General features: G+C 34.9%; 2 protein-coding genes across 3 annotated transcripts in view; one reads left to right on the forward strand and one right to left on the reverse strand.

Annotated features, from left to right (window-relative positions):
- The window catches only part of LOC111052906 (alpha-N-acetylgalactosaminidase), a 23,119-nt gene extending 18,461 nt beyond the window's left edge, over positions 1–4,658 (forward strand). For both annotated transcript variants that reach the window (XM_039438614.1, XM_039438613.1), the window contains exons 8-9: positions 2,279–2,443; positions 4,450–4,658. In XM_039438614.1, the coding sequence (XP_039294548.1) occupies positions 2,279–2,443; positions 4,450–4,620 (336 nt within the window). In that variant the 3' untranslated portion in view covers positions 4,621–4,658. The remainder of the gene's footprint in view (positions 1–2,278; positions 2,444–4,449) is intronic.
- A 4,260-nt stretch (positions 4,659–8,918) lies between these two features.
- LOC111062380 (proton channel OtopLc-like) lies at positions 8,919–76,678 on the reverse strand. Its single transcript, XM_039438627.1, has 11 exons — positions 76,344–76,678; positions 34,675–34,870; positions 32,269–32,383; positions 31,448–31,691; positions 29,367–29,521; positions 28,778–29,057; positions 27,538–27,700; positions 25,278–25,678; positions 21,937–22,235; positions 15,640–15,899; positions 8,919–9,368 (listed from the first exon to the last, which is right to left on the reverse strand). The coding sequence occupies exons 1-10, from the start codon at positions 76,645–76,647 to the stop codon at positions 15,666–15,668; spliced, it is 2,391 nt and encodes a 796-aa protein (XP_039294561.1). The 5' UTR covers positions 76,648–76,678; the 3' UTR covers positions 8,919–9,368; positions 15,640–15,665.
- Positions 76,679–144,179: the final 67,501 nt, after the last annotated feature.

Here is a 144,179-nt window from a genome sequence, read left to right on the forward strand (position 1 = left end):
TCACTGTATCGGTCAAGTTCAGCAATACTATAATATGTAGGAATCAGCTCTTATTGATTCAGGTTTCAATGTATGATAATTGTTAAAAGTGACGATTATGTTCATGCTGGTATAACCTATTATATTAAGCGAGCAATTCCTGTATGTCTGTTCATATTTTTATATCTGGTTATTTATGTTCAACGGATCTCGAAAACGGCTCTAACGATTTTCACGAAATTTTGGAACAAAGTAGATTTATTATATAAAAATTCGATTGCACCAGGTCTCATCCTTGGAAAAACTCGCTGAACGACATTAAAAGGATAATTCATCCTTGACTGGAACAGCTGAGACTTTCGTCGTCTGTGGATAGTAAAAAGTGAGCGAGTGATTCTGTGGAAAATCAAAATATCGCATCCTCGAAATTCATAAGCTGCCGTATAGCCAGCTGTAAAATATAAACACGATCATTTTAGAGAATTGTGTTCTGTTTATTAATAAATAAAAATAACGAGCGAAGCTCGTTGCCCCGATATTTTATAATGATGATGAGAAAAATTCCATTTGGTGAATGATATACTTTGTCGACAATTAAATTTAAGAAATATTTTAAGTGCACAACAGAACACAGCAAAAGTGTAAATAAATTTTGTAATAATGCCATGAATTGTAATATTACATTTTTTTCTCGATTGGAATCGAATCTTCAATTCGAGATCTATAAAACTTTATAGTAAATATCAGAGTCATCGATTATGGACAACTTTTTGACTGAGAATTTATCGTAAATGATTGTGTTGCATTGTTCCATGGTGTCACCGAGGCTGAGTTGACAGAATTAATAGATAAATGGATTATTTAAATAGAGATGATATATAAAAATTTAAAATAATAGTTTCAGAATAAAGTTTTATTGAGAACAAATATAAAATGTGAATTCTAAACTTGTAATTTATAATTTTTTTGGTGACGTGTCCGTAACATCAACACTGAAGAAGCTTTGCTCTGTTCCTGGTAGCTAGGCTTTTCCTGTTCCTTCTTCTCTCTGAAACTTATGGCTGGCTATGTGTGTTGTAATTTGTGCTCTCTGAATATTTTTCTGTTTAAGTGAATTTATTAATGTTTTAAATTGAGTTTTAAACAGCTTATAGTGTTCTATTTTGTCTGTATATTGTTTATTGTGTATACAAGCCAATAGCCACTGTTTTTCAACTATATAAACTGGATAAGTACTTAGCTCGTAGTGACTTTAGATGCTGAGGCTTGTAAGATACTGTTCTTTGTGTATTTGTGTAGTATATTGCCAAAATTCTTCTGAAGATTATAAGTTCATTTGCTCTGAAAACTGGATTTCTCATTCATAGGCGATAGATCCATTCATAGTTTATCAATAATCTATTACATTGGAGCCGACAACTATCCTTAGGTTAATAGGTGTGAAATGCTATCCAACCGATTTAGGAAAAATTGGTAGCATGGCAGAATATAATTATTATGATTATTTGTTGACAATGAAATTAGAGAAATAATATAAGTTGTTAGCAACAAGAGAGAACACAGCAGAAGTGTGGATGAATTTCCTGATATAATTTAATTTTTGACGTTTAAATTCGAAAAATAATATTATGAGTTGTTTCTTGTCTGCAACAATACTGTTCAAGAAATTGATCAAGAAGAAGACTCACTACATGGGAAGAAAGAATAACAATGATGCCTACATGAATACAATTGAAATAGTAAATAAAATTAATAAAACAATATAAAAATCTTGAAGCACTCTTTATTGATTTTATTTTAGAACCTGACGATGGTGATCACCGAAACTAGTTGTTGAACTATTTTAAAGCTTTTTAAAAAATAATAAAGGGTGCTTCAAGATTTTTATATTGTTTTATCAATTTAAAAAGTAACCCACGTGAATGAAATGTTTTTAATTGAAATAATATATAAAACATTCAGTTATGGCTCACGCTCAGGAATATTCGGCGACAGTGTCCTTGTACACCTCACAAAATTTGAGAGTTTACATATATTCTATTTTCATTTAATTTATTTCTATTTATTCATTTATGTTCACAAATTACATTGTTCTCATGCCCCTGTACATTGCATGAATAAAGATATTTCCAATTCTTCAAATATCCAAAGATATTTGTGGGTAAATCAAATCATAAACTTTAGATAACCTCTGGACTATCTATTTTGAATTAAGGTTGAAAAAAATTTTGATGAATGTCTGTTGTTTTTTACCTACATTGTATATATGGTCTACGAATAAATAAATTTAATTCAACAGGAGAATTCAGTAGAAGTTTGGGCCAAACCGATTACACCGGTGGACGGTAACTATTATTCTTATGCCTTGGCGTTCATCAGTTTCCGTACAGATGGTGTGCCATATGCCTTCAGTGCCACCCTAGAAGATTTGGGACTCTACTCACCCAAAGGATATTTGATACAGGCAAGTTTATTTATTTATTGATATGGCTTTCATTGGCAGAGAGATCCTTTCGGATGTTCTGCCTCGCCCTATCACCCAATGTCATTTCCTATCAACATTCAAGTTTATAGGTATGTACAAGCAAGTTGAAGTATTTTACAATATTCATTATTTTATAATAATTATTAATATATTATATGGAATTACTCAAGTTGAGTTATTTTTGCTTCAACAGGAGAACACAGTTGTAGATTTTATAATTGAGTGATTGTAGCTAAACCTAGATTTTGATTTGGACTGTAGTATACATTTAAGGCTGTGCAAAGGCTAAAAATAAACTTTCTGCTCGTGATATTTTTCAAAGTTTTTTGATTTGTATATCATCAAGCTATCAGAATGAAGAAGTTTTCCCAGGAAAACATTTTTTTCCTATCATTACTTTTTGAGATATGAGCGCCTGAATTTTGAATTTTTGGGACAGAACATTTCAAATTCGGTAGGATATAAATCCATGAGATTTAGAGAATAGATTCTTCATGGTATTGTTGATCTAGTAAAACAAAAGTTTTCTGAAAATATCAATTTTTGAAAAAGTTATTCAATTTTCCAGAAATAACCAAAAATAACTCAACTGAAAGTTATTCTTAGTAAATTGAATAACTAGGTATCTTAAAAATTGATATTTTCAGAAAATTTTTGTTTTACTAGATCAACAATACCATGAAGAATCTATCCTCTAAGTCTCATGGATTTATCTCTTACCGAATTTGAAATGTTCTGTCCCAAAAATGTAATCTTTGGGCGCTCATATCTCAAAAAGATAATAAAGATAATCAGAAATAATTTTCCTGAGAAAACTTTTTCATTTTGATAGCTTGATGATTTTTAAATCGAAAAACTTTGAAAAATATCACAAGTAGAAAGCTTATTTTTAGCCTTTGCACAGTCTTAAAAAGAGACAGTTCTGGGCATAAGCATAAGCCTGTTATGCCTTCCAATATAAGTGTAATAATATACACTTGATAAATAAAAATATTATTGAATAAACAATTCACAAAAGAGCTTGTATTGTTTTTCATGTTATGGGGTTGTTATAGCGTACATAATATACAGCTGGCGTGGGAACACGGAATTGGAAATGCTATGAGCATTTGAGATGCGGACTCTTCTAACTCCGCGTTCCCGTAGCAGCTTCTATGTCCCTATATTCAACGTGCTCCAACGTTTATGATTGGAACGTGTTTGTGGCGTGTATATCTGTAAGCACCTTTAGAAGTCATAATATCTTGAAACATATAAACTTAAAAGTTGAAACATGTTATGGAGTTTCTCAACAGATTGTCTTAAGAGAACTTGAAATGTTTTCAAATAAGATAGTACCTACTTCATTCATCATTGCATTCATACAATATAAAAATAGTGTCAAGATAAAATAAAAGAATAATTCACACGGAATCAATTAAGATATTATTGAAAAGAGTACGGTACGGGATCATTGAAATTGATTTTATTTTCAACTCGTTCTTGATATCCGCACCCTGCTTACTTATTTGTCCTTCCCCTCCTTACTTATAGTAGGTCTTTATTTATCATTGAATTCATACGATTTGAATAGTGTCATGATAAAATCAAAGAATAATCTACACAGAATCAATTAAGAAATAATTGAAAAGAGTACGGGATCATTGGAATCAAATGTCTTTTCAACTTTGTTCTTGAAATCCATACTCTCCTTCTCTGATTCTCTCTGATATATTAATTGGATGAAGAATTTAGCTAATTGGAGGACGTTTCCCATGTTATGGAGTTAATTCTTTTTGAATTGAGTATTGTTTGTTGTTTTATTTTATGATAATATAACCACTCTGTGCTATTTATTTGACATTGCTTATGACTTGTTTGTTTCTTGGCAATAAAATGTTTTTATTTTTCAAATTCATTCTATTTCACGAGACAGAACATCCGAAACTTTCTCTCCGGCAATGAAAGCAGGAATAAATTCATTAAATTTTCTATTTTTTTTTCAGGACCTGTACGAGCCCAACGACATTGGTTTTCCCGTGGTTGGACTGGAAACAGCCATCAATATCAAAGTCAATCCATCTGGTGTTGTTTTTCTCAGAGCTAAACTGCAAAACGTCAAATGCAACAAGAAGAATCCAAACAGCCATGGAAATCAGAATATTTCTTACATTTGACAAGTGTTCAAACATGAATAAATGCAATAATATCTGAATTGTTTTTACTGTTTATTTGAATGAGAACTTGATTAAATTCATCATTGTAGATTGATAAATACTATAATATCCGAATTATTTTGAATGATTAATTTTTTTATGAACACTTAATTGAATTGAATTCCTTCATTGTCACTCAACACTTTGTACAATAGATTTGGGTCAGTCATACAAAATCATACAATTCTCAATCACAAAAATACAAAATGTAACTCAATCAAATTTCATAGTAGAGTGAAATTCAGAAGCCCCTTCCAAAGCCTTAAAGCAAGAGCGTGTGATATACCGGAACTTCATATCACCAGGGTTTCAAATAAATTACGTTCAAATGAATAAAACCATTTCTTATTTACAAATCATTTTCATAACATGAAAGTATTTTTCAAATCAATATTGGAAGTTGATGTAGTGTTTTTTGATTTCTAAAGCTCAACATTGAACATAAACTAGAATTTATAAAATATAAAAATATTTAATATGAAATATGGTACCTACATAAAATATTAAACATCAACTGGAATTTGATAATATTGTAATATTTATTATAAGTATTTTATTATGATGGTCATGGGTTCTATTTAAATTATGCAATTCAAGTAGTAGGTACAATCCAAGACCTACCTAAGATATTTCAATGGTATTTTGAATCATTCACACATTTTATACAGTACCGTAAAGGTGCGTTTACACCAAAGTTAACAAATAACTTAATCCTTAATGATTTTATTTGATTGAACATAACTTATCATACACATGATGAACATATGTGTTTGTCAAGTTCCGTTCAATCTGATCTATACTATTGAACGAGCAATTTCTGTTTATATGTTTATAATATGTTCAGATCTTTATATGTTTAGATGTTTGTATTTCACCGGATCTCGAAAACGGCTCTAACGATTTTCACGAAATTTAGAACATAGTAGGTTTATGGTATAAAAATTCAATTGCATAAGGTCTCATCCTTGGGAAAACTTACTGAACGACATTAACAGGATAATTCATCCTTGGCTGAAACAGCTGAGACTTTCGTCGTCTGTGGATAGTAAAAAGTGAGCGAGTGATTCTGTGGAAAATCAAAATATCGCATCCCCGAAATTCATAAGCTGACGTATAGCCAGCTGTAAACACGATCATTTTAGAGATTATTGTGTTCTGTTTATCAATAAATAAAAATAACGAGCTAAGCTCGGTGCCCCGATATTAGAATCTATAAGGATTAAATTATTAACATTTTGTTAATAACTTTGGTGTAAACCCAGCTTAAACATTATTTTACATTGTAATTGGATTCATCAAGTATTTTTGTACAAATTGTAGCCTACAATTTTGAGAATTTTGAATAAAAGTTTTTGAATCTCTAGAACTGAATTGCAGACTTATTTATCTAAATATCATTATAATACTTTAGTAGCAAAATTCTACAAAATACAATTTTATTTTTACAAAAATACAATAAATAGCTAATACTAATGTTAGTTTTGATTAATATACTATTCAACTCATCTATTATAGAAAATTGCACAATTCTTTGGCGGAAAAAGTAAGGCTAGACACACACCAGTTATGAAAGACAAGACAAGACATGATCAGACACAATACTTCACATAGTTGCTTATGAAGCAACACACACTGATTAGTCATTGCAATTAGACATGTCTTGATAAGCAATTATGTGAAGTATTGTGACTGATCATGTCTTGTCTTGTCTTGACTAACTTGTACAAGCCTAGACTTAGTTTAGAATAATAAGTTATTGAGTTCAACAAGAATAATTATTACCATTGAGTACAGATTAAATTGAAATTACGAGTATTATAATAAATTTACGACACAATAATAGTTGAAAAGTAATGTCAAATCTTATCTTGTATACCGTAGATAGAGAGATTCATTCTAATGGGTCAGCATTTATTAAATGCAAAGGATTTATGCTATTCATGAGGGACGCTGACAATTGAAAGAAAATCTCACAATAAAATATGATAATGAATATTTTCAAATACTAAACACTCTCAAATATTTTCAAATATTTCTATATAGCTCTTATTCAGTTTATATTTTCAAAGTTTCCGAAATATATTTTGGAATAGAAGTTATTGGAATTTTCTTTGTGAAATTTGTATGTTTCCTCACAATTTCTTCTTTGATGATTCTATAAATTAATGCACTATTTTTGAAGAGTCTATCAAGATATTAAAAAGAAAAGTTTGGACTCTATCTGACCAAGGTGTTTTCAAGGAAATATAGCTCACGTGTTTGGGGCGGACACAATAAACCGTCGGTCTCGGCCAAGAGACAATCCTTGGGTCTATACCATCCTTGGGTCTCGGCTACCTGAGAATAGTTGCACAAGCCCCGAAATTAATCAGGTGCAATTTGAGACCTGACACCAAACCTGATTCAGCAAGGTCACTTCAAGTTCAGTTTTTTTAAAATTATTTTTGTGGTAATGTAGAAGATATTCAGAGTATACGGTATCAAGTGGTAGGGTAGTGAAATTCAGTTCAAACTTCAAACATTACCGTAGTTGAATGGGAAAATTGACGCTATTTTCTCAAATGAATTCCCACAGTTTGAAGTGACTCACACTATTTAGATAGCCTCAGTTGGTAACATTCATTCAAGCTTCAAATTTAAATCCTAATAATAAATTTGAAATTCCAAAACATGGCAATAAATAAGGCTAGACGGCCTGATAAACTATTCTTTAGGGAACATAAAATTAACTCTTATCTGATAAAATATGCTAAAACAATACAATGCATATAGTTAGGTTACTATTTGTTTAGATAAAATTATGTTTCTTAACAATAAATATGAAGACATTATATATACATATCTTTATTCTATAAAAGGAGAATACTATTACTTAGCTATTTTAGAACTTAAATATCTATACACCTTACACAGCATGTCATAGACACAATAGTCATCCCTATAACAAAAAACATATAATATTGAAAATATGACAAACTACACTTCTATTCAGCTTTGAGGATGGATTAAACTCATAATATGATCAAAATTAGTTAATTATTCAACCATTGAAAAAAGTTGTTCGCTTACAACATGATGAAGATTACTAATTTGAAAATTAAAGTTATTCAACAAAATCCCTTTCAAATTTATCTATTTCATTCATTGAAAGACATTGAAGACAACATGCTTAGCCCAAAACGGTCTTCCTCCCAAATTTTCATGGATAAAAGTATCGAAAAGATAAACATTCACCTAAAGATTTGTCCATATTCAATTCTTAAAAACAAAAACATTCATATCGTACTCAAAATAAAAATTTACATTAAGAATGAAAATGTCAATTATTTACAGAATCTCAATTATGTTATTACAAAACTAATGTATATAGATATAGGTCTATTTCGAATGTACATGGCCTATCCTAATTTTAAACTTAAGCCAATATGACCTCAACTAGAAATAAGTATTAATCTAAACTTAAACTTAAATTACCCTTAAATAAACTAGACTGGAGCGCCCTGCTTTCCAATCAATTTCTGCAATGCTTGGAGATTAAAGTACCTTGTTTCAGGTGTTGTTCATGTGTGAAAATTCTCATAATAACCAATAGTGTTCTTTTCATGCCGATGTGTAAACACTCCCATAATAATCAATGTTATTATTTTTCTGCCCATGTGTGAATACTCCCATAACAATCAACGTTTTTTTTTCTGCCCATGTGTGAACTCTCACAAAGAAACTAATAGTGCTTATTCTTTCTATGTAGATGTGTGAATACTCCCATAACAATCAATGTTATTATTTTTCTGCCATGTGTGAACTCTCACATAGAAACTAATGGTATATATATTTTTTTGACGATGTGTGAGTACTGTCATAACGACCAATGCTATTATTTTTCTGCCCATGTGTGAACTTCCACATAGAAACTAATGGAATCTAGGATTATTTCTATGACGATTTTTTATGACGATGTGTGAGTACTGTCATAACGACCAATGCTATTATTTTTCTGCCCATGTGTGAACTTCAACATAGAAACTAATGGTATCTAGGATTATTTCTATGACGATGTGTGAATACTCTCATACAACCTACAGTATTCTTTCTTCAATGTTTGATTCCATTACGAACTGCTTGTTAAATAATCACTTTTGAACAATTAATTACGACATAGCAGTCAGGTATTCATAAATAAAAGCTATTAGCTTCTACTTACACTTTTATTTATATAAATACCTGACTGCTATGTCGTAATTAATTGTTCAAAAGTGAGTATTCTTTCCATGACGATGTGTGAATTCTCTCATAACAACCAATGTTATTCTTTCTCTAGCAAGCAGAACAGAAATTGATTGTAAAGCAGGGCTCAACCTAGAACTTAAGCATATGAAGGTTAGAATGCCAGGGCGCCTTGCGGAACGGTGTGCTGACTGGATGGGTGACCGTTCCCTCATAGACCATGTGACACACCTGGTGACAAGGGGATGACAGCGGTTTGTGACATCTGTGACACAGACTGGGTTTTTTTCTGCGTGGTGGGGGTAAAGTGTACTTGAGGGTGATGAATGGGGTCATGAGTCATGAATGGGCCATAGGCTGGCACATCGTGGGCCATGGATGGGCCATAGGGTGGCACATACGTCCAGCTTGGGTCATGGTAACCTCGGTCGATGGTCTGCAGAGATGACACACCTTTCGGTTTTTTTGCGGCTCTTCCTTTCGCCCTGAAACAATATTCATCAACTTTTTCACTTAGCTCATAGTTACAAACGTTTTAATAAGAAACACTTTCAAACACTTAAATTACGACATAGCAGTCTGATTTTTATGATTAAGATAATAAAAGTTAGGAGTCCTAACTCTGCCTATAAATATTTTTTTCCATTCCATTCCATTAAAAGCTATTAGCTTCTACTCAAGTTTGTGGAGCGCATTCGGACGCTGCATCCTTTTCTATATATATAAAAGCGAAATGGCACTCACTCACTGACTGACTGACTCACTCACTCACTCACTCACTCACTCGCATAACTAAAAATCTACCGGACCAAAAACGTTCAAATTTGGTATGTATGTTCAGTTGGCCCTTTAGAGGCGCACTAAGAAATCTTTTGGCAATATTTCAACTCTAAGGGTTGTTTTTAAGGGTTTAAAGTTCGTCTTTTAGCATGTATATTCTTCTTCTCCCAATCTCTTAATTATAATTGAAATTTCCATATCATATGTTACTATAGAACTATAATTTACATAGAGTACCTCTTCGAAACAGTTGTTAACTGGCAACTAAATTTATAATTTTGTCAGGTTGGCATTAAGTTGAGTTGCTTTGTTAGGTTGGCACCAAGTTGAAGATTTAAATGCATTTATCGCGGAAAAATTGATTGGGCACTGCTACTTCAATCCTGTGAATATTATATTTCTAGCTGTCAGGCTCGCTTCGCTCGCCATATCCGTTTAACCAGACGTTTAGTCTGGACTCCCGACTGGATTGTCCTAACATATGATAAAAATGCTCAAATGAAAAATGCAGGCGAGCGAAGCGAGCCTGCTGATCTCATTTTTGGACGATCCAGTCGGGGGTCCAGGGGGCGGAGCCCCCTGGCTAGACGGATACGGCGAGCGAAGCGAGCCTGACGGCTAGTTCATCATAAAAGCTTTCAATCATAAAACTCAAACTGCTATGTCGCAATCCAAGTGTACATTAACAAGCAGTTCGTAATGGAAAGAAAAATTGAAGAGTATTGTTACGGATTTCCACTCTACTAAAGTAGAGTGGGTTCTTAAACTGTAGAATGAGCTGACAACACTAAATTGCACTTTATTCCACTTCAAACTGAATAAATGAAAGAATTGACTCACTAAAATAACAGATAATCAACTCTACTACAGACAATAATTCAATCAACTAACAATTATCCAGATGGCTGATAAAAGATTCATCACTTATAACACAGTTAGTTATCTAGTATTCACAGTCCATCAACACAGTATGCATCACTATCACTGTCTGTATCTTAAACCACGACTCTGTATCACAGTTCGCGTATCACGTATCTTCACCACTGTTCCGTATCACGTGCTCGCGTGTCCGCATCACCGTCCTGTATCTTGTATCTTGATACAATTGTCACGACAATAATAATTATTATCACTGAACTACACTAGTAACTAGATAACTATTACGGTACTGTCACTATAGAATTATCACAATATCACTAGGAGCTGCAAGTCTTTGGGTACGGTTGACACTCTCTTCCTTCACCACTGAACTTCTTAGTTATCACTCACTTGGTTATCACTGACTCCTCTAGGAAAGCGATAGGCTACCTCTATTATACCCCTACGTTTTTATTTCAGAACAATCAGTTCAGAACAATCAGTTCAGTTCACCGCTACATTCTCTTGCTAACTGACGCGTTCCCAACAACTTCTGACCGGGCATCATACGCGTATCATACGCGTATCATACCCGTATCATACGCGTACCATACGCGTAATGTACTGGCATAGACCGCTGTTGATCCGGTGTAGTGGGCATAGTTGTTATTTTACGTGCCTGACATGGTCTTACACGGCTCTTTCTCGAAGACGGAGAGGTCCGATGCTCTATCCTCCACTAATCACTCCCACTACCTAGCAGCGTTCTCCTTCTTTTGTGTCTGTGTGAGAGAGCTTTGCAACGTGACGCACCAACACTCCCCTTCCAGCTATTGCTGGCAATGTTCCAAGTCATATACTGGTCAGCAGGTATAATATTGTTTTCATCACAAGAGCATGAAGCAAAATGACACGGCGCATCCAATTGTGCGCAGGATGTCTGTCTGTGTCTACGCTACAAACTGTGAAGGGAGAAATGAGTTTCTCCTCTTCATGTTAAAAGTAATATATCTCAGACTTTAGTCTCCTTGAAGTATTTAAAAATTAAACACGACTAGTTTCGACATAAATATGAATATAGTTATGATATGGTAATTTCACTTATAGAGAATAACTGGTTCCATTGTAATATGATTCAAATTATACAGTACTAGTTCAGACATTTTGGTTATTCTACACAAGAATGACATTCTCCATTCTCCATGAGAATGAACAAACGTCAAAACTAGTCATATAATTTTGAAAATATTCCAAGGGTTCTAGTTATTCTCCATAAGGGCCAGACCACATAAAACGTTTTTGAAGCGTTCGTTCAGACATTTTCCAGGCGCCAATCTAATCAGTCAATCAGAGAACTTCCTGCTCTGCCAATTCAAAAAACGCCGTCTGAAAATGCTTGAAAAAACTCCTAATGTGGATCCAACCTACGGCCCACGGGCCACATTCGGCCCGCGGATAGATTTTGTCTGGCCCGCCAAGAGTTAGGTATTGCAACAGATTTTTAAAATATATATTTACACAAAGAAGGTAACCTACTTCCATTTTACAGCTCTCTCCCAGAAATAGACTTTAACAACATAAAAACCCATGCTGAAGCTATGTTTTCTCTTTTTGGATCTACCTACAATTTATTGTGAGCAGACATTTTCTAAAATGAAGTTTGTTAAATCCGAATACAGATCTTCCTTATCACATGAACATTTAAAATCACTTTTTATGATTGGAACCACAAAATTTGATCCTAAATGGGCGGACATTTTAAGTGGAAAACAAATGCAATCTTATCACTAAATATAAATATTCTCTTTTAGCTTGGTAACTTATTGTAAATTCGTGTATTATCAAGTTATCTTATTACTATTAGAGAAAGTTATCATATTTTGTTCAACTTGCTAAACTCATGCATTCTCAAGTTTTCTTATGACTTTTTTACACTCAATAGATTTGACTTTGTATTGAAATGAAATGAATTGGTTTGTTTCTTCCTGTGATTTAATTAAACCTACTTAAAACTCCTCATATTATTTTAATGGAAATATAATAATTTTACACCCCCCAAATCCCCCGTCGTTTGTGTCCCCACAATTCAAATTCCACGTACATCCTTGTTATTGGCCCTCTAAGCCTCCCTAGAATTAACAATGTGGCCCTTGGATGGAAAAGGTTGGAGACTCCTGTTATAGAGGATAACTAGCACCTTTGTAATATATTATTAATTTCACGACTCCTTGTCACTTGAATACTAGTTTCGGCATTATGTCAATCTTAATACGAATTGAACAATCTAGTAGCCCTATTAAAATACTCAATCAAAATATTAATATTTATGTGAATGTTTGCAAGTAAAATTGAATCATTACCGTTTATTGGGGCGCGTCTTCCTTTGTCAATTGCCAGTATCTAAGCGCCCATTCCTGTAGGCCCTCTGCCAGACCTCCAGCAGGAGAACCCCCGAGTGGAAGCGGTAGAAGACAAGGAGAGGCAGAGATATCCTGGAGAGGACACCCCAAGCCAGGACTCGAGGAAGCGAAGCTGCAGCTCCTGACTCAGCCAGCTCTGTGTGACGAACGAGTCGAAAGCCCACAGCGTGGCATTGCAGCATAGCAGGAACGTTATCACCTGGATGCGAAACAGAAATTGATGGTTAAAGATACAGGATACAGGATACAAGATACAGGATACTAGATACAGAATACTAGATACAGAATACTAGATACAGGATACTACACAGTTTCTGATAAGTCACTCCCTATTTTTATACAGCTATAATTTCTTTATTTATGTACCAATTTTGTTAGAACTACATTATTTGTTGACTGAACGAAGTGAGGCCTAAGATTCAAGTCAACGGTTTGGCATTTCTCTTAATGTTTGAATGTTTGAATGTTAGAATGTTTGAATGTTTCAATGTTTCAATGTTTGAATGTTTAAATGTTTATATGTTGCGCATTTACGGCGAAACGCGGTAATAGATTTTCATGAAATTTGACAGGTATGTTCCTTTTTTAATTGCGCGTCGACGTATATACAAGGTTTTTTGGAAATTTTGCATTTCAAGGATAATATAAAAGGAAAATGGAGCCTCCATCATTCGCCAATATAAGAGTAAAAATCGGACTATAGAATTATTCATCATAAATCAGTTGACATGTGATTACACAGATGTGTAGAGAAGCCAGTCTATTATTGTATTTGTATAAGGTCTTTAGTTTCAATCAAAGAGGTATGCATCTTTAAGCTGGGGTTTACACCAAAGTTATTAACAAAATGGTTATAACTTAATCATTATAGATTCTATTAGATTGAACGGAAGTTGACAAACACATATGTTCATCATGTGTATGATAAGTTATGTTCAATCTAATATAATCTAAAAGGATTGAGTTATTAACATTTTTTAAATAAATTTGGTCTAATCGAAGCTTTAAGGTCTTTGGATTCAATATATTGCATGGTATTATAATGCGTGCCCATCAGTATCAATATCCTCACATTCGAAAAAACTAATTTAATAGGTGAATAAAAATAAACAAATGAACTAAATAATGCTGAAGAAATTATAATATTTTTGATTCTAAAAAATTAATTTTCATCAGATAGAAAGATCATCACGGAACTGGATGAATTATATCATATGGAATACAAATTCAAACGTGAAATGAGTTTGTTAACATTTGAAACAGTTGACATCGGGTACTTGTGGATGAGAATACTGCGTGAGGTCTACTGTTCACAGAACTACTAGTATACAGCTATAATTTCTTTATTCATTAACCAATTTTGTTAAAGCTACATTTGTTAGATAGAGCACTCCTTGAGGTTGTGTTTAACACTAATTTTCATTTTCGTCTCAGTTTAAAAATGCCCCCTCTCTTGACTGTGAAAGAACCAGCCAAAATAGCAGCTCGTTATGAGGTCTGGGGATCTGTGGTGCGAGTACAAAGGTGGTGGAGGGCTGAACGAGGGATCCATGCAACACTGGATGCAAAAACTGTTGAAAATTGCCATTCCAAATTACTAACAACAGGGAGTGTCGCAGATGCAAGACGATCAGGAAGACCATCAACGTCAAGGACAGCAGAGAATGTTGACAGAGTTCGTGAAATGTTCATGAGGAGCCCTAAGAAATCACTGCGTCAAGCATCTCGTGGCTTCCATGGTTTAAAACTGAGATCTTTCTTAAGAATCGTTTCAACAGAGTAACGTGAAAGACCACTTTCACGAGATGCTTGATGCAGTGATTTCTGAGGGCTCCTCATGAACATTTCACGAGCTCTGTCAACATTCTCTGCTGTTCTTGACGTTGATGGTCTTCATGATCGTCTTGCATCTGCGACACTCCCTGTTGTTAGTAGTTTGGAATGGCAATTTTTATCATATGTTAGGACGATCCAGTCGGGGGTCCAGACTAAACGGATATGGCGAGCAAAGCGAGCCTGACGGTTAGTAATATAATATTTCCAGGAATAGCTCTGATTGAAGTAGCAGTGCCCAATCAATTTTTCCGCGATAAATGCATTTCAATCTTCAACTTGGTGCCAACCTAACAAAGTCAACTCAACTTAATGCCAACCTGACAAAATTATTAATTTAGTTACCAGTTAACAACTGTTTCGAAGAGGTACTCTCTCTAGATTATAGTTCCATATTAGCATATGGTATGGACATTTTTCAATTATAATTAAGAGTATAAGAAGAATATACATGCTAAAAGACGAACTTTAAACCCTTAAAAACCACCCTTAGAGTTAAAATATAGGCCAACTGAGCATAACTACCAAATTTGAACGTTTTTGGTCCGGTAGATTTTTAGTTCTGCGAGTGAGTGAGTGAGTGAGTCAGTCAGTCAGTCAGTGAGTGAGTGCCATTTCGCTTTTATATATATATATATATATATATATATATATATATATATATATATATATATATATATATATATACATAATAACTAGCACCTTTGTAATATTTTATTAATTTCACGACTCCTTGTCACTTGAATACTAGTTTCGGCATTATGTCAATCTTAATACGAATTGAACAATCTAGTAGCCCTATTAAAATACTCAATCAAAATATTAATATTCATGTGAATGTTTGCAAGTAAAATTGAATCATTACCGTTTATTGGGGCGCGTCTTCCTTTGTCAATTGCCACTATCTAAGCGCCCATTCCTGTAGGCCCTCTGCCAGACCTCCAGCAGGAGAACCCCCGAGTGGAAGCGGTAGAAGACGAGGAGAGGCAGAGATATCCTGGAGAGGACACCCCAAGCCAGGACTCCGAGGAAGCGAAGCTGCAGCTCCTGACTCAGCCAGCTCTGTGTGACGAACGAGTCGAAAGCCCACAGCGTGGCATTGCAGCATAGCAGGAACGTTATCACCTGGATGCGACACAGAAATTGATGGTTAAAGATGACACAGGATACAGAATTCAAGATACAAGATACAGATACAGGATACAAGATACAGGATACTAGATACAGAATAAAAGATACAGGATACTACAGAGTTTCTGATAAGTCACTCCCTATTTTTAAACAGCTATAATTTCTTTATTTATGTACCAATTTTGTTAGAACTACATTATTTGTTGACCGAACGAAGTGAGGTCTAAGATTCAAGTCGACGGTTTGGCATTTCTCTTAATGTTTGATTCTATAGACTGTAGCTGATACAGGTTTATTGATGTAATTAACTGTTCATTCTCGTTCAAAATAATCAATTATTGTATTTGATTAATCAAGAAATTATATTTTTCAAAAATTTCTTAATGAATTTTCATTATTAAGATGAAATATTTCGGTAATCAATGATTAATTCTACATTTTTAAATGACGATCTGGCAAACAGAGCAAAGTGGGAAGGAGGTAGCGCCATCCGCTTTGTTGAATGATAGACAAGGATAGCAATACCATTGCTAATCAAATACTGCCAATATAACGTGGACCTCACTATAGATGCAGGATACAAGATTAGAGATTTACTACTTCGGTTTCTTTTGCTAACATGTATCGAAAGCAACAATAATGCGAGAAAAAGAAGAAGAAGAAGAAGACAGGAAAAGAAGCGGACAGGAGAAGTAGAGAAGATGGGAGAGGAAGGAGAAGAAGAAGAAGTGGGCAGGTGAAGAAGACAAGAAGGAAGAAAAAGGAGGCGAGGAGTGAGAAGAAGACAGGAGAAGAAGATGAGATGGAAAAATGAAGAAGAAAAAGAAGAAGACAGGAGAAGGAAAGGGAGAAAATGAAGAAGAAAAAAGAGGGAAAGAGAACAAAATGAAGGAGGAGCAGTGGAAAAGAAAAAGACTTAGAAGGAGATGAAGAAGAAGAAGAAGAAGAAGAAGAAGAGGAGAAGAGAGAGGAAGAAGAAGAGGTAGGAAAAACATGGAAATATGAATGGAAGGGAGAAGACATGAGGATGAAAAGAAGAAGACAGTAGAATAAGTAGAGGAAGAAGACGAGATGGAAGAGGAAGGGAGAAAAAGAAGAAGACAGGAGAAGAAGGAGTGGAAAAGAAGAAGAAGATGAAGAAGATGAAGAAGAAGAAGAAGAAGAAGAGAAGAAGAGAAAAAGAAGAAGAAGAAGAAGAAGAAGAAGAAGAAGGAGAAGAAGAGAAGAAGAAGAAGAAGAAGAAGAGAAGAAGAGAAAAAGAAGAAGAAGAAGAAGAAGAAGAAGAAGGAGAAGAAGAGAAGAAGAAGAAGAAGAAGAAGAAGAAGAAGAAGAAGAAGAAGAAGAGAAAGATAGGTGATGAACATGAAGAAGATGACAGGTGATGAACAAGAAGATGGGGCAGACAACAAGAGAAGAAGAAGATAGGTGAAGGAGAAATATAAGTAAAATAAAAAAGATGGGAGATGACGAAGAAGAACATAAAGGAGAAGAAAACTTGTTCCCTAATAGATTTGTTCATAATGCTCCTTTAAAAAGTTATAAGCGAAAAACTGAAGAAGGTACATTGTCCACGATGCCAATATTCTGAAGCCAAAGCAACTCAAGAAGCTGTGAGCTGTGAGCCAGGCTGCTAGAATTCAGATTGGGAACCCCCGCGCTATCTAGCGGGAGAAGCGTGAACTACGTGGAGCTGAGCGATAATACCAGCACAGACAGGAAATCAGTCCATTAGTTTTATTGAAATTGTGAATTTACCGTAGCTTTAACGTGAAAATGTGATGGGACAAAAGTTTTAGAAAATGATAATTTCTATCGATTTAGATATAGCATCATACTCTCAAAAGTTTGAGAAATTGATACGAACTGCTAAATTGTGGAAGGGTTTTTTGAACCGAGAACCATAGGCTACAGCTCTTCAGTTTCTTCTAAAAATTGCTGTCAAATACTGGCACAATTAAGCAATTATCTGCACAATTTGAAAGAGGAATTCATGCTTTATAGTTCTTGTACCATAGAATTTCTCGATTAACTGAGATTGAAGGCTGCAGTTTTCTTAAAACTGCAATCATGTTACAAAGTTGTTCGGTTTGTGAAGTTCTAGTTGAATTCCAATATTTATAGGCTTAATAGAACAATTATTGATTAAATATTGGTACGATTTGTTAGAAGAAGTTATGCTCTATAATTCTTGTTCAATAACATTTTTCAATTAACTGAGTTTAAAGGCTGTAATTTTCTTAAAACTGAAACCATGTTACAAAGTGGTTCGGGTTTTGAAGTTCTAGTTACATTTTCTGACACTAGGTGGCAGAAGCGTACGGTCTCTAAATTTCTGCAGTCAGTTTCCTCACTGACTGGGAAGTTTGAAACTGATAGCTTCCGAAGCCCAAAATCTCAGATCATAAAATCGGTAGTCGGTCCAGTTTTTCATTTATAACTTTTGAAAAGCCCATCGTAGCAAAATTTATGACATTTCCGATTTTGTAGACGAGAATATTCTCTACAAATTGGTATAATATAACTTATTCAAACATAAGAAATAGAGGATAAATAGAGCTGAGAAAGTGTAATGTGTGATCAAAGTTTTTGAAAATGTTTCAGATTCTGTTTTTCGCTCACAACTCTTGAACAGTTCATTATAGGTGAATTGAGTTTATATTAAATTTTGTAGAGGATAAACTTCTCTACAGAACCATATCAAATAGTATATTATTTAATGTAGAGCAGAGAAGAAGGAAAGCTGTGAAAATGGATGTGTATTCTAATTTTCACTGGGAATGTTTTCGGTTCTATTTTTGTCTATAACTTGAGAAAAGTGCATCGTAGCTGAATTTAGGTGTGAGCCAATATTGCAGAGAATAAAATTCTCCACAATATCGTATATGATAATGTATTAAGAATAATGTATTCAGACATAAAAAATTAAGGATAAAGAGAGCTAAAAGTAAAGAGAGCTACACGGAGATCTTGAGTTGAGAGCAGATGAAGAGAAAGAGGAGGAGGAGCAGAAGGAGGAGAAAGTTTTAAAGAAGGAGGGGAAGAAGGAGAAAAAGAAGAAGAAGAAGAGAAGAAGAAGAAGAAGAAGAGAAGAAGAAGAAGAAGAAGAAGAAGAAGAAGAAGAAGACAGGTGAGCAAAAGAAGAAGAAGACGACAGGAAAAGAAGTGAACAGAAGAAGTCGAGAAGATGGGAGAGGAAGGAGAAAAAGAAGAAGGAAGAAGAAGAAGAAGAAGAAGAAGAAGAAGAAGAAGACACTTTCATAATAATATTTTGAAAAAAATATTATGAATGTATTTGTCAATCAACACGTTTATAGTAGCCTACCAGCTACCAGCTATTATTAATGCAATGTTTAATGAAGTCTATAAAACAATTTATTCTCTATTCATGAGTACATAGCCTACACCCGTATAATACACTAATAAATCGAATAATCATCAATAAATCGAATCTTGGAAATGTGTTTAAAAGCCTACTGCTCTCAAAAAGGCTCTTAAATATGAGTTTCAAGGTCTTTTCAATTGATTTCTATGAAATCATCTACCACAAAGTCAGAACAGGCAATAGCCCAATCCTTGCACGTGAGTTGATGATGATCACTTTAATGACAAATAAATGAATTTGGATTTGAATAATTGCTCACCTGCCGCCCAGGTTTCGTCAGCAACTGATGTCTAGTGATGGACACACGTCGCAGCGCCTCGCCAATCAGCGTGCTCTGCGCACATGACTGCAACAGTTGCAGACCACTCACTATCACCAGCATGATGTGCTGACGTTGCTCCTGACTGTGCATCTCGGCCGTCACCAGTGTGCTCGCACCCACTAGCAGTCCGAACACACTGTACAACTGCACCCCGGCTAAGGTCACACTCGACAAAATACTGTCCAGAAGTGTCGGCGATCGACCCGAGTGTGACAGCTTCCTTACTTGTGCCAGTCCTGTAAATGAGCAACAAAGTTGATGAATGACAGTGTGCCATCACCCATTATCAAGCTAAGGTCACACTTGACAAAATACTGTCAAGAAGTGTCGGCGATCGACCCGAGTGTGACAATTTCCTAACTTGTGCCAGTCCTGTAAATGAGCAACAAAGTTGTTGAATAACAGTGTGCTAGCGTCCATGGCTGATGTCACATTAAATTTTGACAAAATACTGTCCAAATTAGTCGGTGATAGCCCGAGTGTGACAACTTCCTGATTTGTGCCAGTCCTGGAAATGAGCAACAAAGTTTATGAATGATAGTGTGATATCACCCATTATCAGGCTAAGGTCACACTCGACAAAATACTGTCCAGAAGTGTCGGCGATCGACCCGAGTGTGACAGCTTCCTTACTTGTGCCAGTCCTGTAAATGAGCAACAAAGCTGTTTAATGACAGTGTGATAGCACCCACTAGAAGGCTAATGTCACACTCGACAAAATACTGTCAAGAAGTGTCGGTGATCGACCCGAGTGTGACAGCTTCCTTACATGTGCCAGTCCTGGAAATTAGCAACAAAGTTGTTGAATAACAGTGTGCCATCACCCATGGCTAAGGTCACACTCGACAAAATATTGTCCAGAAGTGTCGGCGACCTGTCCGAGTGTGACAACTTCCTGATTTGTGCCAATCCTGTAAATAATTTAGTATCAACAGCTGTAATTTATTTGATAATTAAGTATGAGCATAGAGAAAAAATAGCATAAGATATCCCATGGTATAGGGCGTTTATGTTCCAAATTTTACTGATAACTCAAGCCGATAGTCCTAGTAGTTCTTTCTCATGAACCTATTTGACGCTGGTAACCTCTCATACTGTGCCGTTATTACAGTACTCTTTCATCCGGCCAAAACAACAGAAATAGACAGTAGTCGACAGTAATCGGCTGGAGTTAACAAATATCGGCTTGAAATTCGGAACATAAACGACTTATACCCAAGGGATATCTTCTTATTCTATATGTTCTCTGTGGAATCACCATAAATGATACAGCATCACCACAAAATGATACAGTATCACCATACATGATACATTATCAACACACATGATACAGTATCATCTCAACTTGATACACAACTCCAAAATTTGATACATAACTTCCAAACTTTGATTGAACTCTACAAGCCATGGGGTATCTTCGCATGCTATCTTTTCTCTCTATCTTTGCTACGGCTATATTAAACAAAATAATGAACTGTACCTATGATAGTCATCACAAGACTGATAGCAAGTATGGCTCCCAGGGTCCCAGAAGTCATCCAGAAAAGCGTCTCAGTAGGAAAACCTTCATCCTCCTTCACTACCAGGAATATAATGATCACAACGATCCCCGCAACTAGGCATAACAGTCCCATGAACAATCCCTTACTGGATCCTGCGCAGTCGATTTGAGATCCACTGTTGTAGCGAGGTTCCAGCAAACAACTGGATGAACACTTGTTGTTGTTGTTATTGTTGTTGTGATGGTGGTGGTGTGTGTGCGTGTGCGCGTGCGTGTGTGGCATGCATACGCCGCGATTCGTGTGCGCCGGCTTCAGTTTGCGTATGCGGTCGCGTCCGACGTTTTTGCCCATCACGTATGTGACGCCTGCTGCTATCAGGCTGAAATTAGAACAAAAAACATTAATAAAAATCACATTAGACACAGAGGTGTAATGGAATTTTACCATATTGTATAACTCGAAATAGTTTCTGAATATCTCTATTCTCTATTCTATTGTAGACTATTTCTATAAAAAATCTAATGAACCAAGAATGTAATGTATTCTAGAATACAATATATTCTCTATTCATGAGTACATAGCCTACACCCGTATAATACACTAATAAATCGAATAATCATCAATAAATCGAATCTTGGAAATGTGTTTAAAAGCCTACTGCTCTCAAAAAGGCTCTTAAATATGAGTTTCAAGGTCTTTTCAATTGATTTCTATGGAATCATCTACCACAAAGTCAGAACAGGCAATAGCCTAATCCTTGCAGGTCAGTTGATGATGATCACTTTAATGACAAATAAATGAATTTCGATTTGAATAATTGCTCACCTGCCGCCCAGGTTTCGTCAGCAACTGATGTCTAGTGATGGACACACGTCGCAGCGCCTCGCCAATCAGCGTGCTCTGCGCACATGACTGCAACAGTTGCAGGCCACTCACTATCACCAGCATGATGTGCTGACGTTGCTCCTGACTGTGCATCTCAGCCGTCACCAGTGTGCTCGCACCCACTAGCAGTCCGAACACACTGTACAACTGCACCCCGGCTAAGGTCACACTCGACAAAATACTGTCCAGAAGTGTCGGTGATCGACCCGAGTGTGACAGCTTCCTTACTTGTGCCAGTCCTGTAAATGAGCAACAAAGTTGATGAATGACAGTGTGATATCACCCATTATCAAGCTAAGGTCACACTCGACAAAATACTGTCCAGAAGTGTCGGCGATCGGCCCGAGTGTGACAGCTTCCTTACTTGTGCCAGTCCTGTAAATGAGCAACAAAGTTGTTGAATAACAGTGTGATAGCACCCATGGCTAATGTCACATTTGACAAAATACTGTTCAGAAGTGTCGGTGATCGACCCGAGTGTGACAGCTTCCTTACTTGTGTCAGTCCTGTAAATGAGCAACAATGTTGATGGATAACAGTGTGCTATCACCCCGGATAAGGTTACATTTGACAAAATACTGTCCAGAAGTGTCGGCGATCGGCCTGAGTGTGACAGCTTCCTTACTTGTGCCAATCATGTAAATGAGCAACAAAGTTGATGAATAACAGTGTGCTATCACCCATGGCTAATGTCGCATTTGACAAAATACTGTCCAGAAGTGTCGGCGATCGGCCTGAGTGTGACAGCTTCCTTACTTGTGCCAATCATGTAAATGAGCAACAAAGTTGATGAATAACAGTGTGCTATCACCCATGGCTAATGTCGCATTTGACAAAATACTGTCCAGAAGTGTCGGCGATCGGCCTGAGTGTGACAGCTTCCTTACTTGTGCCAATCATGTAAATGAGCAACAAAGTTGATGAATGACAGTGTGCCATCACCCATGGCTAATGTCGCATTTGACAAAATACTGTCCAGAAGTGTCGGCGATCGGCCTGAGTGTGACAGCTTCCTTACTCGTGCTAGTCCTGTAAATGAGCAACAAAGTTGATGAAAACAGTGTGCCATCACCCATGGCTAAGGTCACACTCGACAAAATATTGTCCAGAAGTGTCGGCGATCGTCCCGAGTGTGACAGCTTCCTTACTTGTCCTGTCCTGTTAATGAGCCACAAAGTTTATGAAAACAGTGTGCCATCACCCATGGCTAAGGTCACACTCGACAAAATATTGTCCAGAAGTGTCGGCGACCTGTCCGAGTGTGACAACTTCCTGATTTGTGCCAATCCTGTAAATAATTTAGTATTAACAGCTGTAATTTATTTGATAATTAAGTATGAGAATAGAGAAAAATAGCATAAGATATCCATGGTATAGGGCGTTTTTGTTCCAAATTTTACTGATACTCAAGCCAATAGTCCACGTAGTTCTTTCTCATGAAGCTATTTGACGCTGGTAATTTCTCATACTGTGCCGTTATTACAGTACTCTTTCATCCGGCCAAATCAATAGTAATAGACAGTAGTCGACAGTAATCGGCTGGAGTTAACAAATATCGGCTTGAAATTTGGAACATAAACGACTTATACCCAAGGGATATCTTCTTATTCTATCTTTTCTCGGTGGAATCACCATAAATGATACAGCATCACCACAAAATGATACAGTATCACCATACATGATACATTATCACCACACATGATACAGTATCATCTCGACTTGATACACAAAAACAAAATTTGATACAAAACTTCCAAACTTTGATTGAACTCTACAAGCCATGGGATATCTTTGCATGCTATCTTTTCTCTACGGCTATATTAAACAAATAAATATCGGGGCACCGAGCTTCGCTCGTTATTTTCATTTATTGATAAACAGAACACAATTCTCTAAAATGATCGTGTTTATATTTTACAGGCTGGCTATATGTCAGCTTATGAATTTCGGGGATGCGATATTTTGATTTTCCACAGAATTAATCGCTCACTTTTTACGGGGGCGCGACAGTCGAGACCGACGACATTCGAGGCCTACGACCGTAGAGGACTGTTTTACAGTCCTCTACGGTCGTAGGCCTCGACTGTCGGGAGTGTACGAAAATTAGAGTGGCCTCAACTGTCGCCTAACGCAGGCGACATTTGAGGCCACTTTTTCAGGAGTCCTCTCCCGTCGTAGGTCTCGACTGTCGGGGCTGTACAAAAATTAGAGTGGCCTCAACTGTCGCCTAACGCAAGCGACATTTGAGGCCTCTTTTTCAGGAGTCCTCTACCGTCGCAGGTCTCGACTGTCGGGCCTGTACAAAAATTAGAGACTCGCTTGCAGCAGGCGACAGTTGAGGACACATCCTACTGCGATTCCAGACAAAATACATTTTATAATGATTTAGTTTTTTGAGATTTTAGATTTAGATTTTATAATGATTATGAGAAAAGCTCAATGTATATATAGATCAAAAAAATGTAAAATGTGAATGTGTGAAATTGATAAAAGTTATTGATTTGTAACAGGATATTGATTCATAGAATAATATCCTACATCTATCATGAACTGAGAATTTGACATCAAAGTATCAAAAAGGTATTTATGAGTTTGAAAATTTCGTTTTTTATGTTGAAGCAACTAAGGTTTATTTACAGTTGTAAAGTTGCAATACTTATTCATAATATGGAAGGAATAATGGGATATTATTCAATTGCTGGTAAATCCATACAAATTAAATGACAATATTCTTTTGGTGCTGTCTACCATTCTGGAAAGCCTAGCGCAGGCGACAGTTGAGGCCTCTTTTTCAGGAGTCCTCTGCCGTCGCAGTCTCGACTGTCGGGGCTGTACAAAAATTAGAGTGGCCTCAACTGTCGCCTAACGCAGACGACATTTGAGGCCACTTTTTCAGGAGTCCTCTACCGTCGCTGGCCTCGAATGTCACCGGTTTCTACCGTCGCTGGTCTCGACTGTCGCTGGTCTCTTCTGTCGTTTGCCTCATTTGACATCGACCCACTTTTTACTATCCACAGACGACGAAAGTATCAGCTGTTTCAGCCAAGGATGAATTATCCTTCTAATGTCGTTCAGCGAGTTTTCTCAAGGATGAGACCTAGTGCAATCGAATTTTTATATCATAAACCTACTATATGTTCCAAATTTTGTGAAAATCGTTAGAGCCGTTTTCGAGATCCTTTGAACATAAATAACCAGACAACCAGATAATCAGATATAAAAATATAAACAGATATACAGAAATTGCTCGCTTAATATAATAGGATGAACGAGTACTGTACCTATGATAGTCATCACAAGACTGATAGCAAGTATGGCTCCCAGGGTCCCAGAAGTCATCCAGAACAAAGTTTCAGTCGGAAATCCTTCATCTTCCTTCACCACCAAGAATATAATAATCACAACGATCCCCGCAACTAGACATAGCAGTCCCATGAACAATCCTTTGCTGGATCCTGCGCAGTCGATTTGAGATCCACTGTTGTAGCGAGGCTCCAGCAAACAACTAGATGAACACTTGTTGTTGTTGTTATTGTTGTTGTGATGGTGGTGGTGTGTGTGCGTGTGCGCGTGCGTGTGTGGCATGCATACGCCGCGTTTCGTGTGCGCCGGCTTCAGTTTGCGTATGCGGTCGCGTCCGACGTTTTTGCCCATCACGTATGTGACGCCTGCTGCTATCAGGCTGAAATCAAACCAAAAAACATTAAACTTTAGACTCAGAGATGTAGTGGAATATTTCCATATTGTACATCTGATAATATATTATTCATTTTGCAACAGTGGGTGTCATGAAACTCCTTAAATTGTTTTTTTAATAGCTCTGATTTTCCATTGTTGAATGAAAAAGACTAAGAAATTGTAAACAGACCACAGATTTATTGATACTTAGAAAGACCGATTTCGGTTACTACACCATTGTCAATCTCTGATAAACTGACAAACAATTTTCTACTTTATTCCTATCTATTAAATTTAATGAACCTAGAATGCAATGTATTCTAGAATACAATATAATATATTTTATAGAAAATATTATTCTCTAATCCTTAAATACACTGTATTGATGAAAATCCTCAATATAGTTTTTGAATAACTTTAAATTCTCGTCACCTGATTTTCTATTTTATTTCAATCAATTAATTAAATCCAATGTACCTACAGTGAGGTCCACGTTATAATGGCAGTGGATAAAGATAGAAGAATAGCGTTGCCTATTCTCTGCCTTAATTAATTATATTTCTACACTGTCAAAAACAGATTTGGCATCGTTGCGGAGCTAGAAAAGGATAGTACTACCTGCTTTGTCGAATGATAGACAAGGATAGAAACATCAAAGTCAATCACATACTGTCATTATAACGTGGACCTCACTATATAAGCAACAGATGCTCTTTTGCTCTTTTGTATCTTCTCAAAAGCAACGTGTTGCATCCGAAAAGATACACAAGAAGCTTTAATATGTACCTTTCGATAAGCAACAGATGCTCTTTGTATCTTCTCAAAAGCAACGTGTTGCATCCAAAAGATACACAAGAAGATTTTTGGATGTCATTTTAGCACAAAACAGCCCATCAGCTGTTTTATTGGTGATACGTTGCAACCAATGTACCTAGAGTACCTGAATTCTAGGTACCTTGGTTGCAACTCTCTCATTCATGAAGAATCTCTGTGAGTAGGGTGCTTCCTCCATCTAGGGATCTAGGTTCTCTGGAGCGTATGTTTTTGGAAAAGTAGGAATATCATGCCGTTTCAAAGTCACAAAGTCAAAGCTACGGGACGAGTACTGTCACTACCTCCGTAAACAATGCCGTATTGCATTCTGGTGACGTCAACACAGATATAAAAATTTGTATAAATACTGCTACACCAATAAAAATTTGTTAATTTCAGCTGATCTATATGAGCTACTGTTTTTATTGGTGTAGGAACCCTACCTGTGCTGACGTCACGATCAACCATCTGTCATGCACTATGGCTTTGTTTACAGAGGTAGTGGTACTGTACATTTGTATAGTCATCATAACTGTATGATAAGAGAGAGTAGGGTTGTGTTTGTTCGTGCGTTCGTTTGTTCGTTTGTTCACATCAATACATGTCAACTTGTGGATTGCATACCGAAAAAACTGGAATGATTATATCTCCAAATTTTGCACCCAAATTCTAAAAATATCAATCTCGTGCACCTGGAAGCTCAAATTCCAATTTTCCTTCTAGATTTTTCAGAATTAAAGTTCAAATTTCATCAATAGTACATACGATTTCATAAAAAATCACCAAATCATATGGTCGAAATTAAAAAAGGAACATCTGTTTCTATTATTGCTTTCTACCTGATATCACTTAACCTCAATAATATTGTTTTAATAATTGATAAATATTTTTAATGATAATGATAATTATTTTAGAATAAATATAATAATAGTATTGTTTTGTAAACAATATTTTCATTTTCACAAACTCTGTATACATAAATGCATTTACTGTAATCAGCCACTATTCAAGGTGAAAATTGAACTAAGAATTTTTTTGTTGGTACTGTACCTGAACTGTACAATGAAGGGATAGAGGAACGGCATAGACGAAGTCCACAGCTGGCCGAGTGAATTGGTGTTCAAGCATTGATGCAGCTCCACTACCTGCGAGATGTGACTCTCCGAGATCGGTCTGTACAGATCGCTAGCAATCGCCCAGCTTGCATTGAAACCTGCCAACAAATTAATGGAAATTATAAATTCAAATTATGTATAAAATTTGTTCATGAGTTAACAATATTTACACAGACATCTCAAATCAGCCTCACAATAATTCTAAACTACAGGATGCATAAGGGTTGCATTAAGGATGCATAAGGATGCATTAAGATAATATTTAGCACATGATAAGCTCAGTTATCATATCAATCAATTTTATTAGAAAAACATTTTTACATTGTTGGGGCCTGCTGAACCCGTGGGTTTTTCATTGCAGAAGGCTTTTATTCGGATAATCAGTGGTGAAAGGAGACGTGATCACCCCCCTCCCTTTTAAGAGAAGCATCTATATTGCCTCTGCATCATTCATATATGTATTCAAAGTTCTCTCTTTGTTCTTTAGGGTGTGATCACATTGAATGTGTATATGTGCAAGTGCACGTCAGATCATGCATGAGCCAAAAAACAAAACTTGGAAAGAGCAATTGAAACAGGTTGTGACTTGCATGTAGCTGCTCACACTAAACGCAACCAGCAAGTGCAAGCGTGCCCCGTGGGTTGGGGGAGCTTTGAGTCGATCATAGTACTCAAGAATGTGTTGAAAACCAGAATTCACCCACAGTATCCATGCTTGTCGTAGGAGGCGACTAAAATGGACCTCAAGGCAACTCCAGAAGTTGCCTTGCCCTTCAAACCCACGGGATCTGCCCCATCAGGGCAGTTTCGGAGGGGCAAAAAGAATAACCCAAGAGACCAGAGATGGGCGGAAATTCAGGCACAAATGTGGGTCAAGAGGCTGAGTCGAGGGTGGCCGTGCGCCGGGCGCCCTAGAGGCAGTTTGGCGTTCCCTCTCTCAGAGGGAGGACCTACAAAAAGGCCAGGAGTGGAACTCACGTAGGTCACGAGTTTGTGGGTGGAGAGGCTAAGACTAACCACTGCTCAAAGAAGGGCAGAGTAGAGTAGAGTTGGCTCAATAGAGTTAATATGCCAGTTACTAGACCACTAACTCTACTAGCGAAAATCAGGGTTTAGTATTATATTTTCAATAAACACTGTAATCTTGATTAGTTTGAAAACATATCTGTACTCACCCCTACCCACAGCCTCCCTGCGCACCCTGTTCATAGTGACCGACCGGGGGAACCCCTTCAGTTGCAGGGGCGTAGGAATGCCCGCGTCAAAGGGTGACGACGACCGTGAGGTGACTCCGTGCTGCCCCGTCACCGAGTTGACCGTCTGAGCCAAGTGCACGAAGTAGGTCCACTCCATGCCGCTCTCCCAGATGACAAGGCGCGCCCACAACGCCAGGTTGGTCGCTGCCAGGTGCATGAAGCCGAATCTCGCCACCAGGCCGAATTTCTCCACTAGAACCTGTGGTAAAACAAGGTGAAAAGGTGGTGGGTTTCAGTTCTAACTGGCAGTAATGATTGTGGTTATACGATTGTATTGGCAGTATATGAGATTAAGACCTAGAGATTAAAATTTCAAGCAAATCAGTTTAGTAGTGATGATGCGTCAAACATATATTTCGTATCTTGTACATGTATAAGCCAATCCTTCCCTCTATTTTAATTATAAATAGGCAGTAAACAACAGACGAACTCTTCACTACCTTATCGTTCAAGATTGAATACTGCTGAGGATTTGAAACTCATTTCAGAACGAATTGAACTTACGTACCTGGGAATTGACGAAGAGAAAATGCATTTGCAGAAATGTGAAAAGTCCATGGAGAACGGGATGGACAAAAACGACATCGTTGAGACAGGCTCCCTCCATCATAGAGTGCATCGCCATCTCAAGCCCGTTAAAAACAAGGGTGCCCAAGCCAAATGCTGCAATCAAAACACAAAAAATCAATTGAGTACAAAGTGCATGATCAAAAGTATATATTGAAAACTTTCACAAACAATGTTTTACTTGAGATGAAGGTGCATACTAGAAGATAATATGAGGCATACTGTTTTGAAGCACGTCACAATTTAATGGGAAACGCGAATGGTGTTCTGGAAGTGTAAATTTGAAGCAACTTACATTTGATTATTGATCAAACAAATTGACATTATCGATAAGGATAGACTATTAACTTTAGAAGAGAGAGAATTTCTTTTCCTTGTTCTTCTGTACTGGATGAGACTGAACACTGGATACATTTTGTTAAATTCAATTCAGTTGGAATGAATACTATTCATATACAAATACAACGCAGGTAAAAACAACAGGCATTCGCCCAAAATTGCTCTAAACCTCAATTTGGAATACACAGTCTAGAGGTTATGTAAAAATTATAACTTAGTTCGATGATACTATTCAAAAGCGCTAACATTCTTCTTGTAACCAAATAGCTTTATACTTGATACAGTGGAAGAAATTATTCTTTAAGTTGTTTCATCCTCTTGTCGCATCAAATAATTACGGGTTACATCAAATAACTAGATTCAAATTAATTGAAAACTAATTATGCTTTTCAGTGCGAATTGATCTCTTGCATTCAAACGAAAACAACAAACCACATTTATTTGTCAAATAGTAAACTAAATTGATGCTCTTTTTATAATGACGAGAGTAGACTTCAACACAGAAGAAGACTTCTTATCTATCTATGTATTATTATCTATTGGCAACTGACAACAACTGAAGGAAATTCTATGAACGGTTCTTACAAAAATACTCTTCAGAGCCATGATATTGAACTAGTTTGGATTCTCGATCAATTGATCAATGTGGATGTATTTGAAATTCATGAATATACCATTCATTAGCATAGTTCATATGTTCTCATGCAACTGCAACTGCTATTCTTTTGATTCATTGATCAATTTATTGCTTGATTGATTGTTCATTTCAGTGACCTGACACAGAAAATGGTGATAACGTGGACCTCACCATAGAACAAGAATAACCACAACATGATACAGTTTCAAAACAATATGATACAGTATAACAACACATGATACAGTATCATCTCATGATACACAACACTGTGATTTGTAGATTCGCTATCTGCATTGTCGAATAGTAGATAGAGATAGCAACACCAATGTTAATCAAATACCTCCATTATAACATGTATATACACATATATAACCTCACTATAGAACAAGAACAACCACAACATCATGATACAGTATCACCACACATGATACAGAATCAAACCAATGTAATACAGTATCATCTCAACTTGATACACAACACTATGATTTGATACATTCGCTATCTGATTTGTTGAGTGATAGACAAGTATAGCAATACCAATGTTAATCGAATACTGCCATTATAACGTGGACCTAATTATAGACTCTGTGACTCTCCAAACGCACGAGTGAGAGTGAGATAGAACTGGTGGTAGATGCTTTAACTATTCTTAAAATGATTGACTGACTGACTCACTGGATGATTGGAGAGCAACATTGATTAATTGGTTGTTTGATTGACAAATTGATTGATGAATTGACTAATAGCATTCTGTGATCTACCTAAGGTACCAACCCTATACCATGGGATATTCTTCCCTACCCTTTTTTGGGATCTTGTTATGCTTTTCTCAATGGTATCACCACAAAATGATACAGCATTACCACAAAATGGTACCGTATCACCACACATGATACAGTATCAACACAATATGATATCATAATCATCTTAACTTGATACACAGCACCAACATTTGATACAAAACTTCGAAACTTTGAATGGATTCTACAAACCGTGGGATATCTTCTTATTATTTATATTTTCTGTATGCTGATTCTCTCACTCACCTAAAGCTCCAACCCTGAGATAGAAGCTCGTCGCGGACGTTTTATCGCGCGATATGTGCGCTCGCTTGAGCGACCCGAATCGCGTCAGTGACAGTGATCCGAGCTCGGCGTCAGTGATGACGGACGTGGTGATTCCGACGTCGGCGTCTCCACTGAACGACGCACAGCTGTCCACTAGCACCCAGATGTAGATGCAGATTATAACCGCTATGCTCCCGACGTACAGGTACATCAGATACAAACCCTGACAAACAAAAAATACATAATTGAATAAAAAAACAAATATGTTGTCAAATTCTACACAGATTTATTCGGTACACGACCATGGTTTCGTGACCACACCGGTCACATTTTCAAGTATAATAATAATAATAATAATATCGAGTGACCTGGTTGGCTCAGGTCTGGTGTCAGAGTTTTCAGGTCGCAACTGATCAATTTCAGGGCCTCTGACATGACCTAACGACTGCTTTTTAGGCAGCCGGGACCGACGGCTTAAAGTTGACTGAACAGTCAACTGAACACGAGTGGTCACGAAACCATATTTGTGTTTTTATCCAATTATGGAACGGTTCTACAATATTGACAATGACTCAGTCGATTTTTTAAAAAAATACATAAACCTAGTAAAGTGTTTGGTAATACGACAAAAGTGATCATTCATCAATTTATTGCTAGAAATTGACTAAGTGAAAAATAAATAAAAGAAATGAAAATTTGATTGTTATCAAGAATTGAGTTATCCAAAGAATTGACATGGAACTATATTGTATAGAATGAAGTTTTAGAATAATATAATAATTATACTGTAGTGTTCTTACCTGTAATGATAGTAATTTGACTGAGTTGTCCATAGATTCAATCAACGTGAAGGCTATCATCAATATTATCAATAATTTGCCATACAATGAACTGAGTAGCACCCACAGGTAACAGCTGCAACAAAAGACAGAAACAATTTGAGCAATTAAAAATAGTAAACGATGAAACAATAATTGAAAGGAGAAATATGACTATGAAAACAAGGAGATAAAGAATTCACTGTTAAATAGGTACTGGAAGTTTTTACTGTTTTGAAAAAATATATTCTTTCGAAAAGCAGATTTGAGTATTGAGTGTTTTCATTCAATGAGGAGTCAACTTAAATATTTCATCCTATTAGAAAATATTTATTCAAAACTGTGATGTCAAAAATACTTTTTAAAACAATGTTATTTTAACGATATCTTAAGCTGCGTTTACACCAAAGCTAAAAACAAAATATTATTAGCTTAATCCTTATAGATTCTATTAGAATGAACATTATCTTATCATACGCATGATGAACATATGTGTTTGTCACGTTCCGTTCAATCTAATAGAATCTATAAGGAATGAGTTATTAGCATTTTATTAATAACTTTGGTGTAAACCCAGCTTTAATGTATGTCATCATGTGATATCTTCTAGAATCTATAACTGTCTTCAACACTTTGTTTCACAAATTTCCATGCAATTTAACCCCTATTAAATCTGATAACGCTACGGTAAACCAATGAACAATTCGAGCAATAGTAAAATCAAATCATATTAGATAATATTGCATTCTTCATTCATGTCAATAACAAAACACCTCTTCTTAGCTTTCAGATTAAAACAATTTAATAATAATATTACCAAATTCAATAATAACAAATAAGAAGTTGGTTGAAATCAATTTCTAATAATTCGTAACAGTACAGTAACTTGACAGCGGTTAAATGTATTAGACGTTCAAGCAGCCTAATAATAGGTTGAATTTCATTCTAAAGAATTATTTATTTTCTAGAGAAATTTAAAGAATAAGTAGAGGACCTCTGGAATAATCCATGAGCAACTTGAAAAACCAAACCAAAATTCTATAACTGAATAATCCACAACCGAAATAGAAAGGGAGAGAAGAAAAAAGGAGAGAATTGGAAAAGAACAGTAAGAAAAAGATTGAATATAGGAAACAAAGATGTAATGGTGAAAATTGAAAATGAAAAATGATGAGATTATTTCACAATTTTCATCATTACACTGAGAAGGATCACCTTCAAAATCGAGTCTATTACATGCTAGATAATCTGAAAACATCCAAAATTGAGATGTCATTTTCTGGCTGTTACTGCATACATAACTAAATTACAGATAAATGTATATATTCTCAGTGAGAAGAGAAGATATGAAGTTGATTTCATGTGATAGCAGGACTTCCTATACCTACACACTATATATTATATACAGTACTTCGAGTAGTTATATATAATATATAGTCCTAATGATAGAGTATAATGTTATCTGTAATACAGCGTGGAAATTGAGATTTCCATGGAGGACAGTGAATTTGTACGGCAAATGAACAAAGGAATTGAGTTTGAATTTGGATAAAATGTACGGCATTGTGAACAAAAGATGGAATTGATTGATGGGGTAAAAGATTCTCTTTGAGACTGAAGGAAAACAGTATTAGAAAAACTTCCTCTTTGTTTCTGAAACATCTGGATACAATAATATTGATGATAGGGCCCACTTATATGGCTGAGGTTGGAAAAACGTGTTCAAATGCTTGTTTTGAGCGAATAGATTAATAAGAGATACTTAAGGCCGGTTTCCGAGCTCGTGTAAGTTCTAGACTTTAAACAGCTGGAGTCAGAAAATTGGCATTCCAAAACGGGGCGTAGTCGCGTAAATAGTTGCAGCAAAATAAATCTTTATTTTCTATAATAAATTGGAAACGTTTTTCCATGACGAAATGAAACATTCCTAAATAATTCAAAATAGCTGAAACTTTACACTATTTTCTCTTTATTTTATTTTGTGTTTGCCCCGTTTCGGAAAGCTAATTTTCTGACTCCAGCTGTTTGAAGTCTAGAACTTAGCTAAATCTCAAGCTTGGAAACCGGCCCTAAAAGAGTAATATGAAGCCAGTTTGAAAGATCTAAAGCAACGAGAACTAACGGTGGATTCATAATATACACTTCTGGAGATAGTACACAATGTATAAGTACTTGTATATTATACATGTCATGTATATACAGTATGTATTTTGCATCTATGTAATTAATCAATGGGAGTAATATCAAAATTTGGGACAGGAATGATAAAAGCTCAGTCTAGTTTTTCCTCCATGGCCATAATTATAATTTGGTAATAGTGTTTTGAACAATAAATGAATGAATAACATGAATTATTTATTGAATGAATGAATGAATGAAATGACTCACAAAGGCTCAGTATGTTCCAGCATATCGGACCTTCCCGAAGACAGGAATCCCATGAATGTTTTACTAGGCCTCAACTTGTGGCGATTTGGTTTGCTAGCTCCCAGGTCGGGTATGGCATCTCGGTCTCTCTCTCTGTCTCTCTCAGTCACCGACATAGGTCCGTTCAGACTGTCTCTCTCTGGCTGCTCATTGTACACTGAAACATAGTAAAAGACAGAGATAGTAAGTCCACAGATCAAGTGTTAATTAAGAGATTACTATCCTATTATATTAAGCGAGCAATTTCTGTATATATCTGGTTATTTATGTTTTACGGATCTCGAAAACTGCTCTAACGATTTTCACGAAATTTGGAACATAGTAGGTTTATGATATAAAGATTCGATTGCACTAGGTCTCATTCTTTGGAAAACTCGCTGAACGACATTGAAAGGATAATTCATCCTTGGAAAACAGATGATATTTTCGTCGTATCTCGATAACAGAAGATGCGTGTGCCTGTGTGGGAGAGAGACAGAATTATTTCCAGCTGTGTAATCATAATCAATCAGCGAGAAATTTTATCTAGCTAGACAATTTTTAGTCGATTTGATCAACATAATCTGGTTTGTTGAAATGACATGATAATCCTCCTAAACTAGAGTACACCATAATTTTCAAAGTTGATCATTATTTAACAATTTCAAGTGATTAGTGAGTGTAATTTGTTATTCAATTTGGTTTGTATATAATCTGAATTATAATTTTTTGTTTTCAAATGTTTGAACAGAAAATTGAACCTGAATTGAAGTGTATGGAACATAAGCTACTTTCTGGACTATTTATAGTGTATAAATCAAAATAACTCTGGGAAAAAACAGTTTTGGGATGTGCCTGTTAGTCCTTCTCCAATCATTTTAAAGAATTGTGTTTGGTTTATCAATTCAATTCAATTCAATTCAATTCAATTTATTCATTCTTTGCACATTTTACATAGTTTAAATACACAAAAATACAAAAATAAATAAAGAGTACAAAAGAATGTGTAGCTCGCAAGACTTTCGTCTGTTCGCGAGCATGAGTAAGAGAATATAAAGATTGAGAAACGTAGAAAAGAAAAAATATTTATAAAATAGAATATAATAAATGACTAAGAATAGCCTAATGGTAAAACAAATTTGAAATACAGAGTGAAATGAAGAACAGTTTTTTACAATATAAGAGGGAAAACCTGAGAAAGAGAAGAAGCACAGTGAATGCACAAGTCAACTGGTGATGAGAAGAGTGAGTGGAGAAACGTAAATTTAGAATTTGTTATAAGCTACTGCCTTTGATTACTGAAAACGTCAGGTGATGTTTTGATCCATGATAAGATTTCTTTTCTCTTATAGCAATTTTGATTGTCTGATATGAAGTCTTGTGGTATAATATTTACTAGTTTGTCACATCTATACGGAAATTGCATTCTACATACTGTTAGATTAGTTTCAGGTAAGTCAGATCTCCTGTAAGTTTGGCGCGTGTTATATGGAGTAATTCGGGTATTGAAAAGATTTTTGTTTTTTAATAAATATGAAATTAAATTTTTCAAGTAGAGCTGTTTGATTGTAAGTATGTTAGATTCCTGGAAGAGAATTCTAGTAGGATACAGTCTTGGTTTGCTTAGTGCCACTTTTATTATATGTTTTTGAACATTGAAGATCTTGTTTATATGACATTCAGCAGCACCCCCCCATACCCTAATTCCATATTGCAACACAGATTGTGCGTAAGCAAAGTAGGCCATTCTAGTAATTTGTTATAAGAATTATCAAAAGTCAATAAATAGATAACGACCGAAGCTCGGTGCCCTGAGATTTTTATAGTAAAATGTCAAATGAGTTATACCATAGAGAAAAGATAGCATAAGAAGATATCCAATTGTATAGGTTGTTTATGTTCCAAATTTCGATTTGAGATCCCTTTACTTTAAGCCGAGTCTATACTAAACGACAAACGTGTTTGGGAAAATTTTATTATGTTTGACAAACAATGTTTGCCCGTGGCCAGTGTGGACGCGTCACCAAACAAAATATTTGTAAGTAGCAAGAACAGGTTTTATGTTTTACAGCTGTCAACACTGAAAATGATTGGAAGAAACAGTAATTTTTTGTTTGACAAACAATGATTGTCCAAACTTTTTAAAATGTTTGTCCCTGAGCTCCTCAACAAAATGTTTGCCGAACATGTATGTCGAACATACAGGTGTGGACACGGCTTTAGAGATTACTCTATCCATTGAATCTGTCTGGTTGAACTTTAATCGGGGACTATACTACCAAGATCCAACTGTATTCTATCAAAATCATAAAACGCTTGTAGAACAATAATTATAAACTGCTACAGAAAATTGTTTCTTAATCAATTCCAGGCTACATTCAACAAGAAAATGGCAAAGCTACACGTGTTCTGCAAAAACCAGTTTCGACAAGAGCGAAAAATTGCTTGGAAGAAAATTCAGTGCGAAAACAAATTGTCTCTCACCCGCATGCAAACTAACTGCTCGACTTGAAATTTATGAGTACAACCGCCTTCGGTGTGAATTTATTGCTTTGGAATTTTTCCAGAGCTACAACTTGTATAGTAAAATTCACTTTAAACTGTCCATATTGTTTGAATGGGTAGCATTGATGTCCATTTATAAGCGTAGCTGACAGATTCAAGTGAATCTTGTTGTAGTTTGTTGCTATGTTTGTCTGAATGAGAGTTCATTTGAAAACATGAGATGTTGAGTGAGAAATTTGCAAGAGAATCCAGTTTGAAGAGATTGAACATACGGCTACAATTTTTATTTAAAGTAGAGTGGCATCTTCAGTAAAGCAGGCGATTTGCTGGTACAACAATGTTGGACCGGTAGTAAGAACACTAAAAAATCTTAAGAACACTTAAAAATCTTAAATACTTTTAGTCGGATCTTTCACCACTCACAATCCGACTGGTTGTCCCACGAGTTGGTCCAACTTCCTCGCTCTAGAGACTTAGAGCACAGAAGAAGGAACTCCACATTTTTACTCGGTGGTGCTACAATGATTTTCAATAATTTTCTATTATTGTTCTGCAAGTACTCACCATATTTTACTCAGATTACTCTTTATTTGAGTCTTGTTCTAACTAGGAGTGTTGGATATGTTGAATCCAGTTCATCCAACTCGTCCGACATCCAACATTCTACCCCATTCGCGGTCCTACGTCGAGCCAAACATTGAATGTTGGACATCAAATTGGACAAGAAATCGGATAGTGAAGGGTCCGCTTAAGGAGACGAATTTATGTTTTTCGGAATTTTTAAAGTTAAATTCATGTTTAATCTTTGAAAAATTGGTACGTACATTGTTGCAATATGGAAGAATATGTATTTATCTGAAGAGAAATACAAATTGAACTCACAATTCGAGCTAAGCGCTACGATTTTCACTTCAATAATTTTCTATTAGTTCAGTAAATATAGTACAATCTGTCACTGACAAATGATACTAGAGCCCGGTTGCACAGAAGCCGGTTAAACTTTAACCGTGATTAATTTCTTGAGAGCCAATCAGAGCCTTTTTGATAAGACGGTTTCTCTGATTGGATCTCGTGGGATTAATCACGATTAAAATTTAACCAGCTTCTGTGCAACCGGCACTAGGATCCAACCGGTATCATTGATCCAACAAATAAATTAAACATGTATCTCAACTCTATGACACTGTGCAGCATAAATTTCAATCTCCAGTACATAACAGGACTTGAAAATGGAGCATCAGAATATCATCAGATATGACAGAAATAATTCTTACTTTTTTGATTATTTATATTACTTTATTATTATATTACTCATGATAATATTTCCTTATTTATATTACTTTTTAAATAAAATAAATAAATAAAATTTTATTGTCGAAAAGCCTTTACAGCATAGACAACGTCAATATAGAACATAACAACAATACACAATGCTCATGTGATGATGGTTAATATTAACAAATAGAATAACAACAACAATAAATACATTTGGACGTTTCTACTATAGTATCACAGTTGAGTGATGAAGAGAAGTTGAATTATATATTTTATATACTTTATTATTATATTATTCATGATAATATTTCCTTACTTATATTACTTTATTATTCATGATAATATTTCCTTACTTTATGATATCATAAACAAATCCCCTCCACAGTCATCAAGAAGAAAGTGAAATAGATAATAAGATTCACTTCAATCTGACATCATTTCTCATTTATAACATGAATGGTTCCCATTAAATTAATGCTGACATTTTGTCATGAATCTCACTATGAAGGAAAACAGTTCACATGCTATGAAAATAAACGATAAATCGTTGATCAACTTCAAAGATACGCGCCTCGCGATTAGAATATTCAATAAGCGTGACTGCGCATGCGTGTTTTATTTGCATTTTCACGCACACGGTTCCGTTCTGCATGTATCAGCGATTTTCGATCCATACTGATAAGGGACGTATGCCCAGTCTTCACTGATGTGTGAGGCACCGAAAGAAAAATGCTATAGTGAGGTCCACGTTATAATGGCAGTATTTGTTTAACATTGGTGTTGCTATCCTTGTCTATCATTCTAAAAAAGCAAATAGCGCTATCGTTTTCTAGCTGCCAGATCTTTTTTAACAACACAGAAAATAGTTATTTGTATATCTAGAGTGAAAAGTACGACTTTTTCTCCCTGTGGGAAAAAGTTTGAAGCCCGAGGCGAAGCCGAGGGCAACAATTTTCCTGAGGGAGAAAAAATATTTTTCACTCGTGATATACACAACATTTTTCCTCCACCTAAATTTTTATAAAAACTGCATATAAAATAATTTCTAAATCGTATGTGACCAAACAATGTGTTACAACATAATCTAAAAAGTAAACAGAAACAGCTGGCTTGTAATCACAGTTCTCCTCCTCCATCTGTCGGCTAAAGTTGTAACAACAATGACAGCCAAAACTACAGCTATGATGAAGTTCCCGTTTCAAATTTGATTAGTTAATAAGTAATATTCGTTGTCTGATATTTTGAATAACATGGAATAAAAGAAAAAAATATATACATTTTTTTAGTATAGTGATATGAAGTATGTACTATTAATGAAGTTTGAACATTAATACTGAAAAATCAAGAAGGAAAGTTTAAATTTGGGCTTCCAGGTGCACGAGATTGATATTTTTAGAATCTATGTTCAAAATTTGGAGATCTGAATCATTCCCGTTTTTCCGGTATGCAATCCACAAGTTGACATGTTTTGTTTGATGCGAACAAACGAACACACGAACAAACACAACCCTACTCTTTCTTATTATATAGAAGATTACTCATGATAATATTTCCTTACTTATATTACTTTATTATTCATGATAATATTTCCTTACTTTATGATATCATAAACAAATCCCCTCCACAGTCATCAAGAAGAAAGTGAAATAGATAATAAGATTCACTTCAACCTGTGAACATTTTGTTCTCATTTATAAAATGAATGGTTCCCATTAAATTAATGCTGACATTTTGTCATGAAACTCACTATGATGGAAAACAGTTCACACGCTATGAAAATAAACGATAAATCGTTGATCAAGTTCAAAGATACGCGCCTCGCGATTAGAATATTCAATAAGCGTGACTGCGCATGCGTGTTTTATTTGCATTTTCACGCACACGGTTCCGTTCTGCATGTATCAGCGATTTTCGATCCATACTGATAAGGGACGTATGCCCAGTCTTGACTGATGTGTGAGGTACCGAAAGAAAAATGCTATAGTGAGGTCCATGTTATAATGGCAGTATTTGATTAACATTGGTGTTGCTATCCTTGTCTATCATTCGACAAAGCAAATAGCGCTATCGTTTTCTAGCTGCCAAATTTTTTTTAACAACATAGAAAATAGTTATTTGTATATCTAGAGTGAAAAGTACGACTTTTTCTCCCTGTGGGAAAAGTTTGAAGCCCGAGGCGAAGCCGAGGGCAACAATTTTCCTGAGGGAGAAAAAATATTTTTCACTCGTGATATACACAACATTTTTCCTCCACCTAAATTTTTATAAAAACTGCATATAAAATAATTTCTAAATCGTATGTGACCAAACAATGTGTTACAACATAATCTAAAAAGTAAACAGAAACAGCTGGCTTGTAATCACAGTTCTCCTCCTCCATCTGTCGGCTAAAGTTGTAACAACAATGACAGCCAAAACTACAGCTATGATGAAGTTCCCGTTTCAAATTTGATTAGTTAATAAGTAATATTCGTTGTCTGATATTTTGAATAACATGGAATAAAAGAAAAAAATATATACATTTTTTTAGTATAGTGATATGAAGTTTGTAATAATAATTATTTCAGCATACAAACATAAATTTTATATATCGATCAAATGGGGTTTGATCCTCAAATGTTGAGGTATTGAATTTAGTTGGTTTAATGACTATTCTATATGCTTCCTCATCTGAGCTTAGACCTTCTGACCTATTCCAAATGTACGTTTTTAAAATAGAGATGCTTCCCATGTTATTTAAATGGAGTCACTTTTACTCCCTAGGAGTTTTTCTGTTTTTTAGTACCGAGAGCGAAAAAGTGACACTTTAGTATCATGTTTCAGGGAGTAAAGTAAGTACTTTTGACAGTAGGTGGAGGAAAATATAATTAATTAACAAAATATTTAATCGCTATCATGAAAATTTATCATAAGTTCATTGAAAAGTATATTTTCTTGACAAATACAAATAAAATATGATTGATTATTTAAAACAAGAATGTACAGGAATAATAATAATACACTAGATAAACCGGTATCAGTTATCCGCTTTAGGAGGAAGTGGCATGGCAGAGAATCAGCAATACTGTTCTCTTATCTTTCTCCACTGCTATTATAACGTAGACCTCATACTATAAGAGTATCATTTTACCTATTTTTAGGTCATATAAGCTTCTACCAAGTGAATATAGTATGCACTGTGCTAAATATTAGCTCAAATTTCACTCTATATAGAGAGGTCCACGTTATAATAGCGGTGGAGAAAGATAAGAGAACAGTGTTGTCAATTCTCTGCCTTGCCACTGCTCTCTTCTATAGAGTTACCTGATACCGTTATAAGTGATGTAATATCTGCTGTTCATTCTTGTTTAAAATAATTGATTATATTTCATTTTTCAAGAAAATATGTTTTTCAATGATTTTTGATCAATTAATAAAACGATCTGGCAACGGAGGTAGAAAAGGTTAGCGTTATCTGCTTTGTCGAATGATAGCAAAACTAATGTTAATCAAATACTGCTATTATAACGTGGACCTCACTATAGAACAAGAACAACCACAATATGATACAGTATCACCACACATGATACATCAAACCAATATGATACAGTATCATCTCAACTTGATACACAACACCATGATTTGATACATTCGCTATCTGCTTTGTCGTATGATGGACAAGGATATCTACACCAATGTTAATGAAATACTGTCATTAAAACGTGGACCTCAATATAGCACAAACTGTAGTTACAGAAAACTTGAACATTGAGCAACAGAATGTTACAAAGTGTGAATGATGCCTTATGATTGGTCGTTCGTTGACCTGGTGAAGCTCTCCCATTGGCCGGGGCGTGTCATGTCTCGACCAATAACAGCTTAGTTCTAGCAACATCTACAATTTCTCAAATGTTTTTACATTATTATCAAACTCTCGCCTTCGGTGAACAGTGATTTGCTTGTCAATTAAAAGATGTTCAAATGTAGAAATTTCAGTTCCAAATATTTCCAACATAATATTATTCTCTTGTATATCTCCAATTATTATCAATTAAAAAAAATAATGAGCTCACTATTGAAGAATGAAGATATTTTTCTCCTATAAGGTCCATTGAGTTCCTGAGATACTTGTTGTTAGAATAATATTGATGAGGCTTCATGTTTATGTAGAAAAAAGAGAAAAAATAGCATAAGAAGATATCCCATGGTATAGGTAGTTTATATTTCAAAGTAGTTTATTACTGTCGTTTATTACGGTAGTTTATTACTGTCGACTACTGTCTTATATCACTGTTTTGGCTAGATGAGAGTGTAAGAACGGCACAGTATGAGAGACTACAAGCGTCACATAGCTTCACGAAACAGAAATACTTGGTGCCGGTTGCACAAAAGCCGGTTAAATTTTTACCGTGATTAACTTCACGAGAACTAATCAGAAAAAGCGTTTTTGAAAAGACGGTCGGTTAAATTTAAACCGTGATTAATTCCTCGAGAACCAATCAGAGAAACCGTCTTTTCAAAAACAACTACTGGGACTATCGGTTTGAGTTAACAGTGAAATTTGGAAAACAAACGCCCTATACCATGGGATATCTTCTTATGCTATCTTTTCCCTATGCTACTCTTCACAATAAGTAGCTTTCAGGTCTTTAGTTACAGTCTGTTATGCAAATCGTTATAATCAGGATCTTTACTGACCAATAATTATCCTAGATTTGTTCGTGTGATTAACGTAGAATAATTATTGACATAGCGTGTTAACTCGTGATACTTTTTCAACTTTCAATCTCAGTTTAACCAAGATCTAATTATTTATCAAACTGTGATCTAAGTTCTAACGCGGTATAATTTCAATTCTGATCAGTAGTGAAAACATTGGCATGCCCTTGTTTCAAAAACAACACTTTCCATTTCTCCAATGATTTCCGATGGACAGTACGATAGTATAAATCAACACAGGTTCGTGTTTAACAGTTAATGTACAAGATTAACTCTGTCTTGTGGTGTTTAGGTAATTAGCTGTTCAACTAATTGTGATTAGATGTTCAAAAATGCGTTATTGGTGGCTACTAAATCGTTATTATCATTATTGGAGTAAGAGCTTCTGAATTTTTAATTTTATCTTCATACATTTTATTTATTTGATCATTCAGAATTGCACAACATTCAAAAGAGTACCACAGGCCTAGCCCAAAACGGTTCCAATTCTAATTCATACAACAGTCCAAATGTAGCTATGTTATGTGTCACTTAACATTCTCCAATTTCACCCTCCAATTTAAAATTCAAAATACATTTTGGTAGACATTTGAAATGTTCTCTTGGTTACTGTGTATTGAACAGAGGAATTTGAAGATCTTGATAGTTTTCACAAACTGTTGTTTGAATATTCTCTCTCATTTATTAGAAAAAGAAACTATGAAAGGAGACGAGAAGCCTCGTTTTCAATTTGCATCCTAACTGACGAAAAACTCTGGTTGGAGTTGAATGATAGATTTTCAATATAACTGAAACTGTCAATAACCCTTTGGTACAAACGGTTTTATCAGTTGAGAAGTTATATTGACCTTGAATGTGCTACTACAATATTCATTTCCTGTTGATCATGAAGATATGAGTTGAAAATTAGAGAAAATCGATACATATTGAAAAAATGAGTTATTCTAACGTCAAATTTGTTACACTAATATTTATTTATTTATTTATTTATACATTAATAGACACCATCATTCTCAACTATGAATGATTGGGAAAGGAACAACAGGCTTAAAGCCCAAAACTGTTCCTTTCCCAAATTTAGATAGAAATTGTCCAAAAATAGGTTATGTTTACACTACACGTTTTTTGTCCAATTTTGAGTCCAAAATATTTATAAAGTAGGAACGAACCTGCCTTTTACTAATAAACATACCCTTAGCTTCTCTGATTCGGCGCTTTATATCCAGTCTATATCCATTGCAAGTTTACCATGATCAGAAAGTTCATCAGGTGTTCAAAAATTACAGATGGAATTAAATAGAGAATGCATTTATTCAAATCCTGTTGTCAATGTCTGCAGTAGCAGAGGTCTTCGGGGTGATTTGCAGCATTTATTTAGGATTTTCGTTCAATAATAATTGTTCAAAAATTCTTGAGAGAGTTATTTCAGAACTCAATTTGAAATCTATTAAGAATATCTTCTTCACCCAGCTCATTCCAAACTTCAATTTCAGTTCCAATCAATTCTTCTATCAATATATTGATCTATTACCTCTACTCTCATCAGCCACTAGATATTATCAATGTCATGTTTTTGAAATGAGAATTTCAATCATCAAAGAACGCTAGTAAAGAAAATCAATAACAATTTAATAATACTTAGAAAGTTCCAGATGGAAGGGAGGACAGCAAAGAAGTCAGGATACAAATAAGGAGAATGCATTCCTAGACTTAATTCTACTTAAATATAGCAAGATTGATTTAATATTTATTGTTTTACAATATTGGTTTCAATCATCAAAGAAGGCTTGTAAAGAGAATAAATAACTATTCTAGATGCTTAGAAAGTCTCAGATCAAAGAGAGGATAGCAGAGATGACATACCGTGGAGATTGCATTCCTAGACTCGATTATTCTATTTAAACCTAGCTAGATTCATTTCAGACTGTTTCATGTTTTTCAATTTGTTTCAATCATCAAAGGTGGCTTGTGAAGAGAATAAATAACTATTTTAGAATGCTTAGAAAGTCTCAGATCAAAGAGAGGATAGCAAAGATGACATACCGTGGAGATAGCATTCCTAGATTCCATTCTATTTCTGAAACTAGCATGATTGAAGATTCATTTTGGACTGTCAACCTTGGTTGAATGTAAAGCATTGATATCATATACATATCGATTGCCAACAGTTTGAAGTGTATCTCACCATATAGTATATATATAGCAAACATGTCCATGGGCAAAAGCCTATGCAAATAATGGACTTCATTCCTTGTATGGAGTAAACTTGATTGAAAAGCTCCGATCACTGAATAGAATGTTGATTGATTGCAGAATAAATTGAACGTTTTTGATCAGCTTCAATTAAATCGTTTAAGATTCAGTGAACGTTTAGAATCCAATCCAACCCCAATTAATGAATATTCATGAGTTTCTTATTGATGAAACTAGACTCAACTATTGAGTGAGGATCACACGAAAAATTCTACCGTCAGATTGAGTATAAATTATAGTAGTTAGTGGGATTTTGCAATTATTCACTTACTCTGAAATCTGTTCTATAAGTTACAAGTTGAACTAGAAGGAACTGGTTGATAATAGGAATTACAAGTTATGAAAACAAAGTTTAATGGAGTGTGTCCATTCTGTTGGAGTTGGAATGTGGAGGAAATTCTTAAGAATCCTTATTCGAGAGTGTACTATCTGAATGTGGACATTCTAATATGAATTTATTTATTGATTTAATATTAATTGTTTTACAATATTGGTTTCAATCATCAAAGGTGGCTAGTGCGGAAAATGAAAAACAATTCATTCAAATTCAACTTCAATTTTTTTATTAAAAAACAAAACAAGTATTACAATCACTTCAATAATCTCCCATATGGACCTCTAGGGTCTGTATTTGGGTAATTCAAGAATGCTTAGAAAGTCTGAGATCAAAGATAGGATAGCAAAGATGACATACCAATGGGAATACAATCCTAGATTCCATTCTATTTCTAAGCCTAGCATGATTGAAGATTCATTTTGGACTGTCAACCTTGGTTGAGTGTAAAGCATTGATGTCATATACATATCGAATGCCAACAGTTTGAAGTGTATATAGTATATAGCAAACATGTCCATGGGCAAAAGCCTATGCAAATAAAGGACTTCATTCCTTGTATGGAGTAAACTTGATTGAAAAGCTCCGATCACTGAATAGAATGTTGATTGATTGCAGAATAAATTAAACGTTTTTGATCAGCTTCAATTAAATCGTTTAAGATTCAGTGAACGTTTAGAATCCAATTCAAGTCCAATTAATGAATATTCATGAGTTTCTTATTAATGAAACTAGACTCAACTATTGAGTGAGGATCACACGAAAAATGCTACCGTCAGAGCATAAATTATAGTAGTAAGTGGGTTTTTGCAATTATTCACTTACTCTGAAATCTGTTCTATAAGTTACAAGTTGAACTAGAAGGAGCTAGTTGATAATAGAAGGTACAAGTTATGAAAACAAAGTTAATATTGAAAAAGTTTAATGGAGTGTGTCCATTCTGTTGGAGTTAAAATGTGGAGGAAATTCTTAAGAATCCTTATTAGAGAGTGTACTATCTGAATGTGGACATTCTAATATGAATTTATTTATTGAATTAATATGGATATAATCTATTTGAACTATTTGAGACAAATTGATATATAGAAGAAGTTTTGGGCAATAGCCTGTTCATACAATAAACAATTGTTTTGAACTATTTGAGACAAAATTGAAAAATAGAAGAAGTTTTGGGCAATAGCCTGTTCATACTTTTATGATTACTGTATTAGTTTATTTGTTTGCTTCATTCAATAAATTAATATCTAATTATTACTATAATTATTATTTAACGGAAATCCTAAATAAATGCTGTAAATCACCCCGAAGACTTCTGCTACTGCAGACATTGACAACAGGGTTAACAGCTAGATGGAAATTCGATGAGAACTACTATCCAAAAAACATATTATATATTAATTAGCATTTGAATAAATGCACTCTCTATTTAATTCCATTTGTAAATAAATATCTGTTGAAACGCCGCAGATTTAGTTAGATACATAACAGTATTAAAAACTGAGATTGGATTCAAATCGGATAACATCTCCTTATCTTTGAATAACTCTCCTAGGCCCAGTTCATAATTAGTATGCTTAAGGGGAGACAAAACATCAAAAATAATTTTTGTTTTTGTTTTTGGTTTTTTAGCAAAGATTATAGTTTGAAATTCGCGCTTTACAATGATGTGAAATTTATTCCTCTATGTCAACTAGAAATTTTTTTTTGTTATTTTTAAAAACCTATTACATGTCAAATTTCCAGAGAAGAACTTTCATGATTCAATATTCCATAATAATATTCAACATTATGTACATCTTTATTATAGGTTATCTTTCTAATTTTTTTACAGTTGGTAAACACTGGTATTTCCAAAATTATCAGCTGTTATTGTTTTCAAACAAGGTGATTGAGGTTATTTTCTGAGTTTGGTGTTTTGTTAGAGAACATTAATTTCATCTATGATTTTATCAGTAATTTACACTATACGTACTAATAATTTTCTTTTTCATTTGCCGTAAATTTTATTTTTTCAACTTTGGGGACAGATATCTCAGGAATGGAAAAAGATATCTTCACCAGATTTTGGGACATTATTTCTATTATAAAGTTCTAGCTCCGTACACAAGGAAATTAGGATATATCTTTTACGAACCAAATTATTTATCATTTTATATATATTTTTGATTGTATACATCTCTTTTTTTAAATTATAGAATTTTTTTATTCATCATAACAAAAATAGCTTGTGTAAGAAACTAGATAAAGGTCTGCTTTTCAAAATAAAAAAAAAAAACAGAGCCCTAGCTCCAACAGCTCTTCAGATATCTGTCCCAGAGTTAACATTAAGTTATGTTGAATAGGCGGTTTGTCTCCCTTAATCATTAGTTTGAAATCGAACCAACGAATGTCCCGGTGATATCACTTACACCTGAATTATTGATAATAAATAATTCAAGAACAAATGGATGAATAAACCTTCCTCTCCACTAGACTAAGTAGTCTAGATCGAATTGTAAATAGCTCAATGGAAGGAAAGCAATTGCTAATTTCAATGCAGAAAAAGTGAAAGGCTGGAACACTAACTTTGGAGTTCTAAATTCTATTTTGATCCCACACCAATTAAATGAACGCAGAGCTGTCAGTGCAGTCACTATAGGAAGAATCTGAGGTCCACGTTATGATGACAGTATTTTTGGTTAACATAGGTGTTGCTATCCTTGTCTATCGTGCGACAAAACAGATACCGCTATCCTTTTCTACCTCCGCAGCGTTGCCAGTGTTATTTCTACTAACAATGTAGAAATATAATTGATGAACAAAATATTCAATATCAATTGAGAAAATTCATTATTCAATCATTGAAAGTATATTTCCTGGGCGAATAAAATATAATTTATTATTTCTTAAACAAAAAAGAAGAGTTAATATTACATCAATTATATTGGTATCAGCTTCCTTCTATAGAAGGCAGTGGTGAGGCCGAGAATCGACAACGCTGTGCTCCTATCTTTCTCCACTGCTAATATAACGTGTACCTCACTACACAATGGATGCTATGGGAACGTATGAATTAATGATATGCAAACGTATCAATGATATGGAAAAGTATGAATGATATGGGAGCTTATGAATGAGTAAGGTGTGTAATAGGATGAGGTGATTCACGTCCAGAGAGACTTATTTCAATAGGGGACTTATTTCATAACAAACTAGGAGCTGAGTATGTAAGTATGTGAAATACATGAAAGTAGAAACAAAAATCTGGTGTGGTACACCCCCGTCAACTTTCCTTGCTCATTGATCTATAAGCCTCATTCTTAAACGAGGATAATTTAGGAGAATAACATTATGCCGATTGGCGGCTAAATAATTAAAACTACGATTATACTATTGTTATTGTTTTCAGAGTAAATTTTCCTTTGTTTGAATTATGAAATTTGAGGATTTTTTGAAAGTTGTCAAAACAGCTGTTCTACATATAAAATATCGACATGTGTTCTTTTGAATAAATTGCTCTACCTACCTACCTACCTACCTCACGCACGAGAAGGAGGTTACAAAGTAAATTTCTCAGGGATGGGGTGGACCCCCTGTTAGTTTCTCAGGGAGGAGACTCATGCCAGTTAATAGAGCTGATATAACTATCAGCTATATACTATAAAACTATAAAGGGTATGAATTTGAAAAAAATCGGTCAAGTCATTTTTGAGAAAATCGTGATAGAAATTTAACAAAATTCATTCTTCTCAGGAATATTACAGAGCTCCTGCAATTTTCTCAGAAATGAGACTCATGTCAGTTGATAGGGCTTATAAATAGCTATCTAGGGTATAAATTTGAAGAAAATCGTTAGAGCCGTTTTCGAGAAAACCGTGAAAAATATGGTTTTTTTAGTCATTATCCGCCATTTTGAATTGAATTTTATTGAATTCATTATTATCGGATCCTCATGGTATAAGGACCTTAAGTTTAAAATTTCAAGTCAATCGGTTAATTAGAAATGGAGTTATCGTGTTCACAGACACACACACACCCACACACACACACAGACCAACACCCAAAAATCATGTTTTTGGACTCAGGGGACCTGAGACGTATAGAAAACATGAAATCAGGGTACCTACCTTAATTTTTTTTGGAAAGCAATACTTTCCTTACCTATGGTAATAGGGCAAGAAAAGTAAAAAGAGAAAGATTGTGTATCAAAAAAAGATAAAGATTGTGTATCAAAAAAATGAAAAGGAAAAGGAAGAAAAAGGCTTTCAACAACTCTGAAGTATATTTTTGAAAAACAGTTTAGCTCAATAGATGTCTCGTGGGGTAAAACTTTCAATATGTAAAATTTCGAAAATTGGTGTTCTCAAGTAGAATACTATCATTATTCACTGAGAATAACTCCTAGTTGAACATACATCCATAAAATTTAACCGTGATTAAGTGATTTCATACCAAGCAAAACCAAATCCAAGAGAACCAAAGGGTGAAACGGTTGACAATGTGATGATGACTCTTAACGTGTCGCGTTAAACCATAGAGAAACAATAGCGTAAGTAGATATCCCATGGTATAGGGAATTTATGTCGCAACTTTTACTGTTATCTCAAGCCGATTACTGTCGATTATTGTCAATTTTTACTGTTTTGTTGGGGTGAGAGTGTATGAACGGCACAATTTGGGAGACTACCAGCGTCACATAGCTGCATAGGAAAGAACTACGTGAACTATCGGCTTCAGATAACAGTAAAAGTTGCGACATAAACGCCCTATACCATGGGATATCTACTTATGCTATCGTTTCTCTATGGTTAAACCAAGGCTTAATCAGCCTAATCGCAGTTCAACCACGGTTAAATCTTCACGGTATAACCGTGCTTAAGCCGTGGTTTAATCGTGGCTAGACTTACATCCATTTGGACGTCAGTCGATCTTAGTATGATCTGACCTTAAACTTGGATTGAAAACCTATAGCTACGCGGCTAGACTTACATCCAGCTGGACTATCATAAAGATCTTAGTATGATCTGACTTTCAACTTGGATTGAAAACCTATAGTGAGGTCCACGTTATAATGGCAGTATTTGACAAAGCCACAGAGAAAGAAATAATACTTTTACTTTGTGACATTGCGGATAGCGCTATCCTTTTCTAGCTTCGCAACGTTGCCATATCGTTTTTTCACAATTTGTTAAGTACTCTTACTTAACAAATTAATCCACCTCAATTATGAAAATGTATTAGCTTATTTAACCTTCCGGCAGTCGCGCTCTTCTCGATCACACGAGCAGTCGCGTGTTATATTTTGTACAACATCCAATTTTCCCAGTGTTATGTATACTCTGTTTAGTGTCAAAACATATTAATTAATTGTATAATTACTTTTTCCATCTTTTGGATTATTTTACGCCTATGAACATTTGGATGATTAACATTTCATAGCCCAATAAGGTACATCAAGCAAAGCAAATTCTGTGTTATTGGTTCGTTTACAGTCCCCGTATACAGTCTTTCCCTATCTCATGCACTATGGCGACTAAATGGCACCTAAAGACTGAACCATTGCTCGGTTAATACTGCAACTCAGTGGAGTGATGGGGGAAAGTTTTGAAATGCAAAAGGTGACTCATTCACTGACACCACACCCCATACAATAGGTTTGTGCAGCATGCAAAAAACTGACACTGTTGCACTTTTTACAACAGCGCGACTGCCGGAAGGTTAATAATTGAGAATTTTATTCCTCGTCGAATCAAATATAATTGATTATTCTAAACAAGAATTTACAGTTTATATTACATCAGTTATAGCCTACTGGTATCAGCAATTCTCTGTAGAAGTCAGTGGCAAGGCAGAGAATCGGCAACGCTCTCTTCTAAATTTAGTGACCAACTCATAACAGCCAAAAAGTAGCATGCCTGTCTGTTGAAGTTGATTAACGGTAGTGGAGTATGTGACTCGGCCAAAACACAACAGTTACTGCTCTCGTACTGCTATGTTAATTGCATATAATAGCAAGGTTGCATGTCTCATCCCGTGTATAATATGATGCAATTACCTGCCAGAGTCTTTGTTGCAGGATTATCAACCTCTCTGCATTCGTACTATCTTTCCTCAAAGTGAGGTTCAGGTTGATAATATTGTGAAATTTATCTCTTCTTAAATTGAGTTCTCTTCTGATACTATTGTGAAATTGATCTCTTTTTAAAGTGAGTTCTATACTGAAACTATTGTGAAATTTATCTCTCCTTAAATTGGGTTCTGTATTGATACTATTGTGACATTAATCTCTCCTAAACTTGAGTTCTGTATTGATACTATTGTGAAATTTATCTATTCTTGAATTGAGTTCTTCACTGATTCTATTGTGAAATTAATTTCTCCTTGAATATTGAGTTCTATACTGATACTATATTGTGAAATTTATCCCTCCTTAAATTGAGTTCTCTTCTGATACTATTGTGAAATTTATTTTTCCTTAAATTGGGTTTCGTGTTGATAATTTTGTGAATTTACCTCTCCTTAAAGTGAGTTCTTCACTGATTCTATTGTGAAGTTTATCTTTCCTTAAATTGGGTTCTGTATTGATACTATTGTAAAATTTATCTCTTCTTGGATTGAGTTTTTCACTGATTCTATTGTGAAATAAATTTCTCCTTAAATATTGAGTTCTATACTGATACTATATTGTGAAATTTATCCCTCCTTAAATTGAGTTCTCTTCTGATACTATTGTGAAATTTATTTTTCCTTAAATTGGGTTCTGTATTGATACTATTGTGAAATTAATCTCTCCTTAAATTGAGTTCTGTATTGATAATTTTGTGTAATTTACCTCTCCTTAAAGAGAGTTCTTCACTGATACTATATTGTGAAATTTGCCCCTCCTTAAATTGGGTTCTTCACTGATTCTATTGTGAAATTTATCTTTCCTTAAATTGGGTTTTGTGTTGATAATTTTGTGAATTTACCTATCCTTGAAGTGAGTTCTGTATTGATACTATATTGTGAAATTAATCTTTCATTAAATTGAACTCTGTATTGATACTATTGTGAAATTAATCACTTCTTAAATTAGGTTCTGTTTCGATACTATTGTGAATTTATCTCTCCTTAAATTGGTTCTGTATTGATACTATTGTGAATTAATCTCTCCTTAAATTGGGTTCTGTATTGATAATTTTGTGTAATTTACCTCTCCTTAAAGAGAGTTCTTCACTGATACTATATTGTGAAATTTATCTCTCCTTGAATATTGAGTTCTATACTGATACTATTGTGAATTTATCTTTCCTTAAATTGGGTTTTGTGTTGATAATTTTGTGAATTTACCTATCCTTGAAGTGAGTTCTGTATTGATACTATATTGTGAAATTAATCTTTCATTAAATTGAACTCTGTATTGATACTATTGTGAAATTAATCACTTCTTAAATTAGGTTCTGTTTCGATACTATTGTGAAATTTATCTCTCCTTAAATTGGGTTCTGTATTGATACTATTGTGAAATTAATCTCTCCTTAAAGTGAGTTCCATACTGAAATTATTGTGAAGTTTATCTTTTCTTAAATTGGGTTCTGTATTGATACTATTGTGAAATCAATCTCTCCTTAAATTAGGTTCTGTATTGATACTATTGTGAAATTTATCTCTTCTTGAATATTGAGTTCTATACTGATACTATATTGTGAAATTTATCCCTCCTTAAATTGAGTTCTCTTCTGATACTATTGTGGAATTTATCTTTCCTTAAATTGGGTTTTGTGTTGATAATTTTGTGAATTTACCACTTCTTGAAGTGAGTTCTTCACTGATTCTATTGTGAAGTTTATCTTTCCTCAAATTGGTTTCTCTATTGATACTATTGTGAAATTAATCTCTCCTTAAATTGGGTTCTGTATTGATACTATTGTGAAATTTATCTCCCCTTGAATACTGAGTTCTTCTCTGATGAAATTGTGAAGTTTTCAGCTGAAATATGAATTATTCTAGATTAGATGAGCATCCTCCCCCAACGAGTTCTTGAATTTCAACGTGTTCTCAGTTTCATCCTCATTTATAACATTCTCCACAAAATATTTTAGATGCTCATTCAATCAATATCTGTTTATTCTATTCAGTGATATTCAGTATACAGTGTTACAGTATTCAGTGTATATTGAATCTATTGGTCACAGAATAGGACTGCATAAAATCTTTATATCTTGGTTTTCACTAGTAGAGTAACTAGCATACTAACTCTACCGAGCTAACTCTACTCTACTTACTAGGTCGCGTACCAGTTTTCACTACAATTGAGTAGGTAAAGTGTGTTGTCCAGTGAACTGAACTAACCTTAAATGTCGACTCTAATATACTCCACGACTCTACACTAGCTCGAGACTCTTTTCATTAGCATAGTAGTGGTAGAGTAGAGTGAGAAGCGGGGTGGGGGTACTAGTAAGTGGTAGAGTACTATCCCACGGTGCTATCCTATTCTACTACAAACTAGTACTCTACCATGAACGTTTTCATTGGTAGAGTTCACTTGTTCAGGAAACTCTACCCTAGCTCTACTAATGAAAACCAGGCTTTTCTATCAATACTATTTTCATTCATATGATTAAAGTCTAGGTCCAATTCTTACCAATTTTCTCATGTACAGTAGGCTACCCTGGTTTATCTGTTCTCTACTCTAACAAACAATTATGACTCGTACCTTATTATTATTCTATGGTCCGGTTTGTGGGATACGTATCAAATCCAATGAGTCATTGAATCTACATTGGGTGTAATTTTTAATTAATATGAAGTGGATTTTTAACAATATCTCAAGTCTCTTCAATATTATATTGAGTGTATTGGTTCAATGGTCCATTAGATTTTAAAAGAGACCAAAACCGGGCCTAGATGATTATAATATTTGAAACATTTTTGAAATAAGAATCTCAAGCCTGTTTGCCCCATCGCGTCTCAAACAGAGATATATTAAAACAATATTGACTGTTGGTTAGAACCAACAATGAAACACATTTCAACAAACACAAACAAACTTCTCTGTAATCGTAGTTAAACGTGAATGGTATATCGTGGAAATCATCTATTCCTAATTATTTATTGATTCATACAATGAGTACATCATCAAAATGATAGGGAGAGAGAAAATAAGGTAACCTTGTGCTATTCCTCTCCCAAATTTAGACAAGGTTACACATAGTCCCAAATAGGTAAAGTCTTGTAGTTGTTCACTTCACGAAACTTTCAGTCCTTAATTATTTGCACAAAGTAGATTTTTAAATTTAGATGCTTCAAAACCAAACAATACAAATGCAAATAATTTGTATTATTATTACTCCCTTCTCTCCACATGTTCGTACTACTGCAGTACTTTTAGTTAATTTAAGGCACTAACTATTGTTAGCAATAACTATTACCACTAACTATTGAAAAACATTTCACATTATTATCAATGAAATATGAAATATTCACATATTAAAGAAATAGTTTTGCAGGACCAAAAAACAACGTTAATCTATCAAATAGAATAGTGAGTAGGTTTGTGATTTTGTATTAACATTTTTCAAATAAGTGTTATATTTCTCAAGTTTTTTAATCATTGTGATACATTCTGTGATTCATTCAAAGTATTATGTCAATCTTCGAAATTCAAAATCTTCAAATCATTATTCCTGGACCAAAAATCAAGTGACGAAGCAGTGTGTGATTACATAATCTCAACGTTTGGACAACATTAACTTTCTATCAACATTTTCGGAGAGAAATAGTACAGACTCAGCCTAGTTTTTCCTTCAATTTCATAATTTTATTATATTCTGATTGTAGTATTTTGTACAATAAATGAATAAATAAAATACAATAAAATTCATAATAAAAAGTGAGAGTTTCTCAGTTAGTTTTCTGCAACTTTATAGTCTGTTTCACGTTTCTCAACTTCATTTAACTCAAAATCACGAGGGAAAGTGTGCACAATATTCACAAGTACACCAGGAGCATATAATTACAGCTATTGAGTAGTACCTCCTTGCAAAATCGTTACAAGTCTAACTTCAAAGTCTCATGAAGTCGCACTGAGAATCTCTAATACCAATTTTAACGGTGGAAAGTAAGACAAGACTACGGTTGGATTCACTTTATATTGTCAACATTAGTTGAATGTGGAAGAATTGATGTTCTTCATGGAGAATGCTGACAGGGAATCTCACCAAAGCTATATCGTATACCAGGATCAGACTAGTTGCGGCGAGATACGACAAGAAACTGGAAACTGAAGATAACAATATTTATGACTGAGAGAAAATTCCAGGATGTTTATCGGTGTTGTCTTTCTCTTTTCATCCTATTTTCTAAGTCTTCTCTCTCTTATTATCGCATTATCTGGAATGCAGACGACAAAGGAAAGCAACAGGAAAAAAATTCTGCAAGTGTCAGGATGCAGGATGATGTGGAATAATGATCGACTGAAAGGAACTACACCACAATTGTTGGAGAGTTTCTAAGTTACCGGTAGTCCACTGCTGTGAAGTGATATTGTTGTTATAACAATAATCAATATCAAAGAATCAAATTGTGAAAATATTGCAGATGAATTAGAAAATGATATCAAAATTAGATTTATATTGCAGTGAGGATATTTTTTTTTGTTTTTTTGTTATTCCTATTAAAACTAGTCACTAGGACTAACCATTAATTTTGTTCTCTTATTTCTTATCCTAAATTTAATTTTTATTGCTAAAGTCTTCCAGTGAAGCCTACAGTTCCAATCTATAATTTCACTACACTTTCATTCAATATTCAATATAATAATGAATAATTCATTATTCCACATCCACTAGCACTACACCAACTCGAAGGGCTTTGTTCTCTTCAACCTCCTAGTGAGTTCAGTGTTGTCTAGTAGTTGGATGACTTCGGTGTTGTCGTGTTGATGAAGACGTGACTCATGATGGGCTGCCAATCGTCTTATCTCACAGGTCACATAGGGGATGTGCAGATCTCGGTGCAAATCGCTGTTCCTTATGTACCAGGGCGCATTCACCATGTTCCGCAGTACTTTGTTTTGAAATGTTTGAATGTTTGGATATGTATGAAAGTCTTGGTTCAAGCTGGATTCCCACATATCAGTGTAAGTGAAAGTAACTGGTACAGTGAGAATATTATTCAGTAAAAGGGAAGAAAAACCATGATTTTCCAAAATTTTATTGTGAATTAGCAAGTGAAATAGCAATAGCAAGTGAAATAGCAATCTTGAATATCAATAAACAAGGAAGCATCTCATCAACTTCATATCTTCTCGTGAAGATTTTGGAGTTTCCCTTGATTTTTCAATGAACATCTATTGTCCACTTTCAGCATATTCAAATCATATATTTGCTCTTTTTTCCTCAATCTTGTATATTCTGTCTATAAAATATATCTTTATAATCATCTCATTGTTCTGGTAATACCTAATATCGGGGCACCGAGCTTCGCTCGTTATTTTTATTTATTGATAAACAGAACACAATAATTCTTCAAAATGATCGTGTTTATATTTTACTGCTGGCTATACGTCAGCTTATGAGATATTTTGATTTTCCACAGACGCACTTTTTTATCATCCACTGACGACGAAAGTCTCAGCTGTTTTTCCAAGGATGAATTATCTTTCAATGTCGTTCAGCGAGTTTTCCCAGGGATGAGACCAAGTGCAATCGAATTTTTATATCATAAACCTACTATGTTTCAAATTTCGTGAAAATCGTTAGAGCCGTTTTCGAGATCCGTTGGATATGAAAAACCATAAATAAATAACCAAATATAAAAATATGAAAATATATACAGATATACAGAAATTGCTCGCTAAATATAATTGAATTTTGATTTGTTCAAGATACCAGGGTACTACTGCAGTTTACCCTTTTGAAAACTGTCGAAGAACTTTGAAAATGAATGAGAAATATTGGTCAAATCTTCATTACATCAGCTCCAAAGCAATAATTTCCTTACACTTCTATTCTTATTCCGTGATCAGCAACCATGAATGGGATGAGTGTCGGAAGGTATTAAGAAAATCGCTTTTAATAAAGTCATACGTTTTAGCAAAAGGCCGAATCTCTGCCTTGCAACCGCCCTCTATGGAGGATAGCTGATACTGGTATATCTGATGCAATATTAACTATTCATTCTTGTTCGGAATAATCAATTATATCTTATTCGTCAAGAATATATATATATTTCCAAAGACTAAATAATGAATTTTCATAATTTAGATTGAACATTTTGTGATATAATAATATCCCTGCATTGTTAAAAACCGATCTGGCATAGTTGCAGATCTAGAGAAGGATAGCGGTATATGTTTTGTCGAATGATAGACAAAGATAGCAAAACCAATGTTCATCAAACACTGCCATTAAAACGTGGACCTCAATGTATAGTATACAGTGATATAGATACAGTGAGCAAAGATTTCCAGGACCTTACTATATAGATAGATAGTAATATAGATACAGTGAGCAAAGATTTCCAGCGTCCTTGTGATGAAAGCAACGATATAATTTGAAAAAGGATGTGGATGTCTTCAACTCCTGCTGTGACTTCGTGCTCCTTTCTGGCCACTGGATTTGCATAAATTAATACTAATTGAACAGCGGAGGTCTCAATTCTTTCACACCTATTCACGTCCAGTTTAGACGCAGCTTGGGTTTCCAACTCTGTCTTTAATAGTTGCCGAAAACATGTCTGTTAATCGAAGAGTTGTGGCTTGGTTATACGATTTCGACTAATGAGGTTTGTAATTGCGAGTTTTTCCACTTGATTTTGAGAGTTTAGTATAAACTGCTTTAATATTTTTTCCTGAGCTTACCATACTGTGTATTCTGCATCAAGCTTTACTGGGCTTACTATAATTACATTATTGTTAATTATTGACCGAGCGAAGTGAGGTCTAAGATTCAAGTCGACGGTTTGGCATTTCTCTTAATGTTTAAATGTTTGAATGTTTAAATGTTTATATGTTTTTATGTTGCGCATTCACGGCGAAACGTGGTAATAGATTTTCATGAAATTTGACAGGTATGTTCCTTTTTTAATTGCACGTCGACGTATATACAAGGTTTTTGGAAATTTTGCATTTCAAGGATAATATGAAAGGAAAAAGGAGCCTTCTTCATACGCCAATATTGGAGTAAAAATCAGACTATAGAATTATTCATCATAAATCAGCTGACTAGTGATTACACAGATGTGTGGAGAAGCCAGTCTATTGCTGTATTTCCATAAGGTCTATAGTTTCAATCAGGTACTTGTGGATGAGAATACTGCGTGAGGTCTATTGTTCACAGAACTACTAGTTATCATATTAAATAAAAATACTAAGAAATTTTCAAAAACCACAGATCTATTGATACTTAGAAAGACCGGTTTCTGTTATTACACCATTGTCAATCTCTGATAAACCTATCTCTGAGTCAATTCTCTGATTTATCAGAGATTGACAAAGGTGTAATAACCGAAACCGGTCTTTCTAAGTATCAATAGATCTGTGGTTTTTGACAATTTCTTAGTATTTTTATTTAATATGGATAATTAACACAATATCAACTTCTCAACTACACAAAAAGTAATAATATTATCAAACGAAAATCCCAATTAAATGCTGTAAATCACACCGAAGACTTCTCCTACTGCAAATATTGACAAGGTAAACAGCTAGATGGAAATTCGGTGAGCGCCACTATTCAAAAATTATTTGTCAGCCGGAAATTTGGAGGTACCGGGTTCGATTCCCGGACTGACAAATAATTTTTGAAAAGTAGGTAGCTCTCATCGAATTTCCTTGTAGCTGTTTACCCTGTTGTCAATATTTGCAGTAGCAGAACTCTTCGTGCTGATTTACAGCATAATTTGGATTTTCGTTTCATAATAATTATTAATTCATTAGCATTTGAATAGTTGCAATATCTCAGTCATTTCTATCATCTTCTCTCATGTATTAGTTTGTTTTTGCAAGTTATTGTACTCAGTGTTTGTTATGAGTTTAATAGGAGGTTAAAGTTAATGCTAGTGATTCCCATGAGGGTAATAGAGAACTTAAGTTGATGTATCCTCAAATTTGTGTATTTTTGAGACAAATAATAGATATTAGGAAAGAGTTGAATATCTGCAGCATGAATGAAAGAGTTATACCATGGTAGAGGTCGTTTATGTTGAAAATTTCAAGAAGATTTTTGTCAACTCAAGCCGAGTACTGTCGACTACTATCTATTATTACTGTTTTGATGGGGTGAGAGTGAACGGCACAGTATGGGAGACAACCAGTACTGTATTACATAGCTTCACCATAACAACTACTAGAACTATCGGCTTGAATTAACAGTGAAATTTGCAACATAAAGGACATATATACCATAGGATATCTTCTTAAAAGATATGATATCTTTTCTCTATGATGAAATGTTTTTCTATTTCACTCTGTCACTTTGGAGGGTTATGTGTAAGAGAGGGCTGACTGCGCCCTAACTTGGCCCTCCTAGATATAAAGGCAGTCATTCTATTCTATTCTGTCAATAACGGTCTATACTCTTTGTTCTAGCATCCATTCAGACTATGATTACTCTGATTTAGATTCAGGTAGCATCTGATTGGATTGGAATTCTAATACAGGATAGAAATATCAACGTAACCCATAAATTAAAAAAGAATATGTGACCTCTTATAACCTGTTAATCCTACTGGAAAATACACAAGCAACGTTCGGAACTCAGTCGAATTAAACCATAAATTCGAACTATCGTAACGTAAAAAATCAAAAGATAAACTCTAACGAAATTCGAATATAAAATATAACGAATTCAATCATTCCAGCTGGAATTCTGACTTTATTTGGAACTTGCTCATGAATTGGAGCATATTGAGACTCTCTCAAACTGTCAGCATTCCTTATGAGATAACATCAATGCTCCCCATTCAAACAATACTGACAAAATTAAATCATCAACTTCAAGGAATTCAACGAATAAAACTGAAGTAGTCGTTTTCGCTCAACTGATCTAATCTGAAACGACTTTACAAGAATATTAACTTTGGGCTTCAAATATATATAGTCAATTTACAACTCTATGTATCTCCATTGATGCATATACGTGTATAATTTGATAAAGACAGGAATTTCTCACAGCTGGATTCCACAGTTACAGCAGTCATAAAAGTTGTGAGAAGGTTTTATGACGACTGTCTCAAAATCTATGATCTCTTCATTCTTGTTTTGCTACGGTTTTTATTCAGATTTTTACAAGATTTATTGTTTAGATAATAGTTATTACACGGGAATAAGCATATGCTACAATAATTTCTCCGTAGTTACCAGCTTGTCTACCGTATACTTTCGTTTTTTGGACTGTCAGTTGAAAAATTGATATGATCACGAGAAATAGATGAAAGATAACATTCCGCGAAAATTTCTCCTGCCAACCTTGAATTTGATTGAATGAGAACGACTTGAAACCGTCGAAGCCACTGATTTATTTAGAAATTTGAGATACTAGTTTCGGTTTTTACACTATTATCTATCAATCTCTGGAACCTTGAACATTGAGCAGCAGAATGATATAGAGTGAAGCCCTACGTTTGGCCAATGAAGGTTAAACTCATTGAAACAGACTAGATTATTCGAAATATGGTCATGATAGCCAATAAACAAACAACAATTAAATAATAAATAAATAATGAGAAGGGACTTGATGATTAACAATCCCAAATGGATTACATTAGTAAGAAACGAAAGAATGACAGTTTCAAAACTATATAGTGAGGTCCACGTTATAGTGACAGTGGATAAAGATAGAAGAAAAGCGATACCGATTCTCTGCATTAATTAATTATATTTCTACACTGTTAAAAACATAATTGTCATCGTTGTGGACCTGGAATAGGATAGTACTACCGGCTTTGTCAAATGATAGACAAGGATAGCAAAACCAAAGTTGCACAAATAATACTGTCATTATAACGTGGACCTCACTATAGTACACACTAAAATACAAAAGCTACAACAAAAACAAAGCTCTATGACTATATTTGTGATTGGCTACTTGGGCGGATGTAGCTTCGGCCAATTACAGAAGAGCTCAATCTTCATTGGTCAACAGCTAATGACCAATCGTAGGGTTTCAGCTTCTCTCATACTATAATATTCTGCTGCTCAATATTTCAGATTCCAGTTCACTAACAAGAGTGTAGCCTATATAAGGGAGATATTTTCATAGATAAATAAATGAATGAACGAACAAATGAATAAGAGATTGATAATGTAGATAGCAACAGTGTAGCAACCAAAGCTAGTTCATATGTCAAATTCTTTTAGTTTATTTATATATTACATTCCAGAATCACAATATCAAATTAATAATTAATAAAAATAGTCCTGTTTCTCTGCCCAGTTTTGATAAAAATAGTCCAATGATATTATGAAAACACTTTTATAAAGATCACAAAAATTTACAGATGTCCAAATATACTGTACATAATAATACAAATTGTGTATCTGGGTTGATCAGAAAGATGGAATAAATTATTATTATTACACATGTCAAATGTTTTGTAACATCAGTGGCTGTGACAATATCAAATAGTTTTCATTCAATATGGATCTATCACAACATTAATTAACTATACAAAAAAAAAAAACAGAGAGTTGAGATATCAATTGGATTGTGGGCTACAAATATTAAATACTTACGGTGGAAGGGATTCAAGGGATTCAAAATATGAATATTATAATTATGTAAATGATGTTCTTGTGCTCTTCTCAATAGAGAAGCTAATTCAGATATATGTGGTAGGCGAGTGAGAAAATTGATAAGGTTTTCCAAGCAAAATAATAATAAATATGACAATATCCAATAAAGACATCTCGCAGAGCTATTCAGAGTAACAATATATGTAATATCTTTAGATAATATCTCTAGTTAATATCGTAACTACAATCATATTATATTAAGCGAGCAATTCCTGTATTTTATATTTATCTGGTTATTTATGTTCAACAGATCTCGAAAACGGCTCTAACGATTTTCACGAAATTTGGAACATATTAGGTTTATGATATAAAACTTCGATTGCACTAGGTCTCATCCTTGGGAAAACTCGCTGAACGACATAAAAAGGATAATTCATCCTTGACTGAAACAGCTGAGACTTTCGCCGTCTGTGGATAGTAAAAAGTGAGCGAGTAATTCTATGGAAAATCAAAATATCGCATCCCCGAAATTCATAAGCTGACGTATAGCCAGCTGTGAAATATAAACACGATCATTTTAGAGAATTGTGTTTTGTTTATCAATGAATAAAAATAACAAGCGAAGCTTGATATTAATCAAGTTAAACGAGCGTAGGGAGTTCCTACTGTGTGGGCTTCTTTACATGTTCGATTATAACTTTTGATTTTTCCCATCCAACAACATCAAATTCTCAACACAATTTTTCCTCAGCTTAAAATTAAGATTTTGAAAACTCTCTTATACTGTCACTCAGATATAGCGTCATGAAATGTGTGTTCCCTCAAATTACGTTGTATGCAAGATCCTCTTTATATATCATAGGTAATAGTTTTGGTTGTTGCACCATTATCAATCTCTAGTTGACATCTCTATCAAACAGGGGCACGTGCCCATACTTCAGTTATAACTCAAATTCAAAACTGTAGGAGAGTGAAAGTTTTGGGAAAAGGAAAACAGGTGGCATGTGTGTGTGTGAGTGTGTGTGGAGCATCCTCGTTGTAAATGTGTAACGAGGTCTGCATTAGAAAGTGAAGATGTGGCGCAGTCTAGGCTATAAATTTAATTCGCCGGCTTCACAGAAGTTATGAATGTGGCTACAAACTAATCACTGCTTCATCCACTTCAGTTAAAGATTGACATCTGTACAATTTCGGATAGCAAACTTCTCCCAGTTCAGAACTGTAGATGTTGCTTTTCTTGGTGATTATGTTGTTATTGCTGTTAATTTATTTACAACTATCAGGTAACCCGTGCTCCACAAGGGTCTTGAAACTTGACAAACTGAAAACTTGACCAAGTAGAATCTTCAAGAGTTTGAAATAGTCCTAAAACCCTCCTCGGTTAATTGAGAATCTATATGCAAAATTTCAAGTTGATCAATCTAGTAATTTAGACGTGATGATGCGTCAAACATAATTTTCTTATCTCGTACGTGTATAAGCACTACCTCTGTAGATAAAGCCATAGTGCATGACAGGTGGTTGATGGTGACGTCAGCACAGGTAGGGCTCCAACAATCTGGTGTGGCGCACTCACACAACTTTCTTTGCCGTTATGAAAATTTATCACCTGACGCTAGTGTTCACGCGCATCTCAAGTCTACTTATAAACAAAGATCTGAGCCAGCTGGTGACAGGACAATAACTCTGGAGACATACGAGGTCTGCTATCTCTTCATAGTGAATCATTTAATAGAATCAAAAGTTGCCAACAGTTTGCAATTGAATAATCACATTTTCTCGAATTTCGAGCTTATTTTCAATTTTAGGTGAAAATGTTACTGAACATTAATATTGTAGAGATTTTCATGCTCAATCTTTTCCACTTGAATTTTTTGTTTAAATTGTATCTGAAGTCTGATAAATGGGAATCTAAAATCAAACTTTGCATAGATGGGGTGGAGCTCCTGAAACTTTTACAGATATGGGACTTGTGGCAGTTGATTGAGCTTATCAATGAATATAATTTCAGGTATAAATTTGATCATAATCGTTGAAGCCGTTTTCGAGAAAATCGCGAAAAACCCTGTTTTTGACAACATTTTCTCCATTTTAGCCACTATCTTAAATTGCATTTGATAGAAATTGTTCGTGTCGGATCCTTATATTGTAAGGACCTTAGGTTCCAAATTTCAAGTCTTCCGTTAATTGGGAGATGAGATATCGTGTACACAGTCGTACACACACACACACACACACACACACACACACACACACACACACACACACACACACACACACACATACATACAGACCAATACCCAGATACCACTTTTTTGGGACTCGGGGGACCTTGAAACGTATAGAAATTTAGAAATTGGGGTACCTTAATTTTTTTCCGAAAGCAATACTTTCCTTTCCTGTGGTAATAGGGCAAGGAAAGTAATAAAAACACTAGCTGATATAGATCAGCTGAAATCAACAAATGTTATTGGTGTAGGAGCCCTACCTGTGCTGACGTCACCAGAATGCACTATGGCTTTGTTTACGGAGGTATTGATATGAGCCAGTTCTTTCCTTTATTATAGTATAGATAAGTTCTTCAATTTGGTGCTAACCTAATAAAGTGACGGAACTCAAATCTTGTTTAGAAACCTCAATGCTAACCTGACAAAATCAGACTGGTTATTAATTTAGTTATCAATTTTAACAATCTGTTTCGAAAAGTTAAACTGGGTTTACACCAAAGTTATTAACAAAATGTTAATAACTTAATCTTTATAGATTCTATTAGATTGATCAGAACTTGACAAACACATATGTTCATCATGTGTATCATAAAATATGTTCGATCTAATAGAATCTATAAGGATTAGGTTATCAACATTTTGTTATTAACTTTGGTGTAAACGCATCATTAGTCTCTCTAGATTATAGTTCATTATTAAAATATGGTATGTATTTATGACCCATGAATGAAATTTGAACATTAATTCTGAAAAATCTAGAAGAAGAATTGAAATTCGTGCTTCGAGGTGCAAGAGATTGATGTTTTAAATCTATGTGCAAAATTTGGAGATCTAAATCATCCCCGTTTATCTACAAGTTGACATGTTTTGATGCGAACAAACAAGCAAACACAACCCTACTCTCTATTATTATATAAAAAAAGCCAATCTTCACAAGTATTTTAAGCCCAGGTGATTATGAGGGGATGAATAATAATACAGTACAATTTGATTATAGAACATTCCAGATTCTTCACCATGTAGAACAATATCCTATTAAGACCATAGCTATTCGATATAAACAAAGATCACTGGTCGAAAAATCATGTTTAAACTGGTTTTCCTGGCAATTAACCATCTCTTATTAAAAGTCTACACGATTATAATACAGCTATCAATCTTGCGGGTAATTTATTTGTTGCACCACTGTGCGTTGAACCGAGTTTAAAACTAAACCAAGTTTAACACTAAACCAACATTCTATCTGCTCCAATAACTGGATCAGTTACTGGAACGTAGTGAAAAAACGATATCAAGGAGATAAATTGAGTAAAACGGAGAGAAAAAGATAAGAAGACTGATAAAAAGGAAAGAAAAAGAGAAGAAGGAGATCTTGTTTCTTCCCGCATAAATACCTGTCATGCTTGCCAACATAATGGATAAAAATAATTGGGGGTTTATTTCAGTCCAGCAAGTAACCAACCCGTGCTTGGTAAGTTCTAATTAAAAACTTTACATACTAAAATCTGAATAATTTAGAATAGGCCTATAACCATCCATGATTGGTAAATTAAGAATCTATATGCAAAATTTCAAGTTCATCAGTTCAGTAGTTCAGACGTGATGATGCGTCATTCTTAAATTCCCTATTCCGTACGTGTACAAGCAAATTCTTTCCTCTATCATTGACCGAACGTGGTGAGGTCTATGTTTCAACTCGATTTTCTTTTGTCTGTCTGTATGTAACGCGATTACGGCCAAACGCGTTGATAGAATTCGATGAGATTTGGCAGGAATATTCCTTTTTCAACTGCGCGTCGATGTATACACAAGGTTTTTTGAAATTTTGTATTTAAAGGATAATATGAAAAGAAAAGGAATTCCTCAATACTCTGATATCACTATATATGCGTGTGTAATAAATAAAATAAATATATCATCTACTTTGAAGATAGGATCAATCAGACTATAAGCTGCGTTTACACCGGAGTTAATAACACGAGTTATTAACAAAAAGTTATTAACTTGACTGAATCGTCAAAATTTCTCTTGACAAAAGTTAATAACTCATGTTTCTAACAGAAAATTCCTTGTAGCCCAGTCAATGAAGTCCAAAAAAGCCGTTTCGATCCGAAAATTAATAAAAGCTGAATTTCCCACCATCGATAGAGCCCTCCCAGAGGGTCATTCTCCCAAAAGTCCCAAGAAATCCCCTGGAGCTTTCCGCCCCAGCCCCCTAAAACATGAAAAATGCAGGTGAACATGGGAAATCAATTATCTCTGTAGCCATTGATCGGAAACAGTTCTATTATATGACATTCGATTCGTTACGTTATGGACTTCAATATAAGTTATATCATTTTTCCAATAAAATCAACAGTTTTCTTGATAAAATAATATATATGTAAAAATTAGGGGGTATGTGATTTGATTTTTTTGTTTTCTTCGATTAACTTCAAAGCAAGTAGTTTTAAGGAAAATGAGCCAGATAATTAATGTAGCCACTGTCATTGCAAATCCATTGATATATATTGTTATGTATTTACATTCGATTTGACGCTGTGGAGGGGAAACAGTCGACGCGGAACGGCGCGGCAGACTCTCTTAGCCATAGTAACAGCAAACTGAAATCAATTATCTCTGTAACCATTAATCGGAAAAAATCTATCATATTTCATTCGATTCGTTACATTATAGACTGAAATATTAGTCGTATTCATTTCCTCAATAAATCAAACAGTTTCCTTGATAAAACAATATTTATGTAAAAATTTAGGGGTTTTTCGATTTGATTTTTGTTTTCTTCGATTAACTTCGAAGCAAATAATCTGAAGAAAATTAGACAATAATTAATGTAGCCACATTCGTTGCGAATCCATTGATGTATATTGTTATTTATTTGTGTTTCGATTTGACGCTGTGGAAGGGGAAACAGTCGACGCGGTACGGCGTGGCTGATCTCTTCAAATCCATACAAATACAGTAAAATACAGTAGTAGGCCTACTGCTTTCTAAGTTGCATCTTATTCACACTATGGCGCTCGAAATAATCAATTTTGTCTATTGTTTTGACATGCGATGGAACTAGTTTTTCACATTTTAATTCTCTAAATTCTCTAAAATCATTTTGTTGTTATATATGTGCTAAATCATGCATTCTATGACAGACAAAGATATTGTTTGCAACCGATAAAATATTCATACTATTACATAGTATATACATATTTAAAATATGTGTGTATGATCATAATTCTATGCTGAAATTATCATAAGTTATGAATGTCAAAAACTGAGATAAATCATAGATTACAATAGTGTTAACAGTGGCAATTTCCTGAGAAAAATCATAGCGTGCAGTATTTGCTGTTTTCTACAGTTAATATTCTCAAAGCCAGGTGATAATATACCTTCAGTGAGCCAAATATATATGACGGCTGAGGCATAAAAAAATTTATACATTGGGCTTGTTGAGTTGAAACTTTCTATGATTCTCTCTGTAAAGTAGCTTATCTTCCGTTCTTACTAGTTGAATCTACATTATTTAGACAGTCCAATATGAAAATTCAGTAGATTCTAAAGATGAAAGCCATGCAAACATACAAATTAAGGAAGAGTAAGCATGCATGAAAGGTAGGAAAATCATGAAAGTGTTTCACATTTAACCACAAAGTACCCTAACGTATAAGATTGATTGAAAGATGATTCATCATCTTCTATTATTTTTGTTAACATATCGATTTTTCACCTCCATTCGCATCTTGTCATTCATTACACAAGGTTGGCAAAAGCTTTTCTTTATGTCGATTTCGATTAATGTTGATTGAAATTGATTTTGATTAGGGCACCAAAAGAATAGATCATTTTCTATTTGAAGCATTCAAATCTATTAAACATGATTTCTTATGACTTAACATTCACAAATTTAATTGGGTGAAGCTATTTGAAAAATGTACCTGATTATCAATTTCATGGTTTTTATACCATTCTAGTTCATTGTGATCATTGAAGGGTTGAAGTGATGAGTTAGTTCAAGAGAATTCTAGTACACAAGATATTGTGCTTATAAGGGCTCTTCTTTATTTTCTATCGATGTTTTGCTCCAGTAGAGAAAATTTAAAATGTTGGTTTTACATTTTATAAGCTTTATAAATAATATAAATAACGGTAATATAAATTTGATAAGTCCAGTATTAAATAATCGATGTTGATTTTCATTGTATCGCTTTGTATCAATGTTACTTGCACAGTTTGCAATTCATCACTATTCTCTCAAGAATTAGTTTCTGAAATTTTGAATTCAAATGCTATTTGGATGACGTTCACATTCCATTGTTTTTTTACAATAATTGTTACGTTGAAGAGTGAGGCAATTCAATCCATTTGGAAGTAAAAGGAAATCACAGTGCGATTTGAACAGTGGATAGTAACTCTGAAAATCAGTTGCTCAATTCATTTCGGCTTGATACTATCTTTGTAGTATATAGTTGATCAGAAAAGCATTGTATATAATGTTTATATTTCTTCTATCACAGTCTCGCTTTCATTCATAAACATGATAATCCTAAATACGTTGATTACCTTAAAGATGTAGCTTATCTTACGTCGAACAATGTACAATACAACAATTTTCATAAATTACTATTATGATGATCATTGGAATTTCTGCCTGTGATTGAGAAAAGTCATTTTATGAGCCTTGAAATTCGTACCTAGAAAAAGTTGCATTATTACTAGAATGTTGTTATTTTTACTATTTATTATAGGTACTGTAGATTGATTTTTGTGAATGTAGAGATCAACTACTTCATTCTGAATCAGGATAAGGATAAATAGGGAAATTGTGAGATGGGGATAACATCCATAGTTACATAGCATCGATTTGAAAGCTCTGATAATAATGATTTGAACGGAACTGCGATTCTGGCTTGGTATTGCCTCTTCATGTTCAGTGAGAATAGAAAGCTTCCACCCTTTAATTTTCTTGTTCACGTGATCTGATGATATTCATTCCATTATCAAGTGTTTAAATTATAAAGAGTGATGAAACAAGATAAAACACAAGAAAAGCTATGAAAAGAAATTCTGAATCTTCATTTTTCACAAAATAAGGATAAGATGAAGGAGTGGACTAAAATAAGTTATATCATGAAACTTCGTTGAAAAACTCATATCTGAAACTAGAGTTATCAAAATGTGTTACCTCTGACTCGTATGGAGAAGGCACTTCAAATTAATATAATAAATCCTGGAGCAAACAACGAAATCCTGATTTTTATCATGAGCATGGTTGAATCAAGAAAATTGTAATATTGAAAAGTGAAAATCTATATACAGCGTATGTCAAAACAATAGACAAAATTAATTGTTTCAAGCGCCATAGTGTAAATGAGATGCAATGTAGACAGCAGTATTATTCTGTTACTATGGTGAAGGGAGTCAGCCGCGTCGGCTGTTTCCCCTTCCACAGCGTCAACTTGAATCGCAAATACATAACAATATACATCAATGGATTCGCCAATGAATGTGGCTAAAATAATTATTCGTCACATTGTTCTTTAAAATTACTTGCTTTGAAGTTAATCGGATAAAACAAAAAAATCAAATCGAAAAAACCCTAAATTTTTACATTATATTATTTTATCAAGGAAACTGTTCGATTTATTCAGGAAATCGATATATTGTAGATATTGTTCCTTAATTTAACGAATCGAATGACATATGATAGATTCTTTCCGATTAATGGTTACAGAGATAATTGATTTCCAGTTTGCTGTTTACTATGGCTAGAGAGTCAGCCGCGCCATTCCGCGTCAACTGTTTCCCCTTCCACGGCGTCAAATCGAATCGCAAATACATAACGATATACATAAATGGATTTGCAATGAGAGTGGCTACATTAATTATTTGGCTCATTTTCTTTAAAACTACTTTCTTTGAAGTTAATCGAAGAAAACAAAAAAATCAAATCGCAAACCCCCTAAATTTTTACATATATATTATTTTATCAAGAAAACTGTTAATTTTATTGAAAAAAAAAAGAATATAACTAATATGTAGTCCATAATGTATCAAATCGAATGTCATATAATAGAACTGTTTCCGATCAATGGGTACAGAGATAATTGATTTTCCGTGATTACCTGCATTTTCAACTTTGAGGGGGGCTAGGGGGGAAAGCTCCAAGGGGATTTCTTGGGACTTTTGTGAGAATGACCCACTGGGAGGGTTCTATCGATGGTAAAAGATTCAGCTTTTATTTAATTTTCGGATCGAAAAAACCTTTATTGACTGGGCTATTGTTATTAACAAGATCTTGTTATCAATATAATTGACTTCCATATGATTTCATTTAACAAGACTATTCATATATAATATAACAGCCGGAATAAAAAGCAAAAAATTGTCTTCAAATTTGAATTGAAACATGTGTGTGATCATTAAAATAATGATCTTCATCTGATCTAATGTAAATAAATTATGATGCGTTTACATCAGAGTTTAAAAAAAGTTTTCAACATAAGTTAATAACATTTTTTTTCCTCCACCTACTATCAAAAGTCTCATTTTACACCCTGGAATCGAATACTAAAGTACTACTTTTCCTCCCATGGGACTAAAAATAATTCCCAGCGGGAAAAGTGATCACTTTTACTCCCAAGGGAGTAAAAATAAACCCATAAGATTAACATGGGAAGAAGTCCGACAACGCCGCGATTGAAGAATGAGGAATGTGGCAACACTGTCGTGGTCGGTAGAGGAAAAGTAAAAGAGCTCTATTTCGATCTTTGGAATATTTTAGCTCTAGGAAATAAGTAGCTCTATTTCGATTGTTAGGTTATGTTCAACCGTTGGTGGATATGAAAAAGTACACACCTCTAACGTCATCGGCATCTCTACGAGAGCGTTCATCTAAAGGTACGTTTTCGTTTATGCGAACTTTTCCGCAGTCGACGACGGCAAGCATTGTTGACATTCATATTGTCCAAATTTCAAGTGTGCTAAAACAGCTGATTAAATAACTTTTTCATTATTTGTCTTTATTAATAAAGAAATAAACATTTTCAATAATATCAAAATATTGCCATTTAAAAGTATAAAAAAGTATAAGCTCAACCTGCTCCATTAAAACATAATTTAACATAATCTTTTAAGTTATGTAGACAGATTGAAATCTACCCAATCTGAGATTCTCTCCCTGTCATGGTCGACGACGGCATTTACGCATAAACGAAAACCCACTTTAACAGAGACGACTGAGCGTGTCTGCACAGAAAACAAGATTGCAGGTTATGTTTTTTCTTGGTTACCTACTAAGATCTTCGAAATCCGCTACCGGTATTGTAGAAGTTATTTTCGTTTTATAAAATGGAAAGTGAGAGGATGAGGAGTGTTTGTTCTAACTCCGCCGAACATTCGACACGAAGCTGAAAATGTAACTGAAAATTTGCTTCCGGAAAAATCAAAGGAACTATACATCAAGCGATATGATTTATTCGTTGAATGGTGCAAGAAGATTGTGGTGGAACAGTAAGAATTTCAGAAAACGTAATCCTTGTTACCTCTCACAACAAGCACAGGTATGTAGCCCAAGTATTTATGGACCATTTATTCAATGTTGAAAGCAACAATTATTGTGAAACACAACATAGACATCAGTAATTTTACGAAAGTGGGTGCTTTTCTGAAAAAGAAAAATGTAGGCTATCAACTAAGAAGTCTAAAACATTCACCAAAGAGGAGGTAAATAAATTCCTGTTAAATGCTCCAGATGAACAATACTTATTGAAAAAAGTAGCCTTGATTTTTGGTATTTGTGGAGCTTGCCGAATGGGTGAATTGTGCAATATGACTGTTAGTGACATTGAGGACAAAGATTCAATTCTCATAGTTAATGTACCTGATTCTAAAACCAACAAGGGACGTGTTTTCACTGTGATCAATGGCACACAACGAGACATAGACTACTTATATTATTTCAGAAAGTATTTAAATTTAAGACAAAGACAACAAAATCACCCCGGCTATTTTTAAGTTTTAAAAATGGGAGATGCTACAATCAAGCCATGGGGAAAAATTCCCTGGGAAAAATACCCATGAGTATGGCACAATACTTACAACTTCCCAATCCTAACTTGTATACTGGACACGCTCTAAGGCGGACTTCAGCTACTTTGCTGGTAATGCTGGAGGAACAATGACCAGCTTAAAAGACATGGCGGATGGAAGAGTACTACTGTCGCCGAAGGCTATATTGAGAATCAATTGGAAATAAAATACAAACAGCAAACAGGATTTGAACCAACAACAAGCAACATTGATTTAAATCACACTTCATCTGGGCCTATGCCAGTGGCCACAACACACCAGCTTCAATCCAGTTCCAGCGATGTTGATGAAACTTCAACTAGGCCTATGCCAGTGGCCACAACACACCAGTTTCAATCCAGTTCCAGCGATGTTGATGAAACTTCAACTAGGCTATGCCAGTGGCCACAACACACCAGCTTCAATCCAGTTCCAGCGATGTTGATCACACTTCAACTAGGCCTATGCCAGTGGCTGCAACGCACCAGTTTCAATCCAGTTCTGTTCTATCAACCCCGAACACGGTCTTTCAAAATTGTGATGGGTGCACAATAACAATAAACAATTACTATCAGAAGTAGGCTTTTACACTATCAACAATCATCTCTATCAACAATCATCATCTATACTATAAACTATAAACTATCTATATATAATAGTAATACGCGACATGGAATTTTGTGACTCATAGGAAACTATAACTATCAACTATCAACTATCAACTAGCAACTATCAACAAATTATTATCAGAGGTGAGCTAAATTTTGTTTTTAAAAAAATAGTGTGAAAGCGTGAAGATGTAGTAAATTATTCATTGTTATAGGTATTGTTTAGGTGGAGGAAAAATGTTGTGTGCATCACGGGACTAAAGTACTTATTCTCCCTCAGGGAAATTGTCGCCCTCGGCTACGCCATCGGGCGACAACAGTTTCCCTCAGGGAGAAAAGTTGCACTTTAGTCCCTAGATGCACAAATACTATTTGGCTGCTAGTTTTGTTATCAACAAAAGTTAATAACTTTGTCACGTGTTTTGTCTGCAGCTGTAGTTATTAAGGAACAAGTGTAGTTGAAGGGTAGGGATGCTTGGCGAGGGGTTTGCGGGGAAGATAGTAGCCTGTTATTAACAAAAGTTACCGACTCTCGATGGATAACATAAATGTTGTTAATAACAAGGGATTTTCTGTTGAAAACACGAGTTATCAACTTTTTTCAAGAGAATTTTTTGTCGATTCAGTCAAGTTGACAACTTTTTATTAATAACTCCTGTTATCAACTCCGGTGTAAACGCAACTCAACATGATGTTATTAACTTTGGTAATTAACATCAGTTGATAACAAAAATGTTAAAACTTTTGTTATTAACTCCGGTGTAACGCTGCTATAGAATTATTCATAATCAATCAGCTGACAAGTGGATTATTCATTGTACGCATTACACAGATGTCTTGCTGTGTCTATTTCTATAAGGTAGGGTTTCAATATTTTTTATGATGCGTGCCCATTAGTATCAATATTTTCACATTTGAAAAACAAATTCAATAGGAGATTGAAAATAAAATTAAAAAAATATTAAATGAACTGAATAATGCTGAAGAAATTATTATATTCTTGATTGAAAAAAAATAATTTTAAAATAGTTGAGAAATATTTTTATTAGATGAAAAGATTATCACGAAACTGGATAAATCATCATCATATGGGATGAAAATTCAAACGTGAACTGGGTTTATAAACATAAGTGAGTTTTTGATCTTGGAAGAAACAGATAACAGTTTTCAAGAGTAAATTATGATTCAACTGTGAATTGTGATTCAACTGGATCAACTAGAACAAGTGACATTAGATACTTGTTGAAGAGAAAACTGCGTGAGGTCTACTGTTCACAGAACCACTAGTATTATAGATTTACGATTTCAATGGAGGATTCACAACTGGAAATGACAAGAGATCGTGAGATTTTATTCAACAGGTTGGAAGGTTACAACCAAGAAGAATATAGATTAAAACTATAGTGAAGTACATGTTATAACAATTTACACGTTATCAACGTTTACAGTGAAGAAATATAGCAGTACAGCGTTGCCTGTTCTCTGCCTTTTTAAGAGTATATCTGATACCGGTATACCTGAAAAATTTTTATTTCTCATTCTTGTTGAAAACAATCAATTATCCTTCAAGAAAATATATTTATCAATAACACCTTTCCATGATTGAGTTGGATATTTTGTTGATTAATTCTATTTCCAAATTTTTGAAGAACGATCTGGCAATGTTGCGAAGCTGGGAAAGGATAGCGATATCTGCTCTGTGGAATGATAGACAGCAAGGATAGCAACACCAATGTTAGTCAAATATTTTCATTATAACGTGGACCTCACTATAGAATATAAACCGATAATGAAGGCTGCTGTTGAGCAAATGCTATGATTGATATACGAATGACCTTTCAAGGTGAACGTCTGTCATTGGCTAGACAAGCCACTCCCAAAATGAACAGTTCATGTTGACGTCACAGCTATGACAGCTCATTCACCAGACATCTTCTCTTATTCTTCTTCTTTCTTTATTTCTTCTTCTTCTCCTTCTTCTTCTTCTTCTTCTTCTTCTTCTTCTTCTTCCCCCTCTCTGATTGAATTGATAATTATTGAATTTAATTTGGGAAACCCTCTTTGAAAATTCATCAGACTCTAAACCACTGTTTTATTTGAACAATATTATATTGATATTCTGAATAATCTGTTTATATTATATAAAAATAAATGTTTGTTTGTGTGTTAGTTTGTCTGTTTGTTTGTGCGATAGTTTGTTTGTTCCCCATAGACTTGTAAGAACTACTTGACAGAAAAGCATGAAACTTTGGTGATATGTTGTATGAATATTGGGGATGGTTTCTGACCAGAAATTTTAATAGGGGGGCTATTAATTATCAACTATTAATCCATTTTACAGACCCATGTTTTCGAAATTTTCGGCCGAGCGGCTACCGAAGAACGGAAAGATGATCATGATTCAAGATCATATTGTGATATATGATCTATTAGCATCTAAATTTACCAGCTGTAATAAACACGTCACCCTGTGGTGAATTGTGTACTGGTATTAAAACGGTAGTTTGTCTATCTATTGACAATCAACAACTATGACAACATTAAATTCATCTTTGAAACACTGGTTAAACCTATCTATTTCTTTTTTAATTCATCACTTTACTGATAGATATTACTACCAATTGATTGAGAATAAGTTTTTGGAATAATAAATGCTGCATGACTAAGCTCATAGGAAGTTCGTATTGAGATGTAAATTAAAATATTGATTGTTAGATAAATTTCAAGACTCATCAAATAAATCCAAGTGTGACATGAGATACATTGACTCTTTGGCGGAACGAAGTTCGCCGGGTAAGCTAGTTATATTATACATCATGATAGTAATAGATGAGAAAAATCTATCATATCATTCGAGTTATTCCTCATATAATAGTTGTTGTGACGTTACAGTACTAGTATAAATATAGAAAAAAATCCAATCTCAGGGTTTGTATTTTTCAACGGTTATTATAAAATTCAGAAACTTGATTATTATTTATGTTTCAACTCACCTTCCTCATAGACACAGCTACTCAGGTTATGTTGGTCCTCTCGAGAGTTTCTGTTGAAATCTCGAGATTGATTTCTGTTGAATGCTGCTGATTGATTTCGTTTGAACTCTGATTGATTTCTCAGCTGTTTACGATTGAATTCTGATTGATCCCTCAGTTGACTCTGGTTGATTGCTCCTGATTGATTCTGGTTGATTTCTGTTGATCTTTGGTTAACTCCCGTTTCGATAATCCGTTTCGGTTTTGGTCTAACCGGCGGTCGTAGTTTAGCCCCAGTTTGACGGAGGTTTACACTTTTCAACATTTCACAGTTCACATTTCACAGTTCTAATAACAGTTTGGATTACATCGGATCAATATTTTCCTATTATGACATCACAGTAAATTACTGTCTGCCCAAATCACCTAATTTTCAGAAGATTTTCAATATATCCCTATAGAAACTATGTTATCTTATTACTATGTTACTATAGAAAGGTCCACGTTATTATGACAGTGGAGAAAGATAGGAGAAAGCGTTGCCGATTCTCTCTCTGCCTTGCCACTGAAGTTTTTAGATCACATCAGTCACTGCCTGTCCATTTCACCTAATAATTTTAAAGAAATTTAATATATATTATCCCTATGAAAATATCTTTACTATAGTGAGGTTTTCGTTATCATGGCAGTGGAGAAAGATAGGAGAAAAGCGTTGTCGATTTTCTGCCTTACCACTGTCTCATATAGATGATAGCTGATACTAGTATATCTGATGTAATATTAACTGTTCATTCTTGTTTGAAATAATCAATCTAAATAATAATATGTTATTCGGTGTAACAACTGAGATCAGTAGGCTATCTTGATTTTTGATGAAACTGTGTTTGGATAACATATTGGTTCGGCTGCTCAAAAGCCGATTAAATTTTAACCGTGATTAATTTCACGAGAACTAAACAGAAAATGCTCTTCCGAAAAAAGTCTTCCCTAATTGGTTCTCGTGGCTTTTGTGCAACTGGCACCTATAGTGAGGTCCACGTTATAATGGCAGTGAAGAAAGATAGGAGAACAACGTTGCTGATCCTCTGTCTTGTCAATGCCTTCCAAAGAGGGTAACTGATACCGGTTTATTGATGTAATATTAACTGTTCTAGTTTAAAATAATCAATTATATTTTATCAAGCATGAAATTATATTTTTCAATGATTCCATAATCAAGATTAATTATTATTAAAAACGATCTGGCGACAGAGCAAAGCGAGAAAGTGATAGAGCTATCCGCTTTGTTGAATGATAGACAAAGATAGCAATATCATTGCTAATCAAACACTGCTATTATAACGTGAACCTAACTATAGTATTTTTACCCAGCAATAATTTACTCTAAAAATTCATTCAAGCATTGTATTTGAACAACTCTGATGAAAATATCATCAACTCTGATGAAACATTGTCGAAATATAGATTCATCCAAGCTCCAACCAAATAAATTTATGCTTCTCTAACACTATAATAAGAATTACTTAGGACTATTGAAAAGTGTTGGAATATGGCAAAGATGTTCAAAACGGCTCTATCCACACTTTCTCACTAATCATTTGAATATGAAATAAGCTTACTGAAAATATTCAACTTAAAATAAGCTCTCTAGACTCTAGACTGAACAAACCTTGTTGGAAGAAGTTGTCACTATTATGTGTAGAAGAAATCACAGATTAGAGTTGTTTACAAATCGACAAATCAGGGTGCTGATTGGGTGATGACGAAGATGATGATGATAATGATCTGCAACCACTGAGAAAGAAGGGGTAGAAGAAGAAGAAGGAGAAGAAGAAGAAGAAGAGAAGAAGAAGGTTAAGGAGAAGAAGAAGAAGGAGAAGATTAAAAGAATAAGAAGGAGAAGAAGAAGAAGAAGAAGAGGAAGAAGAAAAAAAGAAGAAGTAGAAGAAGATGAAGAAGAAGAAGGAGAAGAAGAAGAAAAAAAGTTAGAAATCGAAGTTGGATGAAATGAAGAAGTTGGAGAGACCAATTAACATTCTATATAACACACTTTTTCCTCGATTTCTTCTACGGATCGGTTGTATATTGATTCAGCTTTGAAACTAAAACTCATAATAATGTTAATTCTACTGACTTGATTTGACAGGCTGCCAGCCGAACACACTAATCCTAGATTCGAATGAATATCGTGCTGCATATTGATTAAATGCTCTGGAATTTTGAAAGCCACTCTTAACCAGCCTGTCAAGCGGTCGATTTAATTGATAAGAATATTCAATCTCCTCTTCAAACTCAGTTTAAAAAGTTTCAATCTCAGCTCCATCTGAACTGTCGATTATATACTTGTGTTAGTGCCGGTCGATTGCATTGATATGATTCAATCTTCTCTTTAAACTTAGTTTAAAAAGTTTCAATCTCAGCTATATCTGAACTGTCGATTATACTTGGGCTAGTGTATTGGTCGATTGCATTTAAAAGATTCAATCTTCTCTTCAAATTCAGTTTAAAAAGTTTCAATCTCAGCTGCATCTGAACTGTTGATTATACTTGAGCTAGTGTATTGGTCGATTGCATTGAAAAGATTCAATCTTCTCTTTAAACTTAGATAAAAAGTTCCAATCTCAGCTGCATCTGAACTGTCGATTATGCTTGGGCTAGTGAATTGGTCGATTGCATTTAAAAGATTCAATCTTCTCTTCAAACTTAGTTTGAAAAGTTTCAATCTCAGCTATATCTGAACTGTCGATTATACTCTTGGACTAATGAATAATTGGTTGATTTCATTTATGAGATGTAATCTTCTCTTTAAACTCAGTTTAAGTTTCAATCTCAGCTATATCTGAACTGTCGATTATACTTGGGCTAGTGTGTTGGTCGATTGCATTTGAAAGATTCAATCTTTTCTTCAAATTCAATTTAAAAAGTTTCAATCTCAGCTGCATCTGAACTGTCGATTATGCTTGGCCTAGTGAATTATTGGTCGATTGCATTTAAAAGATTCAATCTTCTCTTTAAACTCAGTTTAAGTTTCAATCTCAGCTATATCTGAACTGTCGATTATACTTGGGCTAGTGTATTGGTCGATTGCATTGAAAAGATTCAATCTTCTCTTTAAAATTGGTTTAAAAAGTTTCAATCTCAGCTGCATCTGAACTGTCGATTATGCTTGGGCTAGTGAATTGGTCGATTGCATTGAAAAGATTCAATCTTCTCTTCAAATTCAGTTTAAAAAGTTTCAATCTCAGCTGCATCTGAACTGTCGATTATGCTTGGGCTAGTGAATTATTGGTCGATTGCATTTAAAAGATTCAATCTTCTCTTTAAACTCAGTTTAAGTTTCAATCTCAGCTATATCTGAACTGTCGATTATACTTGGGCTAGTGTATTGGTCGATTGCATTGAAAAGATTCAATCTTTTCTTCAAATTCAGTTTAAAAAGTTTCAATCTCAGCTGCATCTGAACTGTCGATTATGCTTGGGCTAGTGAATTGGTCGATTGCATTGAAAAGATTCAATCTTTTCTCCAAATTCAGTTTAAAAAGTTTCAATCTCAGCTGCATATGAACTGTCGATTATGCTTGGGCTAGTGAATTATTGGACGATTGCTTTGATATGATTCAATCTTCTCTTCAAACTTAGTTTAAGTTTCAATCACAGAGGATGAAAGAATTATTCCTATACGATGGCTAAATATGCAGTTGCATAGTTTAAACGGAGATTGATGTGTTGGTGTAGACCAGAAATGAAATACATTGTAATAAATGCGACCATAATCTTCATGTAAACCTAGTTAGCAGCTGAACTAGTTTAAACCGAGATCAATGTGTTGGTTTAAATCAGGAATGAAATACATTGTAATAAATGCAACCATAATCTTCATGTAAACTAAGTTTAGCAGCTGTACTAGTTTAATCCGAGATCAATGTGTTGGTTTAAACCAGGAATGAAATACATTGTAATAAATACGACCATAAACTTCATGTAAACCTAGATTAGCAGCTGAACTAGCTTAAACAGAGATTGATGTGTTGGTTTAAACCAGGAATGAAATACATTGTAATAAATACGACCATAAACTTCATGTAAACCTAGATTAGCAGCTGAACTAGCTTAAACAGAGATTGATGTGTTGGTTTAAACCAGGAATTAAATACATTGTAATAAATGCGACCATAAACTTCATGTAAACCTAGATTAGCAGCTGAACTAGCTTAAACAGAGATTGATGTGTTGGTTTAAACCAGGAATGAAATACATTGTAATAAATGCGACCATAAACTTCATGTAAACCTAGATTAGCAGCTGAACTAGCTTAAACAGAGATTGATGTGTTGGTTTAAACCAGGAATGAAATACATTGTAATAAATGCGACCATAAACTTCATGTAAACCTAGATTAGCAGCTGAACTAGCTTAAACAGAGATTGATGTGTTGGTTTAAACCAGGAATGAAATACATTGTAATAAATGCGACCATAATCTTCATGTAAACCTAGATTAGCAGCTGAACTAGCTTGAACAGAGATTGATGTGTTGGTTTAAACCAGGAATGAAATACATTGTAATAAATGCGACCATAAACTTCATGTAAACCTAGATTAGCAGCTGAACTAGCTTAAACCGAGATTGATGTGTTGGTTTAAACCAGGAATTAAATACATTGTGATAAATTTGACCATAATCTTCATGTAAACCTAGATTAGCAGCTAAACTAGTTTAAACCGAGATTGACGTGTTGGTTTAAACCAGGAATTAAATACATTGTGATAAATGCGGCCATAATCTTCATGTAAACTTAGTTTAGCAGCTGAACTAGTTTAATCCGAGATCAATGTGTTGGTTTAAATCAGGAATGAAATACATTGTAATAAATGCGACCATAATCTTCATGTAAACTTAGTTTAGCAGCTGAACTAGTTTAATCCGAGATCAATGTGTTGGTTTAAACCAGGAATGAAATACATTGTAATAAATGCAACCATAATCTTCATGTAAACTAAGTTTAGCAGCTGAACTAGTTTAAACCGAGATCAATGTGTTGGTTTAAACCAGGAATGAAATACATTGTAATAAATGCAACCATAATATTCATGTAAACCAGTGGCGGCTCGTCCTATGTGTTCAATGGTTCATTGAACACCCAGAATTGAACCAACTCCTATAGAATGATGAATTCTACTCATATAATTATATTTTTATTCTATACTCATGAATTAGATCACAAAATGTTTATCTACGTAAACTTAACGTCGATTTTTTGCGGCCAGTGCCAGAGTGGCTTGCTTGAAACAGCACCGAATGGCATGACGGAACGGGTGGTGGTTAAAAGCAGTGTTCATTCCCCGATGTGAACCCAAAAAACATGGCTGGGTGAGGTAGTGGAACAGAGGAGGGGAATCGGTTTGCTAGCACGGATTTGGTTCACAATCCTGTTTGAACCACGTTTCCACGAGTTCATCCGAGAGTAGCCGAACCTAGCCGAGGCAAGTGAAGCATTCGGTAAACCCACGGAAGGAATCGTGAGTATTCGTGATACGTATTCAGTAGCAGTGCAATCTCGATTATAACCAATAAATTCAAATTTGGAGGCAGTAAACAGTAAAAAAGCGGTAAACAAGAAGTAGAAAGCGTTTAGCATGACAGTTTTGAGGTTATACGGTACGATTTCGGGTATATACTGTTTAAAGTTGTGATAGATTTCACTGCATTTTTTGTTTTATAAATTTGTTTTGAGTGTTGAAGAATATGGACTGGTAATTTCTAGTGTGTTACGTGTATTCGTTAGTATTTCTAGTATGTCCATTTTGTTTTAGTGAGAGTGTGAATATAATTTATTGTGTTAGGTACCGTAACAGCATTTTGATGAAGAAATATGAATAAGGTTCAGTATTTGTTAAAGACAAACATAATTTATATTGAGGATAGGATTGCTAGATTAACTCCCAAAGTAAAAATTAAACAAGAAAAATATGAACAGGACAAAAAATCTATATTTGTAGAAAATATGCATAATCTTCATGTAAACTTAGTTTAGCAGCTGTACGCTCAATCATACAATATATTGGATTGGGAATTTGATTACTGGCTTCTCTTAAGTAGATTCTTCAGAATACTTTGATTGAACCAAATTACTTTCAGTTAGAATACTTTGGCCCGGTAGCACAAAAGCCGGTTAAATTTTAACTTTACTAGAACCAATCAGAGAAGGCCTTTTTGATAAGACGGCTTCTCTGATTGGTTCTCGTGGAATTAATCACGATTAAAACTGTGCAACCGGCACTTTGAATACTGAACTTTGTCAAGCTTTGATTGTGATCTAAGTCTGTTGGCCTACTCATCATTGATATTTCATGCCAATTCAAACTATATTCATTCAACTGTTCAGAGCTAATAAAAATAGGATAGGCTTGTGACGATTCATTGAAGCAGATGATTGTAATAGTTTATGGTTACGTTATGATAGATGTATTGAAGATGGAACCGTTCTCCTGAATTTTTTAATCAAAGGCGTTGTGTTCATAAGATTTGGTTATCAGTAATCTGCTTTCGAAGGATGATGTATATTTTAATAACAAAAAGAGAAATAGAAAGATGATCTACTATCAATACTAGAACTATTAATGGAATAACTATTGAACTGTATATGATATGAAAAAGCAATTTGTAATATAATAACTATAGATAATAATCATATTGTTATGCATCTACATAAATTGGCGGAGCTTTGGACATATCAATGTCCATTCTTTGGGAAGAATATTAAAAATATCCTCCCCACTAACTCTCTACCAAAACGTTAATTTCGTTATTTAAACTAAGGATTTATTTATTAATGGAAATATTGTAAAAGTTTTAATCAATATGAATATTGAAGAGAAAAAAAAACAGAAAATTGATAAAGTAAAATAATTATATAGGTAGATAAGATCAAATAATTGATTAATAAAATGAAGTAGGCTGAAAGTAGATCAGGGTTATCAAATTTCAGTAATATACAGCAGTATGCAGTGGATAATTGAAATAACATGAGTTTATATAATATATATATATACAATTCGTTCTATAACATGGTTTAAAGGTTTATATTGGTGGAATGGGTGAGGGATGGTTGTCATGTGATCGTTCTAGGGCCGGACAGTTTCAGTCATTTGTTCCAAATATGTTTTTTTAAAGTCAGGTTGAAGCTCGCTCGGCTCTCGATAGACCTGATAGAAACAGGAAGTGTATTCCATGCACGACAGGCACTGACTAAGAAGGATTTTGTGAAAATAGTAGTTCGATGATTGGGTATCCTTAAAGTACTTTCTCCGGTTCTAGTATGTGAAGCATCTATCCTCCTACCTTCAGAGACAAATTTGAAATCATCTTTAAAATAGTTCGGATTACCGTATTTCAAGATATCTCTAACAAGCTTGACTATTCGAAAAAGCCTCTGATCGGGAAGCTTCAATGTTGAACTAGCAATGTGGGCTGGGGTGATATGATCATGGCGTTGGAGAGAGTAGACGAAACGTAGACAATAATTTTGGCAACGCTGTAGTTTATCATTCAGAGTGACTTGCATATCGTTAAGAACAGAATTACAATACATTAAATGTGGGAAGATGAGAGATTGAACCAATAATAATTTAATGTTTCTAGGGAGGATATCGTGCATTTTCTTCAATGCATGCATGGCTGAGAATACCTTTTTACAAGTTTTGTTCACTTGTTCTGACCAGTCAAGAGTATTATTCATAATAATGCCTAAATTTTTAACTGAGCTACAGTAAGGAATGTCATTACCGTCTACACTAATTTTGTGAATCGATTCAAGGTCAATATTGTTTATAAGACGAGAATATCCAATTATAATGGGTTGTGTTTTGATGGGATTAAGCTTAAGGCCATTTTTCTTTGTCCATTCCACTATCGAATTGATATCCTGATTCATTATTCCAACTGTTTCATTAATTTTTGTTATGGGACAGCTTAAATAGATTTGAAGGTCGTCTGCATAAGTATGGAAACTGGAGAATTTGATAATGGAAGAAAGGTCATTAGCATACAAAGTGAAGAGGAGAGGGCCTAAAATTGAACCTTGTGGTACTCCATGCATAACGTTTTTCCAAGTTGACTTTTTGTCACCGACAGATACACATTGTTTCCTACCTAATAGATAGGATTTAAACCAAACTAACGAGTTGTGACTGAAACCAAGAATAGCCAACTTATTCAGAAGGACTGTATGATCAACAGTATCGAATGCTTTAGAAAAATCAAATAGGGTGAGGATGGTGCATTTTCTTTGGTCCATAGCTAACCTTATATCATCAGTGACACGAAGCAGAGCTGTCTCAGTTGAATGGAATTTTCTAAAGCCTGATTGAAAGTTATGAAGCTTACTATTGTTGTCTAGAAATTTTACAACTTGAGCATGAATGAGTCTTTCTAGCACTTTGGACAATGCAGGTAAAATACTGATTGGTCTAAAATCCTCAACTTTATTGGGTGATGGAACTTTATTTAGAGGGCGAACCAGAGCAAACTTCCAGTTTTCAGGGAAAATGCCTTCTTCAAGTGACTTGTTGAAAATGTATGTAATGGTTGGTAAAACAGCAAATAACATCTTCTTGATAAATTTAATAGGAATTTTGTCTACACCCGTAGCATTACTATGAATACGTTGAATTGCTCTGAAAGTGTCTTCTTCTGAGATTGGATGGAAATGAAATTGATCAGTGATTGGTAAATCTAAGTTTGTAACCTGCTCTTCAAGATCATCTATATGATTAGCAATGACAACTTCGTCGCGTTGGTTAGAGTGTGAAACGAAATGGTCATTTATATTATTCAATGGTAAGTCAATTTGTGGATTCGATTTCTGTTTGCCAAGCCCGAATTCTTTTATTCCCTGCCAAAGTGATTTAGAGTCTTGTCTATTGTTTGTCATAAACGAATTCAAGTACCTAATCTTTGAGTTCCGTAATTCCTGTTTAACCCTATTTCTAAGGCTCCTATACTCTATCAAACTGTCCAAGTCAAATGTCTTTTTAAATTTTCTATGTGCTTTGTCTCTACGTCCCATCATCTTAAGTATGTCTTCAGTCATCCACGGTACTCGTCGTTTTCTATTAATCCTCCTTGTCACATAAGGTGCATGTTTGTCATACAAAGTCAAAGTCCAATTCTCGAAAGTCTTGACCATGTCATCAACTGAGGGTAATGCTTCAATTTGATGCCATGGAGTCTGAGCCACATCAGTCAGGAAGGCGGCTTCATCAAAGTTTTTGAAGTCTCTATAAGTGATAATTTTCTGTTCTGGCTTGGGTATCTTATGGGAAAGTACACAGTAGATCAAATCATGTCTAGAAATAGCTGGGACTGAGATTTGGCCTGCTTGAACAACCTCATTGGGATCACTAACAATGAGAAGGTCAATGAGTGTGTCTGATTCATTAGTATGATGAGTTGGATCGAGGGGTAAAATAGTCATGTTTAGGCATTGGAAAATTGTAGTCAGTTGAAAGTAGTCAAAGTTACGATTCGTCATGTTCAAGTCGGTGTTCATATCCCCCATAACTAGTATACGGTTATAACAAGGCATAAGAGAAAGCAAGGCACTTTCGAAATCTGTGAAATGACCTATTTTTGGTGGGCGATAACAGATACCAACGAGTAATTTATCATTACTAGATAAGGATAATTCAAGTAGCATAAACTCTGGTCTGGAACAATACTCTTGTTTAGATGTGATTAAAACTTTTGTTTTGATACCATCTTTCACATAAATTGCTACACCCCCACAAGCTTTATTTAATCTATCATTCCGGAAAAGATTATATCCAGGCAATGCAACAAAATTTGATGAAATACTAGGCTTCAAAAATGATTCGGAAATTCCGATTATATTGAAGTCCTGAAAACGGAAGATTGCTCTGAGTTCATCAATGTGGCAGCTGAGGGATTGTACGTTAAGGTGAGCAGCCTTGAAAAGTTTTTTGAAAGAGTGGAGCTTATTTGCTAGAAACATACCTGCGTCATTATTACTATTATTGAAATAATCATACCTACTTGAGGGCGAGCGAGCTGACGTGTCAGTGAGAGGCATCATGGAAGCAGCAGACCAATCGTGAACCGACCTCAGAACGACACATGACGGGGGAAATGGGGATGAAACTGATAAAACTTAACCTAAATGAAAAAGTCTCTTGATTCGAGTGCATTCAGTATGCCTTGACAGTTCGGCTCCCTTCACTATTTAAAGCACTAGTTCAAAAATTCACTAAACACAATAAGATGTAGATGTGTGGAGTCTCGGTCACAATAAGATTGAGAAAGAACTGGTAGTGGGAGATCTGGTCCAAGTGGAGATAGAGCGAGTAGGTATCCAGTAGTGGAAGAATCGGGTCCAAGTGGAGGTAGAGCGAGTAGGTATCCAGTAGTGGAAGAATCGGGTCCAAGTGGAGGTAGAGCGAGAAGGAATCCAGTAGTGGAAGATCGAGTCCAAGTGGAGACAGAGAGAGATGAAATCCAGTAGTGGAAGATCGTGTACATGGTGGAGATAGAGCGAAATGGGATCCAGTAAAAACTGAAAAAGAGAAGAAGAAGCCAGCAGAAACACGAAAAATCTTTGAAGAAAGTTATCAATAGAGGAAAGATACATAATTCAAATAATATAATGAATATGAATAATGAATAATATTCGCATAAAATTGAAGAGGAATAGTATGATATAATGTGGGAAAGAATCGAATATTATATGGATAAATATATGGATATTATGATATAATATATGGATATTAGTAGAAGGTAATCAGATAGAAAGAGAAAAGGTAGAAAGATAAATAGATATAGAAAGAGAAATAAACATTTGAACATGCTGGATAGCTAGTGGAAAAATCACAGGGAAAATAATGATAATAATAGGGAAGAAAAGAAGAGAAAGAAGGAATGTGCACAATTGCGAAGAACTTATGAAACTGAACTATAGAATAAGAAATAGAACATCGCATTGTGATCTTGAATTAATCAAGGAGAGAAGAAAAAGAAGAAAAGAAAAAGAAAGAGAAGAAGAAGAAGAAGAAGAAGAAGAAGAAGAAGAAGAAGAAGAAGAAGAAGAAGAAGAAACAGAAGAAGAAGAAGAAGAAGACGAAGAAGAAGGAGAAGAAGAATAGAAAAGAATAATAATTATCATCGCAAACAACAATATTCAAGTAATCATTATAAATATAAGATCAAGAAGAGAAACGAGAAAGAAAAAATAAGAAGTTGAGGAGACGATGGAAAAAGTGCTAGACTATTTTAGATGAGTTTTAAATAGTATTGAACGGTGAAGTGTGAAAAATATTATATAGTATTAGAAGTATAATTAACTATTGGGAGTTGCAATAACGATAAAAGTAGTAAATTGAGAACTGTAATAATTTAGTGATGAATGTCTAAGATAACGTTAAATGAAACACAGCCCCTATATAAGCATATGAACAGACTACCCACCCCTCTGTTCTATCAATAATTCTTCACACATTAGCTTCTATTGTTTAAGCTGTGGCAACAGTAGAAGATACCACTATATAGGAGATTACTATCTTTACCTATAGATTACATCCATATCTATAACATATGTTAATCATCCAATTTATTTGAAAGTAGTAAATTGAGAACTGTAATAGTTTAGTGATGAATGTCTAAGATAACGTTAAATGAAACACAGCCCCTATATAAGCATATGAACAGACTACCCACCCCTCTGTTCTATCAATAATTCTTCACACATTAGCTTCTATTGTTCAAGCTGTGGCAACAGTAGAAGATACCATTATATAGGAGATTACTATCTTACCTATAGATTACATCCATATCTATAACATTTATGTTAATCATCCAATTTATTTGAAAGTAGTAAATTGAGAACTGTAATAGTTTAGTGATGAATGTCTAAGATAACGTTAAATGAAACACAGCCCCTATATAAGCATATGAACAGACTACCCACCCCTCTGTTCTATCAATAATTCTTCACACATTAGCTTCTATTGTTCAAGCTGTGGCAACAGTAGAAGATACCATTATATAGGAGATTACTATCTTTACCTATAGATTACATCCATATCTATAACATTTATGTTAATCATCCAATTTATTTGAAATTCAGTATTTCGAAAATTATTAATTATGGAGATAATTTTGGTAAGAGATGTAATAATTATTAGTAAGAATAGAGATAATGATTCTCTAAGTACCCTCTGGAGTATAGTAGTTGATGCATTGAACGTAGTTTTGGGAATTAATATAAAGATAAATTATTAATCAGTATTAACAAATGTGGATCTCCTTAGTTTGAAATAATTGTCTCATATATAATCATAAATAGCAGTGGAAAGATTCATTTATAGAACAGAAAGCCAGCTCATGAAAAATGCCAAGGTATATCTACTGTGAAATGTATTAATACGAATTTCCTATTATTGTAGTGAAGGGCACCTTAGTCATCGAATCCTGAAATGATTTAATTTACCTTTATTTTCTGAAGGTCGGTCATCCTCTCGACTGTGTGGACCCTCTTGGATCCTCCCTCGCCGATAGAGATCTTGATCCTCCCGTCCGATGACCAGACATTCCTATGCCCATGACGGTCGGCCGCAGCGTTGAGGATCTTGAGACGCTCCGCAGTCAGATCCTCGCGAATGGTGACGCCGGAACCCTTCAGCTTCCTCTTAGCGTCGAAGATCATCTTCCTGGTCCGGTAGCTGCAGAGTCGTACTATGATGGGTCGGTCCTTGGGTTTAGCTTGCCCTTGTTGAGGTGGTTGACGCCTTCCAACGCGATGCGAGCGGTTGACATCCGCCAGAGTCACGGGCACGTTCAGCTTCTTGTTGAAGACATCAAGCGCCAGCAGGTCCGTGTCTTCTTTGTCACTCTCCGGGATCCCAAAAATACGTATTGAATGTCGGCGCCCGTATTGCTCGAGGTCGTCGACCTTCAGGTGACAAGACACCTCTAGCTCACGAATTCTATCGTGCAGCTGTTTGTTCTCCTCCTTCAATGCCTGAAGTTCCTCAAAGATAGACTTCACTGCCATAGAAACAGCATGATGCACAGTTTCCTCGATTTGCTGTCGAATAATTTGGAGGGTCTCTTCAGACAGTGATCCAGAAATAGCTGGCCCTGGCTTCGGAGCATTGACCTCATTCCTCAGCTCGCCTCTGTTCGGTCGACCCATCGTGTACCGTTAGGTGGATTTACACTTTTACAGGCGAGAAGGTAGACTGAAGAATTATGAATGTTTTTTCAAGATAAATAAAAAGAGTGTGAGTTGATCAAAAATATAATTTCACTATTGAATTAAGCTCGAGAAACTGAATAACTAGATGTATAATTTGAAGTGAATTGAACTGTATAACCCTACGAAATATCTGTTAGAAGACGGAGCCGAACTTACACACGTTTACTCACTCGACATAACCAAGAGAGAGCGGATTGGGAATTTGATTACTGGACCTCTCTTAAGAAGATTCTCCAGAATACTTTGGTTGTGCCAAAACTACTTCCAGTCAGAATACTTTCGTCCGGTTGCACAAAAGCCGGTTAAATTTTAACGGTGATTAACTTCACTAAAACCAATCAGAGAAGGCCTTTTCGATAAGACGGCTTCTCTGATTGGTTATCGTGGAATTAATCACGATTATAACTGTGCAACCGGCACTTTGAATACTAAACTTTGTTGAGCTTTGATTGTGATCTAAGTCTGTTGGCCTACTCATCATTGATATTTTCATGCCAAGTCAAAACTATATTCATTCAACTGTTTCAGAGCTAATGAAAATAGGATAGGCTTGTGACGATTCATTGAAGCAGATGATTGGAATAGTTTATGATAGATGTATTGAAGATGGAACCGTTCTCCTGAATTTTTAAATCAAAGGCGTTGTGTTGATAAGATTTGGTTATCAGTAATCTGCTTTCGAAGGATGATTTATATTTTAATAACAGAAAAGTGAAATAGAAAGATGATCTACTATCAATACTAGAACTATTAATGGAAGAACTATTACTAGAAATATCCCGTACAATTGCTTCTCTCCTTTTAGACATTCATGTCATCAAAACTCATTCGAGTCTATTAATCTATGATTGGAATCGGAAATTCATAACACTCTTTCATCCGAATTATACGTGAGGTGAATGACAAAACTATTTCAATCGAATTCTAGAAAGATCTGAAGCAAAGAATCCCATCTTGATCCTATCGATCAGCCTATCTTTCTTCAGCCTATCAGCAGTTCGTTGGTAGAGAGTTAGTGGGGAGGATATTTTTAATATTCTTTCCGAAGAATGGACATTGATATGTCCAAAGCTCCGCCAATTTATGTAGATGCATAACAATATGATTATTATCTATAGTTATTATATTACAAACTGCTTTTTCATATCATATACAGTTCAATAATTATTTTCTTAGTCTATATTATGTAAATTCATCTATAATTTTGCTGTAGTGTAAGCTATTGTATATAAGTGTATAAGCCAGTATATACTGTAATCTACATAAATAAAGTACTCAATCAATCAGTTATCTTTAGTTATAAACTAGCAGTTAATCCGTACTCCGATAGGTTCTAATTGAAAACTTAAAAGACTGGAAACTTGAACTAATGAAATCTTGAAGAATTAAGAATAGGCCTATAACCATCCTTGATAAATTAAGAATCTATATGTAAAATTTCAAGTTAATCAGTCCAGTAGTTCAAAACGTGATGATGCGTCATTCGTCATCCTGTACGTGTATAAGCCAGTTCTTTCCTTTATAATATTATCTATATACATAAAAGCGAAATGGTACTCACTCATTGACTGACTGACTGACTGACTCACTCACTCACTCACTCGCAGAACTAAAAATCTACCGGACCAAAAACGTTCAAATTTGGTAGGTATGTTCAGTTGGCCCTTTAGAGGCGCACTAAGAACGGATTTGGAAACATTTTAACTCTAAGGGTGGTTTTTAAGGGGTTTAAAGTTCGTCTTTTAGCATGTATATTCTTCTTATTTCAATCTCTTAATTATTATAATAAATTGAAATGTCCATACCATATGTTAATATAGAACTATAATCTAGAGAGAGTACCTCTTCGAAACAGTTGTAAACTGGTAACTAAATTAATAATTTTGTCAGGTTGACATTAAGTTGAGTTGACTTGTTAGGTTGGCACCAAGTGGAAGATTGAAATGCATTTATCGCGGAAAAATTGATTGGGCACTGCTACTTCAATCCTGGGAATATTATATTACTAGCCGTCAGGCTCGCTTCGCTCGCCATATCCGTTTAGCCAGACGTTTAGTCTGGACCCCCAACTGGATCGTCCTAACATATGATAAAAATGCTCAAATGAAAAATGCAGGCGAGCGAAGCGAGCCTGCTGATCTCATTCTTGGACGATCCAGTCGAGGGTCCAGGGGGCGGAGCCCCCTGGCTAGACGGATATGGCGAGCGAAGCGAGCCTGACGGCTAGTATATTATTATTATAACATTTCAAGTTACAGTGATAGTTTTGAAGAGGGCTTCTTTTTCTTTATTAGAGGATCGGAGAAGAGTTATTCATTGAGTTCTGTTGAATAGTATTTTTTAACAACAGTCACTCACCTTCAATAACTAAGATAGATTTTAGATTAAAATGTAGATCAAATTCAATTTGGTGGCGTGAAAGAAATCAGAAAGATCCTTGAATAAATGAGTTCATTGCTTCAAAATCTCGGTTTTTCAATTCACTGTTACTCACCTTCAATAACTAAGATAGATTTTAGATTAAAATGTAGTTTAAATTCAATTTGGTGGCGTGAAAGAAATCAGAAAGATCCTTGAATAAATAAGTTCATTGCTTCAAAATCTCGGTTTTTCAATTCACTGTTACTCACCTTCAATAACTAAGATAGATTTTAGATTAAAATGTAGATTAATTTCAATTTGGTGGCGTGAAAGAAATCAGAAAGATCCTTGAATAAATAAGTTCATTGCTTCAAAATCTCGGTTTTTCAATTCACTGTTACGTTGATAATAATTCCGATACTAATTTTATGAATCCTGGCATAATGTCATCTGAAAGTGTGAAACAACAGGCATGTTTAAAGATTCAACTCTAAACGTAATAGAAGTAATGAGTCCTATCTTGGAACCGTTTTTAGTTTCCTTTGACTCTATTTCGGATTGGAATCTGACCTTGAACCTTGAATTATATTTGATTTGAATTCTCCCTGTTTTGGTAGGTGGTTTATCAATACATTTCAGTGACAACTGTCCTCAACATAGTATGTATACTCTTTCATGGGCTTTTCGTTTCTAATTGGATCTGTTAATACTATAGTGATGTCTACGTTATAATGACAGTATTTGATCAACTTTGGTTTTGCTATCCTTGTCTATCACTCGACAAAGCCGGTGGTACTATCCTTTTCTAGGTCCACAACAATGCCAATTATGTTTTTGACAGTGCAGAAATATAATTAATTAAAGCAGAGAATCGGCATCGCTATACTTCTATCTTTATTCTTCTAACTTGGACCACACTATACTTGTTTCATTTCAATAAGCCCTGTCATTTCAAACCGCGCATCAAGCTTGTAGCTTGGACACTCCTCCTACTGAGAGTGTCTCTTGTCTCGGCCAATGGCAGAGCAGCTCAGCTTTGATAGGCGAACTGACGACCAATCATACGGCTTCATTCAAACTACTTTCAATTCTGCTCAATGTCGGAGCTTCAAGTTCACTAGCGATTGATAATGGACTAATAACCAAAAATATATTACCAGAAAAAGCAGTATTCATCTATTCAACTAACATTATCTATAAGTCATTCGATTTATCATTGGAATGTGATGGGGAGAGAACGATTAGGCAAACCTTGAGCTATATATCTCCTGAATTTGAATAAGATAGCATAGTTCAAAATAAATTTTGATAAAAAAGAGTGTAAAAGTGCGTACAGACTTTCGTTCTGCTCCGCAACTGAACGTCACTCCAGCAGAGCGATTGATGATCGACCGGCGAGCAACAGTGGCTCGACCGGGGAACGCGAGAAGATCCAACATCTTCCGAAACGTTCATGATGGGTGCGTGGGCGGCGCGACTGTAGTTCGATGAAGGAACAAGGGCGGTACGAGGGAGGAGCGTGCTCGGTGCGGGTTGGAAGAGCTTATATGTGTACGCAGCTTTATAACACATCAAAGTGAACATTATTTATATAAATTTATTAATTTATTCACCTATCAATTATGGAAATTAATAGTTATAGAATGTTACAGTAGTGTTGTGGTACTTTTCCATAATGAAAACAAAAATTTAAATTGTCAACCACTTGACAATAATTTCAATTTCATAATTTTGTGTTTTCATAATTATTGAATGATTAGGAATGAAATAACAGGCTCAGCCCTTATCACATTACATTTATTTTGTATTTCCAGATTTTGTTCGAAAATTGAAATAATTATCTTGCACAACACGGTTATCAACTTGGGTTTTCAATAGTAGAATAGTTTCAGATTATATAAGCTCAACGGTTATCAACATTATATCACAGCAACACTGTCACGCCATATTACTATTCAATCAATCTTGAGTTGACAATCGGAAGATACTATAGTGAGGTCCACGTTATAATGGCAGTGTTTGATTAGCAATGGAATTGCTATCCTTGTCTATCATTCAACAAAGCGGATAGCGCTATCTCTTTCTCGCTTTGCTATGTTGCCAGATCGTCTTTTAACAATGTAGGATTAGTAATTCAATAACAAAATATTTCATCTTAATTACGAAAATTCATTATGGAACTATTGAAAAATATATAATTTATTGCTTGATAAAATATAATTGAATATTTTAAACGAGAATGAACTGTTAATATTATATCAATAATGAGAATTTATTATTGAGTAAATGAAAAATATACTTCTTTGACGCATACAATATAATTGATTACTTCAAACATGAATGAACAGTTAACATTTTATCAGATAAACCTGTATCAGCTACCGCCTATAGAAGGTCATTGACAAGACAGAGTATCGGCAACGTTGTTCTCCTATCTTTCTCCACTTCCTTTATAACGTGGACCTCACTATAGCAAAGACAAACAGACGTCAAAGGATGAAATTAATTAGTCATTAGACTGGAAATAGATTAATTTCATGGTGGACTGGTTTAGTGTCAGGAATACACATAAAACGTTGCTGTCTTTAGTGAGGTCCACGTTTCAATGGCAGTGGAGAAGGATGGGAGAACAGCGTTGCCGATTCTCTGCCTTGCCACTGCCTTCCAGGATAGCTGATATAGGTATTTCTGATGTAATATCAACTGTTCATTCTTGTTTAAGATAATCAATTATAACTTATTCGTCAAGAAGTTATATTTTTCAATGATTTAATAATACATTTACCTAAATTGAGATAAAATATTTTGTCAATTTCTACATTGTCAAAGCACGATCTGGCAACGTTACGGATCTATAGAAGGATTGCGCTATCCATCAATAATTATAACTTATTTGTCAAGAATAATTATATATCCAATGATTAGACAATACCATAGAGAAACAATAGCATAAGTAGATATCCCATGGTATAGGGCGTTTATGCCGCAACTTTTACTGTTATCTCAAGCTGATAGTCCACGTAGTTCTACTTACATGATTGATTGATTGATTGATTGATATAGGGCGTTTATGTCGCAACTTTTACTGTTATCTCAAGCTGATAGTCCACGTAGTTCTCTCCTGTGAAGCTTTATGACGTTGGTAGTCTCTCATTTTGTGCCTTTCATAGACTCATACTCGGCCAAAACAGTAAAAACCTACAATAATCGACAGTAATCGGCTTGAGATAACAGTAAAAGTTGCGACATAAACGCCCTATACCATGGGATATCTACTTACGCTATAGTTTCTCTATGATAATACATTCTCATAATCGAGATTAAAAATTTTGTCAATTTCTACATTGTCAAAGTACGACCAGGCAACGTTGCGAAGGTAGAAAGGGATATCGCCATCTGCTTTGTCGAATGATAGACAAGGATAGCAACACCAACGTTAATCAAATATTGAATGAAAAAGACTAAGAAATTGTAAAAAAACCACTGATTTCATGTTTTTTTCATGTTTATTTTTTTGACAATTTCTTAGTCTTTTTCATTCAATATGAATAATTACCACAATATCAACTTCTCAACTACACAAAAAGTTAATCAAATACTGTCATTATAAAGTGGACCTTAGTGCACTTTAGTGTCAGGAATTCACATATAAAACGTAGCTGTCTAATTTGTCGCCTTGTCTTCATTAACTGAGCATTAAAACTTTAAACATGTTACTAATACAACTTACTACTATAAGTGGGATAAACTTTAAATTGTCAGCGTTTAGGTTGAATGAATAGCATTGATGAGATCTAAGAGGAATTCTGACAGTTGCAAATGAATCTAGCTAATTAGTCAATCCAGTTCTCGAAACGGCCTGTGTTTTCAAGGCCTAGAAAAATGTTTGTCTCAATAGTTGGAATCATTTTAAAGTGTCAGAATGTCTCACATGAATAGCATCAATGCTTTTTCAATCAACCATTGCTGACTGTTTACTGTTCTCAACACGATCTTTGCCTAGAAGAATATTCTAGTCTAGTTTGGTCCAAAAGTGGACAGGTAGCCTAATAGGGGATTTTTTGACAGTGACTGTCTTCACCTAAACGTATTAATGTGATTCGGCTCCGAATTAACTTTTCTCTTCTACTAGCTCTCTCCTTCTTGTTCTTACTCTTCTTCCCCTCTTGATCATCCTGTTCCTTTTCCCACTCCTCCACCCCTTCTGCACCACCTGTTCCTCCTCCTCTTTCTCCTTCATCACCCTTTAATCTTCCTCCTTCTACTCCATCTACTTCTCTTCCTACTTCTCCTCCTCCTACTTTCCATCTTCCATCTTTTTCTCTTCCTTCTCCTCCTCCTTCTACTACTCCTTCTACACCATCTCCTTCTTCTACCTAAACGTTTTCTGCTCAAAATTCATTTTTCTCTTCAACTTTCTTTTCTTCAAGTTCTTACTCCCCTCTCTAGTTATCCTGATTCTCCTTCTCTTCTCTTCGTTATTCATTCTGTACCAAAAATTTATTAATTGCTCATTTTGTTTTCTTTCTTCTTATTTTGTACAATTCTTTCGAGATTTTCATCTTGCCTTTTATTTTTTTTCTCATATTATTGATTCTGTTTTGTTAGTGTGGTACTACTGTTTGACCGAACTCTTTGCCTTCGTCAGCTGTAGGAAGCTCTGACTGGCACTTCTGTTCAGAATCATGATGGAACGCCTCAAACTTTTGCGTACTAATTTTTCTTTCATTTAATAATGTTTCGGCATTATTAATCATTTTTTATTTTCTTCAACTATGCTAAGGAAGCATATATAATTATTATCTAATGTTTGATTGAATCTTGTAATAACCCAGTTGGGTTTTTTTATTTACCGTTCTACAAATATTTCACATGGATTTTTAAAATACGAATTATGGATGAAGCCAATCTTTGAAACCGATGTTACTTCAACAAAATGATACTAGACTTAGAGGAAATACACCATGACATAAAACATAGAATATAAGTATCAATTTCAACAAGTTATTTTTCAATCTACAATCTGTGCGATAAGCAGAACATTTCATTCAACATTTTGTCAGCAATCCAACCAAGTCCATAGAATTTTATAATGAATCAACTTGGTATATCTGCGTTTCTCTACACTTCATCAGAATCTTCATTATCCGGGTTTATCATATAGACTTTGGTCATCATTCTAAATTGCCAAATTATGTAACTCAATTATTTTAAAAGCTGTTATGAATATTCAAGTATGTTTTGATTTCTTATTATAAAAAAATATAAGATTCAATTGGACTTTGTTCTTTGTTTAGTTATGTTCTTTTCTTTCAACCAAGATTGCCAAAATTCACTGGCCCTCATGACCAGCATAGCTTCCTATTGTGCTAAGCAGCTTTATTTGAGTAATTTCAAATAAGGTTGGTTACAATTCTCCTTTTCCACTTCCTCCTTCTTCAACTCTTCTTTCTCATCCTTCCACCTGTACTTCGCTTCTTCCTACCACATAATATTTGGTAATCTATGTTATCGGTTAAAGTCAAGGCATCCTCCCATGTGCGCGCATGGCAGAGCAGCTGAGCGATGAAAATTTTTCCATGAGAGCAACCTGGGAGGAAGAGTGGATGGAAAAAACCCCTCAGCATCTGCTTTGGATACACAGTTGGTGTAAATGTGGCTGGATTCGAACCGCCAACACGGACGTGGGCGGCCCTCAACAGGGTTAGGACTGGCCACGGGAGATGCGGGGACTCTCTTAATGACTGGGGCAGTTTACCTTCCCCTGCTTGTGATTGTGGAGAGGCTAGACAGACGATGAAGCACATCATCAGAAATTGTAATATACGTGCCTACCAAGGCGATTTAAATTATGCTATCTCGGCTTCTCCACAATCACTACACTACATTGACAACCTCGACATCAAAATTTAATATATTTACAGTATTTTATTAACCTGACAACGGTCTCATGATCAAATTTTTTTTTGACTACCTATGTGTTTGTGTGCGTCTATATATATGTGCCATACACTGATGATAATAATAATAATATGTTATCCTGAAACGTTGTCTAATGAATTTAATTTGATTTGATATTTTGGTTTTCCGATTCTAACCCTATCACTGAACTAGATGCTTCTCTTTCTTCTCTTTAAAATACTATTTCTCCTTTTTTGTCTCTAATCATCATCTTCCAACTCTATTTCCCCTCTCCTCCTCCTCCTCTTCACATTTGAATTACTCTATCACCACTGTCCACTCTCTCTCAATTCTCCTCAGCCATGTTATATTCTCTTCCAGCTCCAGTTTTCCCTCTCATTCTATAATTTTTTCTCAATCTCCACTTCCTCTGTATCTGTCTTATTGACTTGTATATTGAGCAGTTGACACTAACATAAATGTATCAGTTTTCCTCTCTCATTCTATAATTTATTCTCCATCTCCACTCCCACTGTATCTGTCTTAGATTTGGTAGAGAGTTAGTGGGGAGGATATTTTTAAATATTCTTTCCGAAGAATGGACATTGATATGTCCAAAGCTCCGCCAATTTATGTAGATGCATAACAATATAATTATCTATAGTTATTATATTACAAATTACTTTTTCATATCATATACAGTTCAATAATTATTTTCTTAGTCTATATTATGTAAATTCATCTATAATTTTGCTGTATTGTAAGCTATTGTATATAAGTGTATAAGCCAGTATATATTGTAATCTACATAAAGTACTCAATCAATCAATCAATCAATCTTATTGACTTGTATATTGAGCAGTTGAAACTAACATAAATGCATCAATCGATCCATATTATGATTTGTGTTGATGAATTAATAAATCAATGAATTAATAGCACTCCAATATTTTGAAATTGCCAAACGAGCTTTGAGAAGTCATTGTATCATTGATAGGAAACGAAAACCTTATCCAAATATTAGATATAAGGTGTCACGTTATTCTTTATATTAAAATAACGATTAGCCTCCTGCTTGGCATCAGTCGGTAAAGCATGAGATTTAATATAATTAGGGCGTGGTTTTCTAATAGTATTCAGTCTTAAAAATCTTGTTAGGCCTAGATATGGGCTTCTCCTATGACTCTTGTAATTCAATAAATAATAAGTATATATAAAAATGATACTTATACTATAGAGATGAGGAATATAAAATAAATTGTACACCATGTAAATTTCACACATATATTACACAAATAATGCAAGATCAATCGAGGCAAAAAATATATATAGAGCGATAAAGAATATAATATAAAAAATAGAACAATATTTGAAATCAATAAAAATATCACAGGCTAACTTTATATTCTAGATTTATGGCACGAATCATTACCATGTGCCTTTATCTTGAAATCATATGCATTCTTTGGCATGTAGCTGTGACATGTACTTGTTAATACTTGTCGGCTTGGATAATTCAATCAAAAAATATGTGCTCTAAGATCAGCTTGATAAATTAGCCACTAATAATCCAAATATATCTATATATATAAAATCTCTAGTATTTAGTAGATTTATTTGTATCGAATATATATTTTCATCTCAGGGTGCAAGATTCGGCACCTGACGGAATAGGTAGAGCCATTCATCTAATGAATTAGAACTATGATGATTATCGCAAATTGTATTGCAAAAAATTAAATATTGTATGCATACGTTTGATAGCCTAGATCTCGTACTTCTTTGATTAAATAGAAATTTCTAAAATATTGATCTATATTTTTCTTTCAATTAAATACCTTTAATACTAATTTTTACTTGCGCAAGTATTACTCTTATTAATTTCTTAATTTATAATAACCCTTTCGGCGAGCTAGCTTTGATCATCAGATTATTTCGAAGCACTAGGGCGCCCATCACTAAATTCAAATTTAAATCACTCACGTGTCGAAAATCTTCTTGTAAGCCGCCGATGTCGATCCAACTCCATGTGGTCCGGGAATATGGTAGCCGGAATCGTCTCCTCCAAGGGGTTATAAATTTAATTAAAATGAAAAAATGACTTCTGCTTCACAATAGCATCACGAAGTCTTTTAAGAAATTTAATAATTTACTTTAACTTTAATTTTTGCAAAATTATTAATAAGGTACTTCGCTCTAAAATATTTGGGGTCCTCTTATGGTGGCATCTGGCTGGCGAGTGCTGGTTCTTCCTTCTCAAGTTTTACAGATCCTCTTTCCGACTTTCAAATTAGCATAAAATTTAAATATCTCAATCCTCCGCCATTAAATTCAAATAGATCTTACAAAAAATGCCAAAATATTGCTTAGATTATATGATTAATAATTTCTTTGCATTCGAGCCATATTGATAACATAGATCACACAAATTTTTACACGAAAACTAGTACATTTATATAAATATATATAAATATTTTTAAATTGGCCTACAGTTGCCGCCTATTAACTGCCGTTTTACTATTGGTGCATGCAAATTTTATTAGGTATTCATGCGCCTGGTAACTCTTATTTCCTGAATACATTAAATTATTTTTATTTGGTTTTTTATTTATGCTCTTTGCATGCTGGTTAATATTCTATATATTAATATTAATTCCATGCTACCTAATAATTAGCCACGTGGACGGGTGTTTTTTCACATTGCACACCATCTGATTGCAATAAAGCTCTGCCAAGGGGTTTTGGTCAGATTCTACGTTCTTCGGTTGATCGATCTCTAGGTCACCGATCTGTGAATACATCTACCTAACCTCAATCTTCAAATATTTTATAAATAATCTATTTATGAGTAATAAACTTCCTTCAAATCCTTTTTAAGTTCTTGTACCATTTAGCCAGAACAAGCTGATGCTATCTAATCATGTTTATTATCTGCTTGGCGATATTAGCCAATTACTTTATTTTTAGACCTATTACTATTTCTGTTAGGGTTTTTCATCTACCCAGATTTAAATATGTTACACGCGCCCCTGGGTTTGAATTCAAAATATTTGAGAATCACAATGTTTTTAATGAAAACCCACCCTTCAATACATTGATATACACTATACTTTATTTATAAATTATACTCTCCTACTTCTATCACATTTCGCAGACATATTTGCTGCATCTCCTTTATACCTTTATCAAAAACAATAACAAATTCTCCTCCTCAACACACATAAAAATATCATAAATATAAACTTCTAAACGTACTCCTCCTGACACCATTTACAACACAGTAATTTTGAATTCGCCGCTTGCAGGGCTGCCAACTTAACTACACACATTTCATAATTCTCATAAATGATTTCTTTTAGACAATAATTTCGATTCATAAACTTCTGGGCTTATATCTTATAGTATTTCTTAGGTCTTAATATAAATAATTTTCTATACATCAGGTACAATACTTTCTTTTGCTAATGGCTCTTTGGTTTTGGTAACTGGCATTCACTTTAAATCTTTTCAGGTAACAAACGTGGCATAATTAAAAGTAATAATATAAAAACATATAAATAAATATATCGACATTAATAAATATAATAAATAACAATAATAAATAACTCTTTGGGTACAGTACCTCTTTTTATAAACATATGTTCAACAGATATTACATTCATTTGATTTGGGTGGCTTTGGTCAGCTGTTCGCTGTTCTACAATTCATAGTGTTACATGTTACAGCAGAATTTGCTATCGACTTTCATAACTAACCTAACTGCTCAATTTTTTCTCTTAAAAAGGTAATTAACAAATTTTAATTTTATTATCCCCGCTTGTGTCCTTTTTTATCTGATGTATATAATTTAATTACATATTTAAAAATTGTTCTTTTCCTTATTACAGGCTTCTAACGGCTGGAAGGAGTTAAAACATTGGATTGTTGCCACGAGGTCCTATACCAATTTTAAATTTATTAAGGAAGGTTAGTAATTGGCTTGATAGTGTTGTTTTCCTTTGACTTCTTATCATATTTATTTTAAATTTGACGATATAGCATGTAAAATTGTTGTGGTTTACTTGCATCTTCTTGCATTCTGTTTGTAGATGTTGTAGGCTGGTAAGGTTATCTGCTATCCGTTGGTGAGGCTGTCCTAATTGATAATTTATCTTCATGAATATAAAACCCTTGTATCTTGTATACTCTTTCTTCCAACAACTCCTTGTTCCTTTACTAATTATTTCTTTTAATTGATCCAAAGCCTTCCATTTATTTTCTTTCAAGACTATCCACTTAAATTCATTATTAGGCTTCATCATCATAATAAACAATTCAATAATATAACACTTCCAATCAACACTAATAAATTCTTTCAACAATAACACGGTCTTAATTATAGCATCACTTTTCAATATTATCACAGCCATGGTAATCCACACAATACAATAAATCAAAAACACTAATTAGTTCTTTAATAATATAATCTCTCCACAAATGATAGCCCGGTACTCCCATTTTATTAATATAATTCCTTATTTCTTTCACTCTTATTAACCACTTTCCATTCTTCATTAGTCCATCTTCTATTTCCTTGTTGCCCATGCATGATTCCGTAATTGTCCTATCAGTAGCTCCGTTTCTATCCCATTTCTTCGGCCCGTTATTCCGGTCACATCGTTGATCATCTTCTTTAAAACGAATGTGCCGCGGATGCATGACGTCGGCAATCTCTTCCTGTCCTCCTTGGTGCCGGTCCGGAATCCTCCTTGGCCTCTTGAAGCGTGCATGCGGCCGGTATGCGCGCGCGCGGTTCCTCCGTTTCTTCCGCCTCCGGGCCTTACGATGCATGCTCCTCTCCCGAATGCCGTCCTCTCCGTCCTGATGTCGGCCGTCCGGTGTCCTCGGGCGCTTGCGTCTCCGGGCCTTGCGGTGGTCGCTCCTCTTATCCGGTAGTCCGTCCTCCCTGGTGCTATCCTCTTGGTCCTCTATCCTGGGTTCCTTGGGGTGCCTTGGTGGGGTCGAATGATGCACGGGTGCGGTGGCGGTCTCTTGATGCGCGAGTGTGACTTTCAAAGCGGGGTAGTATGGTGGCGGTCTCTTGATGTGCGGGCTGCTCTACCTGCGGTGATGGATCGTCGGCGGGGAATAGGATGCTTAGTAGGGATTGATGCTCGCGGCTGGTTTTAATTGCATTGTTGGCGGCGGTTTTTTGTGGTTGGATATTGGGGGTATCATATAGTCCTGGTTTATTATCTGTAGTTTTCTGTATATCTGGTGGCGGGTCGTTGGGTGTTGGGTTCCGGGTTTTTTGTTGATTCAATCCTATTGCATGTGCTAGTGTGTAATTTGTACTTACTTGTTGAGGTGGTGGTTTATAATTTCTGTTGTAACTGTTTCGTGTGTGATTATTATGTGAGTTTAATCGATCACGGCCATCATAGTGATTCCTACGATTGCTCTGCTGGGCATAGTGGTTGGTTGTACGATTTTGAAATTTTTCATTATTCCAATTACCATTTTGCCTGTGCTCATAGCGGCGTTCACATTGGGGAGCAGATCGGTAGCGATCATATGATACCGGTTCATAATTTTGGCTGTTATGCGGATTAAATTTTGAATTATGCTGATTTGATGCGTATCTCTGGTCTGAGCGGTGGGTTGATATTGCCATTGCAGACTGTATGCCATATAAATGATTAATCAGCTGCTTACAATCAGTAATGGGTTGTGTGGCGAGTGCCATTCTAACTTGATACGGTAGCTTCTTTAAAATAATGCTTGCTAACGCCGATTCATTAATGGGCTCGCTCAATTGAGAATTTTTAAACTGTAGGGCAGTGACGAAAGTGGTACATGCACCGTCTAAGTTAGGGTTGAAATCGCATGATATAATGTCCGCTAGCACGTCCAACTGTTTACTTCTGCTCCAATACTGTTCCAGGAAGACAGCTACAAACTCATCCAATGATGTAAATTCATGGACTCTACTCCGAAAGAACATCAGGGGTTCGCCAATCAATAAACTAGTCAAACGAAGACGCCAAAAATTCCAAGAGGTGGGTGTTAATGATTGAACTAGTTTTATCTGATCTATAAATTCTTTAGGTTGGAGATAGCGGTCTGTATTGTCAAAACGGCCTAATTCATTGAAACTGTGTAGTGAATCAAACGTTGCTATGGGAATAGGCTCTATATTCTTGTGCGGAAATTGATGTATTTGACTTTCAAGTTGTACTAACTTCTCTTGGGCCTGTTTCCAATGACTAGAAGCTTCTGTTTCATTATCTACTACTTCGGCATTTAATTCAGATGAAAATAATTGCTGTTCTCCAACGGCTGTCTCCAATGAATTAAGTTGTACTTTGTTTTGATTTATATCAGAATTTAGGTGAGCTATTTGTGTAGATTTACTATTCTGTTGTTTATTTATGGAAATAAGTTGACTATTGTTCCTGTTTGTAGCTATTTCATGAATTTGTGAAGTGTTTTGTGCTGGTAGGTTATCTATTCTTTCCGCAGTCTCCTTACCCATTCTTACCGATGTATCCTTCAGTGATTCCCGCATTTCCTTCATTTCCGCCTTCAAGTCCTTCATTGCCATGGTCATTGTTTTTTCTAAACTATTAGAAAATGACTTGATCATCCCCTCTACTATAACCCTTCTTATTGCTTCTTGGGAGACATTTAACGGTTTATTACTGTTCACAGGATTCTTGGCGGTGATTGAAGATATCTGGGCGTTGGACTCCATCGCGCCCCCCTCAGCGTCGATCTCCGCTACTATCGCCGTCTGCAGTGTGTCTGCTACCTTACTTTGCGTGGACGAAAAGAGACTCATATTTTAAAAATGGATTAAGTGTCAGGTGTTTGTTAAAAAAGTGAAAGTTTTGGCCAACAAGGCATTAATAAGGACACAAATGAGGATAGGCCTATGGACATTACAAGCCAGGTAACCTATTTATTACTTAAGCTCTTATAATATAATAATACTATTCATTGATTTCTGACTAGCAGTTTAGGCCTATAAAATATAATAGCTCTCTCTATAAAATATATTTTCTCTTTTACAATAACAATAATAAAAAATTTTCTTTAAAACATATAATTTCTCTTTATTTAAAGCTATTGATTCCCCAAAAAGTAATACAAATTTTCCTTCGCCAGTTTTCCTCACAACTCGTATAAGTTATCTATAATTTTCTGTATGGTTATTGACTTAATTTCAAATAATTATACAATGGGCTTGGCTCTCATCGTCAGTCCCACGTTGGCACGGCATGTCTTTCTGTCACGTTATTCTTTATATTTAAATAACGATTAGCCTCCTGCTTGGCATCAGTCGGTAAAGCATGAGATTTAATATAATTAGGGCGTGGTTTTCTAATAGTATTCAGTCTTAAAAATCTTGTTAGGCCTAGATATGGGCTTCTCCTATGACTCTTGTAATTCAATAAATAATAAGTATATATAAAAATGATACTTATACTATAGAGATGAGGAATATAAAATAAATTGTACACCATGTAAATTTCACACATATATTACACAAATAATGCAAGATCAATCGAGGCAAAAAATATATATATAGAGCGATAAAGAATATAATATAAAAAATAGAACAATATTTGAAATCAATAAAAATATCACAGGCTAACTTTATATTCTAGATTTATGGCACGAATCATTACCATGTGCCTTTATCTTGAAATCATATGCATTCTTTGGCATGTAGCTGTGACATGTACTTGTTAATACTTGTCGGCTTGGATAATTCAATCAAAAAATATGTGCTCTAAGATCAGCTTGATAAATTAGCCACTAATAATCCAAATATATCTATATATATTAAAATCTCTAGTATTTAGTAGATTTATTTGTATCGAATATATATTTTCATCTCAGGGTGCAAGATTCGGCACCTGACGGAATAGGTAGAGCCATTCATCTAATGAATTAGAACTATGATGAATTATCGCAAATTGTATTGCAAAAAATTAAATATTGTATGCATACGTTTGATAGCCTAGATCTCGTACTTCTTTGATTAAATAGAAATTTCTAAAATATTGATCTATATTTTTCTTTCAATTAAATACCTTTAATACTAATTTTTACTTGCGCAAGTATTACTCTTATTAATTTCTTAATTTATAATAACCCTTTCGGCGAGCTAGCTTTGATCATCAGATTATTTCGAAGCACTAGGGCGCCCATCACTAAATTCAAATTTAAATCACTCACGTGTCGAAAATCTTCTTGTAAGCCGCCGATGTCGATCCAACTCCATGTGGTCCGGGAATATGGTAGCCGGAATCGTCTCCTCCAAGGGGTTATAAATTTAATTAAAATGAAAAAATGACTTCTGCTTCACAATAGCATCACGAAGTCTTTTAAGAAATTTAATAATTTACTTTAACTTTAATTTTTGCAAAATTATTAATAAGGTACTTCGCTCTAAAATATTTGGGGTCCTCTTATGGTGGCATCTGGCTGGCGAGTGCTGGTTCTTCCTTCTCAAGTTTTACAGATCCTCTTTCCGACTTTCAAATTAGCATAAAATTAAATATCTCAATCCTCCGCCATTAAATTCAAATAGATCTTACAAAAAATGCCAAAATATTGCTTAGATTATATGATTAATAATTTCTTTGCATTCGAGCCATATTGATAACATAGATCACACAAATTTTTACACGAAAACTAGTACATTTATATAAATATATATAAATATTTTTAAATTGGCCTACAGTTGCCGCCTATTAACTGCCGTTTTACTATTGGTGCATGCAAATTTTTATTAGGTATTCATGCGCCTGGTAACTCTTATTTCCTGAATACATTAAATTATTTTTATTTGGTTTTTTATTTATGCTCTTTGCATGCTGGTTAATATTCTATATATTAATATTAATTCCATGCTACCTAATAATTAGCCACGTGGACGGGTGTTTTTTCACATTGCACACCATCTGATTGCAATAAAGCTCTGCCAAGGGGTTTTGGTCAGATTCTACGTTCTTCGGTTTGATCGATCTCTAGGTCACCGATCTGTGAATACATCTACCTAACCTCAATCTTCAAATATTTTATAAATAATCTATTTATGAGTAATAAACTTCCTTCAAATCCTTTTTAAGTTCTTGTACCATTTAGCCAGAACAAGCTGATGCTATCTAATCATGTTTATTATCTGCTTGGCGATATTAGCCAATTACTTTATTTTTAGACCTATTACTATTTCTGTTAGGGTTTTTCATCTACCCAGATTTAAATATGTTACAAAGGTTACTTCTGAAAGTTTCTCCAATAATTGAAGACGTTTCTGAAGCCTACTGAACAAATGTTCGACAAACATGTTTGTGGACAAATTTTATTATGATTGACAAACAATGTTTGTCCGTGGTCAGTGTGGACTCGTCACCAAACAAAATATTTGTAAGTGGGGGAAACAGATTATTATGTTTCACAGTAAACACTGAAAATGTATGGAAAAACAGTAACTTTTTGTTTGACAAACAATGTTTGTCCAAACTTTTCAAAATGTTTGTCCCTGAGCCCCTCAACAAACATGTTTGTCGAACATTTTTCCAGTGTGGACACCGCTTAGGCTCTCAATCATGTAAATCTGTATCACTAGCCTATTTCGGAATGTGTCTCCAAATTTATAATATTTTTATCATAAACTCAATCACATACCTTTTTCCATATTATATACAGCTCAATAATTATTTTCTTAATTTATATTTTTTACATTCATCCATAATTTTGCTGTATTGTAAGCTATTGTATAAACGGAATGTGCTTTCCTCCAAAAGTCTGAATTTGGATTTGAGAAAGAGACTTATAAAGAGTTGTATCTGGAGTATTGCACTATATGGCTCAGAGACATGGACTATCGGTAAGGCGGAAGAAAAGGCAATTAATTCATTTGAAGTATGGTGTTGGAGGCGAATGCTGAAAATAAAATGGACCGATAGAATAACAAATGAAGAAGTATTTCAAAGGGCTGAAGAGACACAAAAAACTCTATTGAAATCTCTTAGGGACAGACGGCATTCTTGGATAGGACATATTATAAGACACAGCGAATTCACGCTAACAATACTGGAAGGTGCAATCAGTGGACAACGGGCTCGTGGAAGACCCCGGCTACAATATTTGAAGCAGATAACCCGGGATCTTGGGGTCCAGAGCTATACCCAACTAAAACAGCTGGCTCTGGACAGACAAAGATGGAAAGCTGCCAACCAATCGGACGATTGAAGCAGAAGAAGAAGCTATTGTATATAAGCTGTATTGTATATATTATTGTGTATAAGCCAGTATATATTGTAATCTACATAAATAAAGTACTCAATCAATCAATCAATACCTATCATATCATATCGAATTTCAAATAGGCTTAAAAGTGTCTTAAATGATTAAGATTGTACCTGGTACATGATCGTAATTTAACTTTAAACCAAACCAGCAATACAGCACAGAATAATTGATTCCAAATAAATCACCATCATATCTTGAATCACAATTCATTCAAACTTATTTAGCGCGCAGAACTAGAAGCCTTTAAAACCCTGATACAACTTACATGATGACTTCCAAACTAATTGTTACTTATTTAACGACAGAACTGGATGAATTGAAACTTTTAGAAACCAAACACAACATTCAAAAACCAAAATCTTTCAAAACTAAAACCTTTCGAAGCTCAACACAACTTACTTCATGACATTTTTCAGCTTATCACTACTTATTTCGCAGCAAAACTGGATGAATCGAAACTTAACAGAATTTCGCACAACTCATTTCGCGACAAAACTAGACGAATAATTGAAACTTTTCAGAATTTCACAAGTTATTTGGCGGCAAAACTTGAACGACAACTTGTTTACCAACGTGCGCGATCGAGGAGGCCATGAAAGAGACTGAAGACAGTATTGAAGTGTTGTGCAGACTGAAGAGTAGAAGAGAGAGAGGAAAGTAAGAGAAAGAGAGAGTTGAGAGCTGAGACCTGTATCTCAATTGGTCAGTGTGTAAAATTAGAGAAATTTGGTTCGTCTCTCTGGGACTTGAAAAATTATCTATGGGTGGACGATAAATACAGGTGCTGTAATTAGATGCCAGAGTGAGACGATTCTAAGTGTATGATAGCTGGGCAGGTGAGGTGACAGAGAGGGTGAGAGAGAGTGATAGAGAAAGAAAGAGCGGAGTACAGTGAGAGATAATAGATGTGATAATGACGGTGTGAGAGTCAAGTGTATTATAAAACATAGAAGCTGAGGAGGCTGGAAAGGTGAGAGAAACTGTAAGAGAGAGAGAGAAATGAATGACATGGGAAGAAGATAATTCTCTAATGGGAATAAAAGGAGGGACATGGAGATAAAAATATAGAAAGAAAGAAAAATAATGAGGGTAGAAGATGACAAAAACGAGAGAGAAGTAAGTATGAAATCTAAGAGGAAAGAGAAGAACAGGAGAGGAAAAAGGAGAGAAGATGAGAAAGAATAGGAAGAGAGGAGAGGAAAGGAAGTGGCCATCGAATAGAATAAAATGACCTTTTTAATTGATAACGTTGGGAAGTTTGGACAGAAATTTCCATTTAACCACGTTATCATCAGCAAAAAACAAAAACAACAATGCACATGAAGAAAAGATGGTTAGGGAGCAGGAAAAATAAAAAAATAAAAAATAAGAAGGAGTTGATCATGGAAGGAAGAAAAAAGAATAAATACAATGAATAGGGAGTAATAGGAAAGAATCCAGTTAATAGAACTAAGGAGAACAAGATTTGAGGAGGATCGAGAAATAAAACTAAGAATAGAAATATCAAAGGAATAAGAAAATTAAAGATCCTCTCGACTTACAAGCCCCACAGCAGTCTGATAAGAGAGTGGATATCTAAACTTCTGATAAAACAAGATGGGAAATAATTAATCCACGTGACAGATAACAGAAAGGGAGACGAGAGTAAAAGATAGAAAGAGAGAGAGACAGGGTGTAATAGAGGGGGAGAGAATGATAAAGAGAGGAAGAGAGAGACAGAGTGATAACTTATTTGAGAGAGAGAGAGAGAGAGAGAGAGAGAGAGAGAGAGAGAGAGAGGGAAGTAGAGATAACTTTGAGCGGAGAAATTGGACAGGATTGGAGTGATGTGTATCAGGTGTGTGGAAGGACCTCGATGTGGTTTAATAACCGGAGGGCTACAAGCGTTTTACGGCCGTTAAATATATTTCAGAGAGAGATGTGCTGTTGTTGATTGATTCATGGTCGATCATCAGCATTGGTAGCAGCTGAGCTCAGAGATCAAGGTCGAGTTTTCAATTTCACCTCCTCAAAGATCATCATAGATTGAGATAGAGGCAGAAGCAGGAGAAGAAGAAGAAGGAGGAGAAAAAGAAGAGGGAGGAGTAGAAGAAGGAGGAGGAGAATAAGAAGAAGAAGAAAAAGTGAAAAAGAGGAGAAGGAAAAAGAAGAAGAGGAGGAGGAGGAGGTGAATATAAGAGAGCAACGAGGCAGTAAGGTCAAGCTTTCAATTTCATCTGAAATATCATCAAAGATAGAGAAAGAGAGAGAAAGAGGAAGAAGCAGGGAAAGAGGGAGAACAAGAAGAAGGAGGAAAAGTAGATGAATACAGGCGAAGGAGAAGATAGAAGAAAAAGAGGAGGAGCAGGAGGAGAAAACAAGAGAACAACGAGTCAGTAGAGGGAGAAGAGCAAGTCAAGGGAAGGAGTCAGGAGAAGAAGAAGACATGAGAAGAAAAAGGAGAACAAAAAGAAGATAAAAAAGAAGAAGAAGAAGATGAAGAAGATAAAAAAAGAAGAAGAAGAAGATGAAGATGAAATGAGAGAACGGAGAAGTTGGAGATTTGGGAAAATGTCGGAAAGTAGATGAAGAGAATGAGATGACGTGAAAATTAAAGAAGAGAAATAAGGGGAGAATCATACAAATAAATGGAAAAGCTTCTCTATTATGTTCTCTTGATCTTTAAGCTTGTTTAATTTGCTCAAGCTTCTTGAATGATTTTTGTATTTTAGTTTCAGGTTTTGAGATTGTACATTCTTTCATTATTATCCACTTGCTTTTGAATGAAAAAGACTAAGAAATTGTTAAAAAACCACAGATTTATTGATACTTAGAAAGACCGGTTTCGGTTATTACACCATTGTCAATCTCTGATAAACTTGGTTTAGTTATAGTAACTGAGTTTCTCAAAATATTATTATCAATTTGTAGTAAGCTGAGAGCAGACACAAACAGCCATTGTGCAGCAGAATATTAGCAACAGTAAACAAGAGAATTCATTACTATATTCGGAATACTTGGGCGTGTCTAGCTGCTCGGCCAATTTCAGTAGAGCTCAACCTTCATTGGTCAACAGATGACGACCAATCGTAGGGCTTCACTCACAGTATATTATTCTGCTACTCAATGTTCATGCTTCCAATTGACTTGAAGTCTATAACAACCAAAACTAGTATCTAACTTTGCTTCAATAAATGAGTGGTTTTGACAATATCAAGTCGTTTTAGATCAATAAGACTTTTATTTATTTCAACTACGTCTATCGATATACAGTTAAAGCATAGAAAAAAGATAGCATGAGTAGATATCCCATGTATAGGTTGTTCATGTTCCAAATTTCAAGCCGATTTTTTGTTACCTCAAGCCGATCACTGTTGACTACTGTCTATTACACTGTTTTGTTGGGGTGAGAGTGTAAGAAGGGCACAGTATGAGAGACTACCAGCCTCACATAGCTTCACCAAAAACAACTACTAGGACTATCGGCTACAGTTAACAGTGTAATTTGGAACATGAACATCCTACACCATAGGATATCTTCTAATGCTATCTTTTCTCTATGTGTTTAGCCTCATTCTAATATTATCTCAACTCAAAAGGAAATTTTATCTGTTTAGACCATTTCCAGAATCTCTTTAGATCCTTTGGGAAATGGAACTTGAAATATGAGTAACGATAGATTCATAAATTCTCAATGAAGAACCAGTTCAAGTGAAGTATAACTATTTTAATGACCTTATCATACTATTATATCGGAATGACTCGGATATGTAGTAAATTAGAGTACCATAGTAAAGAAATTATAGTATTTGAGATAATCATCACATGCACGATCTATAAATGGAAATTATACTGACAGCTCTGGACATCTAATGGCTTTTAAATCATACATGCCTTGCAAATATAAGAACTCGCAAATATATAAATATATGACATAGAGAATCGCATTCCTGTTCACAAGATAGTGAACATATACGGTAGAAGCTGTAGAGAGGTCCACGGTATAATGGCAGTATTGGTTCAACATTGGTGCTGCTATCCTTGTCTATCATTCAACAAAGCAAATAGCGCTATCCTTTTCTAGCTCCGCAACGTTGCCAGGTCGTTTTAGCAATGCAGTAATATAATTAATTTACAAAATATTATTATATCTAAATTGATTCAATCGATCTCTTGTCCAATAAAATATAATCGACCATTTTAAACAAGAATATTAGTTGCATTATATATACCGGTATCAGCAGCATCATCTATAGAAGGCAGTGGCAAGCCAGAGAATCGGCAACGCTGTTCTCTTATCTTCCTCCACTGCCATTATAACAAGGAGCTCACTATAGCTGCAGCTATATTATTAATGAAAATATTAATGAATATATTGAAAACAAATACTCATTTTTTGCATCAATCTCTCTTTACACCGGTATGGGAAACAGAAAGATGGAGTATAAAGGATATCGGAGAAATGAGAAGAATGAAGAAGAAGAAGAAGAGTTAGAAAAAGAAGAAGAAGGAGAAGAAGAAGAAGAAGAAGAAGAAGAAGAAGAAGAGGAAGAAAAGTATATACTGTAGATGGATGCAAAAAAATAATCTGTATCATTTCTTTACCAGGTCTCCTCCATTATGTCTTTCTTCAATTTCCTTTTTCTCCTCTTATTTTGTTTCATCTTAAACCACTAGCTCTATACTGTATAATACTGTAGGATACTGTATAATTTGCGTATGCGGCAATTCGTACCGTAGCCATTAGTGTGAAAAACAAAAGTAGTCAAGATAAGAAGCGAAACCTGATTGGTATCCTGGTAACAGGTCCAAACGGCATAGTATAGAAGATATAGAAATTGCGACTTTCAAGGTTATCATTCCTAGAGCCAGTAAAGTATACAAGTTGGCAATGTTTGGCTTTGAAGCATCTAAATCTAAAACTCTACTTTTTGAAAATAATTAAAGACTGAAAATTTTGTGAAGTGAACAACTACAAGACTTACCTTTTTCGTACTATGTGTAACCTTATCCAGTAAACTAAAAGCTTGAACATTGAACAGCATTTGAGAAGACAGTGAACAGTTCTCATGGCCATATTTGGAATAGTCGGGCGTGTCTAGTCTTGGCCAATGACAGTAGAGGAGCTGAACCGTCATTGGTCTACAGCCAGTGGCCAATCGTAGAGCTTCAGAAACGCTATGTAGGCCTACTCTGGTGCTCAATTTTGAATCTTCTAGTTTATCGTGAGGCTTCATCCAAAAAATAAAATATGCTGTTTCAACTCTTTCTGTTCGCGATAAACATGAAACTTGAAGATTTTAAAACCTTCTACGATTGTATAGAGAGTAGTAAATATGAATAAGTTTGAAACTTCTACGACAGTAAATATCAACAATTTTAAAACTCCCAGGATAGTAAATAAATATAAACAATTTAAAACCTTCTACGACCGTAAAGATGCAGTGTTCGGTATAAACATTACGGGTTGAGAATTGCTATAATAGGTTCAATTTTTCAAAACAGTCAAGGAAATGGGTGACATTGCAAGAGTAGCTTTAATTGGTTTTAGTTGTTAAAGCACCATAATACTCGTAAATTATAACCCATACAGCCAAATCCAAATATGGTGAAATCCACTAATATTGAAAACAATTCCCAACATAGAATACGGCACCTGTGAGCTTCATCCTATCACCTCAGGCTACTAATACTGGTTTAAGCTCAAAATAAACTAAGTTCAATTGGATAAATTTCAGATGCAAATAAAAGTTTTAGAGCATCGAAATAATAATTCCAGAGCAATACAAAACGAGAAAGCTCCACCGTTTATGGATCACAACTACCTACCTACTGGTATTTTATGAGGTGGTGAAGCGGCCTCATGAAAAAGGAAAAGTGACAACAATGTTCTTCTATAATATCTACTCACTTTAAAATGTGAATCTAACTGTAGAGCATTGAATATTCTTTATGATCTTTTGATTACTTTCATTTTCAAATTGTTTGTATTCAGAGATGTTTTAACGCAGATTCTATTGAACATTATATCGCAAATTCTATATTCCATTGTAAATTACATTCCATACTCTCTGGCTGTTCTTATACGGCAAGTAAAAATTATTTGTCGTTTTAGTGACATTGGTCTCTTCAAATAAAGCTAACAATCCAAGATTCATCAAGTTAGTATGGTGATAAATATTCTACTTATTTATTTAGCGTATGGCAGTATACACAACACATTTATGATCACAAAATTCGAAAAAAAAGAAAACAATAGAAAATTCATATATAAAACGAATGAAAATATCTTAGTCACTTTTGACCTGGAAATTAGAGGCATGCTTCCAGGGTATTCAAGTAGGCTATTGATGCTGGTTTAGCCACCAGGAAATCTTCATGTGCACCCGTGTATGCTGATCTGGGACATTCCTCCACTATGTGTCTCACAGTCTAAATATTCTACAATCAGCAGTTATGACTATGTTGTAACAGTTATGATGCTTCATATCAAATCATGGTGGTGTGTATCAAATTGATATGATACTGTATCATATTGTGTTGATGATGTATCGCAATGAGGTGATACGGTATCACGTTGTGGTCGTTCTTGTTCTATAGTGAGGTCCACGTTATAATGACAGTAATATCGGGGACCGAGCTTTGCTATGGAGTACAAAAGCATAAAAAATTTATAACGAAAGAAGAAATTATAATAACATTCATAGAGAAATGTTCCATCTAATAACAGTAAATTGAGATTCATTCCCAGAGGAATGCAATAATTTCCCTCACAAAGGCCCAATTGCACAAAAGCCGGTAAAATTTCAATCCTGATTAACTTCACGTGAACCAAATCAGAGAAGACCATTTCAAAACGATGGATCTACTGAAATTAATCAGGATTGAAAATAACCCGGCTTTTTTGCAACCGGCATTAAGTACCTGATTGAATGATTACAAAAGTTCAACAGCTGAGTCATAATTTTGACACAGTCCCACACACATGAACTCGCTCACTCACATCCATCACCAACAGACGACGAAATAATTATTATCAGATGTTTTTCCAAGGATGAATAATAATTATCCTTTTAATGTCCTTCAGCGAGTTTTCTCAGGGATGAGACCTAGTGCAATCGAATCTTTATATTATAAACCTATTATGTTCTGAATTTCGTGAGAATCATTAGAGCCGTTTTCGAGATACGGTGAAATACAAACATATAAACATCTAAACATCCAAACATATAAAAATCTGAACATCCAAACATCTAAACATATAAACAGAATTTGCTCGTTTAATAGTATAGGAATTACATATACTGTACTTTGTCAATTCTCACAGAGAAGATGAAGATTTCTTCTTCTATTCCTTCTACTTTGTGCAACTCTGTAAACTGTATCTGTGGAAGCCAGTATGCATGGTAAAATATAGCCAGTATTTATTGTAATCTGCCCTTGTAGAGCCCTCCAATAAAGTTTCAAATAAAGCCCTTGATCAATCAATCAACTGAATAATATCAAGATTTGTTTGAAGAGCTAGTGCCGGTTGCATAAAAGCCGGTTAAATTGCAACCATGATTAACTTTACAAGAACCAATCGGAGAAGGCGTTTTTGAAAAAACGACTTCTCTGATTGGTTCTCGTGGAATTAATCACAGTTAAAATTTAACCGGCACTTAGATTTGAAAAGTAACATTATTTGTTTTCATTCTCACACTCTCGTATTTTCTCTTCTCTCAGTTTTGATTTCACTTTCAGCTCGTCTGACCAAACATCATCAATATATTAATCCTTGTTCAAAACATGGGATTGATCCCATACGTCCCAGAGACATATTGGAATATCCATCATCCTAATGTTAGCTTCACGACAAGCCTAACTTCAAAGTCACATATGCACCATCTCAGTTTAAACGAAGATTGATAACCGTCCGTTTTAACTTGGTTAAAACACATTATGCTAAATGTGACCATATCTCCATGTAAACGTAGATTAGCGCTAAACCACAAAATAAACGAACAACTACATCCAAAGTACTTCTTTATTTTGTGGCTAAAAGTAGCTGGTACATATGGGCAGAAGACTGCCGAATATTTACATGTAAAACGCATTAAATCTTTCATGCTGTCTAATTTATCAAAAGGTCTACTGAATTCAGAGAAATTTTAGAAAGCATAATTTTTCAATCTTCGACTTATCAACTTCAGTAACCACTTCTTTACAAACTGTCACCGTTGATTAAATGTGAAGCATTGATGTAATCTATGAGGAACACTGACAGATTTTTTTTGGATCTGACGTAAGTTTGACTTTTGATTGAGCACCTAATCTCATGCTAAGATTTTTATTCATAAATAATAAATTAATGAGCAAAATAATGATGCAGCACTAATCAATTTTATCAATATGAGAAGAAAATGCTTTCAATGTCTGGAATGAGTTATTGCAGATGAATGTTGTGTCAAGAGTATATAAATCGAAGAAAAATCTAAGAAGAATCAAAATAAGTTTAAGTTGTAAGTTTGTATAATATTTGTTTTTTCATTGTATAATAATCTTGTATTGTTGTATTTTGTGAAGGAGACACATTAGGGGTAACCTGTTGTCTCCATAAATAAATAAAATCTCAGAATAAATATAAGTATAATTTATTAGAGTGAATGATTCGAGTTCCCGCGGTTTGTTTGATGAAGTTGGAAGTGATATTTCAAATATTACCTCTATTCCGAGTGGAACTGATAAGCTCTATCGTACAAGAATATGGAAGTTTGTTCAGAAATGTTTGTCTGATGTTAAAAAGTGTAGAACCTAGAAAAAGGTTGAGCTAGGAAAAGACTAGAATATGGGAAGTAGGTCTATCCGAGTAGATATTGAACTTTGACCAAGAAAGTCTATTTCTTGAAGTATGTGAGTTGGTGTTTCCCACGATAAAACTATGACATTACTTTTATTTATATAAATACCTGACTGCTATGTCGTAATTAATTGTTCAAAGTGATTATTTAACAAGCAGTTCGTAATGGAATCAAACATTGAAGAACATTACTTTTCTCTTCTGTTGTAAAGGTGATATACATATTGAATGATATCGACTTGACTCTGAAAACGAACAGAATTTGTATTTTCTTGTTTACTGGTTATGTGTATGTTTACTACTAGTGTACATTTTAATTGTTGAATGTATATATTATTCCATTATCACTCATACTATAGATTTGCTTATCTTTGTTACTTAGTTAATCTCGATTGCAGTTGTCTAACGTCTGTCATGACCATATTTGGAATACTTGTGCGTGTCTCGGCCAATGACAGTAGGCTAGAGCTCAACCTCCATTGGTCAACAGCTATTGGCCAATCAACAGCCTGTGCTCTCCCATTCACCTTGAAATAACACCAATGTCAATCAAACACTGCCATTACAACGTGGACCTCACTGTAACTAATGAACACTCAAAATTGGGATTGAATATATTTTGTTGAATTACTAGTAGTTCTGTGAACAGTAGACCTCACGCAGATTTCTCATCCACAAAAAATATCATTCTGATGTCACCTGTTCTGGTTGATTCAGTTGAATCATAGTTTGCTCTTAAAAACTGTTATTTGTCTTCTCCAAGATCAAAAACTCACTCATGTTAATAAACTCAGTTCACGTTTGAATTTGTATTCCATATGATAATTTATCAAGTTCCGTAATAATCTTTCCATTTGATAAAAATATTACTCAACTATTATAAAATTAATTTTTTTCAATCTAGAATATTATAATTTCTTCAGCATTATTTAGTTCATTTAATCATTTTTTATTTCTTTTCTAATCACCTATTAAATTTGTTTTTCAAATGTGAGAATATTGATACTGATGGGCACGAATTATAAAAAATATTGAAACCCTACCTTACAGAAATAGACACGGCCAGACATCTGTGTAATGCATGCAATGAATAATTCTATAGTCTGATTAATCCTATATTCAAATTAGATTATATATATAATGATATCAGAGTATGGTGGAATACTTTTTCTTTAATACTATCCTTAAAATGCAAAATTTCAAAAACCCTTGTGTATACATCGACGCGCAGTTGAAAAAGGAATATTCCTGCCAAATCTCATCGAATTCTATCAACGCGTTTGGCCGTAATCGCGTTACATTCAGACAGACAAAAGAAAATTCGAGTTAAAACATAGACCTCACTACGTTAGGTCAAAGAATGATCTGACAACGTTGTGGAGCTAGAAAAGGATAGCACTATCTGCTTTGTCGAATGATAGACAAGGGTAGCAACACCAATGTTAATCAAAAATACTGCCATAAACGTGGACCTCACTGCTATAGGCAGTAACTGTCCCCTGCAACTAACTATCTGAAGTAACTACAGCCAAGTAACTAACTAAAGTAACTACAGGTATGTAACTAACTATCCAAAGTAACTACAGCTAATTTATAGTACTCAAGCCATGAATCACGTCCAAAACTGATACAAGATTCATGACCAACACCAAATGCATCAATGAGAAAGCGGGTCTACAATGTAACTAGTGTAATCAATCTCTGATACTTTGAACATGCTTCTCGTTTCTCCACCATAAAACCCGAAAACCCCATCAACTCTGTGACTTTCACCACTGTGACACTCCCGATAAATAAAAATAAAGTCTATATAAATTCTTCCATCATAAATAAAGTCATTCGTCGCCATATATGAGCGTAATGCACTGCCGTTAAAGACAGAGTGATCATTAAAAAAAGACGGAGCATCTTCTAACTTACTTTCTCCGTTGAGATGTGTTTAATCGTCACTTTTAAATGCAACGCAGAATGACAAATTGTGGTTACTTAGAGGAAGATGTTACGTTCACTTTCCCTCATGTTATTCCGATGACAAATCAAATGCTTAATAAGGTAATAGAATGTATAAATGGTTCAATTTATGTACTATGGTATTGATATATAAATTGTGCAAGTATGTATTAGTGTATGGAATATAATACTCACTTGTCATTGGTGTACTTAGCATATATAATGTGTACAATTGGATTAATCCAAGTACAAGCGAATTGCTATTATTTTATATTGTTCAAGAATGTACTGCATGGGATATAATATACACGTGCGATAATAATCGATTGCTCAATAGTACTGATTGTTGATGATCTTTAAAGTGAATTGAGGGAAAATATAGCATAAGAAGATATCACATGGTATATGGGACGTTCATGTTACAAATTTCAAGCTGATTCTTTGTATGGCACAGAATGTGTGAGTTCAAAAACTATAGAAACAATCCTATTATATTGAGCGAGCAATTTCTGAATTTTATATCTGGTTATTTATATTTATTTATATCTGGCTATTTATGTTCAACGGATCTCAAAAACGGCTCCAACGATTTTAACGAAATTTGGAACATAGTAGGTTTATGATATAAAAATTTGATTTCACTAGGTCTCATCCTTGGGAAAACTCGCTGAACGACATTAAAAGGATAATTCATCCTTGGCTGAAACAGCTGAGACTTTCGTGTCTGTGGATAGTAGAAAGTGAGCGAGTGATTCTGTGGAAAATCAAAATATCGCATCCCCGAAATTCATAAGCTGACGTATAGCCAGCTGTGAAATATAAACACGGTCATTTTAGAGAATTGTGTTCTGTTTATCAATAAATAAAAATAACGAGCGAAGCTCGGCGCCCCGATATTCTTTCTATCTATGACTTATAGAATCAAACATATTAAAAGAATGATGATCTTCTTCTTCTTCTTCTTCTTCTTCTTGCCTTCATGGATTAGGCTTTTGCCTGTTCCGACTCACAACAGCATTCTACAAAAAATTTAAATGTTTTGGAGGAATATATATTATTATATCTAAAATTTATAGCTTATACAAGTATAAAATGTTATTAATTTTGAATTTCTTTATCAGCTTTTCCTATATTCTTATTTGATTTCCTCTATTGCCATCTTTTCCGAGGTCTACCAATGTCTCTTTTTCCTATCGGATGGTAATTTAAAATTTTTTAAAGGAATTCTTTCCGTTGGCATTCTTATAATATGTTCCTTTAAGAATGATGATTTACTATTAGATGACTATATGATGATTTAATAGTAGAACTATCAATAGAAATTCACCTTACAATTTCTCTTCATTCCTCATAGACATTCATTTCATCAACATTAATCTGTGATTGGACTCAGAAATTCAGAGTATTCTTCCATCCAAACGAAACTTGAGGACTGCCATTATAACGTGGACCTCACTACATGTGTTGGATGAACTACAACTAAAGGATACTGTTCCTTTGGTATTGTTCCTAAATAGTGAATTATTTATTTTTAAATAATTATTATTAAACGAAATTCCAATTAAATTCACCCCGAGGAAGTCTGCTACTGCAAATATTGACAACAGGGTAAACAGCTAGATGGAAATCCGATGAGCGCTACTATCTAAAAATTATTTGTCAGCCCGGGAGCCGAACCCAGTACCTCCTAATTGCCGGTAAGGAATGCTTACCCTTACTTATTAATTTTTATTTATGATACGACTTCAATGAACTTTGCCACTCATACTCAACAAATAATAATTATTCTCATCAAGTTAAATTAGTTATCATATTCACAGTTAGTTAACACAAATATTTGAACATAACATTATGCTAATACTATGTACAATGTGAAAGGTTAATTACTGTGCATGTGTTATGCTCCAAGATTAAATGAAACTATGTTTAGATTCACTTTAAACAGTCAGCATTCTATATGAGTATCTTCAATGCTTCCCATCCTCAACCAAACCTGACAGACTAAACTGAATTTCGCCACAAAAATAGTGGTCGACATAGTAATAATTTACGAATTCTTTAATGAGATTCACTTTGAACTGTCAGTTTTAGCTACATAAAACATACATATGCTTCCCATTTGAACAATACTGACAGTAAATCTCATCAACACATGTTGGAAACAACAGTAGTCTTATAAATAATTCAATTCGCAAATAAACAAGACTTGCTTTCACTATTCCACTGGTCACTATATCATGAGTTTTCACTACTACGGTATTACACTGGATTTCATTGTTTAATTGATCACGTGCTAACTGCTTGTTTGGTTTTTTACCTACATGCTAGCTGGTTATGTTACGCCATAATGCGTTTACTGATAATCCTTTCTATAACTCTATTACAGTGTTTTGTTTCTTAAATGCACGAAATATCCTTTAATTCCTCATAGGATGAAAAGCGATAGTTTGTTTACTATAGTTGAATGAAAGTTGATACTGTTATAGTCTTCATCTTTGAATTCAAAATTATTTGATAACTCTATTAAAATTAATTACAGTGTTTCATTATTTCTCGAAATACTGCATCTGTAATTCGCGATTGATTAAAAAGCTATTGTCTAATAGTTGAATGATAGGATCACGTTATAATTTTGATGTGATGGGCACGTTCTTGTCGGTCCCTGCTGAAGTATGACAGTCGTTGCCGGCTTAAATTATATATTCAGGCGGTGGGACCCTCCCGCAAGGGACTCCCCACCAACAAAAGCCATACGAATTTACTTTTTGAAGTATTTTTTTATCAACAATAGTGATGCTATCCTTGTCTATCATTCCACAAATCAGATAGCACCATCCTTCTCCAGGTGTGCGAGATCGTTTTCTAACAATATAGAAATATAATTATTTAACGAAATATATTATCTTAATTGTGAAAATGTATAATGAAAACATTCAAGGAATCACGGAAAGTGAGACGGAGAAGGAGAAGAACAGATCAGAGAAAAAGAAGAAAAGGTGAAGAGGAAAGAGGAGGAGGAGTAGGAGTAGGTGGAGGAGAAGAAGGAGTCGAAAGAGGAGAAGAAGTAGAAAATGGATCATGTTATGATGTTATAATTCTTGAGCTATATTCGAACACTGCGACCTGCGATTATAAAAGTGCGTACAGATATACGAGCGTCCAACACGTTTCGCGCACGCTCGCACTCGCTCCGCAATCGCTCAAGCACGCTCCGCACTCGCTCCGATCATGACCGTTACGGGAGATGTTAGCTCTTCTCGCGTTCCACTCTTGCTCCCCGGTCGATCATCAATCGCTCTGCTCGAGTGACGTTCGATTGCGGAGCAGAGCGAAAGTCTGTACGAACCTTAAGTGTGGAGTAGGAATGCATCCATAAACTTAAGTGATGTTAACCAATTTAGTAAAAAACACTGAAAAAATATAAGTAAATAAAATACACAAAAATCGACAGACTCACCCTGTTCCCGATTCGGCAACGACTCCAACACTCTCAGCTCATCCTCGTCAAGATCCTCATCCAAAATGGCGTCGGCACAATTATGGTGTCCTTCCATCACACCAGACAACGATCTAGGGTTTATCAGTCTCCAATTCTCACGACCCGGCTGAATACCACTTCTGTCACCATGATAACCGTCATCAAAATCAGCTGATGCGTCCAAGGAGTCACAATTATTGTTGACTCCGATCAGCTGACTCCTGCGTCGTTGCCTTGAATCTGAGTCATTGCGCGAGTCATTGACTCCAATACGTTGTCTTGACTCAGAGTCATTGATTCCAGTCCGGGAGTCATTGACGCCAATCCGTTGCCTTGACTCAGAATCACGAGTCGAGTCTTGAGAGTTTTCCTGGAGCAAAAATGAAGCTCGATGTCCGATAAAACTTCGTTTACCATGGATTCTATCGTCAGGTGGCAACCCTGACATGTCTATAGACATCACATCTGATCTCTGGCTTACTAAACTACGTTGATTGACATCAAAATCATGGTTTAATTGATGTAAATCGTGGTTCAAGACATAATCTTTGTGAAAATTATTGGTGACATACCCAACTTGATATGAGTTTCTTTGTAAATCTTGGCTCAAGTCATAATCTTGGTACAAATTTCCAGATATTTGCTTAACTGGATGTGAATTTCTTCGAAAATCATTTGAGATAGGATTTAAATCACTCAAAGATCCTTGAGCATTATTGAACACATGTTTAACTGAATGTGAATTTCTTTGTAACTCTTTTGAAGCATGATCCACTCGATGTAAGTCATTCACAGATTGCTCCACATTGTTCCACAAGCTCTCACCGTCACTTGATCCAGATCCCAGATCATCTACAAACACTTGATGTGATGTCAAAGTTTGTTTCACTGCACTTTGTTCATTCACTGTTCCTGGATTATCGTGGGGAAAACTAGAGGTGATTTTATCCACGTTGTTTCTCAAATTACCCTTGACATTTCTTTTTGAATCACTCTTTGAATTCCTCCTTGAATCATCGTTTGGATCTCTTTTTGAACCACGCTTTGAATCACCCTTTGATTTGCTCCTCGAATCACTTTTTGAACCCCTTAAATCACCATTTGGATCACCTTTAGAATCACTCTTTGAAAGAGACCCCTGTTGATGCACAATTACTTGGTGAACTCTTCCTCCCTTCACAAAAGTGGATGAATCAACTTTCACCCTTCTATCACTCTCAGGTGGTGTGTTTGTATAGAATTTCTCATCCTCCTCAAATTTGGATTCTTGAGGAGTTATTGAGGAGGACCCTCGGACCCCGGGAGAGTCTTTGAGTGGAATATTGTCAGATTCAGAGCCAAGTTCTGCTCTCTTCCTGGATTTTTTGGGATCCACTTTCACTTGATTTGAATTTCCTGGCTTATCATTTCCATCAACAGTAACATTTCGCCCGTCTTTCAAACTTATATTCACATCATTATTACGAGCTTTGTCTTTCGAAATTTTTACACTTTTTGAGCTATTTTTATCACAAACTTTATCACTGAGTAGATGTTCACGTTCTTGGGAAGTCACTTTATTTTCAATCTCACCTCGATCCCTAACTTTAATACTTGAAACTTTTGACAAACTTCCATCAATTTGCAACGATTCTGAGTCAGCTAAGCCTTGACTAGTTGAATCCTTGATGTCACAATTTGAAATATGTTTCACATCAGGTTCCACATCATATTTTGAGATTGAATCCTCTGTTTCTGTTGTATTTGGACAGGAGAGAGCTTGCACCTTTTCTGATGTAGTTGAATTCCGAAGTTCACAGTTTGAAATAGATCTCACAACATCTAGGTCGGGTTCACAGTTTAAAATAGATCTCACATCATCTAGGTCAGGATTGACCTGAAAATGCACCTGACAGTTTATTTGCACCTGTTCGTCGGCTCCTCCTTTAGGCTGTTCTTCTCCTGCTTCTTCTCCTTCTTCTTCTCCAACTTTTTCTCCACCTCCTCCTCCACTTCCTTTTCCTCCTTCTTCTCCTGCTCCTTGTCCTTGTTCTCCTTCTCTTCCCACTCCTCCTCCTCCTTCTCTTCCCACTCCTCCTCCTCCTCCTTCTTCTCCACCTCTTCCTTTTTCTCTTTCTTCTCCTGCTCCTTGTCCTCCTTCTTCTCCTCCTTGTCTTCCTTCTTCTCCTCCTTGTCCTTCTTCTTCTCCTCCTTGTCCTCCTTTTTCTCCTCCTCTTCCTCCTTCTTCGCCTTTACCTCCTTCTCCGCCTTCTACTCCTCCTTCTCCTCCTCCTACTCCACCTCCTTCCTCTTCTTTTTCTCCTTTTCCTCCACCTTCTTCTCTTCTAATCAGTTCTTCTTCTTCTCCACGGTTCTCTTCTCCGTCCTCCTTTCCTTGATTCGTCTCCGTGATCGTGACGTGAACGTGATGTCACCGTGTCGTTGTCACCGTTCACTGTCAGTGATAAGTCCGTGATATGTCCGTGATCTGTCAGTGATAGGTCCGTGATATAACCGTGCACTAACTTGTCAGTGATCAGTTCTCCAAGTACTGTCCTACTCTGGTCTGTGATCTGTTCTCCGTACACTATCAGTGACTGATCCGTGATATGTCCGTGATCTGCCAGTGATAACTCCGTTATCTCTCCGTGTCCTGTCAGAGAGTAGTCCGTGATCTTTCCGTGATTGGTCCTACACTCGTCCGTGATCTGTTCTCTAAGCACTGTCAGTATCTTTTCTGTTATCTGTTCTCTGTACACTGTCAGTGATAAGTACGAGATCTCTCCGTGATGTGTCAGTGATAGGTTAGTGATCTCTCCGTGATTGGTCCTACACTCGTCCGTGATCTGTTCTCCTAGCACTGTCGGTGACTGATTAGTGATCTGTCCTCCGTGCACTGTCAGTGAATCTTTTGTGATTTGTCCGTGCACTGTCAGTGAATCTTCAGTAATCTGTCCGTGCACTGTCAGTGAATCTTTTGTGATTTGTCCGTGCACTGTCAGTGAATCTTCAGTAATCTGTCCGTGCACTGTCAGTGAATCTTTTGTGATTTGTCCGTGCACTGTCAGTGAATCTTCAGTAATCTGTCCGTGCACTGTCAGTGAATCTTCAGTAATCTGTCCGTGCACTGTCAGTGAATCTTCAGTGATCTGTCCGTGCTCTATCAGTGAATCTTCAGTAATCTGTCCGTGCACTGTCAGTGAATCTTCACTAAACTGTCCTTGCTGTATCAGTAAATCTTCAGTGATCTGTCCGTGCACTGTCAGTGAATCTTCCGTTATCTCTTCCGCGAACACTCTCCTACACTGATCCCTAATCTGTTCTCCAAACTCTCTCCTACACTGTCCCGAATTCTCACCTCCGCGCACTTTCTGTGACTCTCCCCTAATCTGCGCTCCGTGATACGACCGTGCACTGTCCGTGATGCGCCCGTGATCTGTCCGTGATAGGGTGCTTCGGCCAGCAGGCATCGCGAGGGACTGTCGTCCGCTACTGAGCACTTCTGCTTGCGCTTCCAGATTCCGAAGGTAGATGCTCAAAAAGCGTGGCAGATACGGTTCTTGAATATCCCTCCTACTATTTTCACTCTTCTTTGGCTTATCTTTATCAGCTTTATCTTCTTTATCACTCTCTCTCAATCTCACTCTCTCATTCTCTCTCTTTCTACCTCTTTATCAGTCACTCGCTAATCCTCTCACTTTCTCTCTCAACATGCTCACGGTTGTTGAATCTTCCTCCCACTCTTTTCATTCTTTTTTGAATTATCTTCTCTATTTATCTCTCTCTCTCTCTCTCTCTCTCTCTCTCAATATGCTCACGGTTCTTAGCCAACTTGCACCTGCTCGTCACTTCATTAAATCTTCTCTTTCACAACATTTTCAGGTGTTTTTGCTACTTGAATACAGCTCCTAATCTTACAACTTGATGGCTGTATTTGATTTACATTGGTGTTGCTATCCTTGTCTATAATTCGACAGAGCAGATAGCGAATGTATCAAATCATGGTGTTGTGTATTGAGTTGAGATGACACTGTATCATACTGGTTTGATACTGTATCATGTTGTGGTTGTTCTTGTTCTATAGTGAGGTCCACGTTATAATGGCAGTATTTGATTAACACTGGTGTTGCTATCCTTGTCTATTATTTGACAAAGCAGATAGCAAATGCATCAAATGATGGAGTTGTGTATTGAGTTGAGATGACACTGTATCATTCTGGTTTAATACTGTATCATGTTGTGGTTGTTCTTGTTCTATAGTGAGGTCCACGTTATAATGGCAGTATTTGATTAACATTGGTGTTGCAATCCTTGTCTATCATTCGACAAAGTAGACATCGGATGTATCAAATCATGGTGTTGTGTATATAGTTGAGATGATACTGTATCATAATTTATTGTGGTTGTTCTTGTTCTATAGTGAGGTCCACGTTATAATGGCAGTATTTGATTAACATTGGTGTTGCAATCCTTGTCTATCATTCGACAAAGTAGACATCGGATGTATCAAATCATGGTGTTGTGTATCAAGTTGAGATGACACTGTATCATACTGGTTTGATACTGTATCATGTTGTGGTTGTTCTTGTTCTATAGTGAGGTCCACGTTATAATGGCAGTATTTGATTAACACTGGTGTTGCTATCCTTGTCTATTATTAGACAAAGCAGATAGCAAATGTATCAAATCATGGTGTTGTGTATTTAGTTGAGATGATACTGTATCATAATTTATTGTGGTTGTTCTTGTTCTATAGTGAGGTCCACGTTATAATGGCAGTATTTGATTAACATTGGTGTTGCTATCCTTGTCTATCATTCGACAAAGCAGATAGCGAATGTATCAAATCATGGAGTTGTGTATTGAGTTGAGATGACACTGTATAATACTGGTTTGATACTGTATCATGTTGTGGTTGTTCTTGTTCTATAGTGAGGTCCACGTTATAATGGCAGTATTTGATTAACACTGGTGTTGCTATCCTTGTCTATTATTAGACAAGGATATTAACACTGGTGTTGCTATCCTTGTCTATTATTAGACAAAGCAGATAGCAAATGTATCAAATCATGGTGTTGTGTATTTAGTTGAGATGATACTGTATCATAATTTATTGTGATTGTTCTTGTGCTATAGTGAGGTCCACGTTATAATGGCAGTATTTGATTAACATTGGTGTTGCTATCCTTGTCCATCATTCGACAAAGCAGATAGCGAATGTACCAAATCATGGAGTTGTGTATTGAGTAGAGATGACACTGTATCATTCTGGTTTGATACTGTATCATGTTGTGGTGTTCTTGTTCTATAGTGAGGTCCACGTTATAATGGCAGTATTTGATTAACATTGGTGTTGCTATCCTTGTCCATCATTCGACAAAGCAGATAGCGAATGTACCAAATCATGGAGTTGTGTATTGAGTAGAGATGACACTGTATCATTCTGGTTTGATACTGTATCATGTTGTGGTTGTTCTTGTTCTATAGTGAGGTCCACCTTATAATGGCAGTATTTGAATAACATTGGTGTTGCTATCCTTGTCTATCATTCAACAAAGCAGATAGCGAATGTATCAAATCATGGAGTTGTGTATTAAGTTGAGATGATACTGTATCATACTGGTTTGATACTGTATCATAATTTATTGTGGTTGTTCTTGTTCTATAGTGAGGTCCACGTTATAATGGCAGTATTTGATTAACATTGGTGTTGCTATCCTTGTCCATCATTCGACAAAGCAGATAGCGAATGTATCAAATCATGGTGTTGTGTATTCAGTTGAGATGATACTGTATCATAATTTATTGTGGTTGTTCTTGTTCTATAGTGAGTCCACGTTATAATGGCAGTATTTGATTAACATTGGTGTTGCTTTCCTTGTCTATCATTCGACAAAGTAGACATCGGATGTATCAAATCATGGTGTTGTGAATTGAGTTGAGATGACACTGTATCATACTGGTTTGATACTGTATCATGTTGTGGTTGTTCTTGTTCTATAGTGAGGTCCACGTTATAATGGCAGTATTTGATTAGCATTGGTGTTGCAATCCTTGTCCATCATTCGACAAAGCAGATAGCGAATGTATCAAATCATGGAGTTGTGTATTAAGTTGAGATGACACTGTATCATAATGGTTTGATACTGTATCATGTTGTGGTTGTTCTTGTTCTATAGTGTGGTCCACGTTATAATGGCAGTATTCGATTAGCATTGGTGTTGCTATCCTTATCTATCATTCGACAAAGTAGACATCGGATGTATCAAATCATGGTGTTCAAGTTGAGATGACACTGTATCATACTGGTTTGATACTGTATCATGTTGTGGTTGTTCTTTTTCTATAGTGAGGTCCACGTTATAATGGCAGTATTCGATTAGCATTGGTGTTGCTATCCTTGTCTATCATTCGACAAAGTAGATAGCACTATCATTTTCTAGCTTCTCAACATTGTCAGATCGTTTTTAACAATGTATAAATGTAATTAATCAACAAAATATTTAATCTCGATTATAAAAAAAAATAATTTGATCATTGAAAAATATATATCTCTGAGAAATAAAATATAATTGATCATCTCAAACAAGAATAAACAGTTGTATCTATCCTCTAAAGATGACAGTGGCAAGGCAGAGAATCGGCTACGTTATTTTTTCTATCTTCCACCACTGCCATCATAACGTGAATCTCACTATACAGTAAGATTAAGGCCCGGTTGCACAAAAGTCGGTTAAATTTTAACTGTGATTAATTCCACGAGAACCAATCAGAGAATCCGTCTTTTCAAAAACGCCTTCACTAATTGGTTCTCGTGGAATTAATCACGGTTAAAATTTAACCGGTTTTTGTGCAACCGGCACTTACTGTATATCTCTGAGTGTTAGCATTGGTTGAAAGGAAAGCATCTCTGTTGAATCTAGTGTAATTTAATTCACTCTCAGAATTCATCATAAGGCAGGAATGCCACATATCAGTATCATTGAAAACCTAGTACTCATGAAATATTGACGAAGCAATACAGTAAAGATTACAGATGGACATTACTGAGGTATTGAAATTATTCAAATGCTAATGAATTATTATTATTGAACGTAAATCCAAATTAAATGCTGTAATTCACCCCGAAGACTTGTGCTACTGCAAATATTGACAACAGGGTAAACAGCTAGATGGAAATGCAGCATTACCAATATCAGCATTTCCATCTAGCCGTTTACCCTGTTGTCAATATTTGCAGTAGCAGAAGCCTTCGGGGTGAATTACAGAATTTAATTGGGATTTTCGTTTAATAATAATAACAGTAAAGATTGAGAGTATTGAAAATTAGAACAAAAAAGAACAAAGAAAATTGAACGTATCGTATTTGGAGAATAAAAAGTAAATAACTATGTTATGTTATTTCATGTTTGAGCTCCAGCTCATTTATTTATTGACCCAGTGACATGAATCATTTGAATTTATTGAAAACCATGCAAGAGATTTGCTCTTGAATTCGTCACACAATTTCTAGTGAGATGGAGAGAGTTTATTAAAAATAATATATTAGAACACAATTGATATAATAATGAGATAATAAGAGAGAGAATGAGCGCAAAAAACACAATAATGGATGTCATTGGAGAGAAACAATTGAAATGGTATGGACACCTGCGCAGCATGAATGAAGGAAGACTACCTTTGAAAGTATGGAATTGGGTACCAGCGAACAGAAATAGGCGTGGAAGACCGCGAAAGAAATGGGTATCCAATGTCCACATTGAAATGGAGAGTAGAGGTCTCTTTGAAGGAGACTGGATAAATAAGGAAAGATGGCGATTGGGGTGCGAGAAGCGACATAACTGAAGTTGCAAAAACTCGCTATATATATAGAACAAAAATTACCAATTTTAGGTTTTACACTATTATCAGCCTCTGTTGAACAGAAGCTAGAGAAGAGAGCAGCACATACAGGCTACTGTAGCAATCGTACGCTGTGATTGGTTGATAATCACCTTCCAAAAGTGAACGTCTGCCATTGACCTAGACAAGCCACTCCCACAATTAGCTGTTTACTAGAGCGTCACAGCAATAGCGGTTGAGACTACGAACTTCGTAATTAAAAAATAATGAAAACTAGCAATTTTGTAGTGAAAAATGCATTGATCTTAAAATGTTTTTCATACGAAGCACATTGTAATGAAAGCAATGAATATTAATAATTCTGTAGTAGGAAATCCATAAATTTTGAAAAGTTTCAGAAGTGAACCTAAGCAACTTAAATGGAAAAACGATTATAGCCGAATAATAATTTTGTAGTAAGATATTTACTTAGACATGTTTCAGAAGCAAGCAACTGTTATGGAAAAGTGTGTTGAAAAGTTTATAGCCACAAAGGTAGGATAATTACTAGATCTATAATATAATAAAGGAAAGAAATGGCCTATGACCTGACGCATCATCACAAGTAGTCTAAACTACTGGACTGATTAACTTGACATTCTGTGAATAGATTCCTTATTTACCAAGGAATGTTGTTGGCTTATTCTCAATTCTCCAATATTTCAGTAGCTCAGGTTTTCAGTTTGTTAAGTTTATAATTAGACTCTCATGGAACACGAGTTATCTGCTAGTCTATAATTATTGTAAGAGAGGACTAAAGGGCCGGTTTCCGAGCTCGGGATTTAGCTAAATTCTAGACTTTAAACAGCTGGAGTCAGAAAATTAGCTTCCCAAAACGGGGCGTAGTCGCAGTTCTTATAACAGTAGTCGCAGTTTTCATTTTCTCATTTCTATAATTGGAAACGTTTTTCCTTGACGAAATCGATACTTTCTAAATAATTCAAAATAGCTAAAACTCCACACTATTTCCCTTTATTTCATTTTGTGTTTTATTTTCTAGTTTTTTTGAAATTTAATTTGAACGTGACTTTGACTATGACAATCATGACTAAGACTACGCCCCGTTTCGGAAAGCCAATTTTCTTACTCCAGCTGTATAAAGTCTAGAACTTGGCCAAATCCCGAGCTCGGAAAGCGGCCCTTAGAGTAAGCCTGAAAGAATAGATGCACTGAAATTCTCCATTCTCGATCATCCACTGACAAAAGTAGAGCATCAGGAAAAGCATCGCCCGCTCCCATGACTTTCAATAATTCATAAATCCGGAAATCACTTCAATTTTTCCAGTCACGACATTTTTACATCATGTTACATCTTCACGCCAATAGTGTTGCACGTAAAACTATGTAGACTTTCCGTAACATTATGTTACCTTATCGTAATATTATGTTGACTTTTCGTAACTTCATACAGTCGTAAATCATTGTTACATGTTGTAATGTATTTCGCATTAAGAGCGAATCTTCTACACCCACAGTGAGATTTTCACTTCACAGTGTTAGCATTGGCTGAATAAGAAGCATCGATGTTGTATCTATAGTGGGTCCACGTTTTAATGACAGTAACACAATATGATACAGTATCATAACAAATGATACAGTATCATCTCAATTTGATACACACCACCATGATTCGATACATCGCTAATATTTGCTTTGATAGGCAAGGATATTAACACCAATAATATCCTAACAAATAAAATAATATCATAACAAATGATACAGTATCATCCCCATTTGATACACACCACCATGATTTGATACATCGCTAATATTTGCTTTGATAGGCAAGGATATTATTGGTGTTAATATCCTTGCCTATCAAAGCAAATATTAGCGATGTATCGAATCATGGTGGTGTGTATCAAATTGAGATGATACTGTATCATTTGTTATGATACTGTATCATATTGTGTTGATGATGTATCGTAATGTGGTGATACGGTATCACGTTATGGTCGTTCTTGTTCTATAGTGAGGTCCACGTTATAATGGCAGAAATATGGGGGGCCGAGCTTCGCTCTGGAGTACAAAAGCATAAAAAATTTATTACGAAAGAAGAAACTATAATAACATTCATGCAGAAATGTTCTATCTCATCACAGTAAATTGAGATTAATTCTCAGAGGAATGCAAAAATATCCCTCACAAAGGCCCGGTTGCACAAAAGCCGGTTAAATTTTAATCATGATTAATTTCACGTAAACCAAATCAGACAAGATCATTTCAAAAAGATGGATCTACTGAATTAATCAGGATTGAAAATAACCCGGGTTATTTTCAACCGGCACTAAGTACCTTATTAAATGCTTACAAAAGTTGAACAGCTGAGTCATAATTTTGACACAGTCCCACACACATGAACTCGCTCACTCACTTCCATCATCAACAGACGACGAAATAATTATTATCAGCTGTTTCTCCAAGGATGAATAATAATCATCCTTTTAATGTCTTTCAGCGGGTTTTCCCAGGGATGAGACCTAGTGCAATCGAATTTTTATATTATAAACCTACCATGTTCTGAATTTCGTGAGAATCGTTAGAGCCGTTTTCGAGATCCGGTGAAATACAAACTGTATAAACATCTAAACATATAAACAGAAATTGCTCGTTTAATAGTATAGGATTTGATTAACATTGGAGTTGCTTTCCTTGTCTATTCGACAAAGCAGATAGCGAATTTATCAAATCATGGTGTTGTGTATCAAGTAGAGATGATACTCTATCATTTGTTATGATACTGTATCATAATGTGGTGATACTGTATCACGTTATGGTTTTTCTTATTCTATGGTGAGGTCCACGTTAAAATGAACTTATATGATTTACATTGGTCTCACTACAGATTACAATTTATATGACCGTTTGCACTTTAAGCTTCGAGGTTGGATAGGCCTATTTCATTGTGTTAGAACGGAATGGGAGATAGCAATCGTTGGCAGGAGCAATAAGGAAGGAGATTATGTAATCCGTTGAGTTTACTTAACGTCTACTGAAATGCCATCACCATGGAGGATGTACGGCTATTACCGGTGTCATTTCTTTCTCATCGGGTGCATCTGCTGAGAAAGAGGAATTGTGAGAGAGAGCGTGAGAGAGAAAGTGTAAGAGAGTGATGATGGAGAGGATGATAGAATTCACTCATTCGCGGAAGATAGTAAAAGTAGAGAATGAACACCTGTGAAGAAGAAGAAGAAGAAGAAGAAGAAGAAGAAGAGAAGAAGAAGAAGAAGAGGAAGAAGAAGAAGAAGAAGGAGAAGAAGAAGAAGAAGAAGAAGAAGAAGAATATTCTGAATTATTGTTAGAATGCATTGCATGATGAAATCCACGGAGGCAGTGTTCCATAACACAGCATTGTTGGAAAATACTAAATAACGAAATATAGTATATAAGTATACAGAATGAGTTTCCATCAAATATTAGTCTCAATTTCTTGCCTATTCTAACTGAATTTGATATTATTTCTGAGTTTTACAGCAAGGCTTTAAAATGGAATTGTGTGCCTGATTTTAGGATTAAAACTTTAGAGACGAATTGTGCATGAATTTGTTTCACGACCGAATCCAGGAGAAAAATCGTATTCTTTATTCATTCATTTATACGATAAGTACATTATCAAAATGATAGGGAGAGAAAAAATAAGGTAACCTTGTGCTATTCCTCTCCCAAATTTAGATAACACATAGTCCGAAATAGGTTGAGTCTTGTAGTTCTTCAATTCACAAAATGTTCAGTCCTCAAATATTATCACAAAGTAGATTTTCAAATTTAGATGCTTCAAAACTGAACATAGAAGAAATATTCCACATTCTTTGAAGCTTATCGAGCAGTAGTTGTTGATATCCATATTAAATAATCTTTTGAACTTGATAACAGAGCAGTAAGAAAATATAGTGATGAACAAACATATGATTGATGAATGAATGACCTACCAAGATGAACGTTAAAGTGAAACATTAACGTGACTGTCGCTACAAGAGCAAACGCATAACATAATCTTAACATTGTTATAATATAATATTATTATAATATAATATTTTAATAGAATATTATTCATATATTGATGAATACAGACATTTATAAGTCTATCGAATGCAAATGCTATACAGTAATGTTGAGATGAAGAGAAAAATGTTTGAAACGTCTTTGTCAAGTAGAATTGAATAAATAACATTAGTCTACTAGAAATAGTCTGGACAAAGAGCTTCACATCTGTCAGCTCATGAAGTGTTCATAAAACTATCAATTAGGCTCCATAGATATGAATAACACGTTGGAAAAAGTTGAACGTCATTAAATATTAGACTTACTCAAAAATAAGAAATAGAGAATTTATTTACATATCAATCATTATTACGTATTATTGTGTAGTTGAGAAGTTGATATTGTGGTAATTATTCATATTGAATGAAAAAGACTAAGAAATTGTCAAAAAACCACTGATTTATTGATAATTAGAAAGACCGGTTTCGGTTATTACATCATTGTCAATCTCTGATAAACTAAAACTAAATACAAGAGCAGCAGAATTTATACTAGTAGGCGAGTACTGCTATTGGTCGAGGGCATGAACGCCTGCCATTGGCCTAGCTAGACAGTCTAAATACTACTAGTATAAATTCTGCTGCTCTTGTATTTAGTTTTAGTTTATCAGAGATTGACAATGGTGTAATAACCTAAACCGGTCTTTCTAATTATCAATAAATCAGTGGTTTTTTGACAATTTTTTTAGTCTTTTTCATTCAACATTATTACTCGTACGTATGTTAGCTGTAGTTATAGTGTGTTTGATTTTTTGGTTTCAGAAATTCAAAGTCTGGGCTTTTTTAATTGTTTGTTATTCATTCAGACGATGAAATCTGTATTCTTTGATTGCCTGGATTGTAAATTGTAGTATAACTAAAAATGTGAAAATGACATAACATAGATTGTGTAAATTTGAATTGGAACCGTTTTGGGCTTCAGCGTGGGGTATGTATGCTTCTGTATAATAATAAGTAAATAAATAAAATGGTTTGTTTTTCAGATCGATTTCTATAGTGATGCAAATTCGATGCCTAGTGAGATTTATTTACTATTTACTTTAAGTAAAATGGTGGTTCGGAACCCATCTAAAGCCATAGGTCCACTCATCTCTCATTGTCCTCATACGTTTCGTTACACACGCACAAGCCTGAAGCTCATGTGGACATCATCCTCTGCAAAACTTGATATGAATGAGATATTTTCTACGTTGAGAATGATATAATTTATCTCAACATAGACCTACAAAATAGTATACTTTGGCAAAATTTCACAAATTAATTGAATTTTCAAATAAGTGATTTTGCTTAAAACGTTATACGTTGATTAGCATACGATTCCTGTATAATGATAGACTCTCAAATTCTATCAACGATATTATAATATAAATGCCCGAGTCACCTATCCTAAAGCATAAATCATACCCTATTAAAATAATGAATATTTCTTTATAAACGTCGGTTCATGATCTTGAATTTGAGATTGAACCATAAATCATTGTTGTCCAATTTTCTGTATCGAATTATCCATTTAGGTCATCTTGAAACCTGATCCAAGATAATCACGAATTTCAATCAGTTATAATCGGTAGTCATCTCTTGCTCCCTCTTCCTCTCACTCGCTCTCCCTCACACTCTCTCTCTCTTCCTTTTTTTATCCTGAGATTTCTCTTTCGATTACTACGTTAAAGCTGAAGAATAAATTTTATTTTTTCTCTCAAAATAGAACCTGCAGACTTAGGCCGGCCTCCTAGCTTATCTCCTCTTCCTCCCCAATCTACTATTTTCTCATGACTATAATTTAGTGAGCACCACATTATAATGGCAGTGAAGAAAGAACAGCGTTGCCGATTCTCTGCCCTGCCACTGCCTTCCATAGAGGATAGCTGATACCGGTATATCTGATGTGATATCAACTGTTCATTCTTGTTCGAAAATACGTTTTATTCGTTGAGAAAATATAATTTCCAATGATTGAATAATGAATTCTTTCAATTATTGAGAGTGAATATTTTGTCAATCAGTTATATTTCTTCGTCCTCGACGATCTGGCAACGTTGTGGAATTAGAAAAGGATAGCGCTAACTGCTTTGCCGAATGATAGAGAAGGATAGCAACACTAATGTCAATCGAATACCTCCATTATAACGTGGACCTCTTTACAGATTACAATTCACCTCTCGACGATCTGGCAACGTTGTGGAGTTAAAAAAGGATAGCGCTATCTGCTTTGTCGAATAATAGACAAGGATAGAGACATCGATGTTAATGAGATACTCAGACTATAACCTCACTATGGTGAGCCCCACGAGCTGGAGAACTCGCTCATGAAGTATTGTACTGATTTTGAAATCCGCAACAATTCTATCTATCAATCTATACTATAATGGAGGAAAGAGCTGGCTTATACACGTACGGGATAGGAAAATTATGTTTGACGCATCATCACGTCTCAACTACTGAAGTGATCAACTTAAATTTTTGCATTTATAGATTCTTGATTAACCGATGATGGTTATAGGCCAATTTTCAATTATTCATGATTTCATTAAGTCAAGTTTTCAGTTTGTAAAGTTCAAAATGGACCCTCGCGGAGCACGGGTTATCTGCTAGTCATGAATAATATTCTATATATTTCTCTAATTAAACTTATGAATCAATATAACTTTATAGGTATTCTGTATTGGTATTGTATATGAGTGATTGAAAATGATACTGGAGAATATCCTTCTCATTAACACTCCACTTGAAGAGAGAAGAAGTATGTTTGTGTGTGTCAGAGCAAGAGAGAATAAGTGAGAGAGAGAGAGAGAGAGAGAGAGAGGGAGTTTGAGTGAGAGGGAATGAGTGTGTTTGAGGAAGAGAGCGGATTGATAGAATAACGGACCAATGTCAGCAAGCCACGCCTTCAATCTCTCCACACTCTCTCCTGATTGGTGGATTGGAGAGCCAACAGGAGTAGTTCTCAATTCTGCTGGTAGGTGGCTCCAGGTACTGGGTTGTAGCTGTACACTTCATATCATTTCTGAGGCTAACTCCCGATTGCGATAACTTGAAATACCTCTCTCTCCCGTATGGGTCGACAAGTCAGATTCAAAATTCAAGACAGACAGCTGATACCTGAAATCACTTGTTGGCCCATGAAGAACAACTCCAAAAACACCAATATTTAAAGGTGCGTACAGATATACGCGCCGCGAACATGAGCAATTCACTTTTAATCAGCTAACTATATCTGTATTTTTACAGAAACGGTAAGATAAAGATATAAAAAGCTTAGCATAAGCTAATTAAAAGTGAATTGCTCATGTTCGCGGCGCGTATATCTGTACGCACCTTAACATGACACCAATATTTATTTATTTATTGGTTAGAGCAAACAATACAATAATTGGAAAAGAAAAAACAGACTATTGCCTAAAACTTCTTCAATTCCCTAATTTTGTCAAATGAGAAGTCAGCTGAATGATAAGTCACTACAATTCTTTACATGCACTTTCAATGTAATCCTGCTGTATCCTGGAAAAGGTCAAAGGAGGGAGTAAATTTCGTGGGGCAGCCAACTCGATGTGTATAATGGTTCAAAGAATATGTGTTCAGAATTTGAAGCGAATTGATTGAGCCGATCAAACGTAATCGTCGAACATACTCACCTGCAAACGTTATTATCTTGCATAGGAAGCAGTGGGAAACCAGAGAATCAGTAATGATTTTCCTATCATTCCTCGTGAAAACCCCTCTTCATTCAATAAGAGAGTTTTTCAATATCCCGGATGGGAGTATACATGAACTTTATGGGATACTGTTTTTCTTCATGTGAAATTGTGTTTTTTGCACCTAAGACTTAATTTGCTCATTAATATAATAGGCTTTATCAATTTCTCTTGTTGTTGATATATATGTTTTGTGTGCTTGTTTTTCTGGCGAACCAATTGCTACTATTAGCTTACAAGGTAATAAAGATCATTTATTCATTTATCCTTCTCCTCTGTCATTATAACGTAGACCTACTGAAGAATGCCATATCTCAGTTTGAAGATGGAAATCACTGAGATATTGCATTTATTCAAATGTTAATGAATTAATAATTATCAGTAAACGAAAATCCAAATTAAATGCTGTAAACATTAAGATATCAATTTCTCATCAATTGATTGGACTTATCCAATATTGAAGCCAAAACCGTACGTTAATACATTAGTAAAACACATAGGTATAGCATCGAACATAAATATATCTCATTGTATAAATAGAAATAAAAATCTCAGTAACATTTTTTGAATTATTTTATCATAACATATTTCAACATTCATTCAATTTTCAAGTGATTCATGTTTCTATTTATATTACAAGCCCTAAACAGAAAAGAGACAGATAATTGTACACTTTCTTTTGAAAAAAAAAATTAATATCTTCAACAAATAATATTCTTTTAACCATTCCTAATTGATCCTTTACCAGAAAAATATCAGCATTTGAACAATGGAATGCAGAAAGTGAAATCAGATTATGAAATTGCTAGAACTTCAGTAAATTATAGAGGGAAATTTCGAGGACATTAAAAGAAGATTGAAAAAATAGCTGATAAAAATAGATAGAAACCATGAATTAGCTTATTCTGATGGAATCTCCCATGTTTTGGCCTTTAGGCTACATCCTAAACTAGACTGCAACCTGGAAATCAAGCTCCCATCTGAGTTTTTTCCGGTGCGTTTTGCTCTTGCTCTATTAATCATTTATTTTTCTACCTCAATTGCTTTTTTTCTATTTTTAATTCCATTGTAACCATTCTTCTCCCACTTGTCTTATAGCAGTACCAGTTTGGAGCACAGGCATTCAAAATGCGTGCAAGCTTCCATGGAAATTATTACCTATACCATGATAACTATTTTAGAGGGCCAGGAAGGATATCAGCACCAAATTACACAGTGGCCGTGTATTTTGTATTTCTACACCAGAGAACAGGTTACTCACCCAAGCCTATAGTGGGGTCCACTTTATAATGGCAGTGGAGAAAGATAGGAGAAAAACGTTGCTGATCCTCTGTTTTGTCAATAGCTTCTATAGACGTTATCTGATATAGGTCTATTGATGTAATATTAGCGGTTCATTCTCGTTTAAAATAATGAATTATATTTTATCAAGCAAAAAAATGATTCTATATACCTTCTATAGACGTTAATTGATACAAATCTATTTATGTAATATTAGCGGTTCATTCTCGTTTAAAATAATGAATTATATTTCATCAAGCAAGAAATTATATTTTTCAATAATTTCATGATGAAGATGAAATATTTTGTTAATTAATTATCAATTCTACATTGTTAAAAGATGATCTGGCAACAGAGCACAGCGAGAAAGAGATAGCGCTTTCAGGTTTGTTTAATGATAGACAAGGATAGCAATACCATTGCTAATCTAACACAGCCATTATAACGTGGACCTCACTATAGGATTGCTACCGGCATGTTTAATAATAATGCTGCCTCTATCTCTAAGATTCCTTGTCAGCATTAGTTAAATGGGAAGCTTTAGTGTTATTTTTAAAGGAATTCTGACTGTTTGTAGTGAATTTCATTGTAGCAGTGAGCGATTTCCAGTCACGAATTCGTAAATTGGAGTAGAATAGTCCAGAAAATGGATAAGAAATTGAGAATAGTCGGCAGAAACTGGATTGGATATTCCAGATAAGAATGATCCAGAGAGAGTGTAGAGGAGAGAAGAGAAAGAGAAAAATAAAATGAGAGAGGAAGAAAAAGAGATTGTTTGTTTGATTGGGTGCTTTATTTATGCAGATTAAAATATATACTGGCACTTATACATTTATAGAATAGCTTAGAATACAGCGAAGTTTTAGATGAATTTATATAATACTAGCCGTCAGGCTCGCTTCGCTCACCATATCCGTCTAGCCAGGGGGCTCCGCCCCCTGGACCCTCGACTGGATCGTCCAAGAATGAGATCAGCAGGCTCCCTTCGCTCGCCTGCATTTTTCATTTGAGCATTTTTATCATATGTTAGTACGATCCAGTCGGGGGTCCAGACTAAACGGATATGGCGAGCGAAGCGAGCCTGACGGCTAGTAATATAATATTCCCAGGAATAGCTCTAATTATTGAAGTATCAGTGCCCAATCAATTTTTCCGCGATAAATGCATTTCAATCTTCAACTTGGTGCCAACCTAACAAAGTCAACTCAAATTAATGCCAACCTGACAAAATTATTAATTTAGTTACCAGTTAACAACTGTTTCGAAGAGGTACTATCTCTAGATTATAGTTCTATATTAACATATGGTATGGACATTTTTCAATTATAATTAAGAGAATAAGAAGAATAAACATGCTAAAAGACGAACTTTAAACCCTTAAAAATCACCCTTAGAGTTAAAATATTGCCAAAAGATTTCTTAGTGCGCCTCTAAAGGGCCAACTGAACATACCTACCAAATTTGAACGTTTTTGGTCCGGTAGATTTTTAGTTCTGCGAGTGAGTGAGTGAGTGCCATTTCGCTTTTATATATATTTATTTACTAGCCGTCAGGCTCGCTTCGCTCGCCATATCCGTCTAGCCAGGGGGCTCCGCCCCCTGGACCACTGACTGGATCGTCCAAGAATGAGATCAGCAGGCTCGCTTCGCTCGCCTGCATTTTTCATTTGAGCATTTTTATCATATGTTTGGATAATCCAGTCGGGGGTCCAGACTAAACGTCTGGCTAAACGGATATGGCGAGCGAAGCGAGCCTGACGGCTAGTAATATTATATTCCCAGGATTGAAGTAGCAGTGCCCAATCAATTTTCCCGCGATAAATGCATTTAAATCTTAGAAGAATAAACATGCTAAAAGACGAACTTTAAACCTTTAAAAACAACCCTTAGAGTTAAAATATTGCCAAAAGATTTCTTAGTGCGCCTCTAAAGGGCCAACTGAACATACCTACCAAATTTGAACATTTTTGGTCCGGTAGATTTTTAGTTATGCGAGTGAGTGAGTGAGTGAGTGAGTCAGTCAGTGAGTGAGTCAGTCAGTGAGTGAGTGCCATTTCGCTTTTATATATATAGAAGATAGACTAGCAGGTAACCCGTGCTCCACAAGGGTACATTTCAAAACTTGACGTAATAAAATCTTGAAAAATTGAAAACAGGCCTATAAACATCCTCGGTAAATTAAGAATATATATGAAAAATTTCAAGTTCATCAGTCCAGTAGTTCAGACGCGATGATGCGTCATTCGTGAATTTCCTATCCCGTACGTGTATAAGCCAGTTCTTTCTTTTATTATATTATTATAAATAAACTAAAATAGTATTGATTGAACTGAACATGATATGAAAAGAACCAATTTGGAATTACTATAGATAATATTGCTTTGCATCTACATGAATTGGCAGGGCTTTGAACATATCAATGACCATTCTTTGGGAACAATACTCAGAATATCCTTCCCAGTAACCCTCTACCAAAAAGAAAAGAGATTATTAAGTTCTCTATAGATTTATTATTTATTTAGAGATTAGAGAAGAGAATGAAGAGAGAGTAACGCAAAAGAAACAAAACCGAAATAGACTTACTAATTATTATTTAAATGAAAAATTATTCTAATATTGTTAATTATATTATTTTTCACATTTCACTTTATATAGACATTCATGATATTAAGTGAAGATATAAATGTATGAGTTGCCAATTTTCTGTTACCACCGCTTTCTATAGTAGATAAATCATAGGATAACAAATATTTGTTGAACAATTACATTCCTACATTGTTGAATGATGATCTGGCAACGTTGCAGAACTAGAGAAGGATAGAGCTATCTGCTTTGTTGAATGATAGACAAGAATGGCAGCACAAATGTCAAACAAATACTGCCATTATAACGTGGACCTCACTATAGGAATGTCTGTGAATGAAAGTTGATAAAATTTTCATCCATAAAACTGTGTTTTCGCCACACTGCACAGAAAGCAGCTGTTTTCCAGTCCCTACGTAGATCTGAAAGACCTTGTTTGCAGACGACGTCAGAAAAGGGTTTCTTTTCCGGGCTAGGCCAGAAAGTTGTCTCTTTCCAGCCGCTCATGGAAGTAGTTAATAAGTCATCCGCTAGATCGGGCGAGTGGCCACTTTCATCATCAGCTAAAGTCGCCATGATTTCAGTTCCAGTTTCGAATCAAACTAATTCGCTTCGCAACCAGTTTTATTCAATTATTTATTGTTGATTAGTGCATTCCGAATTTTCAAAAATGCTTGAAGATGACTGTGGTATTCCAAGTGAAATTTTAAAAGAATCTGAAATCCTGACTGCAAATCTTCTACCACTAAAATCAAGAGATAGGTACGATAGCTTAACGAGTATTCTTTATTTTGTATTCTTTAGACTATTTATTTTGTCAGCAATACCTGTAGTGTGGCGAAAAATATCGTTCACACCACGGGCAAAAATGTTTTTCCAGCTCTCAAACTTTTCTAGTCCTCGGCCTACGGCCTCGGACTTGAAAACCGATTTCGAGCTGGAAAAATCTCATTTTCTGCTCTAGGTGCGAAATATACTATTTTGATGGTACCATCATCCAATGAAGTTAATTTTTTATCGGGACTTGCTTCCGCTATCAAATCCTCCATATTTCAGATTCACTTCAAACAGTGAGCATCGGTTGGATCCTGGATGAGAAGCTGTTAATAAGGAATGCTGACGTTTTTAAGAAGACCTCACTATAATATAGCTTCACAATTATTATGAAAATCACTCCTTCAGCACCTTGCGACCTTGAAAATGAAATTTTCATTTGTGGACAGAAACTGGTTTGGAAGACGGGTAGAAGTCATCATTCCGGAAACCAGAAATTAAGTTTATGGTCGTTCGATTTTGTGAGATGATATTCATTTGATGGCTTCCTCTACCTATGCTCTCAGTTGCTATTTTTTCTCGAATCATCTTTGGTTTTCTGACTATTCTTCATTTTTTACTTTCCTTGCCCTATTACCATAGGTAAGGAAAGTATTGCTTTCCAAAAGAAATTAAGGTACCCTAATTTCATGTTTCCTATATGTTTCAAGGTCCCCTGAGTCCAAAAACATGATTTTTAGGTGTTGGTCTGTGTGTGTGTGTGTATGTGTGTGTGTGTGTGTGTGTGTATGTGTGTATGTCTGTGAACACGATAACTCCATTCCTAATTAACCGATTGACTTGAAATTTTAAACTTGAGGTCCTTATACCATGAGGATCCGACAATAAGAAATTCAATAAAATTCAATTCAAGATGGCGGAAAAAATGGCGGATAATTACTAAAAAACCATGTTTTTCAGGGTTTTCTCGGAAACGGCTCTAACGATTTCCTTCAAATTTATACCATGGATAGCTATTTATAAGCCCTATCAACTGACATGAGTCTCATTTCTGGGAAAATTTCAGGAGCTCCGTAATATTTTTGCGAAAAATGGCGGATAATGACTAAAAAAACCATGTTTTTCACGGTTTTCTCGAAAACGGCTTTAACGATTTTCTTCAAATTTATACCATGGATAGCTAGCTATTCATAAGCCCTATCAAATGACATGAGTTTTTTTCCTGGGAAAATTGCAGGATCTCCGTAATATTCTTGAGAAAAATGGCGGATAATTACTAAAAAACCATGTTTATCACGATTTTCTCAAAAATAACTTGACAGATTTTTTCCTTATATCTTCTCTCTTCTCTCTTCTCTCTTCTCTCTTCTCTCTTCTCTCTTCTCTTCTCTCTTCTCTCTTCTTCTCTCTCTCTCTTCTCTCTTCTCTTCTCTCTCTTCTCTCTTCTCTCTTCTCTCTTCTCTCTTCTCTCTTCTCTCTCTCTCTTTCTCTCTTCTCTCTTCTCTTCTCTCTTCTCTCTTCTCTTCTCTCTTCTCTCTTCTTCTC

Source organism: Nilaparvata lugens, chromosome 12 (genome assembly GCF_014356525.2).
Source record: "Nilaparvata lugens isolate BPH chromosome 12, ASM1435652v1, whole genome shotgun sequence".
NCBI classification, from domain to species: Eukaryota; Metazoa; Arthropoda; class Insecta; order Hemiptera; family Delphacidae; genus Nilaparvata; species Nilaparvata lugens.

Bases quoted from the DNA above. Each gene is read 5' to 3' on its own strand.
- LOC111062380 (XM_039438627.1), bottom strand. From the start codon at position 76,647: ATGTTGAAAAGTGTAAACCTCCGTCAAACTGGGGCTAAACTACGACCG. The intron at 29,058-29,366 runs GTACGTAAGTTC...GTTTTACCACAG, and splicing joins TTCTCTTCGTCAATTCCCAG to GTTCTAGTGGAGAAATTCGG. The intron at 15,900-21,936 runs GTGAGCAATTAT...TGTCGCATCCAG, and splicing joins TGACGAAACCTGGGCGGCAG to GTGATAACGTTCCTGCTATG.